General features: G+C 41.2%; 9 protein-coding genes and 1 long non-coding RNA gene across 24 annotated transcripts in view; 3 read left to right on the top strand and 7 right to left on the bottom strand.

Moving 5' to 3' along the window:
- tnnt2a (troponin T type 2a (cardiac)) overlaps positions 1 to 4818 on the top strand; it is a 10700-nt gene extending 5882 nt beyond the window's left edge. For 2 of the 3 annotated variants that reach the window (XM_042098943.1, XM_042098944.1), the window contains 7 exons: positions 213 to 329; positions 1810 to 1887; positions 2195 to 2302; positions 2615 to 2721; positions 2997 to 3087; positions 3312 to 3352; positions 4598 to 4818. In XM_042098943.1, coding sequence (XP_041954877.1) covers positions 213 to 329; positions 1810 to 1887; positions 2195 to 2302; positions 2615 to 2721; positions 2997 to 3087; positions 3312 to 3352; positions 4598 to 4631 — 576 coding nt within the window. In that variant the 3' untranslated portion in view covers positions 4632 to 4818. Of the gene's footprint in view, positions 1 to 212; positions 330 to 1809; positions 1888 to 2194; positions 2303 to 2614; positions 2760 to 2996; positions 3088 to 3311; positions 3353 to 4597 lie in introns of all 3 variants that reach the window. The other variant, XR_006032983.1, reaches the window with a different exon arrangement.
- A 15778-nt stretch (positions 4819 to 20596) lies between these two features.
- Positions 20597 to 37513, bottom strand: LOC121713392 (plakophilin-1). Its single transcript, XM_042097948.1, has 14 exons — positions 37214 to 37513; positions 34211 to 34332; positions 32090 to 32451; positions 31795 to 31936; positions 30114 to 30321; positions 29546 to 29714; positions 28356 to 28473; positions 28038 to 28202; positions 27489 to 27662; positions 26703 to 26856; positions 26344 to 26530; positions 23352 to 23436; positions 22035 to 22144; positions 20597 to 21759 (listed from the first exon to the last, which is right to left on the bottom strand). The coding sequence occupies exons 1-13, from the start codon at positions 37386 to 37388 to the stop codon at positions 22070 to 22072; spliced, it is 2136 nt and encodes a 711-aa protein (XP_041953882.1). The 5' UTR covers positions 37389 to 37513; the 3' UTR covers positions 20597 to 21759; positions 22035 to 22069.
- LOC121713394 lies at positions 32402 to 41654 on the top strand. Its single transcript, XR_006032811.1, has 2 exons — positions 32402 to 32469; positions 41493 to 41654. It is a non-coding gene; the product is annotated as an uncharacterized LOC121713394 (long non-coding RNA).
- smpd2a (sphingomyelin phosphodiesterase 2a) lies at positions 38720 to 45324 on the bottom strand. Of its 3 annotated transcripts, none has more exons than XM_042097949.1 (11): positions 44662 to 45324; positions 44261 to 44500; positions 42917 to 43013; positions 42588 to 42664; positions 41838 to 41931; positions 41459 to 41548; positions 41203 to 41285; positions 40723 to 40855; positions 40333 to 40437; positions 40014 to 40185; positions 38720 to 39803 (listed from the first exon to the last, which is right to left on the bottom strand). In XM_042097949.1, exons 2-11 carry the CDS (start codon positions 44308 to 44310, stop codon positions 39343 to 39345), a joined length of 1362 nt encoding a protein of 453 aa, XP_041953883.1. In that variant the 5' UTR covers positions 44311 to 44500; positions 44662 to 45324; the 3' UTR covers positions 38720 to 39342. The 3 variants fall into 3 exon arrangements, with proteins under 3 accessions (XP_041953883.1, XP_041953886.1, XP_041953887.1); XM_042097952.1 differs by having other exon boundaries at positions 44261 to 44476; XM_042097953.1 differs by having other exon boundaries at positions 44261 to 44414.
- A 606-nt stretch (positions 45325 to 45930) lies between these two features.
- Positions 45931 to 76185, bottom strand: tead3a (TEA domain family member 3 a). 9 transcript variants are annotated; one of them, XM_042096722.1, is made up of 13 exons: positions 75938 to 76185; positions 67727 to 67979; positions 55530 to 55594; positions 54844 to 54906; positions 52059 to 52070; positions 50884 to 51012; positions 50575 to 50618; positions 50372 to 50454; positions 50084 to 50220; positions 49619 to 49792; positions 49299 to 49442; positions 49014 to 49166; positions 45931 to 48704 (listed from the first exon to the last, which is right to left on the bottom strand). In XM_042096722.1, the coding sequence occupies exons 2-13, from the start codon at positions 67848 to 67850 to the stop codon at positions 48591 to 48593; spliced, it is 1242 nt and encodes a 413-aa protein (XP_041952656.1). In that variant the 5' UTR covers positions 67851 to 67979; positions 75938 to 76185; the 3' UTR covers positions 45931 to 48590. The 9 variants fall into 9 exon arrangements, with proteins under 9 accessions (XP_041952656.1, XP_041952655.1, XP_041952657.1 ...); XM_042096721.1 differs by lacking the exon at positions 54844 to 54906 and adding an exon at positions 55057 to 55119 and having other exon boundaries at positions 75938 to 76184; XM_042096723.1 differs by lacking the exon at positions 54844 to 54906 and adding an exon at positions 55057 to 55119 and having other exon boundaries at positions 67727 to 67976; positions 75938 to 76184.
- Positions 76186 to 76766: 581 nt separating this feature from the next.
- On the bottom strand, positions 76767 to 89814 carry tulp1a (TUB like protein 1a). The gene is made up of 15 exons (XM_042097939.1): positions 87802 to 89814; positions 87300 to 87339; positions 86844 to 87099; positions 83772 to 83907; positions 83196 to 83297; positions 82960 to 83073; positions 82303 to 82410; positions 80560 to 80760; positions 80226 to 80302; positions 79906 to 80073; positions 79707 to 79819; positions 79391 to 79499; positions 79182 to 79280; positions 77881 to 78052; positions 76767 to 77657 (listed from the first exon to the last, which is right to left on the bottom strand). Exons 3-15 carry the CDS (start codon positions 86856 to 86858, stop codon positions 77524 to 77526), a joined length of 1548 nt encoding a protein of 515 aa, XP_041953873.1. The 5' UTR covers positions 86859 to 87099; positions 87300 to 87339; positions 87802 to 89814; the 3' UTR covers positions 76767 to 77523.
- A 198-nt stretch (positions 89815 to 90012) lies between these two features.
- Positions 90013 to 113179, bottom strand: LOC121712768. Of its 2 annotated transcripts, XM_042096734.1 has the most exons (3): positions 113124 to 113179; positions 111382 to 111471; positions 90013 to 91705 (listed from the first exon to the last, which is right to left on the bottom strand). In XM_042096734.1, the coding sequence occupies exons 2-3, from the start codon at positions 111419 to 111421 to the stop codon at positions 91080 to 91082; spliced, it is 666 nt and encodes a 221-aa protein (XP_041952668.1). In that variant the 5' UTR covers positions 111422 to 111471; positions 113124 to 113179; the 3' UTR covers positions 90013 to 91079. The 2 variants fall into 2 exon arrangements, 1 of the variants encoding a protein (XP_041952668.1); XR_006032645.1 differs by lacking the exons at positions 111382 to 111471; positions 113124 to 113179 and adding an exon at positions 93609 to 93922.
- Positions 113180 to 130466: 17287 nt separating this feature from the next.
- On the bottom strand, positions 130467 to 132780 carry LOC121712766 (adenosine receptor A1-like). The gene is made up of 2 exons (XM_042096731.1): positions 132458 to 132780; positions 130467 to 131766 (listed from the first exon to the last, which is right to left on the bottom strand). Exons 1-2 carry the CDS (start codon positions 132778 to 132780, stop codon positions 131025 to 131027), a joined length of 1065 nt encoding a protein of 354 aa, XP_041952665.1. The 3' UTR covers positions 130467 to 131024.
- The window catches only part of LOC121712764 (leucine-rich repeat-containing G-protein coupled receptor 6), an 84643-nt gene continuing 75252 nt past the window's right edge, over positions 132673 to 142063 (top strand). Inside the window, exon 1 of the mRNA XM_042096719.1 lies at positions 132673 to 132865. The gene's annotated coding sequence lies outside the window, so the exon portion shown is untranslated. The remainder of the gene's footprint in view (positions 132866 to 142063) is intronic.
- LOC121712767 (transcription factor Spi-B) lies at positions 134710 to 137789 on the bottom strand. 2 transcript variants are annotated; one of them, XM_042096733.1, is made up of 7 exons: positions 137569 to 137789; positions 137245 to 137276; positions 136767 to 136932; positions 136285 to 136412; positions 136042 to 136103; positions 135926 to 136008; positions 134710 to 135432 (listed from the first exon to the last, which is right to left on the bottom strand). In XM_042096733.1, exons 2-7 carry the CDS (start codon positions 137263 to 137265, stop codon positions 135116 to 135118), a joined length of 777 nt encoding a protein of 258 aa, XP_041952667.1. In that variant the 5' UTR covers positions 137266 to 137276; positions 137569 to 137789; the 3' UTR covers positions 134710 to 135115. The 2 variants fall into 2 exon arrangements, with proteins under 2 accessions (XP_041952667.1, XP_041952666.1); XM_042096732.1 differs by having other exon boundaries at positions 135926 to 136103; positions 137569 to 137787.

Raw genomic sequence — 142063 nt, 5'->3', positions numbered from 1 at the left:
TAGAAACATGAAATAAAAAGCATGCTGCGCTACGCAGCAACCAGCGGGAGACTCAATGCTGCGCTATGCAGCAACAGGCGGGAGATAGAATGTTGCGTCGTACAGCATCCAGCGCGAATGGGTTAATATATCACATGCCATGTCATATGGAATGACTAATGTGAAGAGAATTGTCTGAGTTTGATGAAAGGCATGCACATGTTTTGTTGAAGGATATCCACCGTAAGCGCATGGAGAAGGACCTGATTGAGCTGCAGTCGCTGATTGAGGCTCACTTTGAGAACCGCAAAAAAGAAGAGGAGGAGCTGATCAACCTCACGGACAGGATTGTAAGTTCCCACCCTCCAATTGTATGTTGTAGTATAACAATTGCATTCTAGCTGGAGTATTATGCCGTAGAGCATGCTTTATATAAGATGTTCTTAAGTGTATAATTATATAGAATGTAAAACATACCTGGATGCTTTTACCATATCAACCACAGAAAGGAGCAATGGGCCTCATTCACCAACCATTCGTACAAAGAAATGTGTTCTTAAAACCCACTTAGGCAGTTTTCCCGAAGGTTCTGGCTTTCACTGTCACTACACACACTCAAGAACACTCTTATGCATGAGTAGTGACTTGTTAGTGCAAAATAAATGGTTATTGCAGTTTCATCATTTTTGCAAGCATGAAATATAACAAAATGTATGTATATATTTTATCATTTTTTATATTTTATTATTATGATATTATAATTTTTTAAAATAAAATAAATTCCACTATTTTACAAAGCATTATGGTCTTTTGAAATAAATAAACACAACAAACACAACAAGTAACACTTATATATTTATATATATATATATATATATATATATAGACTCGTTTACTGTTTAATTTTTGCAGCAGTATCACTTCAAAGCAGCTGTCATATGGTAATTAAATTGTCTTGCTTGTATAAGGTAGGCCTACATTAGAAATAAAAGTGTGGTGTCTCAGCCTCAATGTGTGTGACACAGCCCTGCAGTATCATGCCCTTCTATGGGGACTGTCAGGGCGTTTACCTATACTAATTAAGAACAACTGGCATGCCCTGTCAACTTAAGAAGAGATGGGATTGAAGCTGCAACAACTCTGAGGTTTAAAGTAGAAATCCGGACATTTTTCACATAGATCTCTGTTTCTCGAGGTCAGCGAGTACTGTCTGTACGGGGGGGGACTAGAGTTGCTGCAGCTACAGTGCTACACTCTGGGGGCATAATCATAATCATGCCCCCAGAGTGTAGCTGCTTGGCCTGCCTGCCTACAGAGATCTATGTGAAAATGGCCGGAATGGTCCTTTAAGAACACCTTTGAAAATCTGCTTTTCATAGGTTTTTCATAAGATTTTTCATAGGATCTTGGCTTAGGTAGATATTGGTGAATGAGGCTCATTCACAACAACTGAAGTATAACTATCTGTCAAACAATTTCTTTCACAAAATGTACACACCATCTCTGCACTTGGCACACATTACTCTGTTTGTAAGTCTCATCCATTAACACCAGTTCATAACCTGAGCTTGTCCATGCTTTAAATGGATGTGTGTGAAACATAAAACATAATACTGCAGCAGTTGGGCATATCAGTACACTGACTGTTAAGGTGTTGGACTTTAATCCACAGGTTCTTAGTTTAATAGTGTAAGCACTTTACAACAAGTTGTTATTATTCAAGATGATGACATTACTTTCATAGACCATTAGAGAGACGGGTCTAAGCTTTTGTTCCCAGGCAAGTTCCTTTAGGTTTGCTCAGTGATTTGTTTGATCTCTTAATTGCAGGAGAAGCGTCGTTCTGAGCGGGCAGAGCAGCATCGGATTCGCAGCGAGCGTGAGAAAGAACGGCAGAAGCGTGTTGAGGTGAGTCACTCACTGGCATCCTCTCCCACAGGGCATCAGGCCAGCACATTGCTGAATAATGATAGGCGATTACATGCAGCCTACATTTTGGCTCTACAGGTCAGGAAGGCCTTGATCTTCTTTAAGTCAGACCGTGGTCATACCGCAGGCATTTGCTTGACCAAACCATTCATCAATCCTGTCAAAATTAACTTGAAAGTCATGGAAGCACTATCCATTTTGAACTAAGTGGGCAATAAATGTTTGAATTTTTAATATGACATCCTGTCACGTTTTAGTCATGTGGATTTTTTATTCCCTTCAACAGGAGGAGCGGGCACGAAAAGAGGAGGAGGAGGCAAAGAAGAGAGCAGATGAAGATGCCAAAAAGAAAAAGACTCTCACCAGCTTACATTTTGGCGGTTACATGCAGAGAGTAAGCACTTTAAGATGCTGTTGGAGGAAGGTTATTAATGTATTACCCCAACAATCTAATCAAATCACACCCTGTCCCTTCCATGTTCCTAAAGCAACCTGTTGATTGGCTGGAACCATTTATGGTCCAGCCCAAGCCGGTATTTTGTTTGCCATGTAGAGCCTAGGCTACAAATGATCAATTTGAGTTAGAGTCAACCGGCTCTACCTAATCTTACATAATTATTCTACATCAACTGCCCATGCTATGTTCTGAAACTAATATGAGTTCCCAAAGCTTATGGTGTCCTCTAAAGCCTATCAACTCCTACAGACAGTACGAGTTGGAAAGAAACAGACTGAGCGGGAAAAGAAGAAGAAGATCCTCAGTGACCGCCGCAAACCTCTGGATATTGACAGTCTGAATGAGAACAGCCTGAGGTTGAATTCAAAAGAACAGCTCAACAGATATATACTGTGTATATGTATATATATATGAACCACTGTAAACCAAACCTTGAAGGCAGGCCCAATTTTGTATGAGTATGACTTAAAGCTAAGATATGTAAGGCTGATCTCCCAAGGGCATCCTGCTAATTTTACAATTTTACTGTCATCTTTATCATTTATGGTGCATTGTTCTCTGTCTTTATTGTTCTCCGTTTTTGCCATTCTCTGTTTTTGTAAACCTGGCTTCTCTCACACCTCACCTGCAGGGAAAAGGCTAAAGAGTTGTGGAGTTGGATGTACGAGTTAGAGGCTGAGAAATTTGAGCTGCAATACGAGTTCACAAAGCAGAGATATGAAGTAAGAGTTACACAATGCCATTAGGACTTTATGACCAAGCCTGGTTTACATGGTCTATAGCCATGTAAGTCGCTTTGAGCAAAAGCGTCAGCCAAATGAATGAATAAATGAATGAATGAATGAATGAATGAATGAATGAATAAAATAAATAAACATACCCTACTTTCCATGCTGTTCACAAGGACCATTACAACTAACACACTATCTTTTTTTTCTGGCCTTAGATTAATGTGCTGAGAAACCGAGTGAGTGACCACCAGAAAACGTGAGTAGCCTATACAAGTCTGTGTGTGAGTGAGAGTTGTAGTGTATCCCAAAATGTCCGCCAGAATCCCTATAGCATTAACAGGGGTCTTTTGGGGGTTGTCAAATAGACAAATTACACTCTCATCTTTCAGGAGGAGAAGTATCCTTCCTCCTATTTCTTGGATAATGAACAAATATCAGGTTTAGTACTCTTATCTTAGAGCGATAAACCCCAGTTGCCACTGCTAATCTCCCAACAGCCTGCAGGGATCTAGCAATGTGACTTCTTCTATGCTTATCCCTTATTGCTGTCACTCACGGGCTATAGACAGGTGGTGTGTGTTGGGTAAGAATGATTTAAGGAGATCCACATGAAACAACAAAAACTGTCAGACAACAGTTGGGCACAAATGCCTGCCAAAAAATTTATGTGTGTTTGTAATAACATTGGTTAACATTAACAACTTTGAAATCATAATAGACACATAAATGTCTGCCTGGGGTAATAAAACATGCCAGAAAATGTATAACATGCCATGGGGGTTCTGAAATGTATAAGTATTGTGCTGTTTGTGTAGATCCAAGCCAAATATAGTAAAGGGAAGTTCAGTGAGGAAACTGAACTCTGTGATTGCAATTCACTGTTCAACCAACCATACACCTTACACAACTAGGATTGTTTGGGGTCACATATTCAATTAAGAACATTTATGTGAATAAACTGCACTTGACATAATGGCAAAAATGTCATCAGTCACATTATCTTCTTATGCTTCAATCACTAAGGGTGTATCATTGTAACTCTTTAATGAGCATAGTCAATATGTACAACTTATAGACTTATGTCAGTAATTATGGGGCATTATGAATACCTTATAACTCTATATGAATATGTTTATAGGTTTCTATGTATTCAGGAAAGTGTTACCAATAATACCATAATACTATAAACTCAAAGATACATTATGAATACCTAATACAGTAATAGTGTTAATGTCAACACAGTAAATGTAATAATCCAGGGAATACACTAGATTGAAGCAAAGTGCTACCAAAATGTTTCAACAGCATTTTCACAAGCTGTAATATTTTTGTAACCATTTGTAACATGAAACAAGAACATCAGGTGTTCCCAGACCCCTACTTCTTTGTTGCAACTCTTTAGAATGTCTTTATATAATACTTCCTCTGGCAAAAATGTACAATACTCCCTTGTTCCTTTCTTTCTTTCTTTCTTTCTTTCTTTCTTTCTCTCTGTTTCTAGGTCGAAGCGAACCAAGAGGGGCCTGAGGAAGTAGACATCCTCTGTTGGTGGCCATCAGCTTCACAAACCCTCATCTCACTTTTCATCTTTGAAGCCTTTGTAACATCCCCTTTAGCTTGCATTTCAATTATGTGTTCTGTTATGTCTATGAAATGGAGAGGTGTAATGTATTCAGTTTAGAAAAGTATAATTGAAAATAAAATAATATGTAGATTTGGCAACTTTTAAGCATTTGTCTGATTATTCTAACTGATTGGCCTGTGCCTGACATATGACTTCCCAACATGTCATTTGGAATCAATAGGCCTATCTATCTATCTATCTATCTACTGGTATGTATCTATTTATCTTCTCAAAGGCAGCCACTATGCCAGTCCAACCAGAGTTCACCATTTGCACATACTATTATACAATTACAGTTTTTGTCAGTTGCTTTGGTGCATTTATTGAATCATCATTAATCATCGTTTGCACAACAGTGCATTTCTCAAAACAATTAGTCCAAACTGCACTAAATAGTGGATTGCCTGCAAATATGCATATCGTGCACAAAATGCTTAGTTTATGTCTCAAAGGCAAGTATTTCTGCCAAGTCCTTACACTATTGTTCATGAACAAGATAGTCAAACTGTTATAAGATAATTTACTCTGTAAGTATTTTCTAATGAAAAATCCAAAAGGCAACACTATTTTCTGTGCGGCGTAGCACTCGCGTAGTTGTACTGTTTGTGCTGTAATTAGTTGATACAACATACAACATAAAATAGCCTTGCAGGATTGTGCAAAGGAAAAATGACAAATTTACAGCAAAACATAGGAAATACGCCTTATGACATCTATTTACAACAACTAGTTCAACACTTTTGCATGTAATAACTCAAGTGGTGAAATATGCCTACATGGTTTAGAGTAGGACTATTCAGCATTGAACCAGTACAGTGCATTTTGACCAACATACAGTACATGACAGTAGCAATTGAAAATGCAAAAAGCAGCAGGCATTTGTTACTAACGCATTGGCATGGATGTACGTACTAACGCATTTGCATGGATGTAAGTATAACGCATTGGCATGGATGTACAACCCCAAATCAGAAAAATGTGGGACGTTGCAAATAAAAATAGGATGTGATAATAAGTCTTGTAAAACCCATATTTAGCAGCAAAAAGGACACAAACAACATATCAAATGTTGAAAATGAAAATTTTGACTATTTAATGGAAAATATATGTTCATTTTGAATTTGATGCCAGCAACATATTTAAAAAAACGTTTACCACTGTGCTGCTTTACCTCTTCATTTAACAAAATTCTGTAAATGTTTAGGAACTGAGGAGACCAATTGTTAGAGTTTTAAGAATTAAATGATGTCCCATTACTCCCCAATATAGGATTTAAGTTGCTCAATAAGATGGGGTATTCTTAGTCATGTTTTTCATTCCATTATGCACATAATTTGACTAATTAATTAGACTGCAAACAGGTCATTTTAGCACCTGGACTCTTACTCTATGGAGAAATGCTGTTTAAATATGTGCAGAATCCATTTTGCCATTGTTTTCCTGAAATATTCAAGGAAATCCCTGGAAAAGACATTGCCTGGATGGCAGTACAGTGCCTATAAAAAGTCTTCAGCCCCATGCTGACGACTATGGAATACAAAAAAATCATCTTTTGGAAATGGATCTTAATACAACACCAAAGAGTTTTTTGTACATTAAAATAATCTTTCCAAAATCATTTCAGTGGTTCATCAACTCGTAACAGGGTGAACGGCACTTCTGCATTCGCTTCGCTGCCCTCTCGGCTATAACCGCACTGAAGAACTGTCTCTCTGACACTGTGATCTGCAGCACCGGAGCGCCACAGGGAACTGTGCTCTCTCCAGTCCTGTTCACCCTGTACACATCTGACTTCTGCTACAACACCGAGTCATGCCACATGCAGAAGTTTTCTGATGATACTGCAATTGTGGGGTGTATCAGGAACGGGCAGGAGGAGGAGTACAGGAGCCTGGTGGAGGACTTTGTACAATGGTGCAAACTCAATCATCTTCAACTTAACACTTCAAAGACCAAGGAGATGGTGGTGGATTTCCGCAGGTCTAAGCCCACTCTGCTACCAGTTCACATTGATGGGGTCAATGTGGAGGTGGTTAGCACCTACAAGTATCTGGGTCTCCACCTGGACAATAAACTGGACTGGTCAGCCAACACTGATGCACTCTACAAGAAAGGGCAGAGCAGGCTGTATTTCCTGAGGAGGCTGCGGTCCTTCAATGTGTGCAGTAAGCTCCTCAGGATGTTCTACCAGTCTGTTGTTGCCAGCGTCCTCTTCTATGCAGTAGTATGCTGGGGTGGAAGCACAAGGAAGAAGGATGTGGGGCGAATTGACAGGCTGGTAAGGAAAGCTGGCTCTGTAGTGGGAGCTGAACTGGAGTGTATCACTTCACTATCTGACAAAAGGACCCTGAACAAACTGATCAACATCTTGGACAATGAGTGTCACCCACTCCACAGCACTATTGTTAAACAGAAAACTGATCAGCTGCCTTGCACAACTGACAGACTGAGAAAGTCATTTGTCCCCAGGGCCATTGAACTGTTCAATGCCTCACTTAAGGGAAGAGGAGAGATAGACTTCTCTGCATAGTCTGTCTGCCTCTTCATCCCCTCCATGTTTGGTACTGTCTGTCCACTAGCCACTTGTACCACTGTCTTTATGCCTCACTGTTTGCGTGCTATATTAGCACATTAGCACATATGCATAACCCCCCCCCCTCCATGCCACAGCCGAACTGTGGCCACACTTATACATTTTCTTAAATAGTTAAATATATAGATATATAGACTTTCCTTTACTTTATTTCTGCATTGTTGCACTGTTGACTTACTCATTTGCACCATCACCATGACCACTATCACCATTGCACTACCACCATGACACTCATTCACACAGAGCACCTTAGAGCACCTTACCATACCTTACTATGCACAGAGAATCACAGGCTCAGTCCCTGCCTCAGTCATTGCAAGCGCCTCTGATTTATTAATCACCACTATGTGGATACTGTTTTTAGAATTGATTTAGATTAAGTGTTAGTATAATTTGTAATTTTGTTATTTGCATTTTAGCATATTTTTATATATTGTATTAAGTGTTAGTATAATTTGTATTTTAGTATATTTAGCATATTCTTTTTCTTCTACTGTCCTTACTGCTTAGTTGTGTTTTTATATTATATACTTTAATTACTCTTCTGCTGTTAAAGAATGTGTTTGTCTTGTATGTATGCTGCTGAGACCTTGAATTTCCCCTGGGGATCAATAAAGTATCTATCTATCTATCTATCTATGTAAATTTGCCAGATCGGGTAGCGGATCTGTAGTTCGATGGAATGAGAGACATAAGAAACTACACATTTGAAATGCTTCTGATGTTGCAATACATCATACTTTCATAAAATCATGCAACATACTCTGCCTTGTCTGTGGACATCGTTAACAAACAAATACCGGTAGTGTGCGTGCGACAGAGGAAAAGTGCTTTGGTGTTGCTTTAATGCCTTAATTAAAAAATGAGGAAAAATCCAACCTTTAAGGACACCAATTTTCTTTGTGAATGAATAATGGATTTTTCCTCATTTATTAATTAAGGCATTAGGCCATCCTTAAAAATATTTTCGTTTGCCGTAACCCGACCGACCCTGTCAATTTAGAACCGACCCAAATATTTATTTTTTTCCCCCTTTTAGTCCGACCGACTTGCCGGTTGTAAACTTGCGTTAATACCGACCGATTGTTTTTTTTTACTCTAAACAACCAATACAAATGCAATAAAATAATATTTCTTTTAGTAGGCCCAAGTATTGTGAATATAACTTGCCTACATGCAAACGTGGCTCACTTAAAAAAAACCTGTGGCGTCATCTCTACACCATTGGTTTGACGCATGTCACACTATGGCCTACGCTTCGTTTCATTCACACAAACTGATAACGCTTTTACTTGGCACGAAGTTCTGGAAGAACTGTGGGCAGATCTTTTCTCATCCCTTCTCCCCCTAGTCTAGCGGTGACCGTGTCGGAGTATTGAAATTGGTTGTGGTCTATTCAGCATTTCTCAAAATATGGGTCCGCAACATGGAGACTGCTGGTCCGCGGAGTCGTGGAGTGAAATTAGGCCCTGTGCTTCATCTGATAATTTGCTGCGCAGTTGATCAAGAAACCGCGGATCGACGAAAAAAGAAAACAAACGTTTCTGCTATCGATGTCATTAAACATGGAGCCCTACAATTAAGTGGTGGTATGAGCATTCATTCAATGCGCGTCTGCGCGAGGGAAACTGAAACTAATCGATAACGCTGGTATCAAAGCTCCGCTTCAACCTGTTGGAAGGCTATTTATTTATTTAACGAAACTTAATAGAACGGTGTTGTTTTTTGGAACTTCCTTAGAAACAGAGCAGAGACTGTATACACTGTATAGCATTGAGTATTGTATAGTCAAATTTCAAAATAACGTGGCCAAGAGCTATTGTAGCCTTCTTTCTGGGTACATGTAGATGAGCCCTATGACCCAAAAGTCTGCCATGACCGGGCCTCAGGTCAAAGAAGTTTGAGAAAGGCTGGTCTATATAACCTGCATCAGAATGAGGTTTGCAATGGTGCGCCTGAAGGCACTGGTTGAAGACCCAGTCAGTTACGTCACAATATGCACATTTGTGTAAATTCATTCCTACGTAATCACCATGACCAAAATTGAACTTTTTTTTTTACTTTGAATCTTGAAAAAAAAAAATATTGACCTACCTACCGACCCATTTTTTTTTTTTTTTGGCTGTTACTGCAAACAAAAATATTTTTAAGGATGGCCTTAAGATCCATTTCCAAAAGACGATTTTTTTATTCCTCTTTTTAGTCAACTTTAGCATGGGACTGAAGACTTTTTATAGGCACTGTATATGTTGCTCAAAACCTGTATGCAGTACAAAGGTAAAGTTGACTAAAAACAGGTACTCTCCCAATGAAAACAACGAGGAAAAATCCACCCATAAAGGGAAGCAAATTTATTCTGAGAAAAAGAAATACATTATTTTTAAGGAAAACACGTTGCTCACAATTACTGGCACTCCTGCTTGTAATACCTCCCTTTACCAATAAAACATTGGCATCTGTTGGTGAACATTGGCAAAGGGAGATTACAATAAATCACCAACAGAGATCTTTATACCGGTTTTCATTCAACTTTAGCAGAGGTGCCAATAATTCTGGAGGGAACTGTACATCATTCAGAATTGATTGTGCTTTGCCAAATGTGCAAGATGCCCAAGCTGTAGGCACTAATGCTCCTCCACACCCTCCACCTCACCAAAGAATGGCACATTTTTATTGGTCTAACCACAGGACCTTTTTCCATGTAACCTCAGTCCATTTTAGGCCCAGATAAGACGGTGGCATTTTGGCTGTTTTGGCAGTTTTTGAATTGAGTATCAAACTGTGAACATAGGGCCCATTGTCTATCTTGCACTCATGCGCAATTGACTTTGTACACCGGCGCTTGTATCATTCCTATTTTGCATCCGACGCACAGCAGAGTTTCCCCTTGACAGATGCACGTCCAGTGTTGTAATGTAACGGAGTACAAATACTTTGTTACTGTACTTAAGTAGAAATTTCACGTATCTGTACTTTACTTCGCTATTTAAATTTATGTCAACTTTCACTTTACTCCACTACATTTCCTAGATAAAATGTATGCTTTTACTCCGTTATATTTCCACTAAGCATCTTCGTTACTCGTTACTAAAACATAAAATTAGAAGAAATGCGTGCGACTGCAATAAGGGAGGTTTAGCGAATCTCTGCTCCTAGATTGCATTACGCACGCTCCGCACGCTGCGCAAGCGCTTGTTTGTTGCTAAAGGAGGAGGACGCACAACTGAAACCGCCATGGAAGCACTGCACGAGCACCTACTGGAGGACCTCCCGTTATCATAGACGACCACCCCGATGACAGTGGTGAACTCGGTGAACAGGGTAGTGGTGAAAATAACGTCATACACCCGTGGCCGTATTTGCAAGAAATGTTTCTGTACATTGGCAGCTTTCTGTGAAGCTGAACACTCCGCTACCTGCCTCAGCGGCCTGTGAAAGGCTATTTAGCATGGCAGGACTTGTCTTCAGTCCAAGAAGAGTAAGACTGAATCACGCCCGGGGTGGGTAATCGGGAGAATTCCCGGTGGGCCGCTTCACTTTTGGGCCGGTCGAGGAAAAAAATATTGACATTTGTCACGTTAGTCTATCTTTTCTTAAAGTAGGACAGGTTCAGCATTCTGTGCATGACACCAATGCAATGCCTCTGCATGGGTTGTAGCCTACGTGAGGGAGTTCTTCCCTCCCAAAAAGAGTTGATAGGGTCCATATAGCCCGTCTTTTCCAAAAGTTTTCAGATACGGATAGCCGAGCCGGCCCTACAGTAGACACAAGCGTCAGGAAGGATGGATGGTAGAAAGAGGCCAGCAGAGACTGAGCAGCAGATCAACCAGTCGACCACTGAAAATGATGAGCCCGAAATTAGTGATGAGGAGGCCATGACTACAGGGACAAGTAGAGAATATAAATTAAAGTTATTTAATGTAAGAAAGAACAATTACCCTACATGATAAACCTATATGCCTTGTTTGCTCGGAAGAGGGTGTAGTAAAGGAGTAGGCTAAATCAAAGTCCTTTTAGGCAAGTCCCTCCACTCGGCGGCCATATTGCAACGATTTTTGGGCACTCATCGGGCATCCTGTTCGGCAGAAATGCGCGTGCACAAGGCTTCACGACACCAATCTTGCTCCAGCGGCGAGTTCACAACACATGATTGGCACGATGTCTTCACAACACACCATATGATTGGCTCAATGTATTCACATCACACCAAATGATTGGCTCAATGTATTCACATGTCGACGTTTCGCCGAGGAAGGGGTGGGATATGTATAGACAACTGCCATATTGGCGTTACAAACTAGCCCCATGCATTTCTATGGAGGATTTTTTGAGTGCTGTGTCTCCTCATTAGAAAGTCTCTGGCTAAATCACCGAACAACAATATAGCCTACAAACTGCAAAAGGAATGAAATGCCCGCACTCTGCTAAAACTCCCATATATTTAATGTGTTGCAACGTTGTCGTTGTCGTGGGGGGGGGGGGGGGGGGGGTCCAAATTCATGGCTCTAATGCTTGCTTACAAAGTAGTCTCCGGTTCTGCTCTTACCTACCTGAATGCCCTCATACGCTACCTCTAGACCGCTGCGCTCCTCAGACGAACGACGTCTAGCTCTACCACCGGTACGCTCAAGGCAATCCAAACTTTTCTCATCTGTTGTTCCTCGTTGGTGGAACACTGCCAGTTCCTACAAGGGCAGGGACATCCCTCTCCATTTTCAAAAAACTCCTGAAGACCCAGCTCTTTAGAGAACATCTCCTCTCATAGCACCACTTACAACAAGTCTTGCTGATCCTAGCACTTGAACTCAAACTCAACTCAACACTCAACTGTTTAAAAACAGCACTCACTGATGCATTTATTCTTTCTGTACTCTACCGTTTTTAAATTGTCCTAAAATTGTTGGGAGAATTGCTCTAAAACTTAACTGTTACCATGTTGTTAGTAGTTAAAAATGCGTCAGCCAAATGTAATGTAATGTAATGTGAAGTGTCCAGACTCCTGACATGCAGCCGTCCTACCACATGCTCGCTGGACCCTATACCTACGAGCCTACTTCAGTCCATCAGCCCGACCATCGCTCCAGCTATCACACATGTGATCAATGCCTCGCTAACCTCCGGCACATTTCCAACAGCGTTCAAAATGGCCCGGGTAACACCGTTACTTAAGAAAGCTTCTCTCAACCCTGCTCAAGTCGAGAACTACCGCCCTGTCTCACTACTGCCTTTCCTATCCAAAGGCATTGAACGAGCAGTCTCCAAACAGGTCTCTGACTTCCTTTCACAGAACAACCTTCTGGATCCAAATCAGTCTGGGTTCAAAAGCGGCCACTCTACCGAAACGGCTCTGCTGTCTGTAACAGAAGCCTTAAAAGAAGCCAGGGCGACCGCTCGGTCATCAGTACTCATTCTGCTTGACTTATCGGCTGCCTTTGACACGGTTAATCACCGTATCCTTCTCTCTATACTCGCTGACATGGGAATCTCCGGTTCTGCTCTCTCCTGGTTTGAATCCTACCTCACAGGACGCTCGTTTAACGTATCATGGCTTGGTCAGCTATCTGCACCTCACCATCTCACCACAGGGGTCCCCCAGGGCTCAGTGCTGGGCCCCCTCCTCTTTGCTATCTACACCACCTCCTTGGGACAGATTATCCGTTCGCACGGCTTCTCATACCACTGCTATGCAGACGACACACAGCTCTATCTGTCCTTTCCACCTGACGACCCCCTGGTTTCAGCACGGATCTCGGATTGCCTTTCAGACATAGCTACATGGATGAAGGCACACCACCTCCAGCTGAACCTCTCAAAGACTGAACTGCTGGTCATCCCAGCTAAACCTACCATACACCACGACATCAACATCAAATTTGACTCCCTGTCTGTTTCACCGACCAGGACTGCAAGAAATCTAGGAGTTGTTCTCGACAACCAACTAAACTTCTCAGATCATGTTGCCTCAGTCGCCCGGTCATGCCGCTTCACACTCTACAACATACGGAAAATCAGGACTTACTTGACTCAAGATGCTACCCAAATTCTGGTTCAGGCAATAGTCATCTCACGACTCGACTACTGCAATGCCCTCCTGACAGGTCTCCCAGCCTGCGCAGTGAAACCACTTCAGATGATCCAGAACGCGGCGGCGCGCCTGGTCTACAACCAACCCAAAAGGGCACATGTTACCCCGCTGCTCATCCAGCTACACTGGCTACCTATGGCGGCCCGCATCAAATTCAAGTCTCTAACGCTTGCCTACAAAGTAGTCTCCGGTTCTGCTCCCACCTACTTGAATGCCCTCATACAGACTTACACTACCTCCAGACCGCTGCGCTCCTCTGACGAACGACGTCTAGCTCTACCACCGGTACGCTCAAGCCAATCCAAACTTTTCTCATCTGTTGTTCTTCGTTGGTGGAACACACTGCCAGTTCCTACAAGGGCAGGGACATCCTTTTCCACTTTCAAAAAACTCCTGAAGACCCAGCTCTTTAGAGAACATCTACTCTCATAGCAACACTTACAACAAGTCTTACTGATCCTAGCACTCACCAGCCGTTTTAAACTGACAAGTAACTGTTAAAAACAGCACTCACCGACGCACTTATTCTTACTGTACTCTAATGTTTTTTTTTAAACTGTCCTAAAATTGTGAGAATTGTTCTAACACTTACTGTTTACCATGTTGTTAGTCGCTTTGGTTAAAAAAGCGTCAGCCAAATGTAATGTAATGTAATAATGTAATGCCATGCAACAAGCGCGCCTGCTTTTAAAGGGAATGTGAGATGATGCTCTGATTGGTCTATTGCACGTTACGCCCAAACCACACCTAGGAGTAATTGGGGCAGCTGTGGTCTACTGGTTAGCGCTTCTGACTTGTAACCGGAGAGTTGCCAGTTCGAACCCGACCAGTAGGAACGGCTGAAGTGCCATTATGCAAGGCACCTAACCCCTCACTGCTCCCGAGCGCCGCTGTATAAGGCAGCTCACTGCTTCGGGATTAGTGTGTGCTTCACCTCACTGTGTGTTTCACTAATTCACGGATTGGGATAAATGCAGAGACCAAATTTCCATCACGGGATCAAAAGAGTATATATATTTATACTTATATACTTATACTTATGTAGCTACTTGAGACCAACCCATACCTGTCAACACTCCCGTTTTTCCCGGGTTCTCCCGTATTCCAAGGTCATCTCCCGGCACCCTCCCGTTTTGTTATTTCTCCTGGAAAACTCCCGTAATTTGCATGGCCATCAAACTTCACTTTAAAATCATTGATCCATTCATTTTTTCTATTAGTCTGACATCTCCCAGGTTGCCAGATTGTGTATGAAATACACCCTACACATACACAATCAATTTCAACCGTTTTGTCAGAGGCTAAAACCTGGCAACCCAAAACCCAAACTAGATGTACCGCATAGCGGTACAAAATATGACCGCCGCTCAGTCCTGTACATCCGTTCCGCGAAAATAAATCACACTTCAATTTGTCTCCATATTTTACTCCATCCCCCACTCTTGAAACTTTTGTGTATGCTTGTTTGGCATGCCTGAGTGTGTGTGTGCGGCTGCACAGAAAGTACCCTACTGGTGCTGAAAAGGTGAATAGATTGTAGAATAGCCAAAGAAGATGTAGAATTGTTATAAAACCTTTAAAATCTCTAAACAATCACAAGTAGGGCAGTTCATCACAGTTCATCCATTGCAACTGGATTGATGAAAGGTCACTTACACCTGTAGGCTACATTGTATTTGGGAAAAGTAAAAGGTATCAGCATAATGTTATTTATTTATTTATTTATTTATTTTTTATGTATTTTTAAACAAAAACATCTCTGTCAGTTCCATGCCGTTTTCAACAGCTATCAAAAACAAAGGTCATTTTTGGATGGATGGATTTTTTGTGAATGTTTCTTCTTCTACATAAGATTTTAGTCAACTTTAGTTCATGTAATACTTTATTGTTAATGCACAAATTAAGTAACAGTAGCCTAGTCTGAAACGAAATGCTGTTTTACATCTAACCAGTGGTGCAAATAACTGACATGTCCAAATGGGCCTTGATGAAATGCGTCGCTAGACTGTTCATACACATTTTAACGGGCCAAAGTTGAAGAGCTTTTGTCCGTTATTGTTCGTGCAAATATAGGCTGATTCATGTTCCCTTGCATTGTTTAACTGAGGTCCATGGCTAGTCTGGCTTTCATCAGACCAAACTCAATCTTTTAAGAAATCAAAAAATAAATAGCGGGCAGATCAGGCTCCTAGTCCATAGGCACCCGATATTGTTTAATTTTCCGATTGAGATATACACGCTCTGGCTATTCTAAATGCAAAAATGCATCAGGGAGTTATGACAAAACGGTAACTAACAAACTAGATCCTAATAGAAAGCTGTTAGCTTCCCTAAGCTACAGGTAGGATTATAAGGTAGGCCTATTTACAACATAAATTGTCAATAGGCTATGCTGGCGACACAAATAAAATCTCCTTTGGAAACCAATGGCTTACGCCTTACAGTATCAAGCGGACTTAAACTGTCATATCGTGGCGAAAAGTTGTAATAACATTCACGCAGCTCCATGAGTCAAGGAAAGCGCGAATGAAGTAGCCACTTCTAAATGGGACCCACTACACAGTAGCTTAAGGTATTTTGCTAAAGCAGCCATAATGAAATGAAGGTGTCATTGTTTGGATACTTCACACACACGTGCTTTTTAATTTCACAGACTACAACTACCAATCTGTAATCAAAGCACATCGATTCCCCTACCCTGCACGCACTTAAAACAAAATAAACAGGCGTCTCAGTCTCACGCATGTATAGGCAAAACTGTATCAGACCGGTGTAACGTTGGTAAATCTTCCATTGCACAGAATGATTTTGTAGCACGTGCAATAAATGACAGTCGAAAGATACAAACAGTGCGGCTATACATTTGCTTGGTATAACCGCATTTATAGTTTCTACAAATGCAATAAATCAAATGCCTCCATCACTCAACCAACGCTAACGGTAACATTACCTAGGTCCTTATTGATATTACAAGATTAACGTACCTGCAGTAAAAACCAAGCATGTCCGATAAACATCCTCAGATTTATTTCGGCTTCAAGAAGAAATGGGAATTACACTTCATGTGAACATCGTCCTATCCTTATTAGATGTTCGCTGCGGTAAATTACAGTCCTTGTATGAAGCGTCCATTGTTTTTTCCAACCCACTTTTAACTTCCAACAAAATTACGTCTCACTGCAACGATGCGCCATCTAGTGGACAAACGACTACTTCTCGCCAATACTGAAAATGCAGCCATGATGATGATGAATATTTATTTTGGCTTTCTTTTAATCCTACTGATTTTCATTTTTTACCGGGGGGGGCAAATCACAAATGAGTGATTATGAGCAAGGTTGATGTGGGCCCTTGAGACCAACATACCATAAAAGATTCACAGAGAACTGTGTCTGCCCTACCCTCCTTTCGGGGGGTCCAGTCCAGCGGGGGGGCTGCAGATGAAAACGAAAAATGACGGTTCCATGCTATCCATGTGGGGGTACATGCCCACCAAGTTTTGTGTACCCCGGTCTTTCAGTGTCCCGGGAATCCTTGTTGGTGTACGTCACTAAATGTACACATAAATTATTTTATTGTAAGGCCCCCCATGAACGAAAGTACACAAAACTTGGCATGCATTCAGAGGGTGTCATAATGATCCTACACTTTTAATTTCGTGCAGTTTTGACCTTGTCAGCCAGAGATATTGAGATGAAAACACCTAATTTTTTGCTTTTTAATTGTTAACTAGGTGGCGCTATACATGAAATAAGTGGTAATGGGATGGGTTGACATGCCCCCTTAAGACCAACATACAAAAAAAAGGTGGACCTCCTAGGCCCTACGGTTCTCGAGATATTCACAGAAAACTGTCTCCGGCCACCTACAGGCCAGTTGGTGTATAGTAACATAAATTAATTTATTGTGTGGCCCCCCATGAACGGAATTCCACAAAACTTGGCGTGCATACAGAGGGTGTCATAATGATCCTACACTTCCAATTTCGTGCAGTTTTGACTATGTTAGGTCACAGATACCTTCAATTACACCACCTCATTTTTACTTTTTTGTGTTTAACTAGGTGGCGCTATACATGAAATGAGTGGTTATGGAATGGGTTGACATGGCCCCTTGAGATCAACATACAAAAAAAAAATGGTCCTCCTAAACCCTACGGTTTTCGAGATATTCACAGAAAACTGTGTCTGCCCTACCCTCCTTTCGGGGGGTCCAATTCAGCGGGGGGGCTACAGATCAAAACGAAAAACGATGGTTCCATGCTATCCATGTGGGGTTACATGTCCACCAAGTTTCGTGTACCCCGGTCTTTCAGTGTCCCGGGAATCATTGACGGAAATTTGGGCATGCGAAAAAAAAAAAAAAAAAAAAAATCGCTTCGCTGCGCGGCGGTCATAATAAGGAAGCGGGTGCCGATTGCGCAGCCTGAGTCTCGTCGTAAGCAAGTGGGCAAGTTGAATGGCCAACTCCAGAACTAGCTGTTGTGAAATTGTTGGAAAATGAATTGATTAACACATCACATAAACTGTTATTGAGTGTTGTTGATACACTGAACTTGTGTCCTCGGAACCAAATCTGACAGCAAGCAGCTTTGGAGTTTTGGAAGTAGGCTGCAGGCAGGCAGCTGGTGGATACATAACTGGCATGCGTAGGCTTAGGTAAGGTAAAAGCAACGACCGAAATGCAGTGTTGAAACACGTGTTTGAAACGTATTACATGCAAACACAGATCCGGTATAAACACTGACCCTGAACCCAGTTTGGATTTAACTAACGGGTAACCCCATGGCCAGCCTAGTGTTATGAGAAATGAAGTCTGTGTGAGGGTAAGTCCCAGGGAGTTTGTGCTGGCACGCACAAGTGCCGCGGGCCACTGAGTGAGCACTCTGACTGGTGAAGAGAGGACAACATGCCCAGACAACATTACATAAAATTGTCTTCAGAGTTCAGACACACCCGATACCTGAACACACACACAAAAACACTAACAATTTGACACATATCTATGCTATTTGCTATAGATCTATTCAATCTTCCTGCATGGCATGGGCAAATTCCAGGATGACAGTCTTGTTCAGTTGTTCTTGTACAGTCACATAGTCAATACATGTCTTTGTTATATATTTATATCCTCTAATTTATTCCAATAAAAAAATTATCTCATTAACTATGTAAGTTACAAAAATGTCCCAAGCAGAAATGGATTATACACAAAAAAGTACTATAACATCAAAAGAGAAAAGTTTGGTAGGTCTTTTCTTAAAGTAGGACAGGTTCAGCATTCTGTGCATGACACCAATGCAATGCCTCTGCATGGGTTGTAGCCTACGTGAGGGAGTTCTCCCCTCCCAAAAAGAGTTGATAGGGTCCATATAGCCCGTCTTTTCCAAAAGTTTTCAGATACGGATAGCCGAGCCGGCCCTACAGTAGACACAAGCGTCAGGAAGGATGGATGGTAGAAAGAGGCCAGCAGAGACTGAGCAGCAGATCAACCAGTCGACCACTGAAAATGATGAGCCCGAAATTAGTGATGAGGAGGCCATGACTACAGGGACAAGTAGAGAATATAAATTAAAGTGGGCAAATTCCAGGATGACAATGCCAGGATGATGTACATGTTGATGTACATGATGTACATGTCTTTGTTATATATTTATATCCTCTAATTTATTCCAATAAAAAAAATATCTCATTAACTATGTAAGTTACAAAAATGTCCCAAGCAGAAATGGATTATACACAAAAAAGTACTATAACATCAAAAGAGAAAAGTTTGGTAGTGACCATTATCGGATTGCACTAGGTTTTGCCCCGTCTATAATTAGATTGATCTACTGACTTCATGTCATCATTGCTGTTACTGTAAAATCAGCTGTGCCAAACAGCACTGCATCAGAGATTCATCATAGCTGAATACATTGCCCTCTCAGTTTCAGATCATAGCCCTACATACCGGTATGTACATTCTACAAATCCTCAGCAACTGTCATTCATTCTGTCATGAGACATTTACATTGTATAACAAATGCTAGAATGTTACCACACCTAGTAAATAACTCTTCAGACATTTTTTAAGGACAAGCTCTGCAAGTCTACTTCCTAAGATACACAAGAGAAATCTGTGGGAAGAATGTTATGTTATATAGAAGACCCTATATGCCACTGTACTGTACTCATAAAGCTAACACATCAGAAATTAGACTCATTACCGTAAAAAGTAAATAATTGAGCACATTCTGTTTGTCCTAGAGGTTGAAGTTATGCCAGTAAAACACAGCTGAAATGGCCTACCTGAGTAAACAGAAACAGCATAGAGATCTGAGAATGCATTTGAGCCATTCTCCCATTTTGGAAATCACAGAAATCCCTGGAACTAATCACAACTGCTTATCTGGCATGGGTCAACGGGATGTATACAATGACAGACAGAAGAGGATAGTTGGCACTGCTACATGTATTGTTTATAATTTTGTAATTGAGCAAACAACTGCATTTAAAACATTTGTTTTCAAGAATGTATTTGCTGTACGTCTGAAAGAGTAATGTACTAACTTAAGTTGAATTTCAATGCTGGTGATGCCCCTTTGAAATTCAAAGTGAACTGAGAGGGTTCAGACCCATTCTCCATTGTGAACTGGTTTGGTATCAGCCAGGATAGGTGATAAGTGATATAATTGTCAGCTCTTTATTTGGTAGTGTGTCTTATACCACAGAGGTGAACATAGTGAATGAGTAAGCACTGCAAACATTTATTATCAAAGAGAACAAATTAATTAAAATCATTTCAACATTTTATCTGTCCATTGCATTAAAACCATGCTTAATAATCTTATGGGAAGTATAGCTCTTGTTTTACATTTGAACAATACCAATATTAGATAGGAGACATACCAAGGTAGTGTAGTGGATAAGGAGCTGGACTAGCATGCAGTAGCCTGAAAAGTAGGGGGTTTGATTCCCAGCTTTCACTGATGGCAGCCGTGGCCTACTGGTTAGCGCTTTGGACTTGTAACCGGAGGGTTGCCGGTTCGAACCCCGACCGGTAGGCCACAACTGAAGTGCCCTTGAGCAAAGCACCTAACCTATCACTGCTCCCCGAGCGCCGCTGTTGTTGCAGGCAGCTCACTGCGCCAGGATTAGTGTGTGCAGTGTGTTTCACTAATTCACGGATTGGGATAAATACAGATACCAAATTTCCCTCACGGGATCAAAAGAGTATATATACTTATACAATACTGCACAAGGCATTGTTTTACATTCAATCTTTGGCATAAATAGTAACATTTCCAAAAAAAAAAGATTAGATACGATTTTGCGTGTAATGAATGAATGAATATAATGCAACAATAAGTGCTAATTTATCAACTAATACAGTGAGCTACTAAGACAAGGTTTGTAATATTTTCTGTGCAAGCGCCACAACCCAGAATAAGCTGATACCAGTATGCTGAAAACCATCTATTAATGTTAATATTTATATAAACTCAATAACCATTATGCAGATAAACACATTCATACATACAGGGTTATAAAGTATTTACGTTTCATGATGATTGACAAAATATATAACCACTATACTGTATAACGATCCAAAAATAGTTATGACTGCACTCATAAGACATTGCATCGTTGTAGAATAATCCCTTACAACCTGAAGTATCATAAAGCCAGTCTTTAGACTTATGTCAATTATTATCAGGCTATATGAGTGTGTTATAACCCTTAATGAATGTATTCATAATGGATACTGTGTTCATAGAAAGTGTTACTGTACATATGGATATGCATTTTTTGAAACATGTTTTGATACTTGAATGCCAGGTAACATCAAGGTAGATGCTGTGAAGAAACAATACAGTCAATGAACAAGACATCTTTACATTTAAGGAAAGGGCTGGATTAGTATTCCTAGAAGATAACAAGAAGTGTACATATAGCTAATAGCATCCCTAGATCTGAACCTGAAGGGCAGCTTTCCCCGACTCCTCCTGAGATACACACAAAAAGCATGGCAGACTTATAGACTTGTGTCATCACTGTTCTACGGAATAAAATATATGGTTTATTCTTTTTTACTGTAATTTCTTCTTGTTCACAGACTATCTTTCCATATATCCATGTAGGAGGAAGTGGCAATGCTGACATGAAGGTGTCCATGACAATGGATGGATTATAGCAGATGTAATGAAAAAAAAAATCCAAAATGAATTGCAGGTCTCTTGCCAGAACAAAAAGAGTTCTCTGGTGGTTCGTGTTTTAGAGGTGACAGGATCCTCTACATAACATAAGCACAATCATTCCAAAATAGAGAGGATAGAATCTTCTACGGGTGTGTGCTATTCCAAAGCACACAAGTCTCCACCTGCACAGAGGGGGCCATAAATGAGTATCAAAGTTCAGACAGTCTCTAGTGACTGTTTCTCTTCCTCATAGTAATTAAACACACAGTAAGTAGTAATTGTACTACCAGCCCAAGTGATACTACATACAGTATTCCCCAGGGAAAAACTGACAACATTCACCAGGTTGATAAAACATTGGTTACAGAAAGTACCTACATTTGATCTGGTAATGGTGTCTCTAGTATCCATTAGTACCACTGTTTTTTTCAATCAGGTTTGAAATAACAACACCTACCATTTATGGTCTAGTGGGATCCTTTGTCCATGTCATCAATCAATAACCTGTATTGACTTGTGGGCAGCCGTTGTGACTTCGTTCACAAATGTGTTCTTGTTCATCCCTTGCTGTTGAACATAAATAAAATAACAGACGATTTACAGCATGATGTTTTATTTGTCATAGTGCATTTGTGATGGATGGAGTGAAACCTGATGACAATCTTTGTCATCATATGGGGATTGGAACTCTAGATTTGCAGTTCATGCTACTACTATGTCTGAAATTTTACATATGTGTCATATCCGCATTCTGCACCATGATCTTATCTCCATTAGCCAAGTTAATTACCTTACAATGCACCATACTGTAGCAGGTAAAGGAAATGCGGGTAATTAAATCCAGGTATATAATGGGAAATGATAATGTGACAAGGTTTGAGAAAGAAAGAAGGCTGCATGGCTCTCTCTGCATTTTCTTTTCTTTTCTCTCTCTCTCTTTCTGCTATCACTGCCCTAAATCAAAACTCACCTCTCTGGATTCCTCTTTAATTCTGTTTCATTGCTTCCAGGGAGGGTGTGGCAGTACAGAAAATCTGTGTATTATACCTGTGTGGGGTGTGTGTGTGTGTGTGTGTGTGTGTGTGTGTGTGTGCGCACGTGTAGAGCGAGAGAGACAGCATGGAGAAACACTTAGTTGTCATGCATCATGTTTTTGTGTTAGGGTCTGGGTAAGCACATGTATGTGGGCATGCAAGTGTGTCTGTGTCAGCATATATGTGCATGTGTCTCCTTGTACTGTATGGAATTCCGGTGCGTGGGACTATGCCTTCACATTGAGGAAAAAGTGAAAGAGGTGCAGTGTGACTGAGTCAAGGTGCGTCTCTGTCTGTCTGTGTGTGTGTCTGTCTGTGTGTGTCTGTCTCTGTGTGTGTGTGTTTGTGTGTGTCTGTCACTCTTTAAATAAAGGGCAGATAGTTCTCAGAAAAGAAGAGGAACACTTTACTGACAGACACAGACATGTCTGCACCACACCAATCCCCGCCCTTCTCTCTTCCATCTTCCCCTGACTGTTTGTTTGTCTATCTGCACTGAACATGGTCCTGAAAAGAATCTGGCAATCTAACAGTCCACAAAACAGCGCAAAACACAAACAATTTAGGGGCGGGAGGATTACAGAAGCTACAGACAAGTTTGATATTAGCATACAAAGTATATTTGTTTAGCACATATTCTGCTTTTTAGTATGTCTACGGTGGTTTAGTAGTGATATGAGTCATCAGAGTGGCAGACTGTTAATCATAATGGGTGGACTGAGAGCTGTTGGTGTGCTTACTTTCTTCAGGACGCTCTGGATTTCCTTCTCATCCCACAACCTGTACAGCAGAATGGCTGCAGCCTTGCTAGCCTTTGGGAACTTACTGTTTAGGAGACAGCGCATTAATTAATGCTTAATTTAAATACAAACAAAATGCTAATGTGATATGTATACTGTAATGCAATCAGCATAATCAACATTTCAGTATCAATACACTGATACAGCTTTATTGTACTGTTTCAATTAACATACATGTACTTGGGATAGTAAACGTGACTATCAAAATGTTCACATAATCAGTGTAACCAGAGACTGATAGTATCCAGGGTTGTGTCATGTGGTAGAAAGTTTGGATTACTAAAACAACAACAACAAAATCTTATGCAATAGAAGTGGTTACTAATAAGTTTATATGTACTAGAAGCAAATACTAATCTACATTATGTGTATGCTTTTCTGTCAAATTCGATTCTATGCATCAACTTTGTAATAAAGGTCATGCAACCCCTTTTTTCACGAGTTAGGGGTATTCTGCCTGAGGCAGTAATATTAGGAATATCCTGTGAGGGAGCATACTATGAAAACAAAATGCTGAAGGATAAATATGTATTGTATTGACCTATTATCTTTCTTCCTTGAAGTAGCCACGTGGCTTGGCGTGAGAATCACATGCTATGTCTGAGAAGTATTCATGTATTGTTGTATTTCTGCATGTATGAGGAGTTTTAGAAAAGACCATTGTATGTTCAAGTAAGAAGGACCCATGTGATTTGTATTACAACAATGTAACTAACATGTATAAGAAGGGCCTTCCCCTAGAGAACTGGAATGTGCTGTTGCCAGTAATTTAGATTAGGAATTTGCCCTGTGAATAAACCTGCAGTATTTTCTCTCACCTGAGTGTGCCTGGAGTTTTTGACAGATTACGTATTTAAAATACAAAATATGAATAAGGAGAATTTAAGTATTTGAATACAGTTACTATTTAAGTGTTTTTTTTTCAGAATACAGTTACATAGATACATTTAAGGGATTCCATTTTAAATCATTATAACATGTACTGTACGCCATGCCTTTTCAAACTCAAATTCAAATATAGCTGCAAGCAGCAATGAGGGGGCCAAGCAGATAGGCCGGAGTAACCATGGCAACGAAATGCTGTTAGCTCAATGCTGCAATCAGACGTATGGCCATAAGCTGTCAAAGCAAGTTTCACGTCTAGCACGTCAAAAGTTACAAGGCAAAATGCATTTTTGCTAATTGCAGTGACCCTAGAGGTCAAAGGTCACAAAATTTCTTCGGCATTCACCTGATGGGGTCATGAGTCCATGTACCAAGTTTGGTTTTGATACATGCAACGATTGCTGAGATTTGAGCTCACTTCCTGTTTGGCGGCTTTGCCACAAATTTCGATTGGATGTGACGGGCGAACGCTTCTATCAATTGTTACAGAAATAAATGAAGTGACAAGGCATGGTCTGAAGATGGTCTGTGCCAATTTTGGTGAAGATCAGATGAAATGTGTGACCTGTGCGAAATTGTTGGTGTTTTTGATCAAATCAAATATGGCGGCCGAATAAATTATATTGATGTGACAAGTTGCCCTCAGTTGACCTAAGGACCTTTCACAGTATTACCAGACACCACTAGTACAATTTAATTCTAAGCACAGCAGCAGCTACAGGCCAAAAGGCATGTTTGTGAATTACAGCGCCCCCTAGAGGTCAAAGGTCACCAGGTTCTTGAGGGTCCTCCTGATGGGGTCATGAGTCAATGTACCAAGTTTGGTTTTGATACATGCAAGGGTTGCTGAGATATGAGCCTGTTGGTGGCGCTAGAGGGTCGAGTTGCCGACATGAAACTTGGTGACATGAATCATGGGACTGTCCCCAATCAGTGTGCCAAATTTCCCAGCTTTTTACCATACGGTTCTATGGTAAAAAGACTCCCATAGACTCCCATTGCATATAATAATAATAATAGGAAAACGTAGAAACACAATGAGGTCCTCGCAGCTTCGGTGCTTGGCCCCCAATTTTTTTTTTTTATCTCTCAGGTGGATTATATTTGAACCAAAGACCAAACAAAACACACCAGAGAGGTAGCTTACCCCTCCACACAGTGTTTTTTTTTATTATCTAGGGGACAGGCTGCCCCCTGTTTGTTTCCTCTTCATGGAAGAAGACCAGGTGTTTATTTACAGTGTACTCAGTAGATAGCTAGCGGATCGAGAGGATTTTTCCAGACGCTGGAATTATTCAAACCCAAGAACAAACAAATGGCTTTTTCAAATATCCAGACTTTCATGCACTTGTAAAGAATTTATGGAACTTTGGCCCCAGCCGTGGCGCGGCTGGCTGGGGCACCTGCACCGTACGCCGGCGACCCGGGTTTGATTCCCGCCCCGTGGTCCTTTCCGGATCCCACCCCGACTTTCTCTCCCACTCGCTTCCTGTCATTCTCTACTGTCCTGTAAATTAAAGGCATAAAAGGCCAAAAAAATATACTTTAAAAAAGAAAAAAAGATTTTATGGAACTTTGTTAAATTCTTCCAGTAATCAAGTCTATGATGGAGCGTTAGACTAGTCTGGTTTCACCAATACTCATTCACCTTGTGAATAGGGTCTGGCCCTATTCACCACTGAAGAGTGTTTCCAGTCCTAGCATCTTAATGGGAGTAGACTTAGAGAACAACCTTTACCGAATTCCCCATTTCCCATAGTCCCCATAGACGGCAATTATCCATACCATGAGTGTGTTTCACTAATTCACGGATTGGGATAAATGCAGAGACCAAATTTCAAAAGAGGGATCAAAAGAGTATATATACTTATATACTTATACTGCCCTATTATCAACACCTTCTATCTGTGAGTGTCTGTCTGGGAGGCCACATTTCACAACAAACATGTAAAAAACAACAACAACAAACATCAGCATGGAGAGATGGAGATCAGCTTGGTCACTACACAGATGAAAAGACTCTTCAGGTTTAGTTCAGTGGTCTTACCTGTTCTCACTCAGCTCACTGAGAGATTCCACCATGGTACTGGTCACCACCTTCTTGCCCACATCAGGCTCGGACATCAGAAGTGTGCGCACGGTGTTGCACGCAGTCGCCACTGTGTCGTCACAGTTGCCCATTTCTTTAGGGCCAGCTGACAGGAGCACGGCGAGCTGGGGAAGGATATGCCGCACTGAATACACATACACACACACACACACGCACACACACACACACACACACACACACACGTACAGCCACACACCAAGACAAACATGTTGAGATTTATATAACTATACTCACACATAGCAACTAACATGCATGTATTGATAGACAATTGACTGATTTGAATTAGCTGCCTTTACCCATACTGCTCTGTAGCGATGTGGTTCTGCTGAGGTTGCCAGTCAGGGACATGGCGGTCTTCTGCAGGCTGAGGTTAGGGGACTGGAGGGAAGGGGAGACCATCGGCAAGCCGTTCAGCTTCTGTACAATGGTTTGACTCATGAGGCTGGACACCTGAACAAATCCATAACTACTGTTGTTATTCAAACTTCAACATATTCATAACAGTTTGAATACATTTAAAAAGTCAAATCACAGTGATTGAAGCATTCATCAATTTAATTCACACCAGATGACCATTTTTTTTCAGATACACCATTTTTCAGACGTCCATCTGGATTCCATTAGGAATCAAAGCAACAATTTGATTCATTTCAACATTTTACGTGAATATTGTTCCCGTTAAAAGGAGACAAGAGCACATTTTTGCACAGTTGTATTTTTAGGGCATACGTGAAAGTCACGTCAGACACGTAGGCTGTGTAAACTGACTCATGTCTGCTTCTCACTTGGAGTGTAACTTCATGGGAACAAAAACTAACTACAAGGTTCACTGGCCATTTTCAGGTTTTAGAAACCATGATGCCTCGGTTCAAAAATAACACACTATTCTAGTTAGCAACGCCTGGGAGTATTATCATTATCATTATTATTAGTTCACAAATCAAGGACAAGCTCTTTCTGGTAGCCTCCAGGTCACATTTAACCTATTGTCACAAGCACAGGGTGTGACCAGCAAAGTCTGAATAGAAACAAGCAGGGCGATTTATAACACTTGGATTTATTTCCTCTCCAGCAAGCCTTACAGGGCTATTGTTGGCGGTGAGGTTTTGCAGTGCACCACAGGCGGCCTCCAGTGTAGCCTCTTTCTGACTGGAGCCCAACAGGGACAGATACGTCTGGATGGTCTTGGAGTGGTGGAGCAAACTCAGACCTTTTGGGTCACTCTCCTCCTCCATCCATGGAAAGTTAAAGGTGTTCTGTCAAGATGGATCAGTACAGTTAGAATACACTTGTGAGTGTAAATGGGGCTAATATGACTGACAAATACATATAACTAAACAAATATAATAATATACTGTAACTAACAAATAAAACTGATCAAGAGTATTCACCATTGATGTGAAGAATATGACAACCTATGTTGCCTTTATCATAAAATGATATTAGTGTCTAATGCAGATATTCTCTACATTTTGACAGTATACAATAAAGGCTGACAGCTGAGATTGAGACAAATGAGATAATTTATTCTTTCATAATCCACAAATAGCCAGTACCGGTACTTCAAATTTATTTGTAGAATAATGCCTACAGGCAGACAAATGGGCAATAAAGATCTAACTGTATGTTACCTGTATCTTTTTGCTTTTAGGACTGAAGCAACCCATAGTTGTTGACTTTTTGTTGGCATCGGCTCTCGTTTCAGAGAATCCGTTGTACTTAGTGAACTGTTCTGGGGCCTCTGTCTCTAGCTGGTATGTCAAATTGTGCAGAATGCACACGCAATTCTCCACCGACTGTAAGGACAAAACATTATGGAAATGAGTACCAGTCAGCAAGCAATATAACTTCACAGGTGTACACTTTTGATTTTACGAGAAACGGTGATATGATGCTAGTTTAAACATTTTCAAGTTTTTATTACATAGCCGTTTATGCCAGCGAATTACCATTTCATCTGCATTGTCTATAGTCACACAGGACTGTACATATGAGACGAGGGCGTCGATAAGTCCGTTGCAGTCCCGCATTGCCTGCCTCTCCCTCTTACTGGCACAGCTCAAGTTGCTGTTGAGAAGATTAAACCCCGGCTTAGTCACCACACATGATTGTTATCATGGATATTGCAGATATAACAACATTCTGTGTCATTACTTTTTCTCTGAAGCTGACTCTCTGTGGGCGTGCTCACACTTGGTTTTTGGATGATGTTCTGACAGGTGGACAGCCGAAACCATTATATAAACCGCTTATACAGGTGTATAGCCACTTGCTGATCACTTGGGTTAAGACTTCCTCACTGCCTTCATGACATTAGGACTCTCATTGTTGGGGACGCATCAGGACACATAAGAGTTTATTTTACAAGATGTAGGAGGCCAAATGCATCCCAAAGCACCTCAATAGGTGTTTTTAGGGACTGGATCACAATGCATCTGGGGGGGTTCCTTTATACTTGTATTTAGCATCCATTTGAGATCAGATCACCAAACATGCATTGTAGAACCAAGTGTAAACATGCCCTGCTCTGTTAAATTTTGATACTGTTCTCCTCATTGTTTGCTGCCTGGGGGGCAGGGGGGGAATGTTCAACACTTAGTCAGGAATGTTAGTTAGGAATGTAACACTTAGTCATTGAGGCAGTAAAATCACACTTTTTTTCTTAGAAAACCTCCAGTGACATTTCACTGTGGTTTCTACTGAATAAACAATATAGCCTAAATCAATGTATGTCTATGGTATAAGTTCAGAGTAGGAATAGTGAATAACCATAAATGAGTGAGGAAGAAGCTGCTTTCTATGCACAAGGATCATTCCCTGTTTTAGGTGTTACTTTCTGAACTAATTTCTGAAAATGAATGATGAAGAAAGTTATGAACCTCCACCGCTTTGGTAAGCACTTTCTATCATTTCATAATGGCAGACATGTCAGAAATGTCTTGCATCCTGTGGCATCTTATAATGACTGATTTTGATACTTATTTCTTTAATGTAAAACATTCTCCCTCCAGGGCTTTTGTATACACCACATAGACAGTATCCAAGGCAGTGTGACAGATTCTCGAGTATCAGTGCAGTATAGCCTTTTATCAGTACCACATGATTCAGACTCAGCGAAAGGTGTGTTCGCCGCCCTTACCGCATGCAGCCGGTGGCACTGTGGAACACCTCTGGGTCGCCATAGTTACTGGCGCTGGTTTCTGACCAGCACGTGTAGGGCACCACAATGGTCTCTGTCAGAACCGGGAGTGCTGATTTGATGAGAGTGGGCTTCAGCGCGTCTGCTGATGACAGGTTCCACAGAAGGCCTGGGCAACCGAGAGAGCATATATATTAACCTAACCAATCTGGCTGATTATATCATTCCTATTTAAAGAGCCTGAAGCTGCAATCATTTTAGGGGAGGCCATTTCTAGAGATCATGTATAGCTCACCACCATCATTATTATCGACACATTTAGTATCTAGCTTTTAGCATTAATATCATAAATGAATAATGAATCATTTTCCATTTATAATAAACTATGCACTTTGTGGTGTATCTGTTCTCTGTTTTGCAGTAACTAACCAAAAAAAATGTAAATTAATTGTTTTTGGTTTAAAAAGTTACATTTTGATATGCCGGTCTTTGGATTTACAAGTCACAAATGTTTTTTTTTCGCATGGCCACAGACTTAAACCAGTAAATGACTGAAAACGCTCCACACCTGTTAGCTGTTTCTGAGTGAAGGCAGAGTTTGTCTCCTTGAGTAGGGTCAGAGCCTCTTCAATGCCTTCGCAGCGGACCACTTCCAGCTTGTTGTTGCTGTTCTTGAACACCAGGTTCCTCAGTGCAGCGGCCACAGTCTGCTTCACCTGAGAGTTGGAGTGCCGCAGCAGAGCCACCAGAGGAGGTATCCCTCCAAGCTGCAGGACCTGATATAATATATACATACACACACACACACACGCACACACACAGAGACATGCAAGCAAAACATTTGCTTAACAGCAATCACGTTAGATCAGTTAGGTCATATCTATCAAAAGTTGATCACTATTTCCCAAAGCCCGTGATTATTAACCCTTAAAGGTGTAGGTTTTTGAACGTTCTAAGTTCCGCAACAATTGAAGGTTCTAAAATTCTATGTTGAATTCAATGAACCCAGATATTCTTTAGAACGTTCATTTCTCAACATTCCCGTCACACCAGTGTGACGGTACTCCTTTAAGGGTTAAGGGGTGGTGGTAGTGTAGTGGCTAAGGAGCTGGGCTAGCATGCAGTAGCCCGAACAAGTTCTGGTGGGTTCCATTCCCAACTTCCACTGTTGTGCCCTTGAGCAAGGCACTTAACCCCAAGTTGCTCTTGGGGCAATGGTCCTGCAGTCTACTGTAATTGACAATTGGATAAAAGAGCTTGCTCAATGAATAAATGTAAATTATGTCCTCAAATGTCTTTTTTGTCCACACACCAAAGATATTTAGTGTTGCCATAGAGTAGTATGTTGAAAAAAGCTGAACATTTTCAAGTTTATGTAGCTGAATATGCTGAAAATATTCATGTTTATGAAATTAATAATGAAATTGAAATGACTAATTAATTGAATAATTATTGCAGCCCTAGTTTCATCGCCTACTAAAATTGGCACTTTCATAATAACATTTTAAATTAATATCCTTTGATATATTATCACCAGTAACATATTTCAGGTTTCTCAATAGCAAGCTGCATTGGTAATCGACTAATTCAAAGCAGTTTACAACAAGCATTCTTAACAGTGTGTGCAGGTGGCTGTAACTTATCACATGCGAGCAACTCGTAGCGTTTTCATTACTCCCCTCTGGTAAACGCTACCGGAGCATTACCTCACACACAACACGTCTTAAGGACAGCTTCTTTCCCCAGGCTATCAGAATATTAAATGGACAGTGACTTGAAATCATGAACACTCTTAATATAATTGCTTGTGTCATCAATATGGTACCTTATGTATCACAGAAATGTTATATATATTTTTATAATGCCTCAGTGCATCTCTTTTTTTTAATCATCAGGTCTGCAGGTCATTAGGGGCCTGCGGGTCAGTGTAGGTCTATGGTCTTACATGTATGCATGTTGTCTTTTACATGTATGCAGTCTTTATGTATGTATGTGGTCCATATGTCTGTGGTCTATATGTATGCAGACAGGCAGCAGAACATCTAAAAAATTAAACACTTGAAAAGTTACACTTCCGCACATTAAAACAAAACAGGTAAAAGAAGCTGATTGCACACATGAATCTTGTGCGGCCAGTGTACCAGGCAATTTACTATCAGTAACAAACACTATATGACATGAGCAAACAAGAGTAAGCAAACAGAAACGCCCATGCAACTCCAGAGCGTCTAATGTCTGCCCAGCCATACCTCGTGCTTGGACTTGTCATCCGTAAAGGTGCTATGCTGGATGAAGGATGCTCCCCATATCTGATAATTCCCCTCTTCTTTTGAGAGATACTCCACCGCCTCTTTCATTGTAATGTCAGGCACAGTGGTGAGAGGGTCCACCCTGCCCAGAAGACCACAAAAGGAAACTCTTTCAAAATGGGATTAGACGTGTGAGCCAGTTGAGAACATGGTGTGACTAAATAACGACAACAGTGTCTTGTCACTGTCCTTGTGAAATGGCATGAAAGCTTGACGGCACGTTATCAGCACTCACTCAGTTTTAGTTTTGGCCATGACTGATATCTTGGTCTCCACCTTGCCTGGGCTCGATGGCGTCTGCACAGCAGAGTGGCGCTGTACGGTGCTGGTGGTGATCACCTTGTTGGTGGTCGTCTCGTTGACCATGGAGTGAACAGTGGCACTGGGCCGTGCCTGCCTAGTGGAGGCCTGCCCGGTGGCCCGCTTCATGAGGTTGGTGGGGGCCAGTGTCGGGTCACTGACGCTGGGCATGATACCATTGCTTGCAGTCTGCAGGGGAGATTGGGGCCAGTTGGAGGACTGGATGTGTTGCTCCCATTGGCTGGAGCTGGATTTCCTGGACTTTGCAGAGAGAGTGCGGCTCTTCTGCTGGATGGCCTTAAGGAGTCAGCAGGGGTGAGATATCTTGATATTAACTAAGCTGTTGTTGTTACTCACTGAAAAACTAGAATGAAGCACAGACTGAAACACTCCTTAACCACTTTTGAGATATCAAAGTAACACTGGAGTAACGCTGTGAGAACTCACTGACTGAATACAATTCTCACTAAGGATCAGTAAGCCCATAACATAACATACCGTAACACAAGTATAACAAACTGAATGACTCTCTAGCTCTGTTATACAATTATGAATTACAAAAGCAACAACTGAGGGATATCCCGTGGATAGAAACAAGTTGAAACAAAAAATATATTAAGAGTTTGGTATATCCACAATGTTTTTTCATAAATCATTCTTTTTACATTTTGTTTTCCAAGTAATTGGAACTGTAATACTTGGGTATTGGTATTTGATTTATCTTTACTCTATCAAAACAACACAACCTAGACACCTCAAACATTACGACATCTTTGATTTCTAAAACAATTGGTTATGTTTTCTGCCAAAGCTCCAGGCACTGTCCAATTATCCCAACTTATCATTATTATCACAACTGTTCCACGTGTGTATATGTAATCAAATAATTGAAATTAAAACTGTGAAACTGCACAATGCACTTTCTTGATGAGACTGCGACAATCTATCAAATGGTATCAATCTATGACCACACATACCGTTAGTCATTAATTCCAACTTTCTCTCATGCACTGGGGTGAAATTCAAGACACAAATTAATGCTAGATTGCATGAAAGGATTCTGAACCACATAAGTGTCTCTGAACCACAAGATGCAAACCTGCCAGCCAATATGGCAAAACATTCAAGCACCAAAAGCTGTTATGATAGCATCTTGATTTATTACTGTAATATATTCATGATATATGACTGTGTGTCTATCAAATAATGTAGACAAGTGTGCCATGGTTGTCATGGTTGCCTTCAGACAGGTTAAGGCAAAAATGCACCAATTCTATTAAATACCAATTCTACTTAGTTCTATTAATTCTATTAAATATAAAATATCCAAAACAACTCAAAGAGAACTACAGAACTAGTGAGCTAGCCTGGATGTTAATGAAGTATTGACACTCTTAACACATGAGTTAAACCTCCCTTACCAATCCAGAGAAAGAAAGAGAAAAGAAGCTTTCTAAAATAAAAAAAAAAACACTGCCTTATAATAACAGTCAGTTCAGACAAACACATGACAGCAAGCTGCAAGCGCCTTAACACTTCTTGAGTTTAGTTTTGAGTTATTCAATTAAAAAGAAAACCTTTTCCTCTACTACTTATAATTGTGATACTTATAATGTCAGGTATCAGATTTGCCACACTTTCGTCCAAAACAACTTCAAAAACATATAAATATAATATTAAAGGTTGTATCAGCGATTTCAGGCTCAAAAAAGGCTCAAACATAAATTATCACATTCAAGGGTTGGCAACCCTCTCAAAGGCAAAATAAAGTGTTTCAACCAATAACTGACGAGATGCGCGCTTAGGAGGGTTTTACTGTAATTGCACGGGAGGGAGGGGCAGGGAGTAGCGAGCTAGCTCTCTGTTTTGTTTGAACATCAACAGAAGTGATGTATCCCCGCTATCGCTGATACAACCTTTAACAACAAACAAACAGAAAAAAGACAGTCTGTGCAGATAACCACATCTGTGCTTATGTCTGCCTTGCAGTTATACTGCCCTTGCCACACCACACAGCTGGGGTCAACGTATTCAAAGAGGCACTGTCTGTCATTACCGTTCTATTGCGGCTGCCCACAGTAACTGATTTGCTCCTTCCAAAGACACTGCCATTTATGGTTCCTGAAGGTGAGAACCTGAAGGATATAGGCTCTGATTCTGATATGTGTGTCACTGGACCTGGATGAGGAAATGTGGAGCAAAAACGGAGGGTGTGAGAAAGAGAGGCTTAGACTGGCAGAGAAAGCTCTTGTGCATATATCAAAGCAATATTACTACCACACTATTCCATAATTGTTTGTATCTTTTTAAGAATGATGAATATGAGGTATTACAGAAATGCAATGAATTTGATGATGTAGACCTATTACAGTTCAAATAAATCTAAAATAGCCTTAGTAATTCCATTTTTTTCCAATTGAATATCATTTACATATACAGTAAAGCGCCAAAACATTGCATATGTCTCATGGCGCTTTACACAGTGTTAAACAATCAGAGAAGGCCCATGAGTAACAGGGGCGAAGAAAAACTCCCTAGAATTGGAGATACATGTAGGAAGAAACCTCGAGCAGATCCACAACTCAAGGGCCTAACCCATCTGCCTAGGGTCAGTACAGAACAGTAAGGTTTGTTCACATGATAAATGAATAAGTTAGTTAGGTGTAGAAAAAAGAACATGGTGTTTAAAGCCACCTGAGCTATATGTTACAAAGAGGTGGGATGGTTACATATCCAGTATGATAATGCATGAATCTTATTTAGTTCTAATTCTAGGGAGAATATTTAAATGTACAGCAGTGGATGTGGATAAAGATGTGGATCATTTTGGGAAGTACATAGTCTTTCCTGGTTTTCCAGGAAGATACCCAATGACAAACTAGATCTACCGCTGAGCGGCACAAAATATGACCGCTGCCCAGTCCTACACATTCTCTCCGCAAAAATAAATCACGCTTGTCAATTTGTTTCCATCTCCTACTCCATCCCCTACTTTTGTGTATTTGAATGAGTGTGTGCATAGTGTGTGATTTGTGTTGTGTTTAGTGTTTATTTGTGCTTCTATGTGTGTGTGTGGGATGGCTTGTGAGTTTGTGTGTGGGGGATAATGGGGTGTGAGTGTGTATGTGTGCGTGTGCGTGTGCCTGTATGTGTGTGTGCGTGTGGGTGTGTTTATGTGTGTGTGTGTGTGTGTGTGACTGTGTGTGTGTGTGTGCGTGTGTGTGTGTGTGTGTGTGTGTGACTGATATGGCCCCCAATGAACTGAATTACACAAAACTTGGCAAAGTGTGGCAAAGTATCAGCCAAAGATAGCTGCTTTTTCATTTTTAAGTGGGCGGCGCTGTACCTCAAACAAGTGGATATGGGATGGGTCGACATGGCCCCTTGAGACCAACATGCGAAAAAGGCCTTACAGTTCTCGAGATATTCAGAGAAAAATTGTGTCCGGGCTACCCTTCTTCGGATCAAAACGAAAAACAATGGTTCCGTGTCATCCTTGTGGGGCTTTATGCGGAAGTTTCGTGCAGCCCGGTCTTTTAGTGTCCCGGGAATCATTGACAGAAATTCACTGAAGGAAAAAAATTAATTAAAAAATCCGGAAGAAAAAAACTCTAACTAAACCTTCGCTAGCGCTGCGGTCATAATAATATAGGCCTAATAGGCATTCCAAAATAATATTCACTATCATCTAAAATTGCTGAAACATTTTTTGAAAATTGCATATCAGCATAATTATCCAAGTGTGACTATCATGTCACTTATAAACATACAAGTAACAAACATGGCCAACAAAAAACTATCTACCTGCATCTCATAGAACAAATAAGATTGTGGCTGGAGAAGGGAGGAGTTGTTGGCACTGTAGATTTGGCAAATACAGTAAATCATGATGTCTTGATCTCTAAACTAAACTATCAAATTTTAACTTCTCATCAAAAACACCGACATGGATGTCATCATACTTATCAAATAGGATGCAGTGTGAAATACGATCCCCTCCAGTTACATGACGTACACAGGGGGTGTACGCCAAGGATCTTTGCTAGGCCCTTATTGTTCATGACCTTCCACAGCACTATCATGGAGTAGAGGTACAACTGTATGCAGCTTACATGGTCTTATACACACAGGCAAAAACAGCTCAGCTAGCAACTGGAAATTACCTAAATCTATGGAAGGTGTGACTGAATGGCTTGATCAATCCTGTTTAAGCTCAAATATTAGCAAGACAAAAGCGATGTTCGCACAAACAAAGACGCAGACACCACATGCACATATTCTCATTAAGGGTGAATTCATTGAGCACTGAATTTAAATATCTTGGTGTCATATTAAATTCAAATTGTAATAATAATAATAATAATAATAATAAATAAGAACATAACTACAACAATTAAATACAATGTGTTATTTTAAACTAATCAGATCCTCTCTCTCCATAGAAGCTGCCAAGATATTTATGAATGCTTTTCAACATTTCTAAATGAAATACCTGTTGGGGACAGGCAAACGAAACAACCATTAAGTCTGTAGAATCTCTGTACAATTAGGCCTATTGTCTGTCACCCACATGTTCTAGTAGCTGTGTGTGTGTGTGTGTGTGTGTTATAATGTGCATCATTCTGATGGAGGATTTGGGATCTGTCTTTGTTGTTAGTTAAATGTTGTCTGATAATAGTGCCCTGCCTGCCTGGGGACTGCGGATGTAAATTAGCTAAAAAGGCTAACTCCGGTAGGCCTACAATGAATCAAATGGCAACATTTATGTTAAAAATACATGTCTAAGGCACACACTTCCAAAATTGAAAAACGCGTTTGGTGCTAGGGACAGGGCATACCTACAAAGATGTTGGCCCTTCATATTACGAAATTGGAAGGCATAACAAGCTGCACACTGAAGCACTGGAGTGAAGTGGTTTTCGCCACGCTAAAGTAAGGGAAACATCGCAACATGCACCTCACCTACACAGCAGTCAGTCTTTATATTGTGTGGGCTATTCTTCATTATTGGAGAAACAAATAATATTGAGGCCTGTACAATATTTCTGAATGAACTTACTCGTGGGTGAGAGTGATCCATTTTTAAGTTGTTTCGACTTGCTCCTCTTTATAGTGTGAACTTGATCCAGTACACGTTGCTGTCCTGTGCGTAAATTGTTATCTGATGGCAGGGCGAGGGATGTATCCTCGCTATTTCCCATAGACATCGCCGAACGCAACGGCTCAACCGTCATTTTTTCAGCGAAATGATCCTGGTCGCTACCGAATGAACGCCCTATATTCTACAAACTGTCGACTGACTTTTCTTGAGGAGATAGAGACTACGCCACAATGCCTGTAGCTATGTGTGCACCACACCTCTACCACGCCCGAACTGAGGTTAGGTAGGTGTGGCCCCTTCTGAGATTATACAGTAGGAACTTCACTATGGTAACATCATATCGTTATCATGCTATAACTAATAATAATAATAATACACACACACACACACACACACACATATATATATATATATATATATATATATACATATATATATACACATGAGGTGAATAAGTTCCCACATGTTGAACCGAGGTCCCCGCTGGCACCCAACCCGAACTTGGCACGGACACTGCAGCCACCCGCGACACAGCGCCCCGCATTACCGATATAAGCATAAACTCACATGCAGTTGGATCTGACCCGCAGTGATGATTGAAGTCACTAAAAAACTTAGCTCATGAAAATATGTTTGCATTAGCGAAAAAAATATCTGCAAATATGAAGACCAAGTCTGGGCTAGTTGGGTCAATGTTGGACTTGAGACTTGAGGATAAGGTCCATAAGACAAACTGACAAATGGTTGTAAATTGGTTCATAATTATAAAACGGCTGATATTCATATTTTACTGTAGCAATCTACAGATTACCGCACAACCCAGCACACATTCCTCTCCCACGGCATTTATATAGGCCTAACATTCATGAACAGACATTTAGTGATATAGGTCTTCAAGCTGTAGTCTTGCTTACTCTAGCTTTAGCCTACTTGTACTTTTTCTTGAGTTGGCAAACTTTTTTATTCAGGCCACTATAAAACACTGCCCGGATTAGTGAACTGCACTTTTCTGTTAGCCTATTTTTTCCTAGAAGAAGAAAAAATAGGTTTCCCTTTTTCTAATTTTGGCCTATTGTATAAGCCTGGACTTTTCTGCAAGGCCACTGTATCATAATAGCTAATTACGGTGCCATGGCTTTAAAATGCATTCACAAGACCAGTAAAACATTAGCCTATCTTCTTTTTTTTTTACTAAGATCACATTGTGTTGATCACAGAGTCAAGTTTTAAGTAACACTTTATTTCAGACAGCCTACACCAAATATATTACAGGATGAGGAAATATTAAGAGATCCCACTCAAAACTTAAACCCTTATCTCTTTCTGTTGTGTAAGCTAGGATAAGGGTAGTTGGGATTGTAAAAAATGCTATTTCCATGTATTGCCTGGATGATGGAGCAACAGATAATTGGAATCAAGTCCCGATGTGAATGCTGTCATGTGATACAATTTAAACTACTCTGACAAGCGGGTCAAGAAAAGTGGTTTCGTGCAATGCATAAGGAACAATGAAATTACATTGAATATTTGATAAGAACTATGGCTGGACATGTATCAAATGGATACAACCAGAGGAAGGTCACACAGGGCCACATTGTGTGAAAAGGTGCCATCTAGTGGACGTTCTGTAGAATTGCACACAAGTAACAAAATTACACCCCCACCCCCTCCATCGACAGCAATAATTAAATATATATTTTTTATTATTATTTTCTACAAAAAAGATGTGTAATGGCAAAAAAGCACGCTCATTATAGTTGCAACGTAATGCAATGGAAATGTCACTATTCACTTGACACTACAGTCTATCTAAAGGAAGTAACACTGGTTTAATTTTACACTTGTGAGAAAAGAGTGTTAGTCACTGTCTTTCAGTATATTACAGACTTCAGTGGAGTCAAAGGGAGTCATTTGCACAAGCAAGGGGCTGAGAGAGGACACATTCCATAAAGCTAGTGGAGTGCATGGTGCCACCCTTGATCTGTCTCTCTTCATTTTCGTCACCCTCATGCGAAGGTGAAAGCCTCTCCATTGCAGGGCCTAAGCCCACACCACTTCCATAGGATCCGCAGGAGAATGAGGTTCGGTTACTCCTCACAGTCCAGTGGAGTGGGCTGCTGGGGTCTTGCATCTCCGCGTGGCAGATGCGGCGGCGTCGACGGCAGCATCCCCGCCTCGTCCTCGTCACCGCCCTCGTCCGTCAGACAGCCTCCGTCCCTCTCCTGGAGGTTGGCGCTGGCCAGCTTCATACTGGCCTCCGTCCCACGCAGGGCCTTGAGCTGGGCGGTGAAGAGCACGTAGAGCAGAGTGCCGGCAGCCACCATGGCCAGGCCCAGCGCGCCCAGCAGGCCCAGCAGGGAGTAGGACACCACGCAATGGCTGTGGTGCGAGAGCCAGGGCAGTGTGGTGGCGGGCAGCAGCAGGAAGGCCAGACCCACGGCCAGCAGGCACATGGCCATCAGCTGCAGCCGCTCCGTCTGGCGGAAGCCCTCCTTGACAACACCGCGCGCCTCGCTCACCACCTCCACCAGCTCGCGCACAGGAGCACCTGGAGAGCAGAGAGAGGACATGTCAGTGTGTGTGTGTGTGTTTTTGTGCATCTGTGTGTGTGTGTGTGTTTGTGTGCGCGCGTGTGTGTCTTTGTGCGGCTGGTGCCTGATATGTAAAATGCCTGCACTTCACAAAACAGATAATGTCATACTGTATGTTATGGACATGATTAATAAATGATTCATGAAGGCCATATAAAGTAGGCTACCTGTGTTTGAGGAGTCGGTGTGCCTCTCCCTGGTTCTGTCCATCCCCTCAGTGTGCTGGACGAGTAGCTGGGAGGTCAGGGACTCGTGGTCAGAGTAAGGGAAAGGCTTGTCTGGGACTGAACCCTTGGTGGTTGACATGGACTCACATTTCACACAGACACTGTTTGAGCCCTGGCAAGCAAACCATAAAGAAAATATACTCAATAGTAACGTACACAGCAAAACCAAACATTATTGATGCAATGCAGCTAACCAGCTAACAATGCGTAAGGTTAAGATATTTATTATTTGATTATTTGATTCCTCACAGGCCACCACCTTCATTAGAATGTAGTCGATGCGGATCCCTTTCTCAAAAGGAAGCAAATCTTTCTTTTTTGTAAAGGTGTTATCAGCGATAAGTGTAATGCCATCTTCACAACCCTGGAAGAAATAATAATGATCATGATTCAGATGAAGAAGTTTAATTATTACATTTTGAAATGACATGTCAAGATAAAAAATGACAAGTACTCAGAGCACACCAAGTAGTCCAATTGTGTATAAACTTTTATGTAAAGCACATACAAGTTTTGAGCCAACCACATATACATCTAAGTGGCTATTTCAGGCATATACATCTAAGTTGCTATACTGTGCCACATTCAAAATTACAATATATTCAGCACTGATGACATTAAATTAATGTTACGATGCAGAGGAACTTACATCAAAGGTGTCAGTCTCCGTGTAGCAGTCCCTGAGTCCAGAATGAGTCCTGAGGAGACGCATGCCCAAGTCCTGAGGGTGCATGTTCAAGTCTCCCCCCAAAATCACCAAGTCAGCATCAGCAGATGTATGTCTAGAGAGAGTGGACACATACACACAAACACGCACGCACACAGATACACACAGAGAGAGAGAGAGAGAGAGAGAGAGAGAGAGAGAGAAAGAGACAAGGTTTAACCACACAGTAAAGTTGTAATCTGAAACATCAATTACATATTGACACCATTGAATGTTTGTCTTCTTACTATTTAAGTCACTCTTAATACTGGCATTGCATTATTGACTACTGCATAGACAATATTGAACTTTTTCACCTGCAAATTTAGTCAGCATAATTCATATATTACCATAAAAAATCATTGATAGTACCCTAATATGTTACTGTATGTGCTGGACATTTTTACTACATAGATGTATTACCGGATAAAGTTGAGCAGCTCCCAAGCCTGCACTGTCCTATGGGGAAGGTAGGTGTCGTTCATCCTACAGTACTCAGCATGCAACTGCAATACATGAACCACACAGTGTATGGTTGAACATTAGGGCAGCAACAGCCTCTCCCAAACTAATCACATAGAGGAAACAGTGTTGACAGGAAATTAACTTTGTTAACTAGACTTTTGCTGTATCATAACAACTAGAGTGATAGCAGGAGAAAACCTATCCAGTAACTCACATGTGTGACATAGATGTGTGCTCTCATTCCACAGACATTCAGAATAACCAGGCCCACTGCTTTGCCTCCAAACCAGTCACCATGGTGAATCTGAGGAACAGATGACAGAGACATACGACTTTATGAACGGTTGACTCTGAGGAAGAAGCTGTGCATCGAAACTTTAGTTGTTTGAACCATTAAAGTCTGAAAAAGCTATCTGTGTGCTTCGGTCTTTCCCTGGGTTCAGTCATCAGGCTCAGGGCCTGCTGCAGAGTTGTAAGAATATCATCAACAGTTTAGGAACTTTAGGAATTTGTGTAAATCACAGGTCACTGTCTCACCACTAAATGAGCATATTCGTGTCCATATTGAGCAGCCTCCCTCACTGTGCACTCACCATGTATGGATAGCCGTTAAGAGAATATTGGTAGAGCAGGGCATCCTGAATCCTGTGCTTTGAAAACACTGCCAGTCCACTGCCAATGACTCCACTGTAAATAAATAAACAAAATGAAAGCATGTGGCAATGCCAAAGCACTATTAGGAAAACAAAAAAACGAAATGTATGTCTGCTTTTAAGAAGTTTCTGTGAGCTTGAGCTAAATATAATACTCCGTGTTAGTAGGTCAAAGGAAAGTCCATCTCTATCGAAATAACTCAAGTATTGTTTATTTCAAATATAGTGTGGCTGAGGAAAAACTGAATCCGCTTGTAACAAGCAATGGAATTGAAATATGAAATATTAGTATATTTTCATATTAGTATATAAATATTTGTATTATTTCATATTAGTATATACATGATTTCAGTATTACTAAGATATAACTACAGTATACATTAATATATAATATTATATATAAAATATATACATTTTGAAACATGACATACACACAAAGTTGAAGTTTTGTATTTAGTGACAATGTTATTGTGCCTGTAAATACCAAGCAACACTGTGTGTGTGTGTATGTGTGTGTGTGTGTGTGTGTGTGTGTGTGTGTGTGTGTGTTCCATTCCATTCACACAGTCGTTGTGAAGTAGGTCACGTCTGACTACCCTGAATTAATCTCTCCACAGAGTTCAAGAAGTTTGAGAGCGCCTGGGCCAGCACCTCACATCTCACAAATACACTATATGAACAAAAGTATACCTTCTGAAGTAGTGGGTGAAAGGATGAGAGGTAGCCAGCGTTCTTTTTAAGTAGAGGTAGTCTTTCTCACTCCACACCTTCAAAAAAGGTCAAATTAAGATGAAATTAGTAGGTAAACATGCACACATGGGACATGGTGACAATGACCAGACAATGGTTTCATTGGTTACATGGTAAATCTTATCTGTAGCATGACAGTCCAAACAGATGCTGTCAAAGTGAAAGACCTCTAATGTCGCAGTTAGCTGTGTCTAATTGACAACTCTTTAGAGGAATGGACACTGCAGGGTATACTTCATTATGGGATGTGCTGATCTGACATGCTCTACCTCCTGTAACAGTGCAATGTCATGCTGCTCTCTGTCCAGCAGCTCTGCAATCATCTGGTAGCGCTGAGAACAATGACGACTGAGGTAGCGGATTCCCCTGAGGATGAAACGAGTGTGCTTGTGTGAGTATGAAAACACTCTTTATACACTCTTTATACATACATACATCACATACATACGTAGAGATAGAGAGGACAGGAGAGAGAGAGAGGGAGAGAGAATCATACATAGAATCATTCACACACACACACACACACACACACACACACACACACACAAATCCAGGCACCATCTGTTGAGACAAACGAGTAAATGCAGTAACTTTACATTTAGGGCTGGATAATATCTAGGAGTTTTGGTTATTTGAATGGGATCCAACATACAGCAATCTAGGTTTGAACATTTGAACCCAGTTATTTATTATAACTTTATGATGCCATAGAAGGGGCCGTGATCCAAACAAAGGTCTTCTGAATTAGAGGCATTAGAGGCACTTCTATTAACATTTTAGCAAACTGAGGATGAATATAACATCTAGTTCAGCAAACTACACAGACACTGTACTGAACATGCACACAAATACTGTACACACACACACACACACACACACACACACACACACATACGCGCACACACACACACACACACACACACACACACACACACACAATACAAACAAACAAATAAATAAACAGAGAGAAACACAATGACAGTCGAAATCTGTTATCTGTCAAAACAAATGCTGATAGCCTTGACAGTACAGAGCATTACACGTATGACACAACATCATTAAGGCTTTGTCATGGATGAGACCACTGTTTTCCAGGTTTAATTGTTTGACCTCTTCCCCGGAGTTCTAGAACACAGCGCTGACAATGCAGCCATCAGCACACTGGGAGGCCCAGACCTCACATCATGTGACGAGGGAGTGCTGACTAAAGCGGCACAGTTTTGCTCTCAGCTCAAAACGTGTAGTTACATCTTCCTGTTTTTATCTAGGCTATATCAGGAAAATAATAAAGTCCTTTAAAACTGACAACCTATCCCTCCCCGTCAAAAGGTTTAGGACACGACATTCAATGCCTCATTTAACATGCAGATACATTGTTGTGCTCAAACATTAAACCACACTATAAGTGAATGTAAATATTTCAAATAATCGGTTATATCAACAGTTAAAATGACCGTTCAAAACAAAGGAACACACTCACATACACACACATAGACAACAAGAGGAAGAAAGAGACAGGAGGAAGAGAGAGAGGGACAGACAGAAACAGAGCGAGAAAGATGGAATGACAAACAACAACATATACGCATTAAAACCAAAACTACCACACTTACCAGCAATTGAGGGAAAAGAGACGCAGTCTGACTGACTGCTGAGCTGACATGATGATGCACAGTTCAAGGACACTCAGGGCACAGCTGAAGAAACAACGTCCCAACTCGAGTCAGCTACTACTGCCTGCATACAACACTCAGCACAACCAGGACACTGGTGCAGCGGCAGTGGTCAGTTGGAGGGAAAGAGCCTGCCTGCCCACCACCACCCCCACCCTCCCACACACACACAAAATAAGCCTGCTGACAGGGATAAGAGTGAACACACACACACACACATTCCATCATCAAATTTGTAGGTGGAGCTTTTTAATCCTTCTCAACAGAACTGCAGAACTGCTATGACCTTGGCAGACAATAATCAATTTTGTAAAACAGACAAATAACTGAAAGAGATTTACCTTATTGGTAAGAAGTATCCAGATACAACGACTTATATTTTACAAAACGGAACTCGCCTTTGAAACCTACTATTATATACGTGCACTTAAAAACACTAGAGCGCTTACTGGACAGTACTGACGTAAGAGGGATGCTCGAGACCGGACGGACACGCAATTTAGGATAGAGGCTAAAACAAGTGTCGCTACAACCCGTGCGCGTGACACCTTGTAAACCTTCGCCGCTGCAATCAAAGTCCAAATTCGATCTCCATGTTACCGTTGCCAGCCTTATCTTTTGTTTTGGTTTAGCTGCATCGTGCTTGTCTGGATACAGCTTCACCAACATCATCTCATATCCACATCCTATGTTTCATTGCCGGTGCTGCGGAGTGCGCACAGCGCATGACATCTTGGGAGGATGCGCTTGCTACGGAAACTTAGCCTACTTCACAAAAGTTAACCCAACACAATTCGGAAATGTAGTGTAATGTTCACTATGGTCTAGAAATATATTTACATTTTTGGTATATTTAACGTTTATTGCCTTGGCCTTCACATATTATTCACAGTCGCCCTGTGGATGCTGCGATATCGATTAAACGTTAGCATAGAACTCACTTTGTAACTTTATCACAATAATAAGGACTACATGGATACGTGCGCAAAACTGCGCATATTTCCAGGGGTCGATGGGTAGGTTAAAAAAATGACAAGGTATAGTGCTGAAGAGATATCAACCTGAATTAGCATGCTAAATTACTAGCCACAGCCCAAGTGTCATAATACCAGTTTCGGCCATGGGAGGCAGTATCTGGTACCATAACCGCCAGCCAAACTGCAATACACGTGTCTCGGTTGTTACTCTAGGGTAGACAAACTCACTTTCTGGAGGTATACTGCCCCATCTTTTATGGAATGTGGAGTATGAATTGATTTTTTGGCAGACATTACACATGGCACCTTTAAGTAGGCTATGGTAGCCTATCTATCTTATCTCAGCTCTCATTTGATCTTTCCAGTGAGAAGTCACTTTGCTCATTTGGGACCCGTCGTATAGCCAACTGGTGCACACACACAGTCACAAAAACACGTTGGCATTACACAGGCCCTGAGGTCACCATCATAACATTTCATGACTCTTTTGACGTTGCTTTGTTATTACAATGTGATCACTCTTCATTTTCACATTCAGGTCAATATGTAAACGTAAACAGTGTAGTCATGACATATGCTTTAAATAGCCGTGCTGTATTCAGCTGACTTGATAGAATGACCCATGATTTTGAGTGTTGCCAGCAAACAATGGCCCAATCGAGCCATGCAATTTTATTGGTATATCAACAAAAACGCAGTTTAATGTTACCACCCTCAAAATATAAACAAAAGAGTACCAATGGTATTGAAAGCACCAATGCATGAAGGCAAAAATTAAATGGTAAATGAAAAAATATACAAAATGGGCAACAGCAAAACCATGTTGAATGCAACATCACACAGGAAAAATACACTGACGTAATAGCTTAAATCCAGAGTGTCAAAATTGTTAGACTGACAAAGTGTGGTCATTAATTTATGATAGTACAAAGAAGGCCCATCCAAGGCTATTCCTGTTTTAGTATATAATTGTTTTAGTCATTCTAGGGTTGACCTTACATGGTAAATAGACATGATACTTTCTGGAGAAATAAGGCCTTTAAAAGCTGACAAACATAGGAGTGTTTTCTACAGCTCTGGGCTGAAGTACAACGCCACAGAAATGGAAAACAAATAGCCATACCTTGATACATTTGTGGCCCACAATAAACATAGGTTAGAGACATCTAACTTTTATTTTTTTTTTCTCTCAGTAAAGCACAATAAATTTTATGTCAAGTCACACTTGTGAACAATCCTGAGTGCTTCTCAGGGAGCCACACATTGGGTAGTCGACACTGGTGTCAGTAGGCCTACTGTGCAAAAAGTTTAGGCACTTTTTAGTTTCACATCTTTTTGAACCTCTTATTTTCTATCATTTTTAGAATTTGTGTTGTATTTGTGTCAATTATCAAACATTGATTATTTTTAAAATATATTCCAGTGAGACATACATTTCGCATAAAAAGTTGCAAATCATTGCAGAATCAAAAATGAAAAGACATGAGAAACCAGTGTAACTTGGGATTGCATGAAGAGACAAGGAAGAATCAATAATTCATTGACAAACTGTGGCAAGTTCTCCGAAATGCTTGATACAACCAAGGTAAACTGATGCTGGTTTAAAAAGGTCACACCAAATATCGATTTTATTTTATTTTTGTTTGTTTGTTTTGTTTACCTTACTACTGCACTCTATCAAATTAGTTGATAAGTAAAAAATAATGATATTATTTTCAAAGCTTCCCTACATTTACAAGTACCTAAAATATTTGCACAGCAGTGTACATTATGCTAAGCAGGTCAATGTTGTGTACAGTGCCTTTGCACATTTAGGGTATTGTAAAAAATATACTGAAATAAAAATAAACCAAACAAAAAACAAACAAAGAAAAAACAATAATACTTTTTTTCTGTGTCAAATTCAGGAACTGGCAGGAAAAAAAGTGTGTATCATAACATATGATACTTGTTCATTCCTGTAACACAATTTGGAAACTTAAATAAATTGTTCATTGTACTTTTATTCATTGTACTTTGTTCAATTCTACTTTTATAATCATGTCTCGACTGACACCCAATTTGACAAATGTACTGAATGTTCCCAAGGACAGTGGCTTGCCAATTTCTTTTGTGTATTTCACAAACCCTGGTTAGAAATTCACAGTGCCCACATCAATGCTGATACAATAACCCTCATAGGAAAACATGAGGCTTCAGGCTCCGATTACGGCTCCTGGCAGACAAACAGCTGTGTTGATGTTGTTGTTGATGATGATGATGATGAGAAGGCCTTTGCAGCCATGCATAGTAAATACACAACACCAGGAGGTAGAAATAGTCACCTGACACATTTGCAGTTAAAACAATAATGGTTAAAGACGTTAAGCTTTAAAAAAAAAAGACAATAAGCCTATGTACTGTAACTGACATGTTGTCACTTAGTGACAACCTGCTGCTCTTTTGCACTGATGCGAACAACAACACACCAATAAAATCTCACTGCATCTTATCTTACTGTAACACGTACCTTCGAAACACACATATTGTGTTTCTTTCCATCACACAATCAAGGTCAACATGGTTTTCCTCCAAAAAAGTCTATGAACCACTTCAAAGTGTACACTCCGTCTGAAGTTAGGAGGTAGTGGAACATTTTGGCAGGAAACTCAAGTCTTTCGCACTTTACACCAGTGATTGCCCAAATGGATAGCGTATGACATCAGCATGCCAACTGCCTATTCTCAAACTCCAGACTGAACGTCTGAGGTGAGAGCAACTCATTGAAATGTGCTGTCAGAGTTTCCTTTTGTCCATCTACTACCCAGACTCTAAATCATAACAAAGGACATAAATTACCCTCTTACAAAAACAAAATCACGTCACTATTTCAATTCTGCATTCCATATGAAAAAAGTAAGAAGCAACATCCCTAAAAACATATCTCCATTTAAGGCATGAGACCAATTCAACCTTTTACGCGAGTTTCAAACACTTAAATAGGTTTATAAAAAATTGCCCTTACACAACATAGTGCATCATATTGCTTGCCTTTTTGCTTGTCTTCCATTTTATAAAGTTCCTATTTTACAAAACCTGCAGTGATTTTCATAGAAAAATACCCACTGTTCTATAAAATATACACACTTTAATTTTTTTTTCTTGGCAGCTTCACTCTATGTCAGCGTTGTCGGAGCTCGGCATCCCTTTGTGTTCTGTGTTTGTTTGGTTTTTGTAACTGATCAGAAAGCAGTTTATGAGGAGAGGAGCTAGATTCCAGTCCGGTAGGCCCGTGGCCCATTGCTTGGGGAGCATTAGTCCTTTACAAGCCTGTAGACATGGTACTGTGCCCCATGCTCACTTGTAGACACTTCAAAAACAAAAGCTATGCACAGGAGGGTCTCCTGGGTGTCTCGATTTGTCACAACCTAGAGAGAAAACAGAAAATACATTCTGTTAGACTAGAGTAGGCTACACCTGCACTAGCTTCGCCTTCAGTCATCTGACTATAATTCAAATAATTACTATACTTCAAAAAATACTGATTGTTATATTTAATTTCTTTTTAATTTACATTTATTTCAATGTATTTCATTTTTGTGTCAAAATACAACTGATATAGACCTGAGTGTGTGAGACATTAAGTCTGATTAACTAAGTCATATCATTCCATGCACACATATTAGGTACTCTGACATATATATCATGGCTAATAAGTAACAGAACATGGACATTACCTGTAAGATGGTGAAGTTCTCCAGCACACTGTTCATCATGTACTTCTCAGGCAAGTGCCTCAGCTTGTGGATGAAGTTGATCATGTACTCACACATGGGTGAGCGGTGGATCCGATACAGATACCTCCCACCCTCCATACGAGCATACTCCGTCTGATGGGACCGTGCCAATGAAAACGCAGTATCACACAGATTGTAGAGAAAGGTTTTGGGTTTTTTTCCGATAAAAAATATGTAAAACATGTGCAATTTGTGCACAGATGGAAGGAAATGTATTGCTCTTACCTCCACTTTTTCCACCACTTGTTTCCCAAAGGAGCAGACCTTTGTGGAGACTGTGATAGTCATGTTCTCTGAGCTGCTGTACTGACTGCTGACACCGTAGAAGGAGCCTGGACCATCCTGGATTCCACTGCTGTTTAGATCGGCCTGAAGGAGCCAAATGTCAGTAGTTATATTTTGTAGTTATATTTTGATATGCATTATTAGGGGCACAGCAGCATGTTTTTACGTAGGGACAGAACTGGATCATGTTGCAAGTTGGAGTGTAGGAGTGCATCCATGCCTGAGGGGGGCAGCAGAGAGGTGCTCACACTGGCACTAACCCAAAACTTAACAAGGAAGAAGGAGTTTTGTGGTCCTTTCTCATAAAGCTCCTTCAGCCCTCCTTTCTTCTCAGGGAACTTGTCATAAATCTGCCGAATGTCCACTGCCTCCAGAAGGGGGTCACTGTAAGAGGGGTTTGTCTGCCCAATGTGGACAAAAAGGTGTTTGCTGTACTGTGGAGGGAGAAGAGGAACACTTGAACTGGTGAAGCTGGATACCTGACATCCTGACGTGGCTGGATGGTTAAGCAGCTTTTTCATTGAAATTTTCTCAGGACCCTTTCAACTTCTGTACAGTCAAGGCTCATAATTTTCTCTATGAAAACTACAGTATGTGGTAAGGCAACTGCCAACACAATGAATTAATCAATATGCAGCAGCCAACATTTTTGTTTGAGTTCTGAATGCTGAAAGAAGGAAAGGGAGGACTGTTTAATCATGGTCATGATTATTGTGATGGCTTACTGTGTCAGGGTCTCTCTGCACCTCCATGAAGGCAGAGTATTCAAGCATACGCAGTTTGGATGAGGCGATGGTCCGGTCCTGCCACACTGGTACTGCTGTTGCTGCCGGAGGGAGTGGAGTGGGTAAAGGCTCGTAACCTAATAGTGACAGAGAACAACACTGATGACAGCAGTCCCATTGGAATACAGTGAAATGTGCATATAAATAACATTTGTTCTATTAAAATGTGCCTGTGTGTGACTAGGAAACCACAGTTAAAACTGTAGGAGCAGAGAGAGAAGCGCTCACTTGTTATAGGTGTAGGCACAGGGGGTTGTAGGTTGGGATACGGGCTTTGTGCGAATGGTTTGATGCTGCAACAGAGAAGATGACTGTTGAGAAAAACATTTTACAGATGCCTATTAAAACATTAGCTTACATTTCATATACCTACTGGGGAGGTAAGCTACATTAAAAATATTAAAATATTAAAATATTGTGAATAGACTTACTCCTGAGAAGGTCCAGGTTGTCCTGGGATGGGGCCAGGCCAAAACTGGAGATTAGAACACAGACAAATATTACAAGATATGATTTTCACAAACTATCACTACTGACTGGTCAATAAACACAGCAACTGTCATTTAGAGCAACCTAAAAGCCTAATCCTTACCCTTACTTTACTTCACACAACCAAAAAATACCACTTACAGTCCTCACTGTCAACAGAATGTCCACTTACTAAAATGGGCCATTAGAATAGCACGAGACCGTATGTTATGATGATGGACTTCTAAAGCTGGTGAATTTGACCGTCTTACCCGGGTAGGTGGGGGATAAGGGGGCTGGGACATGTGGGCCAGCTGGCTCTTCATCACACTCGCCGAGACGATCTGAGCCGAGGACAGAGCGGCCATGCTTTGCAGGGCCTTGTCTTTGGAAGCCTGGTCCTGAGGAAGGCGAGAGGGAAAAAAGAAGGTCAAGGCTTCCCTGAGCTCATTGTATACTCATGTACTTTTAAACAGTTTAAATGTATACATCCATTCATTTAAATACTTGAATATACAGTATTTAGCTTAACACATCTTGTAATTATAAAAAAGATGGCGGAAGACAACATGCTTCTCATGTTAATTGTGTCAAGCGTCAAATGCAAGTAAAGAACTTACAAATACAATATGCAAAGAGGTGGAATGTGTGGTTATAAAGAAACAGAGGTGAATATGTAATATACCAAAGATGGTAAGGGTGTGAGACAGAGGAACATAAAAGGCATAGAGCGTGTCTGCAGAAGTAGAAGCATTTCAGGATATCTGGTCAAGTTTACAGTGATATGAGAATACAGGTCACAGCCAAAGCATTCAAGTTCTTTAATAGGATTTAACCAACACCAGAGATTTAGAGTACTTCTGTGTGTCCAACATGGAGAGTTATCATCTTATTTGTGTTCTGTCAAAACCAATGTCAGATATGTGATAGATAAATATGTGATAGTATCTTTACAAATACTCCTTTCATATGCTGAGATGGTTTCATATCAAGAGAATCAGTGGAACATTGTTATGTTTTTTTTTTTCAAAGTTGACAGTGCTCACAGTCTGTTAAGGCCTCTTAAACAAATATTCCACCTCTCAAATCAGGTCCCATGCCCTTAAGGCCTCCATCTAGTTTATCTCCATCTTAGTCAGTAGTGTGTTTTGTATGTAAAAAAAGACAACACTGAGTTTCACTCGACAAGTTCTGAAACCACCGCACCCTCCAGTTCACTTCGGAACAGCTCATACCGGTAAGTAACCAAACTGGTTGTAGTTTTTCCTCTCAGGTGTGGTAGCCCACAGTTAGGAGTCCCTTATGAGGAGCATTTAGGGCACAGGGCAAGCAGAAGCCAAGCCAAAAGCTCTCATTAATCCTACAGAGGAAGGAACAGCCATTTCATATTTGCCGAGGTCATACTGCTGCAAAACAGGCAAAGCTATTCAAAAGCGACACCACTTACCAAGTTCATGGCCTAAATTAAAGGAAAGAAAAAAACATTATTGTGATAACGTCATAGATAACTGGGTAATAGGAATGTGTGCTTTTGTTTTTACTATTCTGTGAAGTGTATGATAAATGGATAATGGTAACTGATGATGGTGCTTAGATATTTGTAAATCTTTTTACTTGTGCAGAAGTAAAAAAAGTACACTTCACACTTTGTAGTCTATGTCTTGTCTATGTTATTATGTCCAATGATCCAGTTCTAATTTAAGTCAATGAAGTTACTGAATGAGTCATCAGGATGTAATGCTGTCTAGTATAGACAGTACAGCCGTAATGCTGTATACATTTGACTATCAATCTTTATGTCCTTAGATCAGATGAAACAACTAGGACTATGTAAGATGCACTGTGCACTACTTATGCCATGGCACACTTTTGACACTTAAAATGTCCCACGGCACACTAACATCCTGTGTGAAGAAAAAATAAACATACCATAGCCTAAAACTTCAAATAATACACAGATATGGCCTTATTATGGCTTCTATGCAAGACCTGCTCAATAAAACAAGCACCCTCTGTTTCATTTGTAGGACTATATCTAATTTAATTGTTGTTATGAACTGGATATGTGATGATTTTGTGAATACTGGATATGGGGCCCCCGTTGTACAATGCCTGCATACAACAAATAGTGCAATCATACAATCAATGAGAGCATGTGGTTATAATTCTTTGATGCAACAGTTGCTTTTCTGGACCAGTGAGTGACATTTGGGTAATTTTCTGAGGCACACCTGATGATCTCTCACGGCACACTAGTGTGCCCCGGCACAGTGGTTGAAAAACACTGCACTACTCATTATTTAACTGGTCTTCATTGTATCTTTGTTGACATTCAGATTAAAAATATCAGATTCAAATAGAACTCTCAAGAGGGGGGATATAACTATATATAATTATAGTAGGCCTACAATTCTATGATACCTTTATACTGGTGGTTTTAGTACAGACAAAATACAAACATATATAATTGACATGGTTATAGAAGATCATCAAAACAACTTAATTTTCAAAATGTTCATAAGCCAGTGTTTCTCAATTTTTTTCAGACCGAGGACCACTTAACCAATAATATAAAAAAAAAAATTCCCTGACCACGTAACTCCCTAAATATCCCAAAAAAAGACCACAATAGTCCTTCCACAACATACGACACAATACTCGATGAACCATTTCCATCATGTCTTGGAACCTTTGTTTTGTTAGAGGTTTCGCTTTTAACTAACCCCGTCTTGACAGTTTGATGCTAGTAAGCTAATTGTATTCCACATTCTCTTTCACTGGTCATGCTGATCATTTTTAACATAAATGAAAAGTGTAAACTAGCGTAGCTACATAGACAGGTACATAGACAGTGTCGCAAAACTGGCAGATTGCTGAAGTCTGCCAGGACCACTAAACAGACAACTCACATACGCACTCACAAATTTGCTTTGGAGTCGCGCATGGGCAGAGTGAGGAACTGATATAAAATATGATATTTTACCACATCTGCTTGCTGACTACTAAGGATAGTTTGAAGACCACACTGTCATAAGCTATTTAATCATGTGTTATGAAATTAAAATGTGAATATTAAACTCATGTAAATACAGTGTTTCCCATACATTGATTTATCTGTGGCGGCCCACCACAATATCAACATTGACCACCACCCAATAATTTTCCATGTTGTACTAAATTGTGCTTAAATCTAGTAAGCATCATAACCACGCTGCGCTAATTTGTTAAAAACTGTTGCATTCAAGTTAATTCTGCAAACCTACCACCACAAATAAAATGTAATTCTTCTCTTTAATTCTGAAACACTGAAATAGTGAATTGCTGGTAAGCAGAAATGAAAAAAGACTAGCGAAATGCAATGTGTTTACAATGTGTTATTTTGGGTTATGGTTGATCTCTAATATCATACATGAATGCTCAGACAACACAACAAATAAATTGGTGAGTGTTATTATATTGAGTAATACACTTAATAATGACCACAGGGGTATCAGTGAACAGTTGAAATAAACAGGTAGTTCAAATCTGAGATGATATGATGATCTGGAATCATGAAACAATCAAGGGCAGAGGGTAGGGGGTCTACAGGAAAAGTACAGGAGGATGTGTAGGGCTCGAATGAGTTCAGAGGAGTTAGGAGGTAAGTGTTAGTGTGTGGCACAGCACAGTACAGCCAGCCAGCTGGCAGCAGCACAGATAGGACTCACAGGAATGAACTCTCAGGTATGTACACACACACACACACACACACACACACACACACACACACACACACACACACATGCACATGCACACACGGGTTACATAACGAGGTCATTACATGCATGTCAAAGCGATTCAGGCAGCAACAGGTTAAGTCAATGTTTTCATAACCCACTCCAAAGCTCTACAGTATGCAAGAGTGCAGCATTTTCAAAGCGTTTTTTTTCTAGACTGTTTTAATAAAGGCATTCATAGACAGCTTTGCCAGTAAGTAACATGTATGATCCTAATTACCTCTCTATGTGATTTTGCATTGGTCTATGCTGAACAATGCAGCATCCTCTTTAAAGTCATTTACTGGCCTTAACATGAACCATCTCAGCAATGAAATGTAAGCATGGGTGTTGCGTTAACACATTCAATGTTTTTTTTTCTTCTTTTTTTTCAGTTAGACCCTACTGCAGTCAAGCTCGGTTAGCCCAGACACAAGCAACTGGAAGCCTTCGATTAGCCTGCAGACAAGCGCATACCTTCAGCTTTGACTGAATCTCGCGTGACTTTCTCCGCGCAAGAACCTGCAAATGGCTAGAGACCTGCAGAGGAAAGAGTGGAGGAGGACAGGGCAGGAAAAGGAAAGAAAAGAGGAGAAGAGGGAGAGAGAGAAAGTAACAGGAAGAGGAGTGACCAAGGAGGAAAGAGAGGCCCCTTCAAGCCCTTGCCACTAGGTGGCAGGTCAACCCTACCTTTATGCCAGCTTGGTACTCCCGTACTTTCTTCCGCGCTAACACCTGAATGTGACTAGACACCTGAGGTACGTGACACAGGGGGATAGATGTTGAACCGAGAGAACATAGTGGTTCATTTAAAAATGCTCATCTTCATAGCAGGTTAACTCAGTGTCAACATAGCTGGTTTCATACAGTACTACATGGATATAGTAAGGCCTAGAACATACATGCATGTTGACTCAACATAGTAATATGAGACAATAGCCTAAAGGTGATAATGATTAGGTGATATTCATTTCTAAGGATAATTGTGTTTACTTAACCTAATAACACATATTTCTTCATATAAACTTTCCCTACTGCTTGTGACTGATTATTTGGGAGGTAGGCCTAAACACAAATGGGTTTAATTAAAAGTAATTAAGCTTTATGTGCATAATACTTTTTCTTAAATTGGCAATTCCACGATGCTCAGTAGTCAGACTCACCTGCTTCCTTGTGCGTGTCTTTCCAGTACGCAGTTTAATGTATCTTGCTATCAACTCATTGCGACCTGCAAAACATAAAAGGAAAAGCAGAGTTGAGTCACATGCACTTTAAGGTCAAGACCAGGTGATGGCGCTAGACACAATACTAAATTACAGAGGGCTGTCTTCCAAAGCCTCTTTGGCATTTGTGTCTATTATAGAGGCAGAAAGAATGAATGGTTGTTTGACTGAAAAGGAACAGAAGATACCCTCTCTGAGCAGTTAATTAATCTGTGACAAGTTACACTGCACTCTGTGTTTTAAAGTAGTCTGTGTTTCAGCCTGTAGTGTCTGTCTACTGTGAAAAACAAATGGTGGGCCTATTTTATAATGACTCAGCATGAATATACCAATGATCTGAGAAGTTGTGGTTTTCCACAAATGATTTAATTCACTTAAAACAAACCCTTTCCTGCCACTAAACAGTATGCTTTCCTGAGCATTCAACATATCTGGTCAGAATTTTTTTCAGAATCTGAATTTCCTTAGTATAAAACTTTTTCAGAATTTGTTCAACAAAAACAGACTGAATAAGAACGGTAGCATTTATTATGGTAATGATTTTCAGACATGACGTATTTCAAGACTGCTACACCGATCATAACCTTTCTTGAATATCAATTCACTGCTACACGCAGCTCTACAGGCTCATAAAAATTTGTTTTGGACGGCCATGTTATTGCATCAAACCAGGCTGAGGAAGACGGGGAGTCGAGCCACCATCTGGCTATTAATAGACTATTGAAAAATCAAGGCTGTGGTGAATCTGAGTAACAGATAGGTCAGGTGATACGGGTGGTGACTCTAAAAACCATGACAAGAGACTGGACCACACTCCCATTACCAGCGAGTATGTCTGGGTGTCTGAGTGGCCAGTGCCAAAGATTTTCTTTCTATGAAAGATACTCAGCCTTGCCATGTGAAGAGTGCACGTCTGCCCTGCTGTGAAAGAGGAACAAGATGGAGAAATGGAGGGAAAACCGCTTCTGGCAGTTTGACTCGACGCTGACACGCACTGGGAGCTCTCTTCGTTCACGACTGACCTTGGAAACAGCTGTGAAGTTGTGGTCGTGAATCTTCTCCGCACCCCCACACACACTGACAACCAAATGGCTGCTCTCATTCTCCCCCCTCAACACCACCATCACCCCCCCCCCCCCACACACACACACACTCCCTCCAAAAGTCTCTGATCCTCAACAGACCCCTCCAGTTGGCCACTCCTGTGTGTATAACAACAAAAACAAAAAAGGCTGTTCAAATCACAGCTTTTACAATGTGGCAGAGCAGCTAAAAGGCTAAAGGGGTTTGGCCGAGGCTACTCTCAGCCCAGTGTGTCTGGGACACTTAAGGTGCTGAGCACAGTGGAAATCAAAAGTCTGGAAAGTTTCGCTAATGGCACGGAGAGCTCCCTGACGAGTCCACGGGACACAACTCCAGCTGTATTTCCTGTTCAGCAGCAAACGTGGGTGACAGGATTATGTATGCATTCCATATCATTCAGATTCTACACCGATTCTACTCCAAACTGATACAGAGCTATTACATCAGTTTAATGTGTTTCTAATACTTTGATTTGCAGTTTAACTTAATGTTGCTATATAATTAAATTTACATTTTATTTTTTTGTACAAAGTCACTAAATAAGTCCTTTACACAACAGATTAACTCCAGTTTGCGTCCTGTTTTGAAAAAAGGGTCTGTTCTGACACGTGTGGTTAAATCAAAATGTTCACCTCCCATTAAACTGCGTCTGGTTTCATACCCCTCGAAAATACTAGTAGTGTCATCTTGCTCTGTTCTTTTCATGACCCCTTTTCTGCAGGGACACAGCCACGCCCGACTCTGTGCCCCCCCGCGTTCCACTCATTCCAAGTAGCCCATCGCCTCCATGTTAACCAACCTCTTGGTCTGACAATAAAGAGGCCCTCCATTTAACCACTGCTTACTACCACCACAAAAACCGCCACACCCTCAATTACAATCAATAGCAACACTGAGGACTGAAAACACTTTTATCTCATCGGGTGTAGTCAGTAGGGCACTACTGAGGTCGAGGGGTTCAACTCCCTGGGGCGTGTAAAGTAGCAATAGAACTCAGGCTTTCGTGACACTTCATGGCCTCCACGACACACTAAGTTGCTTGAGAGAAAACACATGGGATAATTGGCCTAATCACATAGCTACTCTAAATCACGACAGGATTGTGAGAGCACAGTCAGACCAGAGAGAAGAGCAGCTGTTAAGCTGATGTGAAGCACTCTGAGCATAAGAGCTGATAGGGATAACAGGCTCACTATCATGGTAGGTGGACTTAATTATGAGCACAAAAAGACCAGCGGGTAGTGAAAAGATAGATGGTAAATAAGTAGGAAGTTAGAGGTTAGATATTACAGTAAGTAAGTCATAGGTAGTAAGTCATAAGAAAGTATGTACTATGTAGGTTGGTAGATATGTAGGCAGTTGGATATAGGAAAGAAAAAAGTAAATATGGTTATGGTTATGGATAAGTAGAAATTAAAAGAGAAAGAAAGACGTAGTGTGTAAGTATATACGTATATATATATATATATATATATATATATATATATATATATATATATATGAGAGAGAGAGAGAGAGAGAGAGAGAGAGAGAGAGCCTGATAAGTACATCCATAAGTAAGTAATTAAGCACCTGTAACACAAACACAGAGATCATTCTCTAAGCCTGGGGGTCTGACTAAAGCAGCCCCATTCGACCCTCCCACCCTGCAGGAACAGGCCAAACGAGAGGACCCCTTGGATCTTTGAAGCCGCTCCAAGACACACAGGACAGAAAGTGATCCGTGGGGCGGCCCGTTTGAAATCTTCTGGCACCAGTACAACGTCTCTGAAGTTGCCGCCAGGCTTCTTAGGGCACCTTCTTGGGGCACCTTGCACACAGTAGCTTTTGAGAGTCATGAGCCACACACCCCATTCATGTCTCAGAGGAACAGTGTGGAAAAGATAGGGGTGTTATGCAAGCAGAGGTACATGGATAAGAATGGGAGACAAAACATGTACCCTCACAAAGTTACATAGTCAGGCAACAGGACAAGAGATGTGATGATATTACTATAAAAATCTGAATAGTGATAGTTTATCTAACCATACTCTCACAAAGGCTTTTGTGTAGCATACTCAGGTGGTATTACTGAAAAGCTGAATAGTGATAGTAAAAAATCATTTGTCATAATTTATAAAAAGAAATCATTCAAATATGAGTGGGTCTTTGATCAACCTAAGGGAAACTATTCAAAGACCACTGTAAAACAACAACAAACACAACCATATTCTGGTGGCCTTTGAAGAGTATGATCCATGAGAGTTTTTCATGACTACCGGTAAATGTCTGGTGAACTCCACGTACCCACCCAATAACATATAGCCTTATAGCTAACACCACCACAGAACAGTGTGGGAACGCGGACAATGGACATCAAAGAGCAACGTTGCAAAATATTTTGGATTTAAATCCTAAACCTTTCTTTGTGTCTTTTATTAGTGACCTAATTTAATGTTTTCCAGTTGAAAGTTAATCTGAGCTTGTGAATGACAGATATGACATTAACTGAATTGACAGATTTTTAACAAGAAAACATCTGAATGACCAAGATTTTTTTAATCAGTTTAGTTTGAATTCTGGACCAATAAAATGTATCACAGCACTATGAATGGTAAAGGCCAGCTGGTGCTGTTTCAGTAGCAAATGGTCAACACAGGACAACACCGTTATGCACTAAAGCTCTGAGAGATATGGGGAGGGTAGAAGGTGTCTGTCAAGGAGTTTGACACATCAGCCACACATGGTTTGGTCAAAGGAGTTCACATTTGACACCTTTGGATTTAGAAGGTCAAGAGAAGGTGAGGGCCACATCTCCTCTAACCCTCTCTCTATCCTTCCTTCTCTCTCTCTCTACCCCTTGAGGGAGGTTCTATAATCACAGGCACTAAATCAATCTCTACTTCACTTAACCATGCACAATACATACATTTCCAGAATAAAAACTCAATAGACACCCTTTAAAAGAAATCCAATCTGATTTTCATTTAAAAGAAAAATCAGAGTCTTCATCTCAATGCAACACAGACACAGTGCTGACTCCAAAACCTCGATTAAACCCACGCCATATCAAGGTCTGGATAAATAGTGGACCCAACTGAGCCGCTGCCAAAGGAAAGTGCTGATTTGCATCCAGGCTCTTTCATGCCGAAGCCAGGAGAAAGAGGAAAGGAATAAAATTCAATCACCATGTCCCACTTGCTCTGAAACACGTCCAGCGAAAAGTGCTTCCTTCAACCGTTCCTACTGGGCCTTGCCCTTGTACTCAGCTTGTCCTTCTCCAAAACGGAAGACACACTTCTCGCCGAGGCCTGGAAACAGAACTGACCAGAAAGACTCGAAACGAGAATAGTCGCACGAGGCCCATATGAGTATTTGTAGATGTGTTAAGAGCTAATCATACCACTAAAACCTCGCTCTGAGTCTGAATGAGGTGGCAACAACGCTCTCCAAAATCCATTTTTTCCCTACTATGAATACTCATAAATGACAATCAAGAATATAGCCACAAGAGGCAATGCTGGGCCCAAGCACCTGCGATCCATGACATTTCGGAATTCAACATGCACTCACAAGTTGCAGCCAAATCAGCCAATGCTTTGTGACTTTATGACCCACTTTGTGTTTATTCAGCAAAATATTTAAATTAATTGCGCCACCATTTCAACACATTTCAACAAATCAACAATCCCTTTACTATTTATCATCAACAACATCTTGACATAATGTCCTCCATGTGTGTCAATATTGATCCTGTGCTACGACTGTAATAGCCATTCTATCTGTTGCCAGATGGTGGCGCTGTGGTAAATATGCATTATGGGCATGTGAATATCAACATAACCATAACAATTAATAACCTGTGAGGTTTGAGCCATGTCAAGCAATGCATGGCACATTTCCTGTTTATGTGGCGAGGTATGCAAATTCATCATATTGCTATTTCAGCACATTACAACATATCAAAAAAAGCTTCTTAATTTAAAATCACAAACATCTCAACATCATGTATACCAATTTTGACATGAGCACGAGACTCAATGACATAAGGGGGCGCTAGGGAGTCCCTGAGCCACCCCCGGGGCCAAGCCTTTGTCCGCGAGTGAATTATTTCACACCTGTTGGGCATGTCAAATTTCATGAGTTTTCGCCCATGGGAACCACCTCAAAAAAGGCAATGCACTGCAGAATAGGGTGCTCCTTATTTTTATAGTCTCCAATTGTCATGCTCTTAACCCTTCAAATTGTTCCTTTATATAAGAAAATACAGCATGCCAATTTTGATGGCAGTAACATAATAATTACTGGTAGCTCAATAGCTTTAAACTTTGAGTTGATTTTCTGTTTGATGATTTTCATAAAAACAGCTCATTTGAATTGGTATTGTAACTGGCTAGTAAAATTCCAAAACAATCTCCATAAAAGCATCTAATGCACCATATATTCCTAAATATGTATTTTAGATACATATTTTAGATACATATCTCAGTTTACTTATTGTAGAGCCTAAATCCAAATTAATCCATCCATGACTCGGTTTAGCAGATTTACCTTTCCTGGTGGAATCAATACATATTTCTATTGATGATCACCTTGGTTATTGTTTGGGTTTAGAGCACATTTTTTGGCCTTCATTAAAACATTCAAACAATTGTATCCACTGAACCCCAAATATTTGCCACAAAACTGTATGAGAAAAAACGCACCTTCACCATTCCTTGCTCAGCTTTGCTCAGCAAAATCATGGCAAAAACAAGAAGTGAAGTTTATTTGATTGGTTCCACCATACCAGAATTAGTTGGATCAAATCTGCCATCTATTAGAATGGAAGGTCACTGACAGATCTATCCAGACTGCAAAAAGTCAACACTGGCTGCTGAGCATCAGAAATAAGGGATTGTTGAAAACATGCTTTTTTTGAGATTGTTGTCATTGTTGTCATGTCAGTGTTGCTCTGATTTCAATAAAATGTAGTTCATTTGCAGCAACTTTTAATATTACTTGCATATCACAATAACGCAGCACAGCTTAACATAGGCAATCTTCCACATGATTGAGCTACCTCTAAATATATTTTTTTTGTCAAAATGTTTGCATATTTCTATAACCTAAGAGGTTAAGACACAAACATTTTGCACAAAAAAAAACTTGGACTTGATAAGGGCCACCCTACTGCAGAATGGAGACAAATTATAACGACTCTTATTCTTGCTTGACTCCGGCGTTCGGGCCCTAATTAAAGGATGGATATAGTTCTCTGATGCCAAAGCAGAACCCCCTACCCCCCACTCCTACTGGTAATCCGTCCCCTCAGGTTAAATTGAAAGCTGGGCGTGCTGTTAATGTTTGCTCCCCGGCTTGTAAAAGAAGTTTCCTGAGGACAGTCATCTGACTTTTGCATCAATATGCTCACGTCAACGCTAAAAATGGTTGGGATTAGCATCTGCCGACCATTTTCTGTGTGTGTGTGTGTGCATGCACGCGCATGTGTGTGTGTGTGAGAGAGAGAAGAGGAGAGAGATAGGGAGGGAGGGAGAGAGAGAGAGAGAAAGAAAGAAAGACAGAGAGAGAGACGTGGCTTACACCTGCACTTTAATGGCTTCGCCACCCACACCTTAAAGGAGGAAAAGATTGCCCCAGGGGTTTCCTATTATGGCCGATACAGTATATGAGCAGAAAGCATTCAGCCAAACAAAAGCAGGCTATGTGGCAGAGATCCAAACTATCCTAATTTCATGAAACAACATCATCACAACAACTTGTTGCCTACACTCAGTATAACCAGTAAAAAGTGAAAATGTTTCCATCATTCAAGCTAACAGTGACTACCCTTTTTAAGTTATGACTGAATGCTGAGTAGAATGACCAGGCTCACCTTACAAAAGAAAACTATGAAGTCCAGATATACTTTTAAAACCTTTGTACCCCCACACCTTTTCTTGTGCGAAAACCAAGTTCTAAAACAAACATATAGGGAGGGAGATTTATTGATTTATAGACAGAAAGCAAGCCAAGGAGGGAGTGAAAGGATTTCACAACCCCATACTCGTTTCCAAAAAAACATGCTTATCCTGTCAGACAGTACCAACAGGCACAACTAAAGATGGTTGATAAGAACAAAACCAGTTGGGAAAAGAAAATCAAAACCTTTCAATTCTGAAGACAAACTTCCTCATTAATGTAAAACTGTGTGTGTGTGTGTGTGTGTGTGTGTGTGTGTGTGTGTGTGTGTGTGTGTGTGTGTTCATACAGTATATATATGAGTGTGTGTTTGTATGTGAATTGTAATCTGTTTTTCAACCACACCATCTCTCCACACCTGCAAGACCCAATCAATGTGGGTTAAACGTGTTAGTTGAACATGTTGAGGCTTGTTTTTCCTGCTTGTGTTAAGGACTGCATTGATTTGAGGCATATACCTGACTGGAGAGAGAGAGAGAGAGAGAGAGAGAGAGAGAGAGAGAGAGAGAGAGAGAGAGAGAGAAAGAGAGAGAGGAATAGTGGAGATTTGGCCATTACCTACGCTTGACCTTTTAGAAAGAGGTCAAATGTTAAAGGAAAATTCCAGTTTTTAGCACTTTAAGGCCCTTTTCTGGTTTGTTTTGGATGAACTAGAGTGGTGGACACCGAAATTTTGACGATTGGTCCTGTCTCGACTTTTCTGACTCGTTTTGAATCGCCTTTGACTTCTCAAGACTACTTGAGGCTACTCAAACATGTCCTAAAACAACCCTTAACGTTCGTTTTCAAAACTGTACAACTCACCGAGTGGTTAGTGGTGTTCATTGATTATTAAAAACAAATATATCGGCGCAATGTATGATTTCAATCCAGTTATTTGCTGTTTTTTCAAGACAACTCACAACCGCGTATAAACTTCCGCTCAATATTTGAGCCTGAAGCATAGACGGTGGCGCAGTAATATCAACGTGCAATGAGTCTTCCAACAGAAATCTATGGGATTTTACAAAATGCCAAATAAAAGACGACAGAAACTGTATTTCGCTACGCTACTTGTTTTGGAACATCAACGAACACCACTAACCACTCGGTGAGTTGCACAGTTTTGAAAATGAACGTTAAGGGTTGTTTTAGGACATGTAGCCTACTACAGTATGCCCATTGCCAGCCACCCTGACCAGTCAAAGGCGATTCAAAACGAGTCAGAAAAGTCGAGACAGGACCAATCGTCAAAATTTCAGTGTCCACCACTCTAGTTCATCCAAAACAAACCAGAAAAGGGCCTTAAAGTGCTAAAAACCGGAATTTTCCTTTAACTCCTCTGGCCCCAGGGCTACCTCTGCGCAAGCTCTTAAGATTCTGTGTCACAGATTTCCCAGATCCAGCACCATGTGTATCTCCAGCAGCTTAATAAAACATACAGAGAAAGAAAGGAAGAGTGAGAGAGAGAGAGGAGAGAGAGTGAGGAAGAGAAGAGCGAGAGAGAAAGTAGATCTCTCCTGGGAGAAGCCCTCGTTGAAATACAGCCCACGCGGCGAGTGAGCAGCGCTTCTGGTAAGAGCTGTGCAGCTGAGGGTGATGTCATACCTTCATACCAGAGCCTATTCTCATTTCTGTTTGTGAGTGGGCCAAGTCATCCGACTCAAAATAGAGGAGTCAGACAGAAAGGACACGGCCGAAGCAAGACTAACCAAAATAAGACGCTCTCCGCCGTTAAGACTTGCCATAAATTGACTTAAACAAACAAACAAACAAACAGAAAAAACCCACGTTGCTTGTCAATTTATTCCCGACAAAACAACCTGGCAACACATCATAGCTGCAGGACGGTATACAAGTCTCATTAGCGCAGTCGGGTTGCTGGGTGAGATCTGGGAACGGAGTCGTTAAATGAACTTTCATGCAGCAAACATAGGGGTGACTCAATTACATCTTCTGCTTCCTATTACGGCCCAGCAGGAGATCCGTGGTCATTATGATCACCACGAGGGATGGGTTCTTAGCTCAACACTCTTTCTCTCTCCTATGGGCTTAATCACAACAGAAACGCCACAACGACGACCCATTCACACACTCCACCATTCACTCAGGCTCAGCCTGGGCTTAGGCTAGTCTGTCTACTCACAAGCTGTGTCACATGTTTAAAGACATCAGCAACGCTCGGGTAAGCACAATAACATAGAGAACAAGGACCACCACAGCTCACACGCGCACAGCGCTGTTGGCACTTTAGCGAGTCTGTGTTCAGTGGGGTGGGAAATGCCACAGAGTGCACAATATGTTGCTATCATGATACATGGGCTATGACACTATGTTATACTCAAGAACTACATGTAGGTCTTGTACCTTATTCTGAACTTCAGCACCAATGTTACCACAGTGAACATATGTACCAAAGTCATTAATCAATCAAATAATAGAAAATGGCAAAACTGGGTGCCGTTGTATTGATCCAGTGTTGTGCTGAAAAATATTGCAATTACTACACTACTGATCTTTGTTTCTCCCATATTGAGAGATCGTTGATCAGTAGACCATGATGGAAAATTAGTTTTGAGCATAGTCAATGAGAATCAGAGAACACAAAATAAAATGTCTTAATAGCAACATATTTTTTCCAGTTGGGCTTTTAATAGCATTAAGTATTCACTGAGCCTAATGACCGACTGTGTAAAGTTACTGCATTCCCAGCAATCAATCTGTGTGTGTATGTGTGTTGACTGAGCAGATCTGGGAGCATTGATCTAGCAAAGACGGAAACATGACAAATAAAATAAAAAGTTGAGTGGGTTTATTATGCTTTCACATGTTTTGTCCAGATGCGGGTGTTTTCTTCTCCAGTCTGGACCCTAGCGTGCCCTGAGTGAGCCATCTGAACTTGAGCACACTAAGCAGGGGGCACTCGTTGGGTAACGCAGCGGCCCGATTTGGATCCTTACATCATGGGGGCCGGGGGGGGGTGACATACACCACTCAGCTGGGGCTGAGGTCGGACTGGCAGAGAGAGAGAGAGAGAGAGGGAGGGAGAGAGAGAGGAGAGAGGGAGGGGGTTAGAGAGAGAGAGAGAAAGATAAGCAGAGAAAGAGAAAAAGAGGCAGAGAAATAGAAGGTGAGAGAGTGGTACAGAAAGCGAGAGGGAGGGGGTTAGAGAGATTGACAGAGAGAGACAGAGAGAGAGAGAGAGAGAGCGAGAGAGAGAGAGAGAGAGAGAGAGAGAGAGAGAGAGAGAGAGAGAGAGAGAGAGAGAGAGAGAGAGAGACGCATATGCGTGGTAGTGGCGAGTATGACAAGCGAAAGGGGATAGTCTGACCAGGAGACACAGGGAGGGTGGGGGGTGGTGGACCAGGGAGACACAGGGAGGGTGTGGGGTGGTGGAGCAGGGAGACAGGGGGGGGGGGGGGGGGGGGGGGGGGCGCAGAGGAGAGGTCGGCCTCGTCAGCCAGCACTACCACAAAAGGAGAAAATGCTTGGCCGTTGAAACAAACCTTCCCCTTCTGTCGCGTCAGGATTATGTATCCTGTCACGGCGGTTCAGATCGCGCGGGCCACGGCCGGGCCCAGACCCAGGCCCACGTTGCTCTGGAATGCCCGTCCCCTCTCGCTAGCAAGTGGGGAGAATGATCGGAATCTGGGCCGCCGTCCAAAGAACTTTTCTAGAGCTGGAGACAAGGGGGGTCAAAATATAACTCCTTTCAGCCCCAACAAAGCTCTTGAACGCAAACTCTCACGACCCCCACCCCCACGCAAACTCCAAATTCACACAAACGTCCATGACCTCCACCCAAACAATTACACACACACACACACACACACACACACACACACACACACACACACTATCACACCTCTGCTGCCACAATCACCGTTTAGGACAGATAAGAGTAGACAGAGGAACAGGAGCCACTGCAAAGACTACCACGCCGCTAGAGTTAAGCAGAGCCACCACCTCGGATTCACCACTGACACTGAATCACCAGCTATACAGTATGGCATCCAAAACTCCATCTGTCCATTGGCCTGGCAGCGTTGGCTTGAATGTCTTGCATTCGGGGATTTAAGAGGCTGTAACTGGCACAGAGGTGTTGAATCATTAACAGTGACACAGCAGTGACTGTCCAATAATGGGAAAAGGGCCTGCTTACAGACCCCCCACTGGGGGAATGAGTCAGAGCTTTTCACTGCCCAGGCAACAGACCTACTGCATTACCATGAGTGTACTCTCCCAGTCCACAGACAAACTGCATTAACCCATTTACTCCTGAAATGCCTGCTAAAAACACCTATAGAATCCTATGGCATTCTAGACGAAATAACCTTATTTCCTGAGGGTTTTCTGAAAAAATACTAAGAATTGTCAACGTCTACCAAAACCTTACTATCTAAGACTCTTCACACCTAGAAACATGAAATAAAAAGCATGCTGCGCTACGCAGCAACCAGCGGGAGAGTCAATGTTGCGCTATGCAGCAACAGGCGGGAGATAGAATGGGTTCAGCACGAATGGGTCTGGACTTTTACGGGCTTTTCCCAAATCACGGAAGAAACTTCGACGCAGCGGTATAGTAGCGGATAATCAGGCAAGTCTTATTTAAATAAACTCCTGTTGCACTTACAAACTTTCTAATGCCTCGTTATTGGACTAAAGGTCATAGTTGTACTACTGCAGAAGTTTCGTACCATTCAGGGCATTATTAGTGGGGTAATTTACAAGATAAAAGTTGGTTCCATCACGACTGCAGAACGTCATTAGTTTCTGACAGCGCTACTCGACCAGGGTTCGACCAAGGGGAAAAAGGTTCTGGGAGGGTGTTTGGCTCGGGGTCATGGTGCAAAGGACCCTAGGGTGAAATTACTCCGAACCATCGCTTTAATATCAGTGGACATTCTGAGTCCACAGACATACTGCATTACTATCCACAGTCCACAGACGTACTGTATAAGCACAAGTGAACAATGAAGTCTTGTGATGATGAATACAAGACTCTAATATAAATAAATAACATAACACACATTTTTGTTTAATAGTTGGAATATATAGTACCATCTCTGCAGACCACTTCTCATGTTGTGTTGGGCCAAGCAGCTGTTTGCACTTCCCTTCAGTGGGTTACTCACCATACATCTTTCCCTCGTCGGAGAGGATGATTTTCCGGCGTCCACAGGGAGGGTAGATGGCGAGCGCCTCCTGGAAGCTCTGCTCGATGTCGGGGCTCCACACGCCCTCGGCGTCCCCGTCCATGCCCGCCTTGTCCAGCCCATCAGCCCCATCCTCGCGGCCCTCCTCTGGGCTGCCGTTGGCGCTCCACTCGTTGGATGCAATGGTGGCGGCTCCCCCTGGGCCCAACCGAGAGCCCCGCACTCAGGACTGCTGGAGCAGACAGAGAGAGATGGAGAGAGAGATGACACAGAGAGAGAGACAGGAGGAGACAACCAAACAGACACAAAGAGTGTCAGAGGAAAGGACAGACAGAAGGAAGAGAGAGAAAAGAAAGAGAATCCTACTGTCAATACCACTCGTCTTGCATGGTAATAATCACCTGAGCATATCAAAGCTGCTGAGTATATAACTGGTAAACTAAAAACATTTAAACTGACAAGAAGGTCAAATCTGCTGAGTATAAAATGACCATCTAGACTCTACATATCATTTCAGGTGGTTGGTGCTGTCATGAGCTGAAGATTACCTAAGCCTGCCTTAAATAAACAATCATTACCACCACCTCAACCCCAGGATCACTGGCACAAGTGATGCACATCAGTCTGCAGCACATCTGCTTATGCAACTATAGAAAGGGGAGACCAGGAGAGGAAACAACAAACAACCAAAAAAAGTCTGTCTGGACAGGCACAACAAGCTTGGCCAGGCCTGCCAAGCAAGGTGACAAATTTTTAAGACTCCTGATGTCAACTGCAATTCAGGTGGTAAGATATCAGATTCACTGGCAATGCTTTACGGCTTTCACGAGATGAGCTGGTATAAATAGCTTTGGCATTGGGGAACCGTCTAAGCCATCATGGGCAAATGCACCGACCATGAGGCACTCATAAATATCCACCAGACAGTCCTGGAAGGTCAACAAAAGACTCTGAGGATGAGCACAATAACCCGGGATGATGCAGCACTTTATTGACAGTTATCCTCCCTCCACAGATCTCGAGTTGGTTAAAATGTCACAGATATGACGTTCAGTATTTTGTGAGAGATTCAGCGACAGGATCACAATTATGACAACACACCACCACATCCACACCTCATACCAGGGCCATGAGCGCGCCCGGTTTCACCCGTCTGCTGTGCCATCTCTCCTCACCAGTGCATGCAATACAATTTCCCCCTAAACTCTAACCTGTTAGTAACTCTTTTCTCTTGAGGAAATTGCAAATTCTTAAGCCCTTGCTGTAGTTTTCCTCCGTGATTGGGGCCACATGTAAAACAAATCCAAAATATCTTGAAATGAAATGGAGTTTACAGAGGACGTTAATAAGCCCATGCCGCAGAGGATTTTTGTGGTTGTTTGATTTCATCCCATTGTGGCGTTCCTGCTGCCGAGGCATCTTTTTAAAGGGGCTGTACATTTCTGGAGCCATGTCCTCCAAATCTACATTGCTCGGGAGACGGGGGAAAAAAATAGGGCTTCGGGGGTTAACATTTTTCGCTGATTCTTGAGGAAACGAACAAACAGAAATGAGTACATGCTGCCATTGAGAGTTAGGGCACACAAGACTTCACCGCAACATAATTTATTGTGTGTTGCATTCAACAACCAGGAAAATAAAGACGACAAGAAGAAAGAGATGAAAATGAATGAACTCAACAGTTCTTCAAATGCTCTCAGATGCAGTACTTACCTACTCTGAACAGTGCTACTCTGTTAATGAGGTTAACTGAGATTCTTCAAAATACATTTCTACAACAGTACAACTGATGAAGATACACTGCATTTGAGTTACGGTAGTAATTTAGGGACGGCTATTAAGCTTCCACTGTGTCATTTATTTTCCAGTTTTGCAGTACAGATAAAAAACGAACTCTTACAAGATAAAAGGGATAGAAAACAAATAACCCCACACTAACTGGCTTTAGGGAACGTAGCAAAAGACTGCCATCTATAAGACTGCCATCTCAAAGTTGGTATAAGATTATGGCCGAGCGTTAAACTCTGATATTTGCTGGAGAGGCATCGGCATGGATCAACAGTGTTGGGGAGCGCGTCTGAAATTCCAGACATGCCCTTATTAAGAAAGCAACAGCGCCATAGAGCTACAAACCTCCCCTCTCCTCCCTCTGCGACCCCCCCCCCCCCCAACCCCCTGGGAGCTCCCCTGTGTCACCCTCGCACCCCTCCCTCTCTCTCTCTCTCCTCCCTCTCTCTCCCTCTCTCTCTCAGCTTATGAACAGCCCTGTCCAAAAAAGGACAGGAGACTAAAGGAGTCACGAGGGGCGTGAGTGAGAGGAGGAAGGGGGTGTGTGGCTCGTCTGACCAATTTAGGTGACCACAAGGGCCCAGAAAACTCAAGGATCTCTCCCCGAAGAGACGAACGTGTCTGGAGGCTTCGGTCCTGTCCAGTTCTGCAAGCTAAGAGAAACACTAAACTCTTAAACCATCTATGCTTAAAGAAAGAGAGAGGGGGAGAGCAGGAAAAAAAAATCACGGCGTAGTCCTTAAACAGTTGTGACAGGGAGCAAAAAGAACATAAGAGACATTGGCCATAGCCCAATGCCCGCAAAGCAAGAGAGCAAACAATGAAAATCGTTTCCATTTTATCCCGCAGCCCCGACTTTCCCCCCAGAAAAAGAGTTTAGAATTTCCTAACAGAATTTTTCCCTTTGGCTCAGAAGAAAAAATAAAAGAATAGCTGTTTTCATAAAGAGCCGTCACTGGAAGGGCCAAATCATGACTTGTTTTTATATTAGCTTACCAGAGCACAGCCTGAAATGCTCATAGAGCGGTTTGCACCAAGAGTCAAGTAGCTAATAAATCTTCATAAAATTGAATGAGTTATAGCATTAAGAATTTCCACATCATAAGTAGACTACTTTTAAGATGGAAAAAGAAAAAGAAGGGTTCTCCACATTGTAATAAGTCTTCCTACTTGGGCAAGAATTTCAGTGTTTGAATGTATTGTGTCTGCGCGTAATACGACAATGTCAGTTAAGGCATTGTAATGCACTAATTACACTTTTTCACTTCTGATATAAAAAGTATTAAACATGTCCTCGCCATTCCAAGCATTTTACTGAATATTCTGTATTTAGCCATGACAAAAACCTATTTAACCTCTGAAACCAAAGCAATTACATTTAACCACCACTGGCCAGAGAAGAGAGTCTTGGTTCACAATTGAAGAAAACACCAAACAAAAGGAGCGAGCCTGTTTGAACAAGTCCAAATTGGCCTGAGCTACCCTCTAAGTGAGAAGTAAACATTGACCTGCAGGTCAACCGCACACCAACATCTGTGAGCAAGATCCAGTCCACATTCACAAATTAAGGCTGGGCGATCCTGAAGTTAAGCTTTTGACCTCTGTGAGGAAGATAAGCTCCCAGCTATCCGGCTGACAGAATCTTTGCTAAAACATTCAAAGCACTTACTTCTTTTTTCGTTATTTTCAAACGTTGCATTAAAAGCATAAAAAACATCTTTACAAAATAATGTTAACATGCTTTACTTTTTTTTATTTTACACTAGAATTTTCACAGCTTAATTTGTAGATGAATATGTCCAAATAACTTGACACTTTAACCACTGTAGTTTTGTGCATTGTACCATAGTTCTGCTTAACTTTGATGTTCTGAAGTAATTAGTGGCACAAAGTTTTAGCTCCTTCATTAGAGACTCAACACTATAGATGACCATAATATATAGCTGTATAATATGTGTGATTTGTAATATATAGTATCCTACACAACTGAAAATTACACTTTGTGTTGATCCAAAATACAGACCATGAGTTGATGTAAGGCAAAAGGAACACCACTTTTTGAGGCTTTTTTCCCTTTATGTTCGTAGAAGCGGTAACACCTGTCAGCAGAGAGCAAGCCTTCAACTATACACACCCACTGCCTGACCTTAACACACACGCACACACACACACACACACACACAGAGAGAGAGACACACACAAGCATATGCCCTCTCACAAAGAACAACAGGACCAGCATTCAAGGAGCAGCTGTTCTCTCCGGTCAGATTACAGATAAGGAAGACATTTTAAGGCCCGGCAGAGCAGGACTGCCTTGTCTGATGGGCCCGTTGGGCTAGAAGACCAAACGGGCCAGAATGGCCTCCTGACACCGGTTTTACTGCATTATAATTTAGCCTGAGGAAAACACTTAACCAGCTAACCTGTGTATTTGAGAAATGCTGTGTATTTGAGAAAACAGCATGACGCATAATGTTACCATATACAAACTGCGCTATAATACAGGCTACAAATGATTCGGATTGTACATAAGTAGACATTTTACATGGCTGCTGGATATGATGAATTAATGTCACTTCATGCATTACAACATAAATTATTCCAAATAAACAATATACTAAATGACTGTTAAAATGTACTGATCAGATACTGAGCTCGAAACTGTAAATGTAGCCAGTGATACTAAAACAAAACTCAATTGAATGCTTTCTTAATGGTCTCTGAAGAGAAGGTGGGAAGTCTTCCTTATCTAAATGAAACCAATGTCTTATTTGCATATTGCTCTTTCATTTGAAACAACAAAATCTAATGACTTAGGTATCACCTGCTGCAGCCTCCTCCACCCAACCAAGGACCAGAAAAACAAGTCTGACTTCAGAGAGGGAAGAAGTACAGCCCACAATCTGAGTCTAGCACAACCCAGTTTTGAAATTATATGTAGGGCTGTTGAGAATAATCTGTGCATTCATAAGGAAAGCATCAAACTGAGCTGTCTTTCTTTGTTGTGATGGTCATGGCACATTAGCATCATGTCATAGTACATTATTTCATAGTACACTGAGTGCTTCAATCTTTTAAAAAATAATACTAAACAACTCAAAATTGAGCCACTATTTACATTTAGATTTATATATGATAAAACTGTTTAAATACTGTACCAGGCCAATATACACAATGTGATATAATATGTATCATGTATCAATTTGGTCATGGAACTCCTCTATATCACCACTTTAACCTCAGTTCATCTCACTGCTCCTGACTCCTGAAAGTCCTTGATTTTCCCAGTTCTCAAAGCCATCATTTGAGTGGATTTAGGAGACATTCTGACTTGGAGCCTCTTCTGCTCATACTCTCCCATGATTAACTACACACAAGGGGCCAAACAGTATCTCCACTCTCCAACAACTTCCTCTCACTTCCTGTCTGATTACACATGCAGGAAATGGACACAGATGTAGAGCCTCATCTGCAAGATTTTTTTTTCCTTTTCTTTTTTTTTTGTGGAGGAACCATTTAAGTTCTGTCGGCTGTACAGTGTGCCTTCACCACCATTCCTCATGGATCTTTTATGCTTAACGTCAGTAACATCACTGGCATAGTTCAGAAATTGTCTCATCAACAGCCATGAGATAGTTACTTTCAACTGTCTTCAAATTATTCAAGTCCTGCTAAGCTGAAGAACATATGTGATACTGGCTCATATGAGAAGAATAGTGCAATGGCAAAGTCTATTTGGCTGACATCACACCTTATTACCACACCAGTGATTGGTCATGTGCACAACATAGGCATAAATTGGCTACATTCATAAATGATCAGATAGAAAAGTATATATTACAAGGATTATGCATTGTCCTTTATATTTTACACCATCATCACTGTAGTGCAAGGCAAATGTAATGTAATGTGTCAAGCCCAAATGACTGAACACAGGGAGTAGCACTTCCATCTCCCAAAGGGTTTGGAAAATTTAAATCTCAGTATGGGATAGCTTACAATAAGTCATTCACATAATGGTTTGATATACAAAGCAACACATGAACCATGGTCTGATTTCAGTCACACATCAGTAAAAGGTCCTTGTGTTGTGCTCAAAGCATGCCACAGATATCATGCCATAAGGTTTCCTAAGTAGTGCAGATTCCATATAAAGCGCCCCATGTAATACACAAAGAAAAACACTGGTATGGAAATATTTGCAAGTATTTCTTTCTGATGGAATTTGGTACACTAGGTGCATGTGCTGGGAATCAGACACACATATGTCCCAAAAGCAAATGAAAAAGCAGTGCCACAGGCTGAGAGAAGGCCGGGGAAATAAGATCATCCATATCCCAACCAGACTGGAAGAACACAATTTAAGAGTCTGGAAAAAGAGACATACCTGTACCTGACACAAGGCAAGGGCATATTTCTGTTTTAGACAACACACACACACACACACACACACACAGCACAAACCTACGGCATGCACCTACGGTAACTATAGTGTGCATGCCATTTTTCTTGGGAACTACTGATCAATCACTAAGTGCACTAAGTCTATAAAGCCAGTGCTGTTTTAATATCCTCAAGAGGAGCTCTTCAGAAATATAATTTAACCCCTGAGTCTGTATGACATAGGCCTACATAGGGATTTAATTGAGGTGATGTCAGGACAGTAGAGATAAACAGAACTCAAGATCAACAAAATCACATTTGACATTAGGCTAAATTGACAATACCCACTTAACATAGTTTATATCACATCAGTACATTGATTATTACAATCTATTAACCAAATGCAAAACTAAATGAGTGTAATAAGGCAAATATTAAAATAGGCTACAAATTACAAAACAGCCTCCTTTACATTGACAACTGTGAAAGTTAAAGTTGCTGAGATTTCATTTGAAATGATGAAAGTAGAACACTGTAGTGTCACAAAAAATGTTATGAGCGTAACTGTTACACTGTAATATGTGTGATGTGAAACAAACTGTGTCAGATAAACATCAATAGATCTCAAAAAGGCAGTTATTTTTGGATGCACTGAATATTGCTTTATAGGCATGACAATGGAGATGGACTGCACACAATTCTTCTGATTTCTGACACCATGTGACATTGTAGCAATACAATTACTCCGTTTTTAGACTATCCATTACTCCGTTTTATATTATGTATCCTGACTGGTACTTGTTTGTAAATGCTATATTACAGTAGGCCTATAAAGTTGATACTAATATTATAGTTGAATTTCCCCTTGGGGATCAATAAAGTATCTATCTATCTAAAGATTTCAAAATCTTCCAAAATTATTCTTCAATGTTTCAAGAAAAGTGAGTGTTTGCATCTATTTTCAAGATAATAAGCCTAATCCTACATATTTTATCAGCATTTTATAGCATTCTGACATTTTAGTTAATGTGGAAAATTAGGCTATTCAGACCTTACCCACCATGCAAAAGGTAAATAAATAGCCTACCGTTATTTTTTTACAACTGGATATAGCCTACTTCACCTCACTTTGTTCACTTGGGTACATTTCACGCACCGTCATCTGATTTGTTTTCATTGAAAACTATTAAGCTGCAAAACACTTAGGCTAGGCCTATCTCGTGTGATAGCCCCCTCATAGGCCCTATCCTTTACATCGAGCAAAACATTTCTAACTGTAGTTTGAGGACCTCAGTTTTACTATGATTATGTGTTGGCCTATCGTTTCGGCATCTACGATTTCTGCAAACAACACAGAGAATTGTTGAATGACATTCCCGAATACCATCTTCGCGACTAGAAGTTCATAAGAATGACAAGAATCTCGTCATTGTTGAATACCACATTCAAAGATAGGCCTACCTAGGTAGGCTAAATATAAGGTGATGTAGGGTAGGCTACTGTGTCGAAATCAGTAATTCTGACCGTGCTCTCCGTGTATGGAAAGCTTTCTAGCGAATAACGAAATCTTTTTTTTTATTAAGACAAAGTTGGTGAAGTATCTTAAACAATGACTGATTAGGGAACAACGGCAACATTTAAAAACTTCCTAAGACACTCCCGTGGATAAGCCTACACGTCTGAAGCATTTAGACTACCCTTAGAAGATCTGTTAGGCTACAGCAGGAAAGGTCCGACAAAATGTAACGTTACAAGTTACGGCGATAGAAAACTGCTCGGTGAGATGCTGTGTCACAAAGTGGGCTGTGTTGTGTTCAAGTTCTACGATGATATCTATAAACAAAATTCCTATCATACAAAGTGCTCATGAAAATCCTTGTAGGTTTGTTTTGTTCCCGTCACAGGAAGTAGAAGGGAAAAATCTCAAATATGGCAAAGATTTGAAAACTTCCATACAACTGCGCCCGATCCCACAAAGCCGTAGAAACAAAGGAATGAATTAGTTTTTAAAACACGTACCTTTGACCGATATCACCTCTGACGATTGTGGCAAAGTCTTGAATGATTTGTGCATTCACTTGAGCAGTGCCTTGTTTTTGGAGAAATATTTGTTCTGGTTTGACAGTAAGGGTGGAATTCAAAGTATGGCTTTGGTATGAAATCAACGCACGCCACTGAAAAACGAAGAAAAAATGCGCAAGGTGGAGCCATGGGCAAGCGTCAGTCAGTAAAGTTGTGGGCTGATACTTTTTCTGAATCCCCTCCCCCAATTCGTTGTTTGGAGACTGGCCTACGAAGTCACCCATGGTTTAATCAACTTTTTAACCAAAGTTTTCTCCTATAAAGTGGTCGAACAGGGGGGAAATCCATGACTTAGCTGACATCCAGTGGATAGCAAAGTGGAAACAATGCAAGACAACTCTTATTTAAGTGGAGCGGTGCAGAATAAGGTTTCCGCACAAATCATTTTTTCCCTATGACTTGTAAAATGTCTCCTTTCATAATATGGTTTCTAGAACTGACTCGTTATTTTTACTATCGCTACGTGTCGTGTCCACATCACGTGTAATACAAGTTTCTATCTCACTGCCAATATAAGTCAAGACTGGTGAGACCTGCCCTCGCGTTACATTCTCAGTCAGAGAGACAACGCCATCTTCTGGGCATGGCATTTTACAGTAGCCTAGCCTAATGCAGACTTAACAAAACTGGATGTCACTGGAGTGACTGTTCAGATAAAGCAGGCTGCTTCCATTCCATCTGACAGTAGCCTTTTACGACAGCCTACATATTTTGTTAGTCCATTGTTTCTATGCATGGGCTATTTTATATTTCACGTCTTTAATAATTCAAAACAAGACACATCCAATGTGACACATAAAAATACATCAAAACACGTTAAACCTTGTCCCGTAGACCCAGCTGTAGCCTACTGTAGACTTCACTGGGAGAAATGAGCAACTGTCAAATTACACAGTAAGTCACCATGAAAAGAAGGCTAAAGCAAAATAAAGTAAAGGCATGTTGAAACAAGACAAAGTAACAATTCCCACTCAAATTGTTGCTGTCAATTACTAATGCTAATGAACACTACATTTGGAGTATACAAGGTTATCCTACACTAATATCATAAATCGTTTTTTTTTTTTTTTTCAGTGAAAAATTACTTGAATAGAAACCACAGCACAAAGTTGTTGAAGAGGTAAAGAAATAGTACATGATTGCACATGTACACCAATATTATCACTGTGTTTTAGGGCAACAATTGTGTAAATCAGATTCTACTATAATCTGGAAGATTGTATTAAGACTAATATGCTCTGACATAAGACTACGGTAATATACTGTGAAATAATAATGAGTCTGGTGGCTCAATTAGTAATGTTGATCAAATTCATGTTAAACCATTCGGTTGAAGGCTACAGTACCACACGCCTGGAAGACACTTAATCATCAGAGTCAATATGCCCTCATGAGATGAATGAAAAGTATGGCCCTTATACTGGAGGTGCATACACTCCATGAAGTTGATCATCTGAGATGGGGTGATTCTTGTTTTTGTCCTTTTAAGTTTGTTTGGGCTAAAAAAAAACTGTAATCAAAGTCTATTCACAGGCCAGTTTCCCATCAAAACTGGACAGAGCGATGGCAAAGGCTTGAACAGCGCACATGGGGTAGTTATAATCCAATGTGAAGATGTCCTCAGCCACTCTTCCAAACTGCATCACAATGTAACTGCCTGAAACATGAAAAAACGCTCATCATGATAATCATACTGTATTGTATGTTCATGATGTTTCATACAATTGATCTTGTGAGTCCTCATAGACAAAATATCAGTGTGCATGATGATGACCATTTGGCAATTATGTGTGCACTCATGAGTAATTGTGACATTTTCTTATTAAAAGTTTTCCAAAGAAAATACAAATATGTATGTATTCCAAAAGAGTGCAACTTACTGTCTTTGCTGTGGACGATCTGAAAGTTCTTCACAGAAGCTTGCGTGACCCGACCATTGAAGTTGAGTACGTAAGACGCAGTGTCATCATTCCAAACAGGAGTCTTGTTGTGCAGCTCTATCAGGTTGTCCATCTGCCTGTTCTGATAGCGCATCAGTAGCCCATCATAGTCCTGGAGCAGGCACATGGCAGTGAGTTTGACTAATTGTTATATGCATGTCCATGTTATGTAAATAAACATGATAAAGTATTTCACAGCACATAGGCACTGACATGAATAATTAACCCAATCAAATGAAATTACTATGGCTTATAACTTGACATTGTTTATATGTAATAGGAGCTCATTAATCAAAATTCAAAAATCTATATTTTACAGATATGAAGATATAAAACATACAAATTATCATGAAACCCTCAAAATCACTGTTATTTAATAGTTAAACACTCCATAAATCTCCCCAAACATTCTCAGGTATACACATACACACACAAGCACCCACACACATCCATGAGTTTGCGCACGTACACCCATGTACTCATGTATGCGTACTGATGCACACTCATGCATAACCGCAACACCAAAAAGCCATGGATGTTGGTATGGTAGTCAGGGCACATACTCAACCATAGTGATGACATTCTGTAAAACTTCAGGAAGCACACTCATGCACTTCACACATACAGGTGCCCCTCATCCATCCATCCATCCACTGTACATCACAGGTTTGGTCACTAATGCATTGCCTTTCCATGGGGGCCTTCATACAGGGGTCAAACTGACTTATATACAAATATAATGCACTTGCTTCCCTACTTAGTATATTTGGTATGGCCATATGTGAGTCCGTTATGGTTCAATGTTGCCTCAGGACAACAAAGCAGTTTTTTGTAACACCCTACATTGATATGCTATAACACGTTGTTGATAATACATCTTTACTTTCTTATATATTAATTATATTATATATTATTATTATATTATATATTCTCATATTTTTTTCTTGATTTACTGGAAGAAAAGTACTGAGAAATGCAATTTTCGCAAGGGGAAATATGGTATGGCAAGACACCTGCACAGTCCCTGAATGAGGAAGCAAAATCACTGCCTGTGAGTCATGTGACTTCTTTCTTGCAGTTGCATTGGATAGTACGGGAGTTCCCACCCCTGCTGAAGAATAATCCAATCAAATGGTTGTTTGATTTTGTTTAAACAAGCCAAATTAGGCTATGTTGCCTGGAGACAACACCGTACCATTGAGGGTTAAATTGCATTCAGAGACAAGTTTCATGTTACTCACATTGCGGGCCTGGATTGGCACTCGCTCACTGTCCTCGTTCATCCCAGGGATGACCACAGTCATCTTTCTCGGGCCTTTGAAACCCAGGACATTAGTCTCCTGCCAAATGAAAAAGTAAAAATAAAATAAAGAGGTTTGATTTGCAGTTTGCATCCAGACTCCTTTCATTGAAATTGAAAATAATGATTTCTTGACCTTAAAGTACTCACATAGATAATTGCTGCAAGCTCTTGCCGAGCATTGGACATGTCTCTGAGGGCTCGGTCAGGATTAAGACCGTTATCAAACACAGTGAACTTGGTGCCCACAAGATTTGACCTATATCACATAGAGGGTTAGGAATTGTTCACCATAGTTTGTACCACAACTGTACTACAACAAATGACAAAAGTAAAAAAACTTCAGAGGAGAACACACATGCTTTTACATTTCATGAAATACTTAAATTGTATTGTGTTGTATTTATTTAATTACAGGCTTAGTTGTTATCATTTATGTGCATGAAAAAAAACATTAAATATTTACCTCAACTTCCCCACAAAATTTTCACCTCCTCGTGACAAATCAGTGGCATCTATTGATATCAAGTAATTTGAGGTTGTGCTTTTCTTACGTTTCCTCCCAGCCAACAAAAAAGTCTGCAAACATACATTAGTTTCATAAGATTTGGAAAAAAACATTAAGTTAATGTTTTGATGCTAAGGTAAAGCTACCACTTCTTCACCTTCTTTTCATTGTCCAGGTGTATAAAGTATGTGGGGTAAAAGCCTCGGTCCATTCCCCTTTTGTCCCGCGTGACTTTGCATTTCACAGTGACCCCTTCAGGAGCAGGCTGGAGAACAAATTCTTCCAGGTCATCAAACTCTATTTCAGGCGATGGAGGTCGTTCCTCCTGAAAGGCGTTGGGAGAAACACATCGTCACCAAACCACATTTAAGATACATTTCTGATTCAACTTTTTCCATTCACAAAGATTTGCATATGGATATAGATGAAGAATATGAATTGCAAATGCATGAATGAAACTGAGCAGTGTGGAATGACCTTTCTGCTTTTTTTGCCTTTGCCCTTTGTTTTTTTAGTCGTCTCGGTGCCCTCATCATCACTGTCATCAGCTTTTGCTGAGGAGAAAGAACAGGTGTTAATTGATTGACTCCAATAGGCCTATTCATGTTGTGCCTAACAACAGGTCAACATAAACCACAGCTTCTTGCTTAAATATTTTTGTTACATCATGATTTAGCTTACATGACGTTTTGTGATATTTTTGATCTGAACTAATGGCATTACAGTTCCAGCATTATTGAAGTAGCAGTTCAGAAATCATACATTTGAACAATGTGTCAAAAAAGAAAAACAATTAGTTCTGGTCACTTACCCTTCTTCTTCCCCTTTTTGTCATTGTCCTTGTCTTTGCTCTTGTCCTTGTCTTTGCTCTTGTCTTTCTCTTTGCTCCTGTCTTTACTCTTGTCTTTGTCCCCTCCAGTTTGAAACATTGAGGCAGAACTTGCAGGGGGCTTCTTTTTGGATTTGCTAGGTTTATTCTCCGATTCACTTTCATCATCGTCAGACTTGGAAGCTGTCGACCAGTCAAGGCAAGAATACTTTCATTATTTGATATTCAACTGAATCATTTTCAGTAGTCACAAAGTCAAAGTATAAATTCACATTTTCACTATCACTGCAATCATGATATCAAATATGTTGTTTATCACCATAAAAATAAAGACTCATATGTGAGAATGCTGTTCATAGACTTCAGTTCAGCATTCAATACCATAATACCACAACAACTCATCAGCAAACTGGACAAGCTAGGATTCAGCACCTCCCTCTGCAACTGGCTGCTGGACTTCCTGTTGCAGAGACCACAAGCAGTGTGTGTCGGGAACAACACCTCAAGCACTCTGACCCTGAGCACGGGGGCCCCGCAAGGGTGTGTGCTCAGCCCCCTGCTCTTCACACTGCTAACACATGACTGTACAACCACTCACAGCTCCAACCATCTGGTGAAGTTTGCGGACAACACAACACTGGTGGGCCTCATCACTAAGGGCGATGAGGCTCACTACAGAGAAGAAGTAGACCTGCTGGCTAAATGGTGCAAAGACAACAACCTCCTGCTGAATGTCAGCAAGACCAAGGAGATTGTTGTCAACTTTCAGAGAGACCACAAACAACTGCCACCACTGTCCATCGACGGAGATGCTGTGGAGAGAGTGAGTAGCACAAAATTCCTGGGGGTGCACATCAGCGACGACCTCTCCTGGACCACCAACACAGTATCACTGACGAAGAAAGCCCAGCAGCGCCTCTACTTCTTGCACAAATTAAAGAAGGCAAGTGCCACGCCTCCCGTCATGACCACATTCTACAGAGGGACCATCAAGAGCATCGTGTCCAGCTGCATCACAGTGTGCGCATTGTTAACACAGCTAAGAGGATCATTGGAGCACCACTCCCCTCCCTGCAGGACATTTACACCACCCGCCTCACCCGCAAAGCACTAATGATTGTCAAGGACACAACCCACCCTGCACACGAACTGTTCAGCCTCCTGCCCTCTGGAAAGAGGTACAGGAGCCTCCGCTCCTGCACCACCAGACTTGCAAGTAGCTTCATCCACCAAGCAATCAGGATGCTGAACACTCTACCCACTCTCCCATCACTGACAGCCCACCAGCCCGCCAGGAACCTAGGATCCTGTCTACCCTAACCCCCAACCCCCCCCCCCCCCCCCCCCCGCCCCCAGCACCACCCACTGCTACTACTACTCTGTCAGAAGGTTACGCTAGGACTATGTAAATATACAACACAACTACCTCTATTTTTTTGATATATGTTCCATATTTCTATATTTTGATATATGTTCTATATTTCAGTCTCGCACTTTAATGTCTGAATGTGGTATGTCTGTATATATTTTTTTTTTTTATTGTCTATGGCTATGTCTATGTCTAAAGTATGTCTATGTCTGTATTTAAAGTATGTCTATGTCTGCATGGGAAAGTAAGAAACAAAATTTTCAATTCTTTGTATGACCAGTGCATGTAAAGAAATTGACAATAAAGCCGACTTGACTTGACTTGACTAAAAAGCATCTGATCACAAAATAGTTTACCTTCCTTTTTTGGGACAGGTGGTTTGTCTCCATTTATTTGAAACATGGAAACAGGCTGCTTTTTGGACTTGGAAGTCTTTTCTTTGGTGTCTGACTCACTTTTAGTGTCTGAAAAAACAACATGTTAGATGAGTGTGGGCATATTTTTAGATATTTCCAGTAAACCTGGCAATTCAATTGTGTTTAACACTTTTATCATTATGCAACATTATTCCCAACTACACAATATGGTTGTTTAAATAGTCCTGTGACTGCTATGTTGTAATATGGTTCATGTTGTAATATGGTGTAAGTTCATATTATTCAACTTATTACCATTCGCTTGAGGACACTTTTCACAATGCAATACATCATTTCCAGTGAAACTGCTGTTTCGGGAGAGGCAATTTGGCAAGTGGCAAATATTATGGCAAATATAATATATGTTTAGTTTATTGCCTTGCCTTGCCTTTGCCTTTCAATAATGTTGCATAGAAGCAATCGTAGTTAGAAATACTGTAAGTTGTGCATTATCACACATAACATTTAATACATTCTGCAAAATACTTAACAGAAAATGCTTCTTCACACACACACACACACACACACACACACACACACACACACACACACACACACACACACACACACACACACAGTTCAACATTCTATACACACCTTTGGCCTTTGACTTCTTATCCTTGGCAACAGAGAGGGAACTCTCCTTTGTGATTTTTTTCTTGGTTGTTTTTTGACCACCATCATCATCATTATTATCTTCTGCATCTAAACCTGCAGTGACAATTGAAACAATTTCAGTTTCATTCATTTAATTTTGCAGTGTACAGACCTAGACTTTTACTTGTATGTAATTTTCCAAGAGATAACAAGTCCTAATAATATAATGATCTTACTTAATTTCTTTTTGGGCACACTTTTGGCTTTCTTCTTTGTGTCCTTTTCTCCTGTTTCCTCTTTATCCTTCTCAGGTTTCTTTTTCTTCACTTTTTTTCCATCTTTTAATTTCGACACGTTGTACAGAGAACCAAAACAAAACAAAACAACATATAAATTGAATGGAAAGGCCCAAGTACTAAAGGCAAATTCATATCATACATCATGCCTTTAATACAGTTCTGTTGCAATAAAGTTTGATATATTGTTATCAGTGAATCAGTGAGCTATGAAATGGATGTGTAAAAATCTAGTTTCAAATGCATAATGTGATATGGGTAGAGAGGTGCTAGCTATGCAGCTCCCTTAGGTTTTATATTACCTGTAACTGGCTGGACTGACTTTGGGATAGGTGAGATTAAATGGGCTCCTTAAAATTAGGGGTAAAGGGTGGCACACTTAAATAAAAAACAAAACAAAGAGTGTGTGACACGTTTTTTTTCTTTGATTCTATTTTCAAGACTAGAAATTCAAGGCACCTTACAACAATCCTCAGTGTGTGTTTTAGTTTTCAGTTATATTAAATGGGTTTTTACTTTTTGAAGGTGTGCTGCCTTCTTCGTCTGAGACTTCTTCAGTCTTCTTGGCTTTTGGCTTCTTTGGTTTGGCATCTGCACCGCTGGTCTTTGCTGAATCAGCTTCTTGCTTTTTCTTTTTAGGCTTCTTCAGATCCTGTTGGGAAAATAAAAGTGAATTTTAAAGTGTGTGTGTGTGTGTGTGTGTGTGTGTGTGTGTGTGTGTGTGTGTGTGTGTGTGTGTGTGTGTGTGTGTGTGAGTAAGTGAGTGAGTGAGTGAGTGAGTGTGAGAGAGAGAGATACACAAAAACAATGTTGGGTTTGTTTTCAACATGGGAAGAGCAAACACCATAATGCTGCTTTGAGGATCAATGTGAAACCTTCGAGGAATTCTTTGTAGAAGAATTCTTTGTAATGAAAGAAAGCCAAAAGGCATCATGTGCACACTATTAAATGGATAGCATGGTGTTCACACATCAGTTACCGTTTTTTCTCAAAGTATTCTAAAAACACACTGCCGTTTTGTAATGGTTAATAAAACAGTTGTGTCTCCCAATTCTGGATGCGTCAGTGTGATCTTCAGTTTCCCCGGTGACCACATTGAGCAAGAGACCATGTAATCCCATTAGGCCAAATCTCATGTGTCTATTTCTGTCCCAGTGGATGATACAATCACACACAGGACATTTAAAAACCTGGTAAAAACGTCACTATACTATTTCCCCCAGAGAAAGTGCCTCAGTCACCAAACATGCTATTTTGAGTTTGAAAGTTCAACTGAAATCTAGTCCACTCAAAACAAGAATAACCAGGTATTCCTGCTGTTAAATAATAATGCATGGCATCTACTCATCAGCACACACATCTTTTGCCGACAAATGTGATGTTTAGGAATGACATGTTATTGTCACTAGAACTTCTGCAGGTATTAAACAAAATATTTATGTAGACCTAATGTACATAACTTGTGCAAGATAAATCTTTTTAAAAAAGCAGTTGTTAGCAGTTGTAGAAGTTTTATGGGTTTCTTTCAGAATTTCACTGAATATTTTAATTGCACGATTTGTAATCCTTACAGCTAATTTAACTGTACCAGTGAGTTTTGGGGTTAGGCCCAGCAGCACTATTCTATTGTCCTATTCTATTATCTCCTTCTACTATTTAGCATTAGCATGTGTGAAAAGAACAGTAACTTTCCAAGTTCACTTAGCATCCTTTCCAAAAGCGTAGCCTAATAGCCTGATATTATTTTGTCACCAAGTTTGAGAATAAAGCTCAAACATAAGCTCCAGAGGCAATGCTTCTTTTGCTGTTTGTTTGTTTGTTTTCCTCTCTACGCCAACGTGTTAATTGTTAAAACCTAGCAGATGCTTTGCCTAGATTTGGAGAATCATTGGTTATAAGGTGACATCACTGAGATATTCCAGTTGATAAGATTTCCCTGTCAGCATGACTAATTCTGCCATGTTCAGGGACTGTACCACCACCACTGGGGTTTCCAGAAAATAGTGTTAACCCTTAAAGGAGTACCGTCACACCGGTGTGACGGGAATGTTGAGAAATGAACATTCTAAAGAATATCTGGGTTCATTGAATTCAACATAGAATTTTAGAACCTTCAATTGTTGCGGAACTTAGAATGTTCAAAAACCTACACCTTTAAGGGTAAAGTGGCTCTTAAAAATGATAATGGGGCTTTCCCATCTTTAAACACTGACCAAACTGCTGTTTGCTCAAATTAGCATTAGCATGGAGTTAAGCATTACAAGAGTCAGTATTATGATTAGCTTCATCATAATTATAAAAAGGTTCTGTCTGTCATACAGTATGTCTTATACAGAATGTATATTATATTCTATAAGTCGCTTTGGACAAAAGCGTATGCTAAGTCACCATAACCTCATACATGTCATGCAAATTCAGACTCGCTGACTGTTATACAAGTTACAGTGACATCTCATTTCCAGTTTAGAGAAAATTGAAAACCTGCCACTCTGACACTAGACACCTGCCACTAGACACTAAGCCCTTACTTAAGAATTGAATGTCTTACTTTGCAACACTTTGAAGTGAACAAGTCAATGTTAATTGAAAAAGCAATCAATTTCACATTGAGGCTAGAATGGATGAGATATCTATCCTCCAAAGTCTCCTTTATATTTTCAGAATGGGCTTCTTTATTACACCTACGCAGTCATTTTGTTCATCCATTTCCATACGCACATCTTGAGAATCCGCAATTAACAGGTAAGAGAAAAAGTAAACATTACAGCACTCTTAATATGATTTAATTTTGATATAATTTTGATATAAATGTAAGATGTATGGACCAGTGACCGCATGCTGGATTGAAGTCATAGCTTTTAATGGCAAAAGAGTAATGGAATTATAGATATTCAGCATGGTGGTCAAAATCTTGAGTACATCAATCTGAAATCAAGGTGTCTGTTGGGAGCAGCAGTGATGGGAGCAAGTACTCTGTATTCTTGCTCCCACTTCAGTACCAAATCGTACTCTATAAATTCTACTTTTACTCTAGTTTTGAGGATTTTTAATTTTATCCAAATTACGGCCCCATTTTTCCTGTCTTCCTTCCAGTTACAAGGACAGAGTACTAACTTGGCAGTTGGCACACACATCAATAGGAATCACGCGATACTGTACCACCTCTTACATCACTGATGCATAAGGGCTGCCAGCTCTTATGCCAGTTAATTTCCACCAGTTGCACTCCACTAACTATAACATAGACACAAATTGAAGCTTTGTGTTGCACCTTTTTTTCAAAGAAAATAGCTGTAATCTAATTGACTTCTAACAATTGTTAATGTATTTGCATGCATTTATGACATATAATATTGTTTTTATCACCTTAATGTTCGATGCAGGGGGTTCAGGCCCTGGGCTCTGTAAAGCACCTTGAGACTTATTTTAATTGTTATTGCTGCTAAATTTTTTACATTTATCAACATAGAAAGTACAGAGTTGCATTTCCTCATCCAGTCATAAAGAGATACAGGTGACTAGAGGTTACAGTGAAGTCATATTCAGTCGATAAAACAACCCTAATACCCTCTTTTCCCACAGCCGTACCTTTTCTGCTGACATGTTGAATGCACTGACATTGGATCAAGGGGAGGACCAGATCGATGAGATAAAATTAAATCGTTTTTAAATCCCTCTGAGTAGAAAAGAAATCGGTGTGATTCCAAGGAGAAGTGTGTGCCACCAGGAGAAGTTGATAATAGGATTCTCAGGATAGCCATCTGGCCCAGGAGGAACCATGAGGATGGGGTAGGCGTTGGACTGTACCATTCAATGTGAGCCCACAAACAGGTGCATGCTGTCACTGGGTGCACACAATTTAATCACTGGGTGCATGCAGACTGTAAAAATATTTTTCTTCAGTCAAGCAGACTGTACAAATGTTTTTGTTCAGTCATGGGTGCATGTAGTTTAAGCACATACTCTCTCTCTCTCTCTCTCTCTTTATTTCTCTCTCTCTCACACACACATACACAGATACACACACAACATGAAAACACTCACCAGATGAGTTGTGGTCAGTGGGGAAGCACTGGGCTGGAATCTAAAGAACAACAATAGTGGGGTCACTCACAAACTATTCTGAACAAGGTGCAAAGCATACGATACATATGAGGCAAATAAGAGGAATTGTTGACATAATTTGAAGCCTTGTTACACTTTTCTTACTTGTCCATTGTCCAGACTTCCTTGAGCGTTCCCTTTTGTAGAGGCATTAGCTACTGTATTTAGCTAATTAGATGAATCAAATGTGCCCTCTACAGCTCCACTGTATGTCTAAACCAATTACACAAGATAAGTGACCACTGTCTGACTGTAGCATCACTACAAAGCTTTAGTCTACTACACTAGAGTGACTGCTCATCCCCACACCTTCTCAGAACCATATTTCAAATCAAAAACTGCATTAAAACCATAAACATTACTACGTAAAGTCATTCTATCATTTAAACAAGAGTTTAAACAAGTCTTTTCATAGTCTCCCGTCAGAATCTAAATGGCTTACTCCAAGAGGTGCTCTCCTCAGTGGGTCGAGTGAGATTGATGCTTTGTCATGTGCACACAAGCTAGCCTCCTCTGAGTAGAGAGAAGAATCCCCTCTGAGACGGCTCCCACCAAAACCCTCTTATGAAGCGCCCTTAAAGCTTGTGCTTTGGATCACCTATGGAAACCCTTAATAGGATTTGAAGTGGTTTCAGTGGGCCACCACATGGCTCCCCACTGAAACCTTTAGGATGAGGTCAGCTCAGGAAAGACAAGAGGGGAATCCTGTGATCCTTTTACCAAACAAAACCATGTACTTCAAGGATCATACTAAACTGATTTGCAAAATAAATCCTGCTTTAAAAAAACATTTAAAGAATGTTAAATAATATCTTTATGTTTATTGAGTGAGTCATTGTCCTGCATGATTAAGTAGGCCTACCTCTATATTATAAACATAATCTGCACATTATATTTGAAAAGATCTAGAAAGCTCTTAATTGGTTTGCATCCTACCTCAAAGGCTGTTCCTTCAGTGTGTCTTGGCAAGGATAAGTATCAAAGTCTCGTGACAACACCACAGGTGCACCTCAGGGATCAATTCTTGGTCCACTCCTGTTCTCCATTTACATTTCCTTAGGTGAGATCATTCACTCCCATGAATTTGCCTAGATTATGCTCAACTTTCTGTCTTCCCTGGTCACTACAATTTTCCATGCCTTAGGGGTGTTTTAGTCTGGGTGAAAGATCGGCAACCTCAACTCAATCTCTCCAAAAACTGAGATACTGGTATTCTAAACTAAGCTATTTCCCAACAGATCCGTGTCCAGGTTGGCTCATCTTCATTGATCCCTGCTAAAACGGCATGTTGGGTCACAATTGATGACCAACAACATTTTTCGTAACATGAAGTCCCAGTCACATTGGTTTATCCTATACAATATTCAGAAGATCAGGCCATAACACAATATACCACACAACCTCTTGTGCAGGCATGGTTTTGGTGACACATGCATTATTAGCTGGCCAACCTGATTACATAGTGAGATCATTACACATGTCTCTGAATGCAGCAGCACGTCTGCAGCAGCACATGGAACTCCTCTGTTAGTTACTCTTCATTCATTTAGCTAGTGTGAAATTTAAATCCCTCACTCTGGCCTATATGACACTTGGATTTGCAACTTGCTATCTTGATTCCATGATCGTTCTATGCTGGGTTTATTTCCAGCAAACCCAAAGCACCATGGCAGAATATCCCAACTGTAGCAAACCAGAAGAGAGAATGCAGGAAAGCTAATGTAAATTCAGAAAAACTAAGCTTCAAATTCACTACGCCTTCAAAGACAGACATCATGCCTATAACTCTGAGTTAAAGGATAATTCCGGTATTTAGCACTTTGAGTCCCTTTTCTGGTTTGTTTTGGGTGAACTAGAGTGGTGAACACTGTAAAGGAGTCGACACTATGGGGAGACACGGATACTGCAAATAGGTTTAAAAGCCTGAACTCAGGGAGACTTTAATCCTCGTAACTTGTTCGCATGTCAGTTTAAAGTTACACACAAGTTGCGCCACTCAACATCATCAGAACACGATAAAGTAAACAGTACACAACAACTCAACAGATAAAAGCGCAGGCTGTGACTGCAACAATACCATTCAAGTAAACACGTAATGGCTGGCTGTGAATTATGTACAACGTGGTGACCCTACACATGCCCCCCCAGAATTCACAAAGACAGACAAGTTCATCCGGTGAGGTGGGCGCAGTGCTCGGCCAAACTTGCTCTGGCCATCAGGCACTGGGCCGCAGGAACAGGAAGTTCAGGGTTCGTTGACTGTGGAAGCGCGGTAGATGGAGGACGGCTCCGCCGTGGGGGCTGGGCAATCACCACCGGAGAGTCCAAGTCCAAGTGAGAGGGTTTAAGGCGGTTCACTGACACCCGGTCTCGCTTGCCCCCGATGTCGAGGACAAAAAATTTGTCCTGTTTCCAGCACCCGGAATGGACCATCATAGGGTGGACGAAAGGGGCTGCGGTGAGCATCATGACGAATGAACACATATGCCGCATCCTGCAATCCTGGCAAGAGCTGTGAACGTGGCATGCCGTGCTGAGAGGTGGGCACTGGCGCAAAAACCTGGGCACCATGGAGGTGTGCCTGCCGCTGCTCGCCAGCAGACCATGGGTGGGTAATGTTGCACACTTGAAGTAAAAGGGTCTTGACAACAAGTGTGTCGAAAGTTGTTTGTTTATTTCAAACTCCTTCATGAATTACATTCCGTTTTCATTACCACGTTGTTCTCTTTGTCTCGTTACTCTCTTAAGTTTCATTTTCCTCTCCAAGTTTCGTTTTCCTCTCTTCACTTAACTACATGAATTACGTCATTAATAATCCTGCATTGCCACCTACTGGACAAAAATGGTAACCTCATCGTGACTATCTTAAAAGTCTAACATGTTGGAATGAACACAACAAAAAAAAATAGAACATATCATGGGGTGTACACTACACTCTCCCCTGCTTAACTAAATGTCCTGACATTTCCAGTCCCAGTTGATTCTGTCTGAACAGTTTAATTGCTAACAGGTTAGAGTCCAGAATTCAAGATACATATCTGATGACAGATTTCACAAAACACACATCTCTTTTTACATGTTATGTGTTAAACAGTGGGTGTCATTGTGCACTACGACACCCAACAATTTCCTCCGCTGTATTCACAGGAAGCTCATCTTGACTGGCATGGGCATGACCTTTGACCTGTAGTACAATCACCTAGAATCTCACACCTCATACATCCTATTTACCCAAAATCTAACCACTTGTCTCTTCTGTGTTGCAAGTCTTTTTCCGACTACTCGTATCTAAACACATTACCTTACAACAGCCACTTGTCAGTAATCCTTCAGTATGTGATTCTAAATGTATGAACATTTTCTTGTAGGCCTATATTAACTCAAAGAAGCTCTATTTAAACAGGTTCTTGTCCCAACATATCTTAAATCAATTACTTTAACATGGACTTCTACATCCATACTATAACTGAATGGCAGGAACCATACATTTCTACTCTAAAGCTGTAAAACAACTATTTTAACTAAATGTGGGCTGTCCCAACCGATCATATGTGAATGTTTTAGGTGCAGTTCTAGTTCTAAAAGGATATTGTCTTGCAGGTGGTGAAGATGGTGGAGACATCTCTTCCTCGTTGTGGCTTGCTGTCTCAAGCTCAGCATCCTCTGTCTATTCAGCTGCACCTGCTGTCACAGGCACCTCCTGTTCTAGCTCAGTCTTAATCATGTCGTCCTGGTCTCCGTCTGCATCTGATGTCCACAGGTTCTGTCTTTCCATCCCGTCGTCTCCCTCAAGTGCTGGTGCTGCCGTCTGAGGCTGGAACTCTGTAGCATCCGCTCTGAGGTTGCTCCAGGTTTGTCTGGGGGAATCTCCTTGGGACCATCCAGAGATGCATCTCCATTCATCCTCTTCACTGTCAGATGAAGACTCGGGTTCCGTGTACTGTGTTGGTCGTGACTTTTTCTGTTTGTGTTGCTTCTCACCTCTATTCTTTTCTGGAGTGTCCATCTCCACTGGCAGGAAATCAAAGGGGAGCAGCAGATTCCGATGAAATACTCTGGTCTACCTTTGTCGCCTTGGAAGCTAAACTGGTAAGCCTCTTCCATCCTTCTTCTCCATTTCTTTGCATACTCTTGATGGGATGCGCTGCCATCACTTGGTGGAATGCCAAACATGAGATCAATGGGCAATCCAAAGGGGAGGTAATAGGGTGCATATCCAGTGGATTCATTGCGGGTACAATTGAAAGCATGCACCACTTTAGCAAGAGAACTTTTCCAATCAGCTTTGGCTTCATCATCCAAGTTTCGCAGCATGGCCAGAAGGGTGAGGTTAAAGATGAACTGAACTGGAATTTGAAGTAAAGGTGATATAACAGATGTATTTTATTTCTTCTCATTGGTACAATGATTAAAATGGCTGAATTTATTAAAAGGGTTAAAATTGTACGTTGAAAGTGTTGCCCAAGTGTTACATGGGCGCTGCCATGTTGGATTTCAATAATCGGCTACGTCACTGGCATGGTACTCCACTAGCACTAGCAGCCATAGCAGATAATGAGTCTGAGGCTAGCTGACATGGCTGAAGAAACTAACATTAGGCCTAGCTGAGTTACATATTGGCCATAAGCTGTTTATTATAGGCTAGCCTACATCACAAAATCTCATACAAAATGAAACCAAACTAGTGAAACAAAGGCGAACACTTTAACAGGGGAAATTAATTGGGCATGAATCATACTGAACGCTATTTTGTCAATGAGCAGAAACACACACGACATTCAAACTATTGATAAGATGTGCACTATGGAAACTGGTAGGGATGGGCAAAGCGAGGCTTTATAAAACACTGAAACGTTCGAAGCAATTGTGCCAAATTGTTCCGAAGCTTTGAAACGACAACCTCAGAGCTGTTTAGGGTGAAACAAATCTGTCAAATGCTTCGTATTGGAGATGTAGTCTTTAAAGTTCGTGGCTCGCTGTGTTACCTGTGTTCAGTCTTTGTCAAAAGCTAAGCAGCATGCCCTTGGTCAATTACTGGATGGGAGTAGCCTGGCGAGCCAGACCCACATTAAAATGTAGGGTCTGGGCACTCACCGTTCGCAGTGCTCAGTCCGAGGGGCGGGATAATCAGTTGTCTTTCAAATTCCCTCTGCACGCAATAGGATATTTGTTTTCAAGTAGCAGGGAATTCAAGCCAAACCGTTGCAACTCTGCCATCAATCCTTATGTTAAGCCCACAAAACGACTCTATACACGATTTCAATGTCCTGATTAAGTTTCGATTTCTGGAGCTCACAAGCCAACGGATAGTTGCTAGACTAGCCCTTGCTGCCGCTGGGGGCGCGTCTAGATTTCTAGGCTAGGATGGGAGACCACATGAAGTCACAATAAAAATAATCTTATTGCTGCCACTATGTGTTCTCTAAATCACTTTCTTCTTATAAAAACACCCTCACTAACCACTACACCATCATGGTTATTGCTTAAATGAAAGCTTCACTGTTAATTGAACACATGGGCACGCCTGCCGACACCAGTGAAATGCACCGAAGGTTCGATTAACTTTGGTCACATGACATGGGGATTTTTAACGATGTATCGAAGCAGTGGTCACATGACATATGGCTGTTTTGAACCACGTTTCGAAGCAGTGTTTCGACACACTTGGGCTAGTGCTTCGAAGCCTCGACACTGATTCGAGACGTCGGTTTCGAAAGTCACACCCCTAGAAACTGGTCTGTAACTTTGTACGAATAAATGCCATTGACTCGCCATATCCTGACTTAAAAAACCCTTTTCTTGCTTAGGCCTACTTTATCGCAAACTCGGTGGGGCAGCTTGTAGTCTTTTTCAATTCATAGAAGGGCGAGCCCACGGCCTATGTGCCATGGAGCCTAAGTTTCAACTTCGGCTTCGTTCACCCAATGCAGTCACTGGTCGCAATTACAAAGTCCGGGAAGGTTCGTTCAATCTTTTAAAGTTTTAAGTGCAGTAGCCTATCTGTCCCCTTTGGAATAATATCTCGAAGTAGCATCAGATGAGGTCCAGTGTTAGATAGGCTACCATACGATCCAACCTAGGAAAGGGCTAGCAGCTAAACACCTTGGAAACACTCGTCAAACTCCACAAGCTAGCACTCCGACCATAGAGAGTATAAACCATGACTCCGACGATATCACAGATCGATAATAATGCGTTTACTAGCTGGTAACTAAACCACAGCGGGTCTGTAAACAGCTTTCTACTCACCCTGAAGCCAGTTGTTCACCGTCTCAGGGCAGATTGTTGATGCGAGGGAGTTTACCTTGCTGCTGCTATCCAAGAGACTCGTGCAATATCAACATCCACAAGGTAAAAATCTGCAAACTCTCCACTAACGTTAGCCTAAAATAAACGGCAAACTCGTGTATCCTCCGTGTATCTGGGGTCAACTTGGGGTGACGGAAGTTTTTAACAGTTTCAAGGAAGGGAGAGAGAGAGTGGGTCCAGAAGTAGTAGTCCAGACTGCGTTAGCCTACATTGCCATGACAATGCGTGTTATAGGCCTATAGCTTATTTGTATATATGCACCGTAGCTTCGCATAGGACTAATGTAGTGGTGGTGAGGGATGGAGGGAGACAGAGAGACAGCGTGCGTGTTGCTGTCTCAAGCGCCCCTCGTCCAGTTTTCTACATGACCTGTAGGCTAGGTCTACAGTAGCCTATGTTGTGCCGCACAAAATGTATCTATGTTGTACATTGCACAAAATGTATACCCCCCGAAATAAACACATACATAAATAAACATATTTTTCTCGTCACTTTGGCTTCCTCGAACATTTTTCCTACGTTTCGCCACTGCTTTGCAACAGATAGATTCCAGTGTCCATGCTCCTGCAGCGCCCACAGTCATTTTCACCCAAATGATCCTACTGAAGGATGAGCTGGAGCCTGAAATCGTCCCCCATCTAGTGGTAGTCAAGACACTACAGGCCTGTCCCTCACAGGCCCAAATGTGTAACCCATGGCATTAAAATTACTTATTCAACTGCTTGGTTGAATTTCCCATTGTCATACGTAATTTAGAACGACCATTAACCATATGTTATCTGCACACCTATGAAGTAGATCCATTTTTTTGGCCGTATCACACTTGTATATTAATTCGCCGAACTCGTTGTGAAGTTTAAATGAACTGTCACGTTGCATCCGAGCTGTAAAATGCAGACGTTCAGAACATTGCAACATTGTAGCATATGACGGACAGTGGCGGAGCTAGACTTTTATCCTTGGGGTGGCCAGAGGGTGGCCAAAGCTATTTCAGGGGGTCCACAGACTACGACAATGAATGTTCAAGAAACACAATAAATTGCAATCAAAATCTGTAAATGTTGAAATATTTTCGTAAAGTACATCTTAAGCACACGGGAGAAGATTTGTGTATAACATCTACAGTTTATTAACAATGTTAATACAAAATGTACAATATGTAAATAAATAATAATAATAAAAAACTAATTCAAAACAATGACCCCATTTTGACATGAACTGACATGACATGAAGTAGTGCAGTTTTTTTTTTTTTTTAACCATGACCAGAGGAACAGTCTGATTACCAAACTAAACTTTTAGAACAGTGTAGGGCCTAGTCATGACAGTAATTAAGTAATTAAGTAAGAAAGTGAAAAAAGACACCCACACAGCACCCCAAAACTAACACAGAAACACACACACACAGACAGACAGAGACACACACACACAGCACCCCAAAACTAACAGAGACACAAGTGATTACTTTCTCCTCACTGAATCAGAAGTGTAGATCACTTGTAAGTCCAACAGCAATCTGAGCAGAGAAAGAGACAAAGACTTATCAGAGCATTGTTCAAGGTACTTTCCAAATTCCAACAAAGCCAAACTAGCTTAAGTACAAGTGTGAGAACTTCACAATTTCCAAATATTAGGTCCAATGAAAGCTGATATGGTTGGCCCCTCAGATCTGGTTGGTATTTAGAACTTGGTTTGGGAGGAAAACACCCCTGTTCTCTGCTGTACTATTTTATGCATGGATATAAGTTTAATGAGAAATTAAATGATTTCATTTTGAGATACTTCATCAGTTACAGTTTTGTAAATGTATGTATGTATGTATGTAAATAAATAATAATAATAATAAAAACATAAGTTCAAAACAATCTGACCCCATTTTGACATGAACTGACATGACATGAAGCAGTTTTTTTTAACCATGACCAGAGGAACTACCAAACTAAACTTGTAGAACAGTGTAGGGCCTAGTCACAACAGTAATTAAGTGCCAAACTACCTAACACAAGTTCAGAAGAGCATAATTCTTCTGTTGTGATGAGAAGTAGCAAAATGTGTCACATAGTCATCAATGTTGAGGGCATGTGCCCTCCTTGACTCGACACTGAGAGTTCCAAGGTGGCTTAACCGGTCATCTGCCATTTGTGTCCTGAGGTGGGTTTTGATAAGTTTTAAAGCAGAGAAGCTTCTCTCACAGGAAGCAGTGCTGACTGGAGTGACAATAGCAATCTTACAAAGCCTGAATAGCTCATGGAAAACCTCTTTGTAAGGTTCAAGAAACACAATAAAATCAAGCAAGGTAGATGGTCTGTCTAATCCACTTTTCACTCTCCTTTCTAAAAGCCGTTTGGTTTGGTGAAGCTCATGCTTGAGGTCACCTAAATCTGACTCAAAGGTCTGTGCAAAGGCAAAGACAGGCTCTTCCTTCAAGAAAGTTGCACTTTTTGGGTTTAGAGACTGCACCCCTTGCATAATCTCACAACTTTTCTTTGAAAAACGCCTCTTCAGTTCAGCTGTGAGACAGTCAATCACCTGATAGAAAAGTGCTCTGGGGAAGCCCTCATCATCACAGTTTCTCTGGCCTACAGTGCTCATCACCAGTGAGTCAAGAAATCTTGAGCTGATTCTAGGATGTCTTTTACACTGTGTTTGTACACCGATTTTGCACTGCTCAGCCAGCTCCTCGACCTCTTTCCATAGTTCACCAAAGTATTTTTCATTCCTGTAATCCTGGAAAGTATCTGTAAGTGCACCTACTAGATCCACAGCCCTAGCTAGATCAAGTGTGCTTGACTGGAGCATGTCAGACAGACATTTGGCATCACCAAGCACTTTACAAAATGTGACTAAGAGCCCTATGAACTGCAAATCGATCTGAGAAAGAAGACCCCTCGCCTCAACTGACCTATCTCCACTTCTTTCAAGTCCAAGATCCTGCAACAGTCTAAGAACTGCTGGAAGTCTGTCCCTCAGATTACGGCATGCTGTGTATCTGCATGCCCACCTTGTGTCTGACAGTGCCTGTAGCTCCCTAGGCTGCTGCTGTGGGTACAGCTCTTTCTGAACAGCAAGCCACTTCACATGCACATAAGAGCCAGATACAAAGTTATACAGCTGCTGCAAAAGTGCAAAAAAGTCAACCACTTCAGGCACCGCTTTTGTAGCATCAACAAGAACCAAATTCAAGCAATGTGCATTACAATGCACATAAAATGCAAATCTGGCATGGCTTTGAATCCTTGCAGACACGCCAGAATGTTTGCCGCTCATGACAGCTGCACCGTCGTACCCTTGCCCAACAAGGTTATTTCTGTAGTCCAGACCATGTCTCTCTAAACAACTGATAATCATTTGACTAAGACCAGCTGCATTGAGACTGTCAGCTGCTTGGAAGCACAAGAAACTTTCATTGATGGCACCATTGTAATAATACCGTAAAACTATAGACATTTGTTCCTTTTTTTGCAAGTCTTTTGTTTCATCGGCTATCACACTGAACACTTTATGTTCTTTCACTTCTCTTATGATTTCACTCTGTACCATGTCAGCTAAGCCCTGAAGAATTTCATTTTGGATTTGGTGACTGGTGTACTTAGCATTCCCACATTCTTCCAACCTTTTCTCAATGAATTGGTCATGCTTTGCGATTTCGTGCAATATGGCCAAAAAGTTTCCCTTATTGTCGGAGTCCTCAGACTCTCGATGCCCCCTCTGGGCAATATTTTGTGTTGCAGTCAAAAGCAGTACACTTGCTATCGTTTTTATGTAATTTCTGTTTTCTTCCACTTTCTTTTGACGGTTCTCATTCATCGAATTTAACATTGATGTGTTCATCTCTGTACCCCTTCTATACATGCTCCAAGCATACATTGCATTTATATGAAGTTCTGATTTTGAGTGGAGATTAAAACCAGAATCTTTATTCAATGCCTTCTTCCAATTGCAGAAGCCTAGCGGTGATGCAAAAGCAGAGTCTGGTGCATTTGGAAGAGAAAAATGCCTACAGGCAAAGCAGTATGAAGAATCTTGAATGACTGAATACTCAAGCCAAGAATTGTCTTTGAACCAGGTGCTGTTGAAAGCTCGCTTACGTGTTCCATGTTGAGTTCTTGGGAATTGGGAAAGAGATGGCTGAACAGGACCTTCCGCTTTGGATCTTGAAATGTCTGGAAACAAATAATAAATCTTTAAAGAAACAGTTAAGGGATCCAGAAGATTATTATTAATAATGAACTGCAACCATGAAGCAAATTTAACTGTAGGTAAGTAGGCCTACCACTGGGTCCTTTTGGAGGAGCAAACGTGGATACAGCTGGGAAGTGGTCCACTGCAACTTGAACTGGCTCTAGATCATCATCCTGGTCGGAGGTGTCTGTGTCCTCCCTCAATGAAGCTACATTGTAGAAGAATATTTTAATACTCAGCCATCATTTTAAAAACACACAATATCAGTAACCAACATTTTAAATAAAAATTCTGAAGATTCTTTAAAATCTAAATTCTAAAATTAAAATTAATTACTGAACATGGGACTACCTCTGTAGTTACTCTGACCTGGTGATGGCGGGCTGGGTATCTCACGTTGACTCTCCTGACTAGTGTGCAAGCTGTCATGACTGCTGATGCCAGGGCTGCCTGACTTGCTTCTCTTTGCAAAGTAGTTATAGAGCTCCCCCTGCCTTTTCATTCTCAACTCACCCTATGCAAAAAGTACACGAGTCTTGTTACTTCTCTATTTTGAGAATAATGACTCTCTTCAGCATTGTTCTAACCATTAAAACGAGGCAGATATGACAAGGCATTGCAACAGTGATTACAGAGATACACTGTAAGGTTGGCTGTAAAGATTATGCAGACTGTTATGATTAAATGACACCGCGCACGCATTATCGGAATCATATGCCAGAAGCTTTAGGCCAGTGATCCTCACTATTTTTTTCACAAGAGCCACATTGGCAGTGCAAAATCAAAAGGAGAGCCACTTTTATGACAACATACTAAGTCACCTTTGCAAATGTGCATTTCTACATATAAATTGGACATCCCACAAAAAAGAAATAACACAGCCATACATTTTCATTTAAGACCAGATTTACTTTAATACTGGGATGAGCGGAAGCTGGCAGGCATGTCCTTGACTTTCTTCATGTTGTATTTGTAGTATTAGTAGTAGCAGGTTTAACAATACCCCCTTTAGGAAACACCATTAAGGATTAATAACTTCCTTTCACCTTCATTATTCGGGTGAAGGGAGAAGTATAATTCAGATGTTTGCGTTTTTGTAGTGCAGTATTGTATGTTTATGAAGCACATTTGAAAAAATGTATTGGCTGTGTTGCCACATAGCCTACAGTGGGTCCCATTTAGAAGTGGCCACTTCATTCGCACTTCCCGTGATTCACGCAGCTGCGTTAAATGTATTACAACTTATCGCCACGAGGTGGCAGTTTAAGTCCGCTGTAGCATTGCCAGTAAACAGGGCAGCGGATTTCATTCAAAGGCGTTGCAAGTGGCAGTGAGATACTGTAAGCAGAACGAAACTAAAGATCACCTCGTTGAAGTCATACAGTAGACTAGGCTAAATCAGAGCCTACTTTTGTTTTTATCAAGGTGGGGCCACAGAGATGATGGCCTTTGGCGAACAGTTTAGGCCTACTCAAAATGAGTAAAACTAAATTTGGCGGAATCTCGCCAAAGCTACCATGCGAGCCACCAATTATAGTTTGACGAGCCACGCAATGACTCTTTACATTCCCGGTAGAATTCTCAATCTTTTTGGCCTCTAACGTTATGTGTCCAGTTACATAGTCTGTTCTTGATCTTGGATTTTGAGAAAGAAGTTTCTAAATAGATGCGACTCATACTCCTTATAGTCCGGAAAACACGGTAAGTATATGGCTATGCTACATAACAATCTGATGTGAAAACACGGTAAGTATATGGCTATGCTACATAACAATCTGATGTGAAATGTATGTTGGCTGATACTAACAGCTAATCTGTAACGTTACAGGCGACATGAGATGTAGGTCCTAGCTAGGCTACTAACGTAATGTTAACGTTACCTTGATAGGCTACTCGTGGCTTGTAGGGGAACATATCACAGAAAATTAAACTACAGAAAACGTTCTCCTAATTTAACATAAAAGTGACTTTAAACAATGATTTTTTACAAAAGAAAACTTACCTTAGAACGTGTATTTCACTATTCGTCAAGTAGGCTGCTGCTGTCTTGTGCAAAAAATCCTCCCTGCCGCGATATTCTCTGTGAGCGTTTGACTCTCTTCTTCTCCTTCTCTGTTGTCTCTAATGCTTGCTGGTGGACAGTGGGTGAATGACAACTCTTTGTAATACATAGCGCCAGCTACTGCACAGAAGGGATATAGCAGTCAACAGGTATTACCGATTACAAAATGCAACAGGCTCTTTTCAACCAGACGTGCGGTGCCGTGACATTGTCAATCATCTGGGGTGGCACCTGGGGGGTCCAATCAGATTTCAGAGGGGTCCAGTGCCCCCCCGGCCACCCCTTTGGCTCCGCCCCTGATGACGGAGGTGGCTTTTAGCTAGATGGATGACAGCAGGCTAAGTAAAAGCGATGTTTCAAAGCTAAAGTTCATCAGAATCTTGGGATACGCCCGCTTGACAACGGGAGAGATAGAACTAACGACTGGCCTTTGGCCGTAGCAACCATCCATTTAGAACTAGTAACGGCAGTTTGTCCTATGAGTTGAGAAATTAGTTCTACAAACAAGACAGTTTTAGCGATTAAAACGTTTAAATTGTAACAGGAAATGAACCCAACGCAATTGGCAACAGTGGAATAAGCGGGATAATGCACTCCACGGTGGTCTGTTCACAGAAGTTAATGCACTACGCGGTTTAAACGGCCCTCCGCTTCGCGTCGGGGCCGTTTTACAACCTCGACCGTGCATTAACTTCTGTGAACAGACCACCTTGTCGTCCATTATCCCTTACTAATTTTCGTGTATACATAATATGCTACTTCTCAGGTCCTACCATGCCAGTGACGTCATTAAAACTGGCAGCGTTCTAATATTAACAAACGCAATTTTGGTGTTGCTTAAAAAAGGCTACGTATTGATTTTTTTAATTACATTTTTTAGTGTCATTTATTTTTAATTGTCATAATCAACACATTATCAATGTTGATTCTTTCAGTTCAGTTAATCTTTAAAGCGTTCCACTTGACCGTTCCCCTGGGGGTGATAAGGGGTGGTGCGAGAACCTTGAATTCCACAGTACTTTTGGAGCTCGTTTGGAGCTTGTTTTCAAACTCCCTACCGTGATCATGGTGCAATTTGGTTGGGAAGCCGAATTTAAGGATGAAATCTCCAAATATCTTTTCAGCAGCTGTTCGAGCACTATTGTTTGTACACGCATACGCCTGAGCAAATCGCGTGAAATGGTCCATGACTACGAGAATGTACTCATACCCTCCTTTACACTTCTCTAGATGCATGAAGTCAATAGACACCAGCTCAAAGGGGTATGTTGTCACAATACTGGTAAGTGGTGCTCTCACTGGTTTCTGTGGCCTTTTCCGCTTCACTCAGCGACAGACCTTGTTGATGTGATGCTCTATGTCCCCCGGCATATGAGGCCAGAAAAAGCGCTCATGGACCAGATGCAGCCTTCCAGCCCATGAGCCTTCTTCACTCTTGGCCACTGGTGTTGTGTGACATACTGTTTCACCTGCTGCAACAGTGTATCCTCCTCTTGGGCGACTCTCAAAGCTTCACGGGAGATCTGCTGCCCCATTTCCATCTTTGGCTCACTGCTCAGCTCTGCGATCGCTTGTGTGATGACCACTGGACACAGCAACATCGGTAGCCTATTTCAGTAGCTAAGGAAAATTTATTTTCTGATCGTCAAAACCACACCAGAGATGTTAGGCTTTAAATATAGGCTAATAATCAGGCGCTGCAATGATCTCACAAATAATGTCTGAATAGCCTAAAGTGTGTCGTCTCCACAGCAAGTATGTGTCCTAATAATTGATATCATAGCGACTAGGATAGTGAAATGATTTCACTAGCTATGCATTTATTATTTCTGCAAAACTGTAAAACACAATTAAAGTTTCTTTCAGCTTATCCATGTTTTTTTTAACGTGTAAATCGCATAGAATAGCCTATGTAGGCCTATATCAACCGTAGGCCTACACACTTGATCGCTATCACATAGATGAAACTACACTACGGTTCTTACAGTAACTCACTCACGTTCACTCTATAACTGTTAATTTTTAGTAGGCTATATTCGAACCTATCCATAACCCTTTTTTTGCTATTTGACTCATCATTTCACATACAAAAAATTAAATAATGTCAGACAGCGAATTAGTAATTATTTTAAAAAATATATAATATTTTTAAAATATATATCTCCTGCCAGCAGGGGGTGCTGCAGCACCCTCAGCACCCCCCTTCCCGCGCCCTTGAGGGGCATCCTTGACAACCCATCTGCATCAGAATTAGACTTCCCTGGTCGGTACTTAATGGTAAATTCGAAATCGGCCAGTTCAGCCACCCATCTCAACAATGTTGCATTTAGTTTAGCTGTTGTCAACACATATGTGAGAGGGTTATTATCTGTATATAGGCCTACTGTAAAAGATGGAGTGTAATACAAATAGTCCCTAAATCTCTCACATATGGCCCATTTCATGCCTAAAAACTCTAGCTTACCAGAGTGGAGATGGTAATTTTTCTCTGGAGCTGAGAGGGTGCGGGAACCATAAGCGATGACCACTAGTTTTCCTTCCTGTCTTTGATAAAGCACCGCCCCAATCCCCCTGAGACGCATCGCAATGCAGAATAAACGGCTCTTCAAAGTTCGGGTAGCCCAGGACAGGGGGACGGGAAAGATGATCAATCAGCTGACACAGTACTGCGCTATGCACTTTCCTCACATCTCTCAGGTGGTTCTCAAACGTTTGACTATGTACTAAATTATCATCCAGATACGGCTGACAAATTTCATCAAATTTCAAGTCCCACTAGGCATTCCTCCATACTACGCTGGAACTCAGAGGGAGCGGCAGACAGGCCAAATGGGATCCGTATCCACTCGTACAGGCCTCAGGGTGTTATAAAAGCAGTGAGTGGTCTACTAGGCTACTCTCTTCTAGAAAACCCTGATGGTAGGCCTTGCCCTGATCTAGCACTGAAAACCAGGCACTACCATGTAAGCCAGTGGTCCCCAAACTACGGCCCGCCACCTCATTTTGGGTGGCCCCCCAAAACATGTCCGTGGTATATAGCAACCGGCCCGCACAGGAGTACGACATCGTCAAACCTCCGCAATTTCCCCCATTCATTCTCTATGGCGAGTCTTAACAGTACACATGTAATACTCTTTTTGTCCACTGGTGGTTATTTTGGCGCTGTTTCGCGTTTGCCGTCAAAAACGGAATGAAATGTAGGCCTACCTGCAAACAATGTAAGAGGCCTATGCTGACTGCATCAGTGCTCAAAGTATTGTAAAAGTTTATCAATTAATTGTTAATAACTAACTAACTTCTATTCAAGTCATATTTCTGGGACTTTCTGGGATAATTATTTCTATTTTGTATTCACTCGTTCAAATGCTCATAGCACAAAGAGGTCACAAGTTCAGGTGAGTGAAAGTTAGAATGGTGGTCATTTCAGACCACTTCAGCGCTTTATAAAATTCTCATAGTTTGAGAACTTTACATTTTCAGAGTTCAGAGTTCACACATTTTTAATAAAATATACTTTTGGGAATGCAAAAGTCTTTTTATTAGTATTATTTAATTTGAGTTACGTTTTACACTGATATGGCATGATGGCAATATAAACACAGCTAACAATGGTATTAAATTGCAATAGCCTATAGATTAAATGTAATGGAATATTCGACTGGTAGACTGCTGTTTTTCACAGCACTAAGCTATTTATGGTTACTGATATACTCCGAGTCTCTGGCCCTCTCTTAGAGCCAGGCATAGTAAGCTGGGAACCACTGATGTAAGCTATCAAGCATATCTTGTATGCGGGGAATCGGATGGTTATCTGGCAGCAACTTTTGGTTAAGCTCTCTATAATCGCAGCACAGACGTAGGCTTCCATCTTTTTTTCGCACACATACATTGGGAGATGAATAGTGCGATCTAGATTTTCTGATCCAGTCTCTGTTTAATAAGTCTTCCAGATACTGCTTAACTTCTCTATGCAGTGGCTTAGGAACAGACACGTAAGTTCTTCTTACCGGTGTTGGATCGGTGAGTCTGATTTTCAGCTGCATGGAAGGGATGTGCCCTACATCGTTGTCATCTCTGGCAAAGGCTTTACACTCCTCTCTCAACATTTGCTTCACTTTCACTTTTTGCTGAGCAAGGGGAAGATGACTCACTGTTATTGGTGGGTCCCACCTTTCTTCCTCCGCAGCTATTTCTCCATCAGGCTCAAACTCATCCTTTCCAATGACATCTTCCGGCACAGCTGGAGGAAACTTGTGATCCAGTGTCCCATAAGGCTTGGGTCTTCACCCCATCCAGTGAGCAGTTCATCATGCACTTACTTCCAATGAGACGCAAAAGCTGTGAATGGTGCTGAGGGGAAATGTGGCTTACAGAGACAGATCCTCCAACTTTTCCACCTGGGTCCCATCTCTCTGTTAGCAGTCTGTCTTCTAATCGGTGAATACTTTTATTTTCTGACTCTTAACAGTGGCCTTAACTAACATGCTGTGTCCAGGTGGCCGACTTGAGTCTGTGTCCTTGTCATCACATGTCTGGTAAGTAACTGTTTCTGTTTGCAGCTCATTTACTCTAGCTGGCTTGTTTGGGATACTTTTCTTCAATTTCTGCTGTCTCTCCCAGTCAACGGCTGCCGCCTCATTCATTTTCTCTATTAAGGTCTCATCAGTCACTCTTAAATCATCCAAATGAACCTTCAGCTGAATTTTGATATTGTCACTCAATAGCCCTGTGCTGACTGACCTGAGAAACTTCTTTTGAATGAGTTCTGGGCTGTACTGTACATCTGAGCTGGCATCATTAGCAGCCTATGAGCCTCTCTTTGAGTTCAATTGCACGAAAAAGAAAGTTCTGAGGGGATTCTTTTGCATCCTGGGTTATGTTAACAAGTCTGTGGAACATATCTGTTGTACTATTTTCTTTAAAGTGGGCTTTAAGAATTGTCTTTAAGTGCGCCATGGTCAGTTTACTTTTAGTTTCCAGCATGTCACGCAAACTGAGCCCTGGAGTGGCCGCTTTAACTACAGCTTCAACTATTTCCACATCACTATGGCCTTTGCGTTTTCCCGTATCTATTTGGTGCATAAGATTAGTATAGGATAACTTATCCTTCTGCCCCTGCTCACCGATCTGACCATTGATCCGAAACTCACGTCTGATGACCACTTCTGGCGCTCTGGAAAGTGGGGAGGGCATGGGAAAGGGAGTCGGTTGAGGCTCTGCTGGGCTAGCCGGTGTCCTGCTTATTTTCTCTCTTAGCCCACTTATTTCCTCCTCGAGCATTCTAGTCGACGACTGAAAAATTAAACTGCATCTCCGCATATTGCTTTTTTTAGCCGCTGTAACATTTGCTCATTCTCATCATCACCTTTTTTCTCTTTCTCCTTCTTCTTTCGTTCACTCTCCGTTTCTCCCAGCCGCTTTTTGTTGCACACTTGAAGTAACAGGGTCTTGACAACAAGTGTGTCGAAAGTTGTTTGTTTATTTCAAACTCCTTCATGAATTACATTCCGTTGTTCTCTTTGTCTCGTTACTCTCTAAGTTTCGTTTTCCTCTCCAAGGAACTGCGAGCCGCGGCCCGATGTGATGTCAGAAGGGACGCCGGAACGGGCGACCCACGTGCCTAGGAAAGCCCGTGTGACATCTGCTGTGGAGATGGACTGTAGTGCAATGGCCTCAGGCCAACGAGTGGTGCGGTCAACCACGGTGAGCAGGTAAGTGAAACCGTGGGAGGGCGACAAAGGGTCCCACTAGGTCCACATGCACGTGGTCGAAACATTTCTCAGGGACATGAAAAGTTTTCAGAGGGACTTTGGAGTGACGGTGCACCTTGGCCCGCTGACATTCAAGGCAGGCGGCGGCCCAGTCATGGACATCCTTTTTGAGGCCATGCCAAACAAATTTTGCTGCCACCAGCTTCTGTGACGCTCTCCTGCCGGGGTGAGAAAGGCCATGAACAGCATCAAAGACCTGCTTGCGCCAACTGCTAGGGACAATGGGCCGGGCCTGACCTGTGGAAACATCACAAAGCAGAGAGACACCCGCGCCGCTGAAAGGGACGTCCGCCAAACGCAGTCCACTGATGGCAGTCCTGTACGCCTGGACGTCAGCGTCATGGACCTGGTCCGCTGCCATACGTGAATAATCCACTCCAAGATGCACTGCCCCCGCAAAGCGATGAGAAAGAAGTCTGCCACCTGATTGTCCTTTCCTGCCACATGCCGAATATCCGTTGTGAACTCTGAAATAAAAGAAAGCTGACGCTGCTGCCGGGCAGACCATGGCTCCGAAACCTTGGCCATGGCAAAAGTTAAAGGCTTGTGGTCCACAAAGGCAGTGAACGATCGGCCTTCAAGCAGGAAACGGAAGTGTCGGATGGCCAGGAAAAGGCCTAGCAGCTCCTTGTCAAACGTGCTGTACTTCCTCTCCGTTGGGCGCAACTGCCGGCTGAAAAAGGCCAGCTGCACTATTCTCTACTGCCTTATCAGTTGATTTTTTGATAGGCCATATGATTTGTTTTATAGCCACATGTTTATTTCTTCCTTTTAATTGATATTATTTTATTTTTTATTCCTTTTTACTTATGCTATTTCCATTTTATTTGATTGTTCTGTCTGTGTCTTGGGCTATTTCCATTTTATTTGTTTGTTCTGTCTATGTAAAGCACATTGAATGATGATTGTGTATGATAATGTGCTATACAAATTAATTTTATTTTTACTTTGACTTTATTCCCTTCTCATACACTGATGAGCCTCTGCTATGTCAGCCTTCCATTAACAGGTCACAGTCAAGATCTTTTCCTCTGTGATTCCTGGTTGGTGGGCCTAATGCTCTTCATTCTAGTGACAGCTTTTGGATCCTCAGAAAGTGTCTAAAGACTTCTTTACCTTGTTTTTAACTAATATTTGTTTCCTTGAGGAGTTGCGGGTTGTATGTTTATGGTTATTGTTATTATTCTGTTAAATTCTATTTAGTCTATTAACAACATTTGTATTTTTAGGCTATTTAATTTTACGATTATTTCCTCACATTTCCCATGCTCCATGTCAATGTATTTTTTATTTTATTTTTTACACACAGATGCAATATTTCCAATGGCCACAAGGAGGTGAGCCTGCACAAATTAGTGCAACAGCATACAGGACACATAAGCAGGAAATAATAACATATTAACCTTTTTAATTGTTAGGATAACACTACCACCCCAATAGATTACCTAGGAAATCAATTGTTTAACATTTATTAACTCAAAAATGCTTTTAACCTGGTCAAAATTAAGCCAGATTTAAACCTTTAAAGATTTAAAACAGTTCTTTGCTCACAGTCCCATTCACAACACAGCATATTGCGTGAATTCCATAGAAAGTATTGCTTTAGATGAGTTTATATACTGTAAGTTGGGTAAGAAGTTATTTTAAACTGATCTGCCCTCTCTAAGTTCTACTATAATCTACCAGACTTCTAGTAAAGTCAGAGTTCAGTGGATTGGATCTGGTTCTGTTCCGCACCCTTCCCGGCATACAGCCTGATTACCAGAGTCTAGACTAATGGATTTGCTGGCAAAGCTGCAAACTCTTGACAACCACATGACATTTGGCTCAATGCCCAAGAAAGGGCAATGAACTTGCCCACTGTGGTGCTGTACTTCGGGCCTTAAAGGGACAGCCTCTATTTCCACATGTCAAATAATGCAGGACCCAGACTTTGTCAGGCGAGGATAATTAAAAGTGTCAGCGACAGTAAATCTGGATAGCATTACTATGAAACAGTCACACGTGAATAATGTTGGCTAATGGTTGATTAAAGCTGTTAATGGATAAGTGGGGTGACAGTCTAGGAAAATAAACATAACTCAGTCAAAATGGACAAACAATTAGAATTTGTCCCAACACAGAAAAAAAAGAATGGGCAGAAACTTGACTTTTGAACTTCCTATGGGATGCACTACACCGGTGGAGAGTTACATAAAGCCCAAACAGGAAAGCATACAGTACTATAGGTAACAGAAATCCATCCCTTGGGTGCTCCTGCACAATCCAGTGTGTTTTTGGTTTGAAAAAGGGCACAAGGTCGTCCTACAGAGAGGAAGAAACAATGTGAAAACAAATATGTTTTGTCCTCTGTCTTTTTTATTCTTCATTTTGCAGATTTGTTTTGTTGTTGTTGTTGTGAAGCTGCTGGATGATTTGTCACGCGTTACTGTACCAGACGCTCCTCATAATTATTGCAGGAACATTTGCTCTGTCTCGTACTGAACTCCCTGAAGAGAACAGATGGGGATTCGTGCGCCATTGCATGGGGGCACGGCGAGGTTCTCACACGTGGCGCTGAGAATGCACAGAGTGGTTTCCCTGTCACCTCACAAGACCTCGGTCTGGAATGAAATGTGGTTCTGCATGCTGCTGCCTTTCCTCTCACTGCTGGGTTGCCGTTATTACAGTGTGTTTTCACTCACACACACACACACACACACACACACCACAATGTAATCCTTACAAAACGGGAATAAGCCATGTTTCCCTGTTTGCAGTAGCCTGCACTGATCTTGCTGTAATGAAATGAAACAGAATAAAGTAGACTTAATATGTCTTAATTTATATTTGCAATAGAACAGTATGTCAGTTAAGAGGTGTACATGAGGCTTTGGGAGAATTCTCTTATCAATTAGAGTAAGTATGTCTACCCACTTAAGCTTTTCAAGAATGAGGACCCCAAGGATATCACAGGACTTGGGTTTGATGTTGGCAGCAGATGTTATGCCATGTAAGTGATAGATAACAAAGAGGGCCTCTCCCCAGTGGGTACCCCTCAATTTGCATTTGAACATTTGTGTTTGGGGAACACACCTAGTTGCTCTCAGTGTTAGACAGCTAACTATTAATTGATATTTTTTTCTTTGACCATTGTACAGTAAATATGAGCTACACCCGTGCTTTCAGTGAGAGAGAGAGAGAGCTTTGTGGCATAGCCCACACTCTCAAAAAAATCTTCAAAGTCTTCTTTTTTCCTAAAATGTGTTTAATTCAGTGGCCTACTATAATAACACTGACTAAATATTAGGCTACAACATAACACTTAAGAGACTCTGCTTGCCTAAAACAGCCTAAAGCTACAGTTTATTAGCCAAGCTAGGGACTTCCAGGACTAAGAAGTTAAAAAAATGTAGCCAAATAGATGTTCAAGTTTCACTACATGGAGACCACAATAGCTTTGGAGAAGTTAAATTGAAGTCAAAGTTGCATAAAAAGCATAAACAATGAGATTTGAGCTAAAGCTCAGATAATATTTTTTTCCCCTTAAAGACATCACCCACTGGGCTTCTACAACCCTAAATCAGAAAAAGTTGGGACATTGTGTAAATTGTAAATAAAAACAGAATGTAATAATCTGCAAATCTCTTAAACTCACATTCAGTTGCAAAAAGGACATAGACAACATATCAAATGTTGAAAATTAAAAATGTTACTATTTCATGGAAAATATACAGTTAAGAACAAAATTATTCATATCCCTGACAAATATGATTTAATGCTGATATTCTCTTTATCAATATGTTTTTTCTGACTGAAAATGACATTGTCACATGCCAAAAGTCTGTAAGACAATGTGGGAGAAACATGGAATTAAAAAAAGAAGTGTTTCATCTTCTTAACACTTTTATGAAAAATGGCAAGTCCAAAATCATACCCTTTTTAAATAATCAATGGAAACATCTTTATTTGCATTCACAACTCTCAAAATATTATAATATCTACCAAGCCTCTCCATGTCTCCACAATGATTCTAGAGCACACCTTTTTAACAGCGATCCAGGTTTTCAGTCAGGAATGATTATTTGCCATCACTCTGGCCTTGTGCTCACTTTTTTGACGGATTGAGGTCTGGACTCTGGCTCTGCCACTCTAAAATGTTAATGTTCTCAGTTAACCATTTCTTGCCTTGTTTGGCTGTATGGTGTGGATCATTGTGTGGTTTAATGGTCCAGATCTTTTCTTCACCCAGCCTGGTGAATGGGCCTGATCTTTTCCACGAAAAATCTCAATGTAGCCCCTTGTTTTAGTGTTACCGTTTACTTTGAGAAGTTCACCAGGTTCCATTGTCTGATTCCATGTTTCTACCACATTGTCTTACAACCTTTTGGCATGTGGCAGTCCCATTTTCAGTCAGAACAAACATATTGGTCAAGAGAAAATCAGCATTACATTAATATTTGCCAGGGATATGAAAAATTTTGTTCTTGTATGTTCATTTTGAATTTGATACCAGCAACATGTTTTTTAAAAAGTTGGGATGGGGGGTAACAAACTGCTGGAAAAGTTGTGTAATGATAAAGAAAACAAAAGGAGGAATGTTTTACAACTAATTAGGGTAACTAGCAACACAATTGGGTATGAAAAAGAGCAGCAGGGTCTCTTAGAAGTAATGATGTAGAGGTATTCATCACTCTGTGTAAACCTGTGTGCACAAATGATGAAACAATGTAATTTTAGTAGTAGTAGTAGTAGTAGTAATAGTAGTAATTTTAAGTATTTGGGGAGTCCATCATCTACAGGACATAGGCTACTATTATTAAAATATTCAGAGAATCCAGAGAAATCTTTGCAAACAAGGGAAAGAGCTGAATTGGATGGCCGTGGTCTTTTGGACCTCAGATGGCACTGCATCATAAACCAGACCTGTTTCCAGACCTGTCATTGTATGGTCCCAGAAAAACCTCTGATAACCATGTGCACAGTTTGATACTCACTCCAAAAACTGACGCCAAAATTGTAACAGCCAAAACAGCCAAAATTGTATTGAGACATGATACAGAAAATATCACCAAAGATAATGAATGCGTAGCAAGATGGGTCGTCCTAGTTCATGTCTATGAGGGCAAAGTGGAGTTCAGTCAGAGACGGGCTCTGGTTCAGTTCCCGCCTGCACAGGGGCGTGTCACTGACATATGACTTACGTTTGAACGCCTCGGTTCCACGCCAGACAAGCCGGAGTACAAAATAAACTTGGTGTACACCTTCATTAATGTTGATTTTCTCTCGACTGGAGGGTCATACTATCACGACATTCTACTGAAATAGGGAGGAGGGTTTGGAGATCATGATACCGTGTCCGAAATGTGCATCCATTGCTCAGAAAAATAAGGCTTGGACAAATTCTGGGAAATTCTTGGATTCTGCCATAGACCTCAATGTTAAAAAGAGAGCCCGATCACTGCATAAATGTGCGGGGGCGTGTACTGCTACCCTATTTGCATAAATTTCCAGGGACAGGAAATGGCCTCTCATGAAGTATCTTCGTAATCAACCATCTTTGATATCACGGTCTTATCTGGGCCTGAGCTTGTTTAAAATGGACTGAGGTAAACATGGAAGAAGGTTCTGTGGTTAGACCAATCAAAATGTGCCATTCTTTTTGGAAATCATGGACTCATCTGGGCTAAAGAGGAGAGGGCCTTTCCAAGCATCTTACCTTTCCAACTTGTTTTGGTCCTCAATTCGAAACCCAACATCTATGACGGTGTGCAGGTGCATTAGTGCCTACAGCATGCATCTTGTACATCTGGCAAGGCACAATCAATTCAGAATGATGTATACAGGTTTTTTTAGCAACATCCAGGCAATAATTTTTACTAAGGAAGACCTTGAATATTTCAGGAAATCAATGCCAAAATGAATTCCGCACATATTAAACAGTATTTCTCCATAAAGGAAGAGTCCAGGTGCTAAAATGGCCTGTCTGCAGTCCAGACCTGTCAAATTAGGTGCATTATGGAATGAAAAACATGATTAAGAATACCTCAACTGAAATCCTATATTGGGCAGGAATGACACAACATTTAATTCTCAAAACTCTGGAAACTGGTCTCCTTAGTTCCTAAACAGAATTTTGTTACATGAATAAGTGAAGCAGCACAGTGGTAAACATTCCCTGTCCCAACTTTTTTTGAAACATGTTGCTGACATGAAATTCAAAATGATCAAATATTTTCCATGAAATAGTCAACATTTTCATTTTCAACATTTAATAGGCCTACGTTGTCTATGTAATTTTTGCTGCTTAATTTGGGTTTGCGAGACTTGTGTAAAGCATTCTGTTTTTATTTGGATTTTAAAACAACGTCCCAATTTTTTCTGATTTGGGGTTAGGCCTAGGCCTATATAATTTCTTGATCTGCCCTGCAGCTTAGGTGGCCTACCCTACGTCTTTGTCGGAGGCCTGCTGTTAGCGACCAGTGAGTGACTAATTTCAGATATATACCGGTAACTTGCAGTTCCACAAAGTCAGTAGTTTGAGAATTCGATAGGCTAGCCAAAATGCCGGAAGAGCCATTAAAATTGCCTTTAGAAAGTAGACGAAATGTTAGAACTAGGGCTAATTTTTAGGCTGCCGCCTCCCTGCTTTAACCTGAAAGGCCGCAGGAAATGTTCCTTTAAGCTACAATTGCCGCACTTATCATGGAAGAGAACGTTACACTGCAACACATCCCCAGAGAAAGCTTGCCTAGCCTACATCAAGCTGGTTCGGGAGTAGGATAATAAGGTAACGCAAACAGCCTTTCACATTTTCCCCCCATTTCTCTTCAGCAGATATAATAACATGGCGTAGTTATTCTATCATTTTCAATTATTCTTAATGGACGATCTATCTCTACAAAGACGGAGACAGACTGTCTGATCATGTATTTAATGGAATGTAGCCTTGGCTAGTCACAATAGAGCATCTATGACTAGGCTATGATTTTGTAGACCACACATGAAAGACATAATTGTCTTATCCCTGCTAACCTTTATCTGGTTAGCTACTGTAGCGTGTAGGTTTTTGTAGCCCTTTCAATACATTCCTTGGAGTTCATATGCAGAAAATGCAGTATTTAGGACATTATAGCTATAGTATTTTTTGTAAGGGAGAAGTTTAGATTATCTTGCTGTAAAGGGATTGTGTGATGGCCTAGGCCTGCTTGACAACAACAAGATAAGCTTGCATAGATTTAATAACTTGTGGGGTAAGCTGATAGATGACAGATGATGCGACCCTGGGAAAAAACTCTCGGAATGCCTACTACACAGGGCACAGTACTAGCCTACTTAGAGACGCACTATAACAACAACAACGACACGTTTCAATTATATAGCGCTTTTCTCAACACTCAAAACGCTTCACATGGAAAGGGGGACCTCACTCACTAACCACCACCAATGTGTAGGACCCACCTGGGTGAAGCACGGCAGCCATTATGAGCCAGAATGCTCACCATACACCAGCTTGAGGTGTGAGGGAGTGAATGAGCCAATTACAGTGGGGGATGATTAGGGGGCCAGATTGAATGAGCCAGGTTGGAAATTAAGCCAGGACACCTGGGAATCCCCTACTCTGCGATAAGTGCCATGGAATCTTTAATGACCACAGTGAGTCAGGACCTCAGTTTAACGTCAATATGGCATCACCTACAATAGGCCTACAGTGTCCGTCCCCATCATTGCACTGGGGCATTGGGATCGATCTTTTGGGTCAGAGGGAAGAGTGCCACCTACTGACCACCCAAAGGCCTGACCTGTTGGATTTATATGGGAAAGCAAATAGAAGATGTAACCCAGGACTTACAGGAGGACCAATTCAATTAATCATGTAGCCTACCAGCTACTGCAAAACACATGCACAAGTCTACACAAACAAAACACAAACACAAGTCAATCAGAGGATGGAACATTGGCCATAGATTCCTGTGTCCCGAGAGTAAACCTTCAGGCTATTGAACATCACCAGACTCTCAAGGAGATGCTTGAGGTAGGTTGACCCTTACCAAAATATCAGGCTACTGGCGAATATTGCCGCAAATTTGTGGCAATATTTTCACATGAAAATGAGGTTTCTGGCAAACAGTTGCGGTTAACTTTTGGCAATGTTGCAGCAAATTTGCAGCAATGTCATATGCAAATTAGGTTTGTGGCTAACTTCTAGTGTAGGCTACTTTGTGGTAAACTTATAGCATAGGCTACAATTGGTTCTTTTGATTCTTATGGTTCTTTTCTTTGCTACAGGTTTGCCAGAATGCTTGTTGTTTGCCGCAAATTTGCAGCAAGTTCGTATTTTTACGTTTAGGGCAGATATTCAACTTAATAAATGCAACTGCACAAATGCATCTATAATGTTTTATTATATCCAATTATAATAATGCAATAACACAATATATTGTAATGTAATAAATGCAATACTATAACAACTTTTGACACACTCGGTCAAGCATCCTCTCTAAGATGCGAAGAATTTGCAGACTTCTTCAAAAACAAAGTAGTTTCTATAAGGGAGGCTATTGGTAACATAGGTAATAAGTTTGATAGTACACATAAAAACAGCCCCCCAAAATTAAAATTCTTTAGCACTTTTACTCAATCTGAGCTTAGCAAAATTATAACTCAGACCGGCTCCTCAACATGTGCTGTAGATCCAATCCCTATCAGGCGAATACAGAAACGAAAGGCTTGTGCAGGTGCTTATGGAACCAACAGAGTATTTCGTAAATTACCCCACTAATAATGCCCTGAATGGTACAAAACTTCTACAGTAGGACAAATATGTTCTGTACTCATAAAACGAGGCATTTAAAAGTTTGTAAGTACACCAGGAATTTATTTAAACAATGCCTTGTTTATACAGAACATATTTGTACTACTGTGGTCCTAAAAGTGGCCGTTTCCAACAGATTGATAGGAGTGTTTATTACCAGAACCATCATACAGTTAAAGGTTTTGGAGGTTGCTTAAGAGCAAAACACACCCATCGACTTCAAAATTAGCCTTAAAGGAGAAATCCGGCCAATTTTTACATGGATCTTGATCGCTAATCGTCGCCGAGTACTGTCGATAGGGGAAAAAAATGACCGAAATCGGTGCTACCAAACTGAAGTAGCTACCAATCTGGAGCCGGTACTCCCAGTCAACTACAAGGCTAGGTCTGGGGGCATCATCTAAATGTGCCTTTTTTGCCTCTTAACAGACTCAAAGTACAAACAGTTTCTTCACAATTGATGAGTTGAAAACGCATCGTTTTGTCACATAAGGGCCCTGTTCATGTTGCACAGAACTTTTAATGACATCTTGATTTTAATTTTCTATATAAATCAAGATATGGTCTACAATTTATTTTTTCTCAAAAATGAGTCCTGAAAAGGGGGGTGGTCTTATATTCAGGGTCGTCTTATATTCGGTTCGATACAGTACATTCCCACTAATGCAAGCACACTGTTTGAAAAAGCAAAAAGGCACTTGATCTGGAGCAGCAACTTTTCCCCCAAACTTTGAAACTTTTAGGTACCAACACTGGCAAACATCTGGCAATATTTTCTAGTGAACTCATTTGTTTCCCACAAATTACCCACAAGTTTGCTGCAAATCTGCTGCAAACATTTAGTTTATGTAAGGGTTCAGCTCAATACTAGTGTGCGGATAGAGATTGTTTGCGGATAGAGATTGTACTATGGACAATTTGGCCAAAGAAATGAATCTTAAGTTGTCTTAGAATTGGTAGGCTAATCATACTGCTATGCGGTTAAGGTAATGTTCTTCTCTTGTGCCTGTGGAACGCGGTAGGTAGTAACAGGCTACGCAATTGTTGATTTACTGACAGTAAAATTAGATTGTTAGAACAGCACCGACAAGACAATGGATAAATAGCCTATTTGAAGAGGAAAGAAAGTAACTGAACTGGGGCTCGTTTCTAGAAAGCGTTTGATTAAGAGATTGACTCCCCTACTTGGCTCATTCTTGCTATTTATGTTAATTCGAGTATTGCCTTGCTTTTTGATAAGATAGTATTATAACACAGACTCAGAGAGTTCACAGACTCTTAAAATCAGCACAGTGATAAATGGTGTAGTGGCTAAAGCAGGTGACTTGTTATCCCAGCGTTGTAGGTTCGATTTTCTTATGATGTGAGATTTGCTTCTCGCTACCAGCAGGTACACTAGTGTGACACGTAGATTCAATTGTTTTTGACTGATGTCTTGTACCTATGGTCTCTCGATGTAGAGTAAATATACATAAATATGTATGGTCAAAACCTATTGTTGTGTCTCGTAGGCCTACTCTTACTCAGAGGTGAAAAGAAGAGATAGGATGCGAACTCTGGGTGAGCGCGTAGTGCACTGACGCGCAGCCGCTAAGCCACGAGACAATTAAAAACATATGCGATACCCAGACATTCGTCCAGGCTATATATTTTTTCCAACATAGATATTTAACACAAATAATCGCCACTAGGAGACACTTAATAATAATCATTTTAAATTTTCCATGCAGCAGTTGCACTTTGAGGGTCAGGATACACTTACAGATACAGTACAGCAGCAGATAGTATATTTACAGTCCTTACTGGGAGATCTGGGGCAGCAATGTGTGTGCGTGTGTGTGTGCGCGTGTGTGTGTCCTGACTTGACCACTATCCTCTCTAGAGCCTCTGGGGTGTGGTCACTGTAAATGAGTAACAGCAATATTCAGAACAATTGGTGTTTCTGTTGTCTGCACAGAGGGTCCATTGAGCGGGCATAATCGTTGAGCTATGTACCATATGAAGTTATCCCTTGAGAGACTTCGAGAGAATTTTTCCTCGACCAGAGAGAGAGAGAGAGTGTAGTGAGTGTCACGTCCCAAACTGAACCTTTATGTTGATTCTAATGTTATTAATCAGACGGGAGACAGTCTGTGTATAGCATGGATGGCTGCATACCTCACTGGGTCCAGCTGTCATGGTATGACTTTGCGCATTTATAAACTCTAAAACACTTCAGGTCAACTTTAGAGAAGAGTAGGTCATTTCTTAGGAATCTGTTGCCATGTGTAAGGGGTTTGTGTGAGTGTCTGTATGTGTGTGTATCGGTATTGAGGTCATGTTGATCAGCCTATTCACAGTGCTTGTGCACATATCTCAGGGTATGTGAAGACTCTCTTGCTGTGAAATGCTCCGTCGCAACTTTCACCAGGGTACTTAGGGCCACTTATCAGGTTTATATTTCAAAAGGTGCCCACTGCCAAAAGGCAGGACCAGCGCACTCACTCCGGGCCTGAGATAGACAGGCATTTCAAAAAGACCACTATAGGTCCCATATGTAGGCGTACTGTATAGGTTGAGCTGCGTCTTAACACAGTCCTCAGCTCTGCGACTGGGCATAGTGTACATAAAGACCTGTTTTGTGCCACAGCTCTAGCACCTGTGAGAGCGAGAGAGAGGGAGAGAGAGAGAGAGAGAGAAGAGAGAGAGGGCCAAAGTAAATAACCATGGATAGAGAGTAAAATGAATGAAAGGCTGTGGCCCCAAAACAAACATAGGAGCGACATCACTTCCCATGCATGACAGACAGGTTGCTGAGAGAGAACTGGGTGGAGAAGTGTCTTCTGAATTTGCTGGTCCAAACAAAATGTAAACTATAGCCTACATATGTAAGTTATAGCCTTATACTGCCAAGTGTAATATGATTACTTTCCATCCTGCCTGCTAACATATGTGAAAGAGTGCCCTCATTCAAACTTTGTAAGGTAAGCATAGTCTGACCTAGATCACCCCCCCCCCCCCCCGACAAACACAAAAAACATATGGTATAACATAACACACCAAGAAAGTAGAATGCATAAATACACACATGCACAGACAGATGTAAACAGACACACAGAGGCACTCATAGCCGACACAAAGAGCAAGGTCTGGAAAGAGTGGCTGCAGTTGTGCTGCTTGCATGGCCGACCTTCGACTCCCGAGCATGGGCGGAGTGTAGTGAGTTCTTTTCAGACATGCTGGGCCGGCTGGTTGGCTTTTGGAAGCAGGCAGCACTTTCTTGAACCGGTGCCAAATGAGGCTGTCCCAGCCGGTGCAGCTGAAACTTTTACAACCTCCCCTCGCTGAAGCAGGAAAAGACACGAGAGCAATCCGTAGCACAGAGAGAGAGAGAGAGAGTGCGAAACGTGTAGCGAAAGTTTATCTCTTTTTTTTCCCTTACACACTCTTGTCGTCAGCCGACAAACCATGACATCCACTTAGATTGTTCTTCCTTCTGGCATTTGCTTCCATTATTTGGCGCTGAAGTACTTCAGACAAAAAAATCTCGTCTATTTGGAGAGAGTTAAAACGGGTCGGCGTGTTAGTGTATATGTGGTTGGAGGGTGGGGAGGGGGGCAAGGGGACAGGGGGTCGGTGAGTTCAGACGGGGGAAAGGAATAAATTCATAAATAACAAAAGAGCGATGACGTCACACAGAGGGCTGCCCAGGACAATGCCTGAGAGAAGGCAGAGATGAGGAGGGGGGGGGGGGTGTACTGTGTGCGAAACTCTCGTTCAAGTCTGTGTTTTAGCGCGTACATCGACCGTTTTTTACTGCATCAGAACATGCCTTGCAGGAATAGCAACATGTGAATTCTGGCACAGGAGACATGGATTTGTTTCAGCCACTTCCTCTTTCGCAGCAAGGAGGGGACCTCCGAGTCCTTGCCAACATATGGGAATTACTTCAACAGTTGCTGATTGCTACAAGAAGTTGATTTCCCCCTCTGTTGTTTAACATATACCGTAATTGTAAGCAGCTCTTATGGTGGTAGCTGCAGTGAGACAAAGAGTTCTGAAAGTCTGTAGATATTTAAGCTGTTACAGAGACTGGACGATCTTGTGTTTTCAGTGGATCTTGGAAGTGCATGAAAAATGAATGAGCTAGATTCATCACTGTGGTTCCTTTCCAAGCAAAACAGAGACCTGAATTCACAATTTGAACAATTAAGAGGCGGGGGGTGTCCTACCTCAATATCTCCCTAACTGAGGAAAACAAAACAAAAACACAGGCAGCTGCAGAACAGCCCATAGACGTGTGCAATGATTAGCGGGACTGGGACTCTAAGACTCGCGCTGCCTGGGACCTGTGCCAAACACTGACAAAACCACTCACTATGTTCTCAGGGTGAGTGCATTGACTCTTCCCCTTTTTCTTTTTTGGGATTAAATTAAGTTTTTTGGTGGGGCAAAGAGAGAGAGAGAGAGAGAGAGAGAGACCTTTGAGATGAATGTTGAATAGACGTAGGAGTTTGACAGCTGGTGGAGTTCTTGGCAAGGAGGGACAGCAAGAAAACTGGTAAGTATCGCCCATTTTGGTGAACACTATCTTGTCTCATTTCTAGACCTGGGCAGCTATTTTGAGCTCATCCTATGTTTGGACAATGTCTAAAAGTATGAATTGGTTCATCTTTCAAACCTAAACAACAGTGCCACCAAAATAAATGGATAAAATAAGATCTATTTAAAATAACCCTAGCTTATCATGACCGGAAGTGGCATTTTGCACGTATGGCTGTTCGCTCGCTCCTCATTGTCCTTACACACATCTCTCTATGTCTCACCACCTTCTGCCTTTCCGTCTCTCTTCCGTCTTTCCCTTACCTTCTCTCTCTCTCTCTCCCTCTCTCTCTCGTTTTCACCCTCCTGCCTTCTCTCTCTGTCGTTTTGTCTTTTTCACTTGGCATCAGTGCCAAAGAGGGCTGGGAGAAAGACGAGAGAGAGAGCAAGAGCGAGTGAGTAAAGACGGGGCTGCTTAGCTTGCTGACTCTTCAGCTACAGCCCCGTGGTATGGTGTGGTTGGTGGTGAGCACATTTCTGTGTCACTCGCTCTCTCTCTCTTGCGAAACGCACAGTACAGCCTATATATTTGGGGTGGAGAGGGGCCGCGTTACTACCCATTCTATTTCCCGCCCGCCATGGCCTTTGCTTGCCTTCAGTCCTTAACTTCCACACTCAAGGTATTTAGATCTTTTGTTGTTAATCGTTGTCGATGATACTGATCGTGGCTTTTTAAATGCATTTTACGAATTTAACCGAGTCCTCAATCTTTATTTAATGCAATTTCTCTTCCTCTACTTTGTCTGTGCTTGCTTGATTTTCTCTCCTGTTCTTCCTCTCTTGTTCACCATCGTCTTCCTCCTGCAGACGTGTCGGCCTCACCCCTGTGGCCATGCTTTCCACCATTTCTGTTCCGCGAAACTTAATAAAAGAGACGGCGAAGTTTTCTCCTTGATGTTAAAACAGAAATGATAATCCCATCAATATCGATATAATGCGAGTGAATTACGGGCATCAAGTTGCTTTTCTGGTCTTGGCGTTTATTTAAATCGGATGGGTGCTTCTTGTATGCAGTATACACCTATCATTACTTGTAAGGGATGTGTGGTCGGTGGATTTCGACGCCATTGGAGTGTGTCTGTCTCGCTTGTGCTTTGGCCACAACTTAGAAGCCTCGAGCATGCTAAGGGGACCTGAAGTTTTCGAGGGGACATCACTGTTATCTGCGGTGCAGATGCCCTGTAATCAGTGCCCAGGCAATAGGTCCTCCTTGCTGTTTTCAAAACAAAGAAAACTCCCGCACTCCCTGACTCAGCACAAAGTCAACCGCCTGGCCAAAAAAGGTCTGTGAAATGTGAAAACTTCCCGCAGGGATTTACCTAAGGCATTTATTTTCAGGCTGCAGTTGCTTAGCCTGTGTCTGGTTTGTGATAACTACTGTGCATCTGAACAAACTCAGATGCTTCTAAACAAACAAAAAAAAACATCACTTACAGTGTATAACAAGAATAGGATTTAGGATAATAATTATAGGATAGGTCCCTCACAAAAATATTGGTGTGGTGTTTTTGCCCTATTTGGCCCTCTGTTGCACTGCTAAACCACTGTCCTTGTGTACGTTTTATTTCCAAGTGCTAAAAGTCATTCCGAAAGAGGAACTAAGTCCAAATGAAAATAGTTCCATGTCCTGTTTGCTGTATTTGGTGTGGCAAATTGCTGCTTCAAGTAAGAATGAAATTATATGAAGGCCAGGCCAGTGTAGTATGTCAACTTGCAACTAACAAACACAAATGCTTCAATTTCATTATTTATAGAACTATAAAGTGATGAATAAGTACATTTTGAAACAGTAAACAAGTCCAGTCATTCTTTAACAAGTGTATATGCAGAGATCCTTGCTTTGCTTTCAAGCTTCATTTTTAGAAATGTGATGGCTAATATTTGATGTTGAGTTGCATTATGCAATTAGAAACACTAGTTAGAGCTCGTAATAAGTAATAAGGCCAAAACAGGAAACAGACATTATGTATTGATCGAAGTCAGATTCCTTAACTAGCCCATTTTAGCTGTACAATGTTTAACTCAATGAAAGGTGGTGCATATACAGTATAATAAAAAGAAAAGATGATGTTCAAGATGGCGCGCGTATGCCACGTGTTTGTAGAACACTAAACCTATCGATATTGCATCAAAAGACAAAGTCTGTGGGGACACTTTCTGCTGTCTGGTGTCACCTTCAGTAATGAAAAAGTCCTTTTTTTCCTGCGAACTAGGGCACTATCCATATGTGTCTATCATATAGGTAGAGGATATAAGAAGTTTATTTTTCGTAATGTTCTTTTAATTATGCATAATGAAAATTAGATTTTAAGCTTTCCGTACCACTTCGGAGCAATATGACTTTTTCGATTTTAGATCTTCAAATTGCAAAAAGGCATATTTTATTTTGTGCAGGGAGAGTGAGAGACAGAGAGAGAAAAGTAGGTGGGGACAGTGTGTGTGGGAGGGAGGAAAGGAGAGGGTTTCCTCCACCCCTCCACCGCTCTCCTCAGATGAACTTATCATGTTGCTTCATATTTTCTAGTCAGCTAGGCTTACTTCCTCAATTCGGTCGGCTTCAAACAATTAGCTGTAATCTACCATGAACACCACTCAACTTCAGTCGCCATGACTTTACTTAACATCTGTTGTAAACCCAGTTAAACCAAAAAAATACACCTGGATTTCTTCCACTGTAATATGCATTTTGACCTAACATTTGACTTCACATTTGGACTTGTCTTTACTCATACTTTGGGCATATTTTTCTTGTGTGTGTTTGTCATACGTGTATTCATCTCAGCGTGCTGATACTCATAAGGGCCTACGTATGAAGGCGCCTCATTGCTCGCGAAGGTGCACACTGCATGCAGCATGCATGCTAAGATGCAAAAAAGATATTTTAAACAGTCGCTGGTCTGCGTTGGGGAGTGCAGAAACGAGGCTAGGCGAGAAGCGTTATCGCAAACTTTCGGTGGGTATAGCAACCCCCCTCTGGGAACCGCAAGTCAGAGTCAACCAAGGTCAACGGCAGACAGGCTTCCTGTTTTGGGGCCGCTATTTTTGCAGTAAGGGCGTTCACTTGGGTTAAGCTTGATGACAGGGATCATTGAAAACATGAATCATATCTACTAGCGCACTAACGTGAATGCTGGATTGTGTGCACTAGATAAAAAAATGCATAATGGGAGACGTTTTACAAAATCATCAATAGGTACTGCTTTCAGTATTTGTTATTGTCATTAGAGAAACAAGCCCATGTTAAAGGTAAGAAAACAATAGATTCCCTTTCATTCCGAGATTAAAATAGTTTATTAGAGCTTATTAACCACTAGTAACTACTAGTTAATGTGTGTGCAAATATTGAGTGTCATGAAAGCCTTTTAAGAACTGCAGTTTTAGTCTTGTCTGGTTGCATACAAATACAGTATATCTTACTGCATAGAGCATACAGTCAACTTTAATACCACTACCCCTAAACAAAAATCACAGTGAAAGTACCTATTTCTAACTTTAAGTAGGTTCTCTGGAAGGATGAATGAATCTGTGATAAGTGGATGTTGTTTTGCAAAACTATTCATTAGGTTATGTTTAAATTCTGTTTTTGACAGAAATGAAGCAGACCAAGAGTTTGCAAAGCTGTGTGATAGAGTAAGACGCATTAATGGCGAATATAGGTAAATGATCCACTTTGTAAAACATCCCTTTAAATACAACCCTAAAATATGTTCTCCACCTCTAGGCATGCTTTACAGCAGCGGTTCCCAAACTTTTCCTCCCGTGTACCACCACCTACATCCTGACTCGGCTCGCGTACCCCCATCATCCGACACATAAAAACGTAACACATTCTATTGACACATTCCAGGCGCATTCATGTTTAATTAGCCACCCTACATGATAACAAATAACCAAATCAAAATGTGCAACTGGTCTATGAGCTCTCACACTAACAAAAACAGGGTAGAGAACAACATTATGAAACACAAAGAACAAAGAGAACATAGGCTTAAGATTTAAAAAATATCAATATTTTTAACACCTCTCTGACATTTTCCTTTTCATCTTGCGTACCCCCTAGTGGAAGCTTGCATACCACCGGTGGTACACGTACCACAGTTTGGGAATCCCTGTTTTACAGATTTACAGTATGATTAGCAATGCACAGTAAACCAGAATATCATGTTGGCATAATGGTATGTGTGGCCATATGGATTTTAGCTTTCATATACAGTGGGCATGTTGTGTGTAGAAAAAAAGATCAGCTTATTTGCTTTTAATGCAAGCACTCTTAATTGGAAAGGAAATGTATAATCACAACACCAGCTTAGTTGATGATGACCTTCAGCTGAACAAGCAGAGGCATGATGCAGATGGGGTGGGGATAAATGGAGAAGTGATGGCACAATGCTGCCAACGGCCCTGTTTGTAGACAAATGGATGGCAGCGTTTGGAAAAAAAACTCATTATTATCAACTGTAGACATCTGTTTTTTGAAAGAATCTTGATTTTTGATGGGGGCCTTGGGTGCCTCGGCGAGGGTTTCATGTGAGGTGACTTCCCTTCACACTTTAAATTAAATCCAGACAAAGAAATTGTCTTGAGTTCCTCTTTTAAATTGCAGTCTTTCACTCTCAGTCCAACAATGTCATACGCACATGTACACAGACAGACACAGACACACGCACACACACACACACACACACACACACAATCACTACCACTCAATAGTCTCCCCCCACAATTGCCACCTCCTTTTGCGTTCATTGAAATTCAGCCTGGCAAGTAGGCACTGCCCATTTCTTGGCACCGGGCTCAGAGAGGAAGAAAAAAAAGACAAGAATCTGCACCAATCGTCTCGTTTCACAATCACTGTGGTGGTGCCAAGCATTCAGCCAGTTCCAGCTCCGGACCAACACCAGCTCACCAATAGGTATTTCTCGCACATCTATTTTCAATCAGATAGCCAGATCTCCAACTGACATGCTAATGGTGAGCAAAGATCGTTGGGATGCAGGGTAGTTGTACTGGTTTGTATTTTGGAGTCTTTTAATTGGTTGATCAGCTTATTGGCGTGTGAGGCTTTTCCGTGTTTGAGCGTGTGAGATCCTATTGTCCATCAGACTTGTTTGTGTTTGTTTTCATGGCTTACGATAGGGCTGTTTGGAGATTAATATAACATGTAAATGATGGTATACTATGATTTATATATATACTATTGTAAATGATGGTATACTATGATTTATATATATACTATTGTATACTTTTGTATTGTGATAAAAGTGGACCCTTGTGTTGGTATTAGCATATAGTAGAATTCAACAAGATATTTTCTTGCTTGTCTTTCTTGGTCTTCAGTAAGTTCTCCAATTGGGGTTTGGGTTCAACTGTGCAGTTTTCACTACAGACCAAAGTATCGTAATTCACCTACAAGGGGATTCCTGCACCACATGTTTTCTATCTATTCCCGCAGAACTAGACCTGATGATCGGCCCCATCATGTCACTGCCTTTGATTAACTGAACACACCTGATTTAGCCATTCAGCACAATGATTAACGCACAGTGACTTCAGTAGTGGTGGGGCAGGGAGAGATGGAAAACATTCACTGCTGCAGGGTTGCGTACCAGGAGTCTGGCGATTAAGGAGTCCTGCATATAGACTAATGGGACTCTGCAGGGCAGGGGACGGGGCCTTTATCGGGAGCCAGAAATGAGGGTCTTGTTTTAAAGGTAATGGCCACGGAAATGTGTCCAGAAAAGTGCATCCTGTTTTGCTGTGTTGTGCTCTTAGGTGATGACATACAGTATTTCAGAAGCCAAGTGGTCTGTGTAAAGTCCATTACTGCTCTCTGAGGTTTCAAAATAATCACGTTCATCCTTGTGACTATACCATAGGTGTTACTCTCAATTATTCAAGAAATAGCTTTAGTTTATAAGGCGCGTGTCCTCCTGCGAGAAAAAGTTAAGTATATGTTTGTGCCATTTTGGCCTCTATTTCTTTGTAGAAACCTATAGAATTACTGTTACTACCCACTTAAAATGCAACAAATAGTGCTTCATAAATGTATAATCAAAGATGATGTGATACAGTGATGATGTGATACAGTGATGTTGGAGCTTCATTTGGCTGTCTTGAAGTAATCATGTCGATGGGAATCCATAGGAGCTAAGGATTTTTGGTCTGAGAATAGTGTCTGCATCAGAAAGAAAATTACCATATCACTATAAATAATGATAGAAAAAAAATATGTGAATGGTTTGAAGCAGCACCAGGAGAAGTGGTCAATCCCAATCCTGGTGATTAACTCAAATCTCCCCATGCACAGGGAAGGTCCCCATGCAGTCTAATCTTCAAATTATCCAAATGTCACATCTGTCCCACAACATTTGATGTTCTCTCTCTCTCTCTCTCTCTCTCTCTCTCTGTCACACCAATCACACTGAGTTTCTTTGTGTTTAATAATAGGACATTGCATGTCAAGTCAGCCAAAGGTTCCCAGTTAAATATTTTAGAGACATTGGTCTACCATTTATGGTATTCCAGCCTCCATCTTTTAGAAGTGGGGCTCAAATTTTAATTTTCATCAGAGCCAATTTAGCCATTTAGATAGATAGATAGATAGATAGATAGATAGATACTTTATTGATCCCCAGGGGAAATTCATTCAACATTTCATTTGTTGAAATGCTGTATCATAATTATTTTGCTTATAGTGACAGATATGTTATTTGTGTATAAACTGCTTCCACATTTCACACTTCTTTAGGATTTGCTTCAGATCCACTCAAGAATGAGAGGCTTATATTGTTATATTTTTAACATCATGACAAAAAGTACTGAAAATAACACCTATATCGAGTGATTAAGTTTAACTTCAAAAGTAAATATAAATATAGAACAAAACAATATATTAAATTATGAAAATTGTAAAAATATTACACAAAAACAACTTGCCAGATAGAGCTGCATGACTCACCAGCGTCCCAGTTACTAGGCAAGAATAAGAAAACACACATTTTAGACGGTTCTTTGTTGTCTAAAGTATCTTGGTATACGTATCTAAGAGCTTTTTGGGAAATACCTTGAAACTTTAAGGTACAGCTTGACATGGGAATGCCATAGTATTGAGAAGGTTTTGGTAAACACAGCCCAGAACCTTCTAGACCAAGTATGTATCTGCCCCCATAAACAAAATTATATTTATTGCTCTATAATTTGGATGAAAATTGTAAATCTATCCCACCTCCCTTGTAAACGTGCCTGTAATTTCATAAATAATTCCCCCATGGTTCAAGTATTTGGGGTTTCTCCATCATATTGAATTCATCAGGTAAAAATATAAAAATAATAAAAAAGGAGGTGGGGAAGTTTGAACAACTGGTTGAATTTACCAGGAATAGGCCTAATGTACAATGCACTAGTAACAAAGTCAATGCATCTGGCCAATACTGACCAATTACCCGTTAATGTCAGCAGTTTGCACTCATCTCTCAAACTGTGATGTGTGTGAACTTTCAGTAGTCTGTAATCAACTGTAGCAGCCCTAGTCCATGGAGTCAAGTCTGAGTTGACTGTCAGCATGCACCAACAGATGACGACAATGTCTCAATTACCGTCTGCGCTGCCTAGCCCTTGGCCAGTCCACTTCCCCCTCCTCTCTCGCGCAGCTTAGTCGCCTTTGTCAAGCTGGCCCTCTTTGAGCTGGTCTCTGGTCGGGCCCAGCTTCATGCCAAAACATTTCAATCACTGTCTGGCTTAATTAGGCCAAAAGGAGTTCTGAATGTTAATGAATTGCGGCGCTGCCTTTCAGTGGATGTGGTTCTCATGCTAATTTATGCAAAGCAGGCAGCCCCCGCCACCCCCCTGTCTGAGGGGTAGCCCGGCTCCAGCTATGGCTCAGGGTTTTAACGCGGCATGCCCACCACTTTAATGTGTACCAACTCGGAGTATGCCCGAATTATGAATACGGTTGTTCGGAAATAAACAAATTCAATTTGAATGAGAATGAGTATGGAGGCTTCCAAGTATCGGTGTCAAACACATTTGTTGGGCTGACTACTCCATTAGGATTAGTAATGGCTCCAAAATAACAATTAATTATATACTCTCCCTATATGATGATGCTTGTTTTATCATAGAACCTTTTCCTTACATATATGATGTTTAAGGTTATCTATACTAGCCGAACATTGCTTGCAGCTTACCAGACACCATTGGCAGACAGGATAGCTTTGGGAGTTATTTGTCTCTCTTTGTACATAGTGATGAAATCAAAACCTCAAGACAAACACACACCACATGTTACATTATTTATATTTTCATATTGATACAATATGTATTTTAATGCTATCTTTAAATCCTTCAAAACACACAATAGTTATGCTGTGTACAATGTGAAGGATTATATAGGACTTTTTAGATGAAGAAAGGAGAAAATCTTTTTTTCTAGAATGGAGTTGGAGAAATTAAGTGGAATTAAATGAAGCCACACTATTGTGAGTTATGATTAGTATCACACATGAATGGATGGATTAAACTATCAGTATCAACAACACTTGTAAATGAGGTTTGAGGGGGAATGCCATATTGGGTGGCATGAAAAAAAATCCAATCTCCCAAAAAATTCCAATGCAATTACATCCAATACAGTATCATTGGACCTCAAAAGTGGATTTTAATTGGTGTATCTTAAGACAAAAGAGGCTTGTGAGGTTCCAGCAAATGTGGCCTTTAATTTAATATTTGATCTGTTTTGAATCCATGTAAAGCATGTAATACAAACTAAGGTATTAGCATTAGTTTGACATTTGAATGCACTATTTTTCCTGTGATGTGCATACTTGATAGTTGTAAATGGATGGCATGCCTGTGTTAGTACTGTATATGTGGCACTAAGAGCTATAACATGTATATGTTATTCTTTTGTTTGATGGCAGCTGAAGAGTTTATAAGTTCTGCTCTGTGAACAACACATAGACATATGTTGTGGCATTATACACATTTTTACTCAGTAACACCAGGAAATATGGTAATAATCTGTCTCACTACCTGTTGGATCAGAATTGTTTTATTTATTTTGGGAGGAGTGTATTTCGAGGTGCTGTGTACTTGTGGGAAGCGCCTTAATAGTCCACAGCCACAAGCGATCCTTGCTGTCTTTAGTCTTTGAAATGATGCCAAGTTCTATGTTTTTGTGCTTTCTTAGAGAACGACATCTCAGTTGCACAATCAAACTGAACCACTTCAGACCTTGACACGCATATGTCAGTTACGATCACCTTGCAGATGTTGCCAGCTTGGGATGGGAGTCCCCTTGTGCCCTAAGATGGCTGAATCACAGCCATTTTGTTTCCTTTCTCCCTTCGTGTGGACTAGCAGAATCGCAGCCTTTCTACAGGCTACAAGAGGCAGCTGGTGGAAGCCGTATCTAAATTCATCTGTTTACTTCAGACAGTTAAACAACAAGCTTCCGTAAGGTTGTCATGTCGGAATGAGCTGTGTTTTTTCACAAAATGGGCACAGTTCCTGGCACAGCATCAAGACCCCTTTTCTTTCGCGAAGTGGGCTCTGTACCCACCGAGTTTTTTTTTTTCCTTTTAAAATCAGTGCTCCCTAACAGTATTCACTTGACTTTTGCAGGGCTCCATGCAGTTAAATATTTTTTGTTTCCCCCAAAGATATATCTGTTTTCCAATGAATGTGTAAATCGCGGAACTATTAGAAGCATATTTGTGTCATATTACTACGACTACTAGTACTACTACTATTACTAGTAGTACTACTACCTACTTCTACTAAAAATGATTGAATTAACTAAATAGTACCACTAATAACAATCATTAATGATAATAATACCAATAATTACAGACATTTGCCTAGTGTTTTCAAGTCGTGTTGTGGAAGCAAAGGATCATTTTGATGTAGATGTGGTTTTTCTGCATTTCTAACATGTCCATGTGTCCAACAGGTCTATGACCACCTTCTCTCCTGTGCCCCACTCCCCTGTGGGTAGCCTGCTGTCCTTGGGGCTGAGGTAGTAGATTGAATAGTTGTGGGGCTGGGCGTGCTCCCTCTGAGATAACTATGCAATCTACTGTCTTTCCTAAGGTGACAGCTAAGTCGCCTGCTGCCAGGCCGAGACCCACGTCAGAGACAAAGAAACGGTGGCCCGGGACTCCACCAAGACCTCAGCACTATTTGAGTCATGATCTGTAATCATAATGTAGCGCGGCACAGAAGTTGTTGAATCATTGTATGGATGTTGTTTCGAGGTCAGCTCGTCTGAGATGCGCTGGACTGTAGTGGCTCTCGGTGGTGAGAGAAGAGTGATTTAGTGCCTTGTCGAGGTGAGGTAGTAGGTTGTATAGTTTGATGGGGGGGGGGTCCCTTCCCTATTCTGGTGATAACTATACAGTCTATTGCCTTCCCCGAGGGGTGCACAGGGCACAGGTCTCCAGCTCATATTGGAATATAAAGTAAAGGTAAAGTGAGTGGTATTTAGCAGACACTTTTATCCAAAGTTTGGGATTCACGGATGATATTAACATGTTAGTGAATAGAATTGTCTATGCTGACTACGCTTTGAATTACTTGTCAAATTCAGTGATATTTTTCCTGGTCTTTAACCTGAATGTTATATTCCATGTCATACATACAGTATGTCGTAGCACATTTGATATGCAATAAAATGTTTCTGTGACAGATCATTTGTTATGATATAATGGTGTTATGACTGATGCTGTGACAGTTTACTAGCATGTGACATACAGTAGGCTGTTTTGCTATGTAACACTACCTATGATAGTAACATGACACTGTTACCTTCATGACAGAGTCTGGTTTTGTATTGTTTGTTTGACTATTCAGTTTACCGAGCAACTGAAATCCATCATTGCTATTGATGAGTATTCATCGGAATACACAGTGGATGACAGATAGGTAGATAGATAAACAAGCATGTTGTGACTGTTCCTTTCTTGTTTTGATCATAGCAAAAATCTGTAATTCTGAGAAGTGTTTCATGAGGGTGATAATATAGTTAATAAAATCTTTTGTTTTTTACCAAATGCTTTTTTTGTCTTCAATTTGTTACATCATCATGTTAAAGGGTTTTAATGAAGTAATGGAGAAAGGAAAGAGAAATCAAAACAAGGAAATCTCAGATCATATAAACATGACAAATATCAAGTGAGGGTTAATCTGTGTTACTGTGTAACAAACAAATGTGCATATGTCATCTATTCATGATGACATAAAGCAGAGGCAATGATTATGTGCTTTTACAAACAAGTCTTCTGATATAAACACAATGTTTTCATGATATTCTATTGTATAAGTAAATGTTTGCAATTTGTAACATGAGTGTAGTAAAATGTTATGTATGCAGTATATGCCCCCCCCCCCCCCCCCCCCCACACACACACACACACACACAACACACACACACACACACACACACACAAACACACATACTAAAAGACACACTTTTACTGTACACAAGAAAAAAATATTATCTTTGTGTGGAGCACCCCCATGAGGAAAGGACTTGCATTGCTTTTTATTATAGCCAGTCCCATAAGCTCAGAGGCAAGATTCAGTGGCACAGAGGGGGCACCACTTTTTTCCCTTAACCTCTTTTGAAATCAGAAGGATTCCTCCATGGACCTTACTTTACTGTACTACTGTATGTGATTAACCAAGGACAGCCAGAGAGAGCGGATGGCCACTGCGTATTTCCAGATGTATTTGTTTGTCTGGAATGTTGTTTACTCAGACACACTTGGGCAGCAAAGGCACCAAAGGCTAAAGTTGGGTGCAATTCACACTTTTACAGGATTATTTTATGTATCATTACATGTTATTGCCCTCACTCTAATTGCATAATTTAACTCAACTTATAATTGTTGTATGGAAATGGCAAGCAGCTCTCTTCCCATCTGTTCAAACAAGTCTTTCAAAGCGCGGATCTGTCCTGTAAACAAACCTCACAGTCTGGAAGCCTGCGCTGACGCCAGCACAGGGCTGCTCCCGGTCTCATGACTGCCTGGGAGGCCGCCCTGCCAGACGTCTGAGTTCCTCCGCCTCTGCCTTTCACGGCGGCACAGAAAGCACTGTCTCCAGATCTCGGTGTAGGCCTCGCGGATCTTACGGATGCGCAGTGCGTACACTACGGGGTTGACGGCCGAGTTGGCGTGCGACAGGAGGATGCCAGCGTAGAAGGCGCCCTGGGAGACCACCCCGTCGTTGTGGTCGTCATCGTCGGGCCCTACCCCTCGGGAGAAGAGCAGCGCACAGTTCATGATGTGCAGCGGCATCCAGCATACGGCGAAGAGCACGAGCACGAGCGCCAGCGAACTGACCAGCCTCCGCTCGCGCTCGTAGAAGGCCCTGGAGCCGCCCTGCGGCTCGGCGAACGCGGACATGGACGGGGATGCAGGCTCCCTCCGCAGACGCACGCGCAGGTTGTGGAAGACCAGGGTGTAAAGCACAGTCATGGCCAGCAAGGGCAGCAGGATGCAGCCGAAGTAGTTAAAATAGACCATGTAGGGCAGGGAGACCACGGCCAGGAAAGTGCACTCGATGACGGTGGAGTTTGCGGAGGATGGCGCACCGCCAGGGCTTCCGTTGTGCCAGCCAAAGAGCGGGGGGAAGCCGAGAAAACAGGAGACGAGCCAACACAGAGCCACCGCTGCCCAGGAGCGACGCTGAGTGGCCATTTGTTTGTATCTGTGGCCAGAGGAAGAGGAGAGAGGCGGAGAAGGAAGAGGGTGGTTGGTGGTCACATTTGAAACTGATTTTCCAGAGAGGGCCATTGCGGTTACACATTTTTAAAATGTGGGAAAGTGGTCTCTCACAAGCCATGGGGGACACTTTTGAAAGAGCCTGCTAGGAAGTATTTTACTGGTGTAAACAAAGCCTAATGTATGTGACACTGCAACTTTATGCTTTCCTGCCACAGAAATTACTACTTAGGCTGTGGGAGAGTTAAGTCAAATACCATGAGAAACGGATATGGTATGGAACGTTCATATAATATGCTGAAACAGTAGAACCTTACATTACAAATCCTGATATAGACATGAAAAACAGGTATATTTACTGTTTTACATCTCACAAATACATTCAGGATATATATATATATATATACTGGTAATTAAATTCATTACATATCATAGTAACATGCTATATGTTGTTGTGGTTTTGGAGTTGCAGTTTTTAGGCTGAGGATTGGTAATAGGAATAAACCTTCAGAATTTCTAGTCGCATGCATTACTTTTTACAATCAGCATTAACAGAATTTGGCTCTTCAGTCAAACTCGATCTTTAGCTGAGTTAGAGGCAGAACACACATGGTCAGCTATGCTCTTCACTGTCCACTCTTATGTGTACTGACCTTGTGTCCTGTCTAGACACTCACCTGAGGGGGATCCTGACTCGCAGGTAGCGGTCCACGGCGATGGCCAGCAGCGACAGCACAGAGGCCTGGGTGAGCACCAGCACCACACAGCTGACCGCCAGGCACACATGGAAGGACGTACACACCCAGCCGTCCACCAGCACGGCCAATGGCACCGCCACGGCCCCCACCAGAAAGTCAGCCACGGCCAGCGACACCACGAAGCAGAAAGTGGGCTGCCTTAGGGACCGCCTCATCTGGACGGCCCACACAACCATCACGTTCCCCAGGCAACAAGCCACAGCGATCGCAATCTCCAGCGATATGTACACCATCCAGGCCATGGGAAAGACAGAGAGGCAGAGGCAGAGACAACAAAAGTCGAAGAGTTGAGAGGAAAGAAAGAGCGAAAAGGACCAAGAGGAAAGGGTAAGACAGATAGAGCCATGGGTGCGGGGGCGGTGATGTTGAATTCTCTCTTATTTCCTGGTGGGAGAGTTTTTTCAACTGGGGGTCAGTGGTCAGTGTTCACAGTTTGTGTGGGAAGCACCGGCTTTTGCTGTCATGCATACCTCTCCACACCCCAAAACACACACACAAGAAACACACCGATGTACACACACACACGTACACACACACTATAAACACTATATACACACAGGTCACAAAGCACGCACACATGCATACCCCACACGGAGCAAAGCACCGAAACAGACTAAGAGACACACACTCCCCAAAACTCACACAAAAGAGGCACACACACTCAGACACACAGATACACACACATACCACACGCATGCATATATATGAACCCATATGAGTGCACACACACACTTGCATCCTGAGGGTAATCTAATTCCATAATTCTCTGGAATTTAGGGCTTGTTCCAATGAACTCCGCTACAACAATAACACTCACACGTACAAACACATACAGTACACACAAACACAGGCACACACACATACCCTTCACATCTGTACTGCATCATTCCTCAATGCATGTGTGGGCGATTGACAGTAGACATGGGAGGCACTAATGATTTGTGCTCATTGTGTTAGCATTGTTATTTTTTTCCTCAGAGGGAACTTTTAAGGATGTCTGTAAGTACCAGATGTGGACATGTTGACCACAGAGCACAGGCCACACTCCTCCACACAGGCCTCCCTCACACACTAGCCACATTTCAGAAGGGAGTCTCTGGCGCCACTGTGTGGCCTGATTAACATTGTACTGTGAGTAAGGAGAAACTGTGTGATGACACAGAAGGAGAGAACTATTGAGAGATTGTATTGGTTTAGTTGAATATTGATTTCTTGAAGGGTCATAGGAGATGGCAGGTAGATTAAAAGATGAATAGGGCCCCAGTGCTAGATAGAGCACTGGAACATTGCAGAAAGTATAGATTAAGATTTAAGAAATATAGTAATAAGACAATGAGATTGGTCAAGGGGCCTACAGTATTTCTAGCTATGCCCTTGGACTCTTAACAATAGAAGTGCCTGGGTAACAGGCATGTTTTATATTAGAGCTTAACAAAGCAACAAGGATTCATTAGGTCACTCATTGACTTACCAATTGATGTTTACAGACTTCCCTCAAGCTATGCCACATCCCCAAGCTTAAATTAGACAAAGACCTGTTTTGTGTACTCTGTAATATAGTTTGACTATGGTACTCTGCATAAAATCAATTTAAACAAATGAGAATATGGATGATTAATTGAGTAAACACACCCACCCACACACACACGCTCACAAACATTTAACAAATCTGAAATCAATGTGTGCTGATATAAGACGGTACATATAGACAAACGTTGCTCTCGGCGCCCATCTTTTGACAGAACGTTGTGTTTTTTATCTCTTAGAAGCTCCTGCACCTCTGTTAACCATGCATTCGTCCTTGCTACATGTGTTTTGCGGCAGTGAATCATTAACAGTTCTGTTGCAGTGGCGGTTTTTCAGAGTACACTTGTTTTGCATATGGTCATGCATGTGTGGAAAGTTGGGATGGGGAGGGTGGATTATTGGATAGGGGATTCAGGGAATTCTGATCGGACTAATAGTGATAATACAGAGTGGAGGATTCAAAAATGGTTGAAGAAAACAGGTCTGTCACTGGACCTTTTGTGTGGCTTATCAGATCAACCCTGGAGGGTGGCTGGGGTGAAGGTGTTATCGCGCAGGAGGCATACTGCAAAGCAGAATAATGCAAAGTTTGTGCATGTCTGTCAGTAGCTGCTGAAGCAGAGATGTGGGCTGTGTGCCCAAAGTCCGGATCAACAATTTTTTACTTGATTTCAGGATAAGATGATATAGATGAATAATAATACACAAAGTACAAACAGACATATTTACAAAAAAATAAAAATACCAAAATAAAAACTACTTATAACGTAGCATAATATTTGTCAACAATCCTCAGATTTACAAATTGTAGAGCCAATGGACCAATGATTTTCCACCAATTTCATAAATTAATATGGGCCCTTCATGAAGATTACCTCCTTTATCATCCAGAAATGTGTCATCAAACCCCAACACACCTCCCTCAAAATAATCATCTTAAATTACAAAGATGCAACTTAAGAAATAAACAATCCGTTTCCTTAACCATTTTCTTTGCAAATACTCAGTATTTATGTACATGACTGAACATCTTGGCCTGGATAGATGACTTTAACTTCCCATAATTGACTGAGCGTCTCGCTGAAGGCCTTTGAGGGTGTCCTCAGTGAACTGATAGGTGAGTTTGCGCTTCACCTTGTGGATTTCACCAGTGCGCGAGTAGTTGCGCAAGGCCCGCGCCATTTTCTGGTAGGTCATGGTCTTACGGTTGCCCTTGCGGCGGCCCCACATCTGGGCGAGCCTCTCCTTGTTCTGGGAGGAGAACTGGAAGGTGCCGTTCGCCGACTGCACCCACCAGATGCAGCTGCGCATCTCGGGAGTCTCCAGCATCTCGTACAGGAACTGGAACAGACGCTCCTTTCTCTTGCCTAACAGAGTGCAAACAGATTGGGGAGGGTTACAGTTATGAGTGAAATATGAAGAAAGCTTAGGGTATTCAAATTGTGATATGTTGTCGCGACAGGTTTACAGTTACAGTTATAGATATGATATGCAGGACATCAGATTAATTTACATTGTTGTCAGGATGGCGGTTATGTACTGTAAACCCTTTGTTTATTATGGTTATGAGTGCATTCAAGCGTATAAACAACTTGAATCATATAGTGCACGTGATCCTCTGGCATCTTGAAGTAAACACAGACTGCAGCTATCTGTATCACAAGCTCCTGTAGAGTTTGCTGCTGCATTTCTAAGTTTAGTATTTGGTGGTGGTAGAAGTGAGGTCCCCCCTTTATTGTAAAGTTCTTTGGGTAGATAACCTGCTAAATAAATACATGTTGTTGTTGTTGTTGTTGTTGTTGTTGTTGTTGTTGTTGTTGTTGTTGAAGTGTTCCTAGTAGAGTGACGGATGACCCATACCTGTTAGGGAAGCCAGGGGCAGAGGTTCACTGTCTTTGTGTCCCATCTTATCAGAGGGGGGTGATGGGGGGCACTCCTGATACCCAGAGGGGGGTGATGGGGGGCACTCCTGATACCCAGAGTTGCTGGACTGAGAGTCGGAGTCACTGTATGCTGCTGTTGCAAACAGGCCATGCACCTACAACAGATAATAACACACATAATCAGGCTTTCAAGATGCACATAATCAGGGTGATAGATAAGCTGAATCACAGTATATATAAATATATATGTGTGTGTGTGTGTGTGTGTGTGTGTGGTATAGGAGGAAAGGTTTTGATTTGTTAGCTTGTACAAAATGGGGAGATAGTCACACTCACCCATTCATTTGTCCTGGGGTGAGGGTACCAGGCTTGTTGTGGAGCATGTTGCTCATGGCAGTTTTCTTTTGTAGTGGGAGGGACACCATAATGCCATTCATAGTGTCCATGGTGTGCAGCCCAGCCCTCTAAACAATAACACTCTTGATAAGCTTCATTTTGCATACTGTAAACATCATGCTGTTTAACATGTATATTGTACATAATTATGAAGAAAAGTTAAAGTTTAACAATATATTGCACTTTGTCCACACACCAAAGTCAAGTGTCTGCTTTATGCATATGTAAAGGATTCACACATACTGTATATAACTTCATGAGCATTTCAGATCGTTCTGTTTCAGCTAAATTCTCAATATTTTCACACCAAAAATAACTTAATTTAACTTAATATTAATTTAAGACCACACCTTTTAAGACTACCATTTCAGTAGTAGTATTTACTACTACTGCAGACAGACGACCAGAACTTCTGTTTTTACCTTGGATGCAGTAATGTGCCTCCTCACTGCTGCTCTGCACACATGCACCAGATGAGACCTCCATTGAATGCTCCTTCAGGTACTCTTCAATCACATCCAGGTCCACCTCCACTGTCTTAGGGGAGGAGGCAATGTCTCGAGGCCCATAGTCATGGATGTAGCAGCTCTGTGAGACACAGAGTAGAGGCAGAGTTGGTATTGTTTATTATTTAATATGTGCTACACCATAGTGGTCATTTATTTAAATCGCATGAACAAACTACCAATTTATTTGGTAAGACTATTTTAAACAAACGTTCCTAGTCGCCATTTGTTGTGTTAGCATTTATTTTATTATTAGAATAACGTTAATTTAAGTGCACTTGCTAATAATTGACAAAAGTACAAAACAGAGAAGTATTATTATATCTGTAACTTCATGGTTATTTCCCATTATTACACAGCACTCAATATAAACATTAAAAAGAAGGTCACTTACAGTTTCTAGGGTCGCCAACATTTTTGAAAAGCCTGTCAAAAACAAGAAACATACATAGACTGTCAACATTGTAAAATAAAATCACAAGTCTATCTGACATACTTTTCAGAATTAAATGGAATGCTGTCTAACAGTCTTATCTTGAATTTTAATCCAATTTGTGAAAAGAGTGAAAATGATCCAAAGGCACACAGATATGACAGACAACTTGTACACTAAAGATAGTAAAAGTCACAGAACAACTCAAACACCAATGGTAACAAAAGTACCTAAACATAACTGCATCATCTGTCAATGAAAGTTAGAAGCCTAACATGTCATTACCTTTTCTCTCTGTGACTGCGTAGTGGTGTCCTTGTACAGGGAAGTAGAACGGAGCTGCCTAAAATCCTTTTGTCAGACAAATTTGAGAGAGTGCAAGAACAAGAGGGTGGAGCTCCAGTTTACCTGAACTACACAACTGTTACTCTCCGTTTCCTTTATATACACTATGGACCATTTCTCTCACCTCCTTCTATCCCTCCCTCCCACCTACCATCTCTCTCTCTCTCTCTCTCCCTCTCTCTCTCTCTCATCCTATCTCTCCCACCACACCCCTGGATTCCCCAGTGACCATTGCCAACCTGTTATCATCTTTATGCAAACTTTTCTCACAATCAAGCCTTCAGATGGATTTAACGGTGGGACCCGATGTGTTTGCCACACCCACTGCCCTCTCCCTCATATTTTCCTTGAGGGGTTTTGTGTTTATTCTCTCTCTCTCTCTTTCTTTCTCTCTCTCTCTGTTTTTTCATTTCACTATATCTGTTGTGCCGTATGTCTTACCTTGGATGCAGAGAGACAATTGTTATTTATTTTTTATATTTTCTCATAGCAGCTATGTATGACTACAGTACAACAGTCTATGGCTTATACATTTCTATTTTACTCTTGTTGTCATTAGTGTAAAGTTGTTTTAGATAATAATAAGAGATGATACATCAACATCCTGTAATTACAGGATAACAGTAGGCTGGAAATGTAAAGCAAATGACTTCTTATGAAAAATAAATATGTGATACATGCACAAAAAACCTTACACACACACACATACACACACGGATACACAGAAAGAGGCCCATATGATCAACACCAAATACACACAAACATGCATACACACACTTGATTTAGAGGCTCTTTGCTTTGAACGATGGGATCATGTCTGTAAACCTTGATGAGGACCTTGTAAAGCATTACAAAGATCAACATGTAGGGCATTGCAAATGTCAAATGTCTGTTTGAATGGTAAGTGAGGATACAGCTTTTTATAAAGAAGATAGTAGAGTGAAATATGATATGGTCAGCATGGTATGGTCACCAAAATTCTTGCAATATTCTTGGCTGGTACTTATGCCAGTCTAGTCACAGACAAGTCATAGGCCTCTCTCAGTCTCTGTCACCAAGTTGCTGACACAGGTTCCTCCCATCAGGCAGCTGATGTCTCATGACAGGCTTGGGTCTGTGGAGACAGATGAAATGATTATTCAAATGAAGAAGTCCACAACTATTATAGGATATTCAACCACCTACAAATGTTCAACTTGCAGTCCCTTTTTGCTGAACTCTTTTAACTGAACTCTCAATTTTACTTCTATGGTTGCCATGTCAACTGCACTGTCAACTGTTGAGATGTGTTAAAAAAGAACTAGATAGGACAGGACTGTACCAGGTCTAATGTGTAAGAAGACGGTATTTAAGGAGTGGTTAGTGGAGCTTGATATTTGGTGAATGGAGAGTGCTGATGACGTGGGCAGATGACTCACCTATCACCCCAAATGAGGCTTCCATTTGTCCGTTCTCCTTGCCTTTCATCTCCTCTGATCTACCTTATTTTCTCCCTCTTTTGCCTCTGGTTCATTCTCTGGCACTGTCTCCGGAGACTCTTTTCTCACCTTCTTATCAGGCTAACTGATGTTGTCTACAGTATTAACCTTCTTTCCGCAGACTCCCTCCAGTTAAACCAACATGCAAGCCTTTTCTTCAACTCCTCCACCAGCTGTCCTCTCTTTGCTGGGGTGAGAACCTCCTGGGATGCATGATTTGCATGCTCTTGGCTGTTACTTCTGCCAGTCCAGTCTTGGATGAGACATGTCTAGCCGTGAGGGGAGCCTCTGTGCTGGTATTGGCCATATTTATACAGTCCAAGACAACTGCTGGACTGGCTTCTCTGCTGACATTAGCCATCTCCACAGACACCACCACAACTGCTGGAAGCATTTTCACTTATGTTGGCGATCTCTATATTCCAGGCTGTTATGATGAATAGCCGTTTCTGATTTTTCTGCACCTCAGAGATGGCCACCTGTTTGTTCTTCAAACCTGTTAGCTCCTTTTTCTTCCTGTCAACCATCATCTTCACGTGCTTAGCCTCCTTCCTTTTGCTTGAATTCACCCTCTACTTCTTTCTCCTCACCTTGACCTCTGACCTCATCATCTTACCCCCAGACTCCTCTTTTGACACTGGTAGGCAGAACCTTAATAGACCAATTTCAGCCCAATACAAGACACAAGGCCATTACAATAGTTATTAGAGTGCATGAAAATGCAATCTACTGTTTTCTGATTTCTTCTTCTTATTCTTCTTCTAACGCTTTTTCCGCGTTTAATGCGGCTTCAACCGTTTAATGTAGAAACTTCATTCAAACTGTGTTACGTAGGTCTTACTTAGGACAAGTGTGGAATGTATTTTTCATATTTGTATCTTTTATACTTTTTGAACTATTAATTAAAAACTATTACAAATTTCCCCATAGACTTAACATTGGCGATTATGGCATCACAATAGGGCACTTAGAATCCTATGCCAAGTGTTCCAGCCAGAGCCACATGGTTCCGGCCACCTCCAGCAACTGTCTGTCTCAGGTGGAAATGAAGCAGTCAAATAAAACAGATGTCTATAGCACTAGTTAAATATTTAAATATACCATAAATACAAATAAAGTCAGAAATATGACCCGTTATTCAGAATAAAGCACAAATAAGTTGCATTAATTTCAGCTGTGCGTCGCCATCTTTGTTTTCAGAAAATGATGACATCACAAGAATGGTTGGTACAACATTCTATGCTGTTTACACAGCGGCACAGTTAGCTTACTGCCTCAACAAAATGGATATGGACGAATGGGATAGACCCACCAATGAGGACAGGTATCCAATTGCCTATGCTTTTGAGCCAGTAAGAGCAGTGGGAGTTTTAGTTCCCCCCACAGAGCCTGACTATGGAGGAGAAATAGATGATCGAGAGAGAGGTGTATCTGAGCGCACAGAAAACAATCGGTGGTGCTTATGTGGGGGTTGTGTCCCTATGTTCACTGACATGGCACACATGGAGAGTGTCTGCTGCCAGTAAATGAACCTGGGACATCTCATCCAAAATAACAGATATATCACGTCCAATCCTACGTGCCAAATGCTATCATTAAAGCGAGACGTTCGCAATGCGGTCGCTGAAGGACAAACGTTCGCAATGCGGTCACGGAGGTCGCAATGCGGTCGCTGAGGGACATCCGAGCTGAAACACTGGAACGCCCAATAAACAGCAGTTAACCAACTAACACACTCATGATAGGTTGTGCGGAGGGGGTAGGCTAGGGGACTACACTGTTCACCTGAGACTACACTAATTTTTACACCCATACTCAGTTGTTCTGCAATGTATTATCATGGTAGAAGCTGCTATACAGTACTAGCATAGCATAGCATAGCATAACAAGCACATACTGTAACTAGCATAGCATGAACCCTAAAATCTATGGTTGCTACAAGCAGCACATCCGTGCATTTATTTACTTAAAGTGAACAGCTTGTTATTTTATGTCAGCTTACATAAACAAATAAAAACTCAGACGCCTAGCCTACAGTCCATAAACAACATCTACCCAGAAAACCATGCCTGTCACAATCACAGACCTAGGCTACTACAGAGTAGCCTAACGTTACACAAGTCAGACGTAGGCTAGCGTCAACAGGTTCTCACCAGGTTCGCTCTGAGTCTCTGTCTCTGCAAATAGTTTCCACTACTACTTGAGCGAAACAAATGCAATCATCAATACTACTCAATCACAAAAAGAAACCTCTTACTCACACATGAGAAGTTCGCTCCCCCGAGTTTATTCACCAATTCATCAACGATGCAACTACATTTTCAGGTTGCGGTAATCCACAAGTTGTGCGAGAACATCCAAACACATTATTGCAACTGAAGCGGCCCTTGTTCTTGTACAAACACAAAAACAAACATCAACATAATTTGCGTAGGCATATTGAAATAAAGTGAACGTCCACTATTAAGCTGTGCAACCACCATGTCTGTCCTAGCGTCATTTTCATGCACTCGTAATTCCCTGGAATTACATTCTCTAGTTTCATTGTTGAAATCTTAACCTTCTGTTTCACACCCTCCATAACCCCCCCCCCCAGTCTTTCTCTTCATTTTACCCCACTACCTTTTTCTTCATTTGTTACAAAAAATTTAGTATCTCACCTACTGCCAGCATGGTTCCAGCAATTATGTTTTCCGTTAAGGTGTGTAGGATTGCACTGCTGTATGCAGTAGCCTGTCCTTCTATTTTTACCCTTCAACTTGCAGAAAAATATTCCTCGTTCCTCAGGCAAAATAGTTCAGCTTTTATAAAAACAACCACGTAATGGTAAACAAGGATTTCTGAAGGATAGCTATAAAGGCCACAACAGTGTGACATGTGGGTTATAAAACTGGTTTAGGGGTCTAGATCAAAGGCACTGTGTGGGTCTGGAGAGAAGCTGAAGGTGGGTTATTACT

Source organism: Alosa sapidissima, chromosome 7 (assembly GCF_018492685.1).
Source record: "Alosa sapidissima isolate fAloSap1 chromosome 7, fAloSap1.pri, whole genome shotgun sequence".
Classification (NCBI taxonomy): Eukaryota; Metazoa; Chordata; class Actinopteri; order Clupeiformes; family Clupeidae; genus Alosa; species Alosa sapidissima.
Note: the sequence above shows the minus strand (reverse complement) of the source record. Positions and strands in the feature narration are given on the sequence as shown.

Bases quoted from the DNA above. Each gene is read 5' to 3' on its own strand.
- LOC121712768 (XM_042096734.1), bottom strand. From the start codon at position 111,421: ATGTTGGGTTTCGAATTGAGGACCAAAACAAGTTGGAAAG. The intron at 91,706-111,381 runs GTAAGATGCTTG...TTCAAATTCCAG, and splicing joins GACCAAAACAAGTTGGAAAG to TTCAGTTCATCTTTAACCTC.
- tulp1a (XM_042097939.1), bottom strand. The intron at 80,303-80,559 runs GTAAGTGACCAG...CTTTCTCCTCAG, and splicing joins CAAAAAGGGGAAGAAGAAGG to CAAAAGCTGATGACAGTGAT. The intron at 77,658-77,880 runs GTAAGTTGCACT...TTCATGTTTCAG, and splicing joins GATCGTCCACAGCAAAGACA to GCAGTTACATTGTGATGCAG.
- smpd2a (XM_042097949.1), bottom strand. From the start codon at position 44,310: ATGTCAGCTCAGCAGTCAGTCAGACTGCGTCTCTTTTCCCTCAATTGC. The intron at 43,014-44,260 runs GTAAGTGTGGTA...TTTCATCCTCAG, and splicing joins CTCTTTTCCCTCAATTGCTG to GGGAATCCGCTACCTCAGTC. The intron at 41,549-41,837 runs GTGAGTGCACAG...TCTGTTCCTCAG, and splicing joins TTAACGGCTATCCATACATG to ATTCACCATGGTGACTGGTT.
- LOC121712767 (XM_042096732.1), bottom strand. From the start codon at position 137,265: ATGTTGGCGACCCTAGAAACT. The intron at 136,104-136,284 runs GTGAGTGTGACT...TATCTGTTGTAG, and splicing joins ACCCCAGGACAAATGAATGG to GTGCATGGCCTGTTTGCAAC. The intron at 135,433-135,925 runs GTATGGGTCATC...GCACTCTGTTAG, and splicing joins GCCCCTGGCTTCCCTAACAG to GCAAGAGAAAGGAGCGTCTG.
- LOC121713392 (XM_042097948.1), bottom strand. From the start codon at position 37,388: ATGACGGTTGAGCCGTTGCGTTCGGCGATGTCTATGGGAAATAGCGAG. The intron at 34,333-37,213 runs GTAAGTTCATTC...TTCCTCATCCAG, and splicing joins TGGATCACTCTCACCCACGA to GTCCAGTGACACACATATCA. The intron at 26,531-26,702 runs GTAAAGGCAGCT...ATGTGTATTCAG, and splicing joins ATCGCTACAGAGCAGTATGG to TGCGGCATATCCTTCCCCAG.
- LOC121712766 (XM_042096731.1), bottom strand. From the start codon at position 132,780: ATGGCCTGGATGGTGTACATATCGCTGGAGATTGCGATCGCTGTGGCT. The intron at 131,767-132,457 runs GTGAGTGTCTAG...CTCTGGCCACAG, and splicing joins CGAGTCAGGATCCCCCTCAG to ATACAAACAAATGGCCACTC.
- tead3a (XM_042096722.1), bottom strand. From the start codon at position 67,850: ATGGACGGGGACGCCGAGGGCGTGTGGAGCCCCGACATCGAGCAGAGC. The intron at 49,443-49,618 runs GTTAGTGCCAGT...TGGCTCCTTCAG, and splicing joins TCTTCCTTGTTAAGTTTTGG to GCCGATCTAAACAGCAGTGG. The intron at 48,705-49,013 runs GTAATGTCCATG...TTTTCTCTCTAG, and splicing joins AGAACTTCACCATCTTACAG to GTTGTGACAAATCGAGACAC.